We start from the raw sequence: 137,522 nt of genomic DNA on the forward strand, positions 1-137,522 counted from the left end.
GATGGATATGATCCTATTTCATTGTATGTATAAAATTCTCATGGATAAAGAAAATTTACTTTGAGAAGAGAGGTCGAGAAGAAAGTACAAACTCTTGGCAGTGTCTGTGAGTTGGCAGTGTCCCCGTAGGCACTTGGTTGTGGTTTCCTCAGCACTGGTGCATGTTTGGGGAAATCCTCTTTGTAGCTATTTGGGCTTCTGGGACCTTTCTCATACTCAGTGTTGAATGAGCAGAAGTAGCTTAAATGTCCCGGGGGAAGTGGGCATCATGGCCATTCCTCTATCCCCAGAACTTGTGGGGAGGGGCTGGGGACAGAGGAAGATGGATCTCTGTGAGTTCTAAGCCAGGCTGGTGTACATAGTGAGTTGCAGGACAGCTGGGGCTACAGAGTCTCCAGCAAAGAAAGACGTGAAGGAGGGGTATTGAGGAGATGCTCTGGTGAGAGTTTCAGAGAGTCATTGTGCCCTGTGGCCACTATGGGTAAGAAGAGCCACTGTCTTAAGTAAGGGGCTGGGAAGTCACAGTTAACCTGGTCTGAGCATCCTTCACATCAGAGCGGGTCTTTCTGCTTAGGAGAAATACGGAAGGGGGCTGGATGGTGGCCCAGTGGGAGAAAATGTTGGCCGTGAAAGCCTCCTGTTCTGATGTAGCACCTTGTCCCTGTGATTCCAGCTTCCTCCACCCTCTCCAGGCTCTCATTACATATTCGTAAGTAGGCCAGGCTGTCCTTGAACTCACAGAGATCCACCTGCCTCTGTCTCCCAAGAGCCTGGCTTCTTCAGTATCCTTACAGCAAGATGAGAGATGGAGACAGGAGAGTCTGCTGGGAGCTCGTGGGCTGGTGGACCTCACTACGGGGCAGCAGAAACAAGGCAGACTTGCCTCAACCACATGGAAGGTGAGGACCCACACCTGAGGCTGTTTTCTAACCTCCACACTACAAGACAGGACGCACGCACACACATACCTCTGTACTCTAAACACAAAAGGAATCCTGGAACCGGAAGAATGTGGCACCCAGCTTTCCCTGAAATTCATGGCATCTCTGTGAGCCTTACTTTGGCCAGCACCCTCTTTCTGCTGAGCTTGATTGACAGGCTCTAGAGTGACCTCAGAGACGCCGACTCTGTGCTTGACTGTGAGAGATGGCTTTGATCAGGATAGCCTGTGGATATGCTTATGAGAGGCTGTCTATGTTAGGGTCACTGAAGTGGGGAGACCCACCCCAAATGTGGACACACCATTCTCTAGGCTGGGATACTAGACTGGAGATTTTCTGGGTCTCCTTTTAGACATTGGCTCTTCTGGATGAACATTATCTCAGTCTTGACTTGGATCACATTTCTGACCACAGTGTGTGTCTCCTGAACCTGGCTGTTTTTACTCTACAGTGAGGAGAGTAAATATTTCCTACCCTCAGGTACCAAGAGAGTCAACATCGTTCATAGTCAATGACCAGGGTCAGTGCTGTTCATTGAGCACACACTATGCACTAGCCCCAGAGGCCATTTGCTAGGGACTTCTTAATTCCTTGTCATTTTGCCATGGGAAAATACTTTGATAGGGGTTGGAGAGATGGCTCAGCAGGTAAAGGCACTTGCCACCAAGCCTGACAACCTGAATTTCATCCCTGGAACCTATGTGGTGGAAGCAGAGAACCTACTTCAGCAGATTTTCCTCTGACTGCCTCATGTGTGCTAGGGTACACAAGCATCCTCTGCCCCTGTGAATAATACCATTAAAAATACCAAGATCCAGCCATACCACTCCTAGGCATATATCCAAAAGGGGCTCGAGTACACAATAAGGACATCTGCTCAACCATGTTTATAGCAGCTTTATTTGTAATAGCCAGAAGCTTGTAGCAGCCCAGATGCCCGTCAACTAAAGAATGGATGCAGAAATTGTGGTACATCTACACAATGGAGTATTACTCTGCAATGAAAAATAAGGAAATCATGAAATTTTCAGGTAAATGGTGGGACCTGGAAAGGATCATCCTGAGTGAGCTGTCCTAGAAGCAGAAAGACACACACGGTATATACTCACTCATATAGACATATAACATAGGATAAACCTACTAAAACCTGTACATCTAAAGAAACTAATTAAGAGAGAGGACCCTGACTAAGATGCTCAATTCCCATCCCGAAAGGCAAAGAGGATGGACATCAGAAGAGGAAAAAAATAGGAAACAACCTAGGAACCTGCCACAGAGGGCTTCTGAAAAGCTCTACCTTGCAGACTATCAAAGCAGACGATAAGACTTATGGCCAACTGTTGGGCAGTGTGCAGGGAATCTTATGTAAGAAGTGGGAAATAGTAAGATCTGGAGAGGACAGGAATCCCACAAGGAGAACAACAGAACCAGAAAATTTGAACACAGGGGTCTTCCCAGAGACTGATACTCCAACCAAGTACCAAGCATGGAGATAACCTAGAACAGATGTAGTCCATGGCAGCTTAGTGTCCAAGTGAGGTTACATAGTAATGGGAAGAGGGATGCCTCTGACATAAACTGATTGGCCTGTTCTTTGATCACCTCCCCCTGAGGGGAGAGAAGCCTTACCAGGCCTCAGAAAATGACAATGCAGCCATTCCTGATGATATCTGATAGACTAAGATCAGAAGGAAGGAGAGGAGGATCTCCCCTATCAGTGGACTTGGGGAGGGGCATGTGTGAAGAAGGGGGAGGGAGGATGGGACCGGGAAGGGAGGAGGGAAGGCCTTATGGGGGGATACAAAGTGAATAAACTGTAATTAATAAAAATAAATAAATTTAAAAAATACCACAACAAAGCAATTTAAAGAAGGGCTTGCTTTGGCTCACCATTTGGGGGTGCTGTCCATCATGCCAAGGCTGTCAAGAAAGCAGCACCTGCAGCCACTAAGGAGACAACAATGAATGTCTGGGCTCAGCATGCTTTCTGCTTCTTTTCCAGTCCAAGTCTTCAGGCCAGGGAGTAGTGTCACTCATATTTAGCTTGTTTCTTGCCACTTTAGAATTAAACCTAATCAAGATAATCACCCACAGGCATAGCTAAAGGCTATCTGCACCTAGGCCATCCCTCATAAGGAGGATTGTCTCTCACAAGATTCTAGATCCCGTCAAGTTGACAATCAATGCAAACCAGCTCATGTCCTGGAAAATTGCCCCCATTTTCCAGATAAGAAACTGATGCCCAGCTGAGCGTGGCAGAACTCAGGAGACTGAGGCGAGGGATCACAAGTCTGAGGTCAGTCTGGGCTACATAGTGAAATTCGTTTTCAAAAGACAGAAGGGCTGCAGTTGTACTCAGTAGTAGAGCAATTGCCACGCACAATAGTGTCTTGGGTTTGACTCATGCTACCATGTCAGTGTGATGGGCTGTTTGTTCTCTGAGCTTACAGGCCATTACCATCTTCATTAGAAGCAGCCATGAAAGCTCCATGAGAGAACACGGAGATGAGGCCCGCCGACCTTCCCTCACAAAATGGGGATGGAGGATGATTCTGTCTCCGAGTCCTCAGACCATCTCCTTGGGGCTCAGCCCCTCCCTCCTGTGCCTTCTTGACAGCCGTGACCCAGCAGCATGTGGTCCTGAAGGCGTTAGAGCATGTAGAGGTTGATTTTGTCATGATAGGGAAGCTGTCATCCATTCAAGGGTGAGACGTTGTGTTGATAAGGATGTTTTTGGGTCACCTATGACCCTGAAAGTCACCTTCACTCATTCTCCTGTCATTAAGTCCAATAAACTCACTGGTTCAGCATGTTGGGCTTGGGCAAAATTGCCACTTTGGTCTGTTATTGATGTCCTATCTGGGGTTAGTAGATGTTTGTTTACTACTCCCCAGGAGATGTTCACGTAATGATGTAAAAATGCGGGGCTTAGGGCTAGCTTTCATAGTCTTGAAAGCTGGTTGGCTGTTAGGTGACAAAAGACATCAGTGGTTCTACCCAACTATGAATCCTCTCTGTGAGACTGACCTTACCTGCATGGTGTCCCCACTTGAACAGTAATGGCTCTATTGTAGGAGGTAAGCAACTGCTCTCTGGTTGGATCAGAGGTCCACTCCACAATCCATGCCTGTACTATAAACCCACCAAAACCTCAATGCTGGAGAAGTCATGGGTCATCAACGGGACTGAATACTGTTGCTTGGTTTAGAAGGAAGCATTAAACTTCCTTCTAAATATTTATGTTTATATCTATGGACAAATCCAACTCTGGACTTTGGCAAAGTCTCTCATGTATAGTGATGAAAGCAGAGACTCATGGCTACACAGGGTGCTGAGGATCAGTGACAGATGAGTACACAGATCTACATAAGACATTCACACCATCCCTTCTAAGGATCAAGAAACACTGTTAAGAGGGGACAGAAGAATGTAAGAGTTGGACAACAGGGAGAAAGGAATGTCACCTTCAAGGGAAGACACAGCCACTTCAACCATGAACCCACAACAACTATGAAGGCACATAGTGGGTGTGCAGAGGTACGAGACAGATAGAGGAGGGCCTCAGGGCCTCACCCCTCATTGCGGAACTATTTGCTACAGATTCATGGAAAGGAGGAGTCTCTGCTTTCATCTGTGTAACCACTGATGACCCCATTAGGCTCCAACACATAGTCCCAATCCAGAGGGGCCCTGGTCAAGGTAAATAGTCACAAAGCAAACCCCAAATTCGTGAGTTTGGGAAAGGGACAGTAAAGACATGGACGGATGATATCAAAACACATTTCAACAAAGGATGATAACAAAACACATTGTAACAAATCAGATGATATCCTAGGACTCTGATGATGTCATAGGAGCCAGGTGATGTCATTGGACTGAGATGATGTCATAGGACCTATATGATGTCTTAGGACCCATGGGATGTCATAGGACTCACGTGTTATCATAGGACAGAGATGATGTCATAGCACCCATATGGTGTAATTGATATCATAGGAACCAATGTGATGTCATAGGACCCTGATAATGTCATTCACCCCAGATGATGTCATAGGACTGATGATGTCATAAGACATATATAATGTCATAGGACCCTGATTATGTCATAGGGCCCATATGATGTCATAGGAACAGGACGATGTCATAGAACTCAGGTGATTTCACAGGACCCCTATGATGCCATAGGACCATTGTGATGTCATAGGACCCATGTGATATCATAGGACACATGTAAGAACCTGGAGCTCAAGCCTATAGCATTTCTCTGTGACGGAGAATGAAAGCCCAGCTTTTTGGCACACTGACCAGGTGCTCTACCCCAGAACCACAGTCCTTGCTCTTTTCTCCTACCTTTAAGTAGCCCGGATTCCACGGGAGAACAGTGAAGTCGGTGCTGAGGTGTGATTTGACTCCCCAACTGTCTCAGAGCTTCTGAGGGACAGACTCAGGCGCTGGTGAGATGGTTCATAGGTAAAGGCACTTGATGACAAGACTGATGATTTGAGCTCAGGCATGCAGTAGGAGAGAACAGACTCCTGCAAGCGGACTCCTCACCTTCATATGTATGCTGAGGCACATGCACTCCCCGGTGTCACACACAGCAAACCAGTCTCTGCCATAAACCAGCGTATGCAATACAATCTTAAAAGCTCGGACTGTAGCTCCCTCTGCCCCCCTCCAGGGTGGAATAAGCTTATGCTCATGGTACCTTTTAACATAATGTTTTATTTGATCTTTGAGAATTTGTTACAATGTGTTTTGATGACACTCATCCTTTTTACTGCTCTTGCTAAATCCTCCCCAAGTTCATGCCCACCAAATCCGGTTTGTGCTGCCCATGTACTCCTGGGTGTGGGGTCAGCCTCTGAGCCCCTTAGAGAAAGTCAATTTTCAGTTCTGAAAAAGCCACCAGATGTCCATCTGTCCATATCTCTTCAGTCAGGCTCATGAACTCTTCCCCCTCTGTCTGGAAGGCTGCCAGGCCTGATCCTGTGCAGCAGCTGCTATGGTTTCATGAGTGCTAAGGTCCTGTCATGTCTGGAAGATGCTGTCTGCCCCAATCCTTCCCAGTGTCTGATTCTTAAGTCTTTGGGGCTCCTTTTCTGTGATGGTTCTTGAGTCTTGAGGAGGTGACATGATATTGTAACATACCAGATCTTAGCATGACTGACTCTTGCCTGGTGATGACTGTCAGGAGATGAAAGATGGAACTAGGTACATGGGAGCTGCAGCAGTTACTTTAACTGAGACAATTTGGGCCTAAGCCACGTACCTCAGCCCAGATTGCAGAACTGAACTGGCTCTCAGGTAGGAAAAGGAAACTCCACCACTAAACACCTGGATAGTCACCATGCCTCTACTATTGGACGTGTAGGAAGAGGGCTTCTCACTACTGGGAAAAAGGATATTAAAAAATTTTGGCCTTGAACAGGATTAGACACTACAAGTGGCAGAAGAGAGGGAACAAGATGGGAGCCTACCATAGAGGTCCTCTGAAAGACTCCATCCAGCAGGGGATTGAAGCAGATGCAGAGACTCACAGCCAAACTTTGGGCATAGGGCAGAGAGTCTCATGGAAGAAGGGGGTGAGGTGATAGGACACAGATGGGACAGGAGCTCCACAAGGAGACCAACAAAGCCAAAAAAAATCTGTGTCTAGGGGGGCCATCAGAGACTGATGCATCAATCAAGGACCATGCATGGAGAGGACCTAGACCCCTTGCTCAGCTGTAGTCCATAGGAAGCTCAGTCTCCATGTGAGTTCAAGAGTGAGGGGAGCAGGGGCATGACATGGACTCAGTTGCCTGCTCTTTGATCACTTGCCCCCGGTGGGGCAGCCTTGCCATCCCACAGAGGAAGAGGATCCAGGCAATCTTAATGAGACTTGATAGGCTAGGGTCAGATAGTAGGGGAGGAGGACTTCCCTTTCAGTGGACTAGGGGAGTGGAATAGGGGGTGAAGAAGGAGGGAGGGTGGGGCCAAGAGGAGATGAGGGAGGGGGCTACAATCAGAATAAATGATCGCTATCTTCCTCTGTGGGCCACTGACCTGGCTGACTGACAAACAGCCCTAGGATCAGTGGAGCTATTGATATCCTGATGACATACCCTGACCAGATGCCGCCTGAGACTCCATGGTAAAGAAGAAATGCGCATCTCAGACCCACAGGCTAATGGAGTACACCAGAGGGAAAGGTGACTTTCTCAGGAACAATGGACAGGTCTCTAATAAGTGACCTTCACCAGGTTGCTCAGCAGAAGCTCACGAAACTTTCTGAGTTGCTTAGACCAAGGTATGTTATATACACTGGAAAGCCTAGTGTGTAGACCCAGATGCCAGGTGTGTACTCAAGCAAATCCAAATTAGAGACCGCCTACCCAGAAAGAGGTCTAAATAAAAGGCCAGCACCTTGATGCACTCTGGGAAACTGGCTTCACCAGGATCCCACCTGCCATGGGGTCTCGCTAGTTGCTAGATCTTGCAGTTGCTAGTTTTTATACTTTTTCTGGTTTGGTAAAAGTGTTCCCCACTCACAGGAAACTATTCAAATTGTAGCTTAAAAAGCTTTTCCAGGAACTGGTTTCCTGATTTGGCCTCCCCTTAGCAATGCGGTAGGACAAAGACCTCATTTTCTTAGCCAAACAGTCTCAATTAATAAATAAAGCTTTACAACTTTATTGTGCATCTAGGCCTCAGAGCTCTGGGCAGGTAGAAAGGATGTTAAAAAAAAACACAACAAAAACTAACAGAACTGTAATTAGAGCCCAGAAAAGGGAGGATAGGCTTCCTTCCTTGGCTTTGCTTGGTGCCTGCTGCATCCCATATAGGGAGAGATTTACCCCTTAACAAATTATGTTTGGAAGAGCTCCCCAACTGCCTCATGGCTCCGAGATGACAGCTGGCAGAACTCTCCAGCCATTCCTTTCTCCAGTCACTACAGCACTCCGAAACTCCAGAAAGACCCAGCTGACCTGCGAGTCCAGCACAGAGTCCAATGATACTGTCTGGGTAGGGATGCTAGAACTAAACTGGAAAGAACCCTTCAAGGCGAGCCTCTCTACTTTTATGATGGTGAAAATAGCTGACATTACACCATGGATCCCCCATACTCAGGTCAAGAATGCAGAAACCACAGACACTGCTGCCGAGTGCACTGTCTCTGGACTATTGAAGTTAAGGTCTCCTGGACCCTTACTTCAGGGTCCAGGTTGGCCCCTGGACCTTCCACTCCCTGCCCCTCTATCTCCTCCTGAAACTTTTGTTTGGTATGAACACAAGGTTACGGGCCAACCTCCATTGCCCTCAGGCCTGGACTGTAAACCGGGGAAGACAGATACAGGGAAGGTATTAGCCAGTGTGACTACAGAACAGCAACTCACATTCCATCTTGATTTTTGCTCACTGATGCCCACTTTAAGTGCCTGATTGTACTGAAAAAAGAAAAGTTGAAGGAGTTTATCTTTCCCGATAGGAATACAGAGGTTAAAATTCTATGCATGCTCTGCAGGGTGGGACCCCTGGTTGCCGCAAACAAGGGAGTTTTCACTGCAACAGATGAATATGTATAAAAATACCTCCTCTCAAAAAGTACACAATAAAAAATGTAATCGAGTGGCCATAAAATGAGAAATATGGAAATTCCTTAAAAACACACACACACACACAACACACACAACACACACACACACACACACACACACACACACACACACACACACACATTCTTGTCTTTGGAAAACAGGGAAAATCTGGAGACTCAGACTCTATGCCACAGGAAAAGACTCTGGAGACAGAGTTAATCCTTTCCATCCAGAAATTGATCTGGATTGCTGATTATGCATACGCACCTGGCCCCCTTCATACCACATAGGGATAGGAACTAACCAGACTGTCAGTCCATTGATAGACAAAACTCACCGTGACGGGTGGCAGCCCAGATCAACGTGAGAGGACTTAACAAGGGGATGGAACTTGTCTAATATCCAAACCATTAGCCTAGGCACTTCCGCTTAGTCTTATGCTTTTCATTCTGCCCTGTGGGGTTAATTCATCTGGAAAAACGCAACATCACTGGGCGCCTGAGATTACTTTGTGGGCACGTACCAACGGTTTGACTAAAGGTGTCTCTTCTGATGCTTTCCAGAGTAAGCAGACAGGTTGATCAGGACCTAGACGCATTAAAAGTTTCCATTTCTGAATCAAAACAACAGTCAGATTCCCTTGCAGAAACAGCTCTACAAAGTTGGAGCAGCTTAGACTTACTTCTCATGAGAAAAAGGAAACTATGGATTTATGAGAAACTTGTTGTTTCTATGCTAATTGTTCAGGAGTAATTAAAAAAAAATCTTGCCATGGTTGAGACAAAAGCCTTAATCAGATAATTGGAGCCAGCCCGTGTTCTACTGTTGCCTGCAGCTAACTACTTTGCTATCAGCACTGGCTGGGCCTTTAACTCTCACTCTAACTGAATTACTGGCAGGGCCCTGTAATTGGCATCGAGCATATCAGATTACAACATGTTTCTCAGAAATGCTGACTGTGCATAACAACAGGTTTCATTACGGTGTAGTTGGAGCATTTTCCTGCCTCTTGTTGCTGGCGCGTTTCTCCTCCTCATTCTATCCACCTCACTCCTCCAACTCCCCCTTCTACTTCTATGCTCTTCTTCTTGGTGACCCAGTGAGTTTCATTAATGTTGTTGGCATGCGTGTGGGTACGGGGTTATTTCTAGAACTGGACACCTCACCATTGGCCACAACACTTAGGAATGTCTCTTCTACCGTTAACTGCCAACATATCTTCAGGGAGGAATTGGGTTTCGTCACGCTCTAAGGGATGTGGTGTCTCGGGAGCTCCCTCTCTCAGCAGATGTTGATGGGTTAACCCTGCACAGGTCTTGCTCGTGTGACCATAGCGTGTAAATGTCAGGCCATGCCATGCCCTGCCCACAGTACCCAGCACTACACCTCATCCTGATGCTTTTACTTTCTTTCCTCCCTTCTGCTGTGACATTCCCTGAGCCTTGGAAGGTGAATGAACATCTGGTTATCCTTTGTGACCTGTTATGAGTCTCTGCATTGTCTAACGGAAAAATAAACTTCTTGGAATGTCAACATTTTGACACAAAGCTAAAGAAGAGAGTCTACTTCACAGAGCAAAAGGAAGTGTCCAAAAATCAAAACCAAAACCAAACCCTTCAAAACAAACTAAATTAACCAACCAACCAACCAACCAACTGAAGAAACATGATAAGTGAGTGGAATGTTCATCCCAAGAGCTAGACTCTGGTGGTGTATTTCTCTATAATGCTGGTCTTGTTTGATCACACCCACGATTCTTAACTGACCAACGCACGCTATCCTGACATCCTACAGGCACTGTTTTATTGTTGACAGAATTGTGTCACCTGGAACCAGCTACCTGCTTGTGGGGTCAGGCTCAGAGTGTCATCAGGCTGGATCCCCCTAAGAGAAAACCCCACTGGCTGACGACAGCAGTGGGAATACCAATGTCCCTCGGGAGCACACTCTGCGAAATGTGTTCTCCAGGGTTGTGCTGGACAGTTTTAGGTCAACTTGACACAAGCTAAGATCATCTGAAAGGAGGGAGCCTCAGCTGAGGAAATGCCTCCACAAGATCTAACTTTAGGCCAGTCTGTCAGGCATTTTCTCAATTAGTGATTGACGGGGAGGGCCCAGCCCATTATGAGTGGTGCCATCCCTGGGTTGGTGATCCTGGGTTCTATAAGAAAGCAGGCTGAGTGTGTCATGAGGAACAAGCCTTTATGGTCTCTGCATTAGATTCTGCCTCCAAGTTCCTTCCCTGTTTGGGTTCCTGGCTACCTTTGATGACGAACAGTGCATAAGCCATGTAAGCCCTTTACTCCCCAAACTTCTTTAGTCATGGTGTTTCCTCACAGCAATAAGAACCCTGAGGAAGACAAATACTTCCATAGGCTCCATGTTCCAGATACTAATTTAACAGCCCTCATTTTTGCCTCTTTTTTCACTTCCCTGCTCCTCACCTGTTCTATCATAGGGTCATCTCTCTGAAAACTGCTTTGACCAGTATCTTTGTGTCAGAGCCTGCACCTCAAGTATGGGGCATGTGAACTGTGACACCTGGGGAACTGGCCTGGAGCAAAAGTGAGGTTGAGCTGAGTCCAAATTCCAAAAATCTCATCTTGAGAGCAGCAGGAGTAAGGTTAGCTCCCTTCTGGTTCCAGGTCTGAGTGTCTGACTCACCTCATCCCTCCACCCCCACCTCTGATACCCTCCAGGCAGTCACTTCGTTTGGTGGCCAACTTTCAGGTTTCCTCATAAGGACATGTCCAGCTAGCACCTGGACTTCCTCTTAATGCAAATGAAACATTCCTAACACCCCAGCCCTAGCCAATGATGTCCACCCACCCTGATAACCCCTATAGACTCCTCCAAGCTTTATATAGCCTTATTCCCCCCCCCCCAATAAAACAGAGCTGTATCACCGAAAGGGCTGGGTTGGAGAAGGCTTTTCAGGCATCCACTGCTGGACTGCTAACCTACATGTCCTGCGCCTGCTCACTTCTGTGCCTGGATGCTCTGAGGGAAAGAAGCAGGATCCGGGCTTCAGACCAATACTAGGGGATCCCAGCTAACACGTGACTTGACTTCTGCATTTCTAAGGTCATGTTGGCACATGTGTTGGGGGCTGGGGATGACTGAAATGGTTCCTATGGGGGGAATAATCAAAGTGTGGTGTGTACTGTGTGGTGTGTAGTCTGTGGTGTGTGGTGTGTGTGTATGGTGTGGTCTGTGGTCTGTGGTCTGTGTGTATGCCATAAAGTTGACAAGATGACAGAACTGAATCTTCTTGGCAGCAAGCCCATGGATCACAGTCGCCAGATACAGCACGGTTATGAGAGTGGCTTTGTGGAAAAGGCTTTGATACCTTGAAGATTGGGGTTTGCTTCACTGTGTGAAGCACACACAACCTCACTGGTTTGGTGTAAGTAGAGGAAGAGAGGAGAGGTGGAAGATAAAGGGGTGGTGCTGAAATAAAAGAATGAAAGAGAGGAAAGAAGGAGAGGTGAGATAAAGGAGAGATGGAGAGAGAAGGAGGGAAATGGTGAGAGACGGGGGAAGACAAGGAGGAGGTGCAGGAGGAGGAGAGCAAGTAGAGGACGGGAAGGAGGAGAGGGAGAAATGTGTGCACCAGCCAGATTTAAGGGAGAAATTAGGGGATTGCCAGGCTGTCCACCTCTGATGGTGGCAACTCAGCAGAAAGCTGCCCAGGCTCTGTCTGACTGTGTTGAGCAACCCTAGCTCCACCCCTTTCCTTCCCCACACGGCAAGCTTTTAAAGGGAAGGCTCTCTTCATTGAATGACTGCCACAGTACAATGCCGGGCTTCGGGCTGCTCCTCTTTTGGGGTGAGTGTGAGGCTGAATGGGACAAGGGAGGGATGGCTGGGGTGTGGGCTGGAAATGGCTTTCAGGGAGAAGTGACATTCTTGGAGGGGTCCTGCTCATAGGCTACTGTCTTGGGTCTGCTGTGCACAGCAAATCTCTACTTTGGAGCCCTTTGACAAAGTTCCTCGGCTCGGGGAGATCTTCCTGGAGCTGTTCATTTGGCACGTGCGCACTGTGAGCCATCTCAGTTCTAGCAGTACTGAGGAAACACATGTGTGCATCCAGTGTAAGCAGTGAGGGGTCAGGGGACGATGTAAGGGGGACAGAAGCCCAGGGAGCAGCGGCAGTCCTCCCCTTACCATTGAAAAGCACTTGATCTTTACAGAGTCATTATCACCCTCTTCTCAGAGAGCAGAGCAGAACACAGTAGCTTGCTGGCCTTGGGCAACAGCTCAGGGTGTAAAGTGCCTGCTGTGCAAACAGGAAGACCTCAGTGTGATCCCAGAATCTATTAACAAAGCCAAGCATGCTGCTGCACACTTCCACGTGTGGATCTGGTGGGTAGAGAAGGATGATCCCTAGTCCTGATGGCCAGCCAGCCTAGCCCACTTGGTGGACTCCAGGCCAATGAGAGAGTCTGTCTCTGTATAGTAAAGGTGGATAGTACCTGAGGGATGAAGTCTGAGGTCATCCTCATGGTCTATACATGCCCGAACATACATGTGCATGCTCATTCGCGCTATGCACACACACACTGCACACAATGCAGTATATACACAATACAGTGCATTGCATGTAGCACACATGCAATGCACACACAACACATGCAACACACACTTACACATACAAAAGGAAATACAGTGAACAGGACTTAGTTAATGAGGGGTAGAGCCAGGGTGTAAAATCAGTCCAGCTCTGGTCTCAGTCAAGATGGGTAAACGAATTCAGGTGAATGTGAATTCTGTGAGAAACTCTGAGCCATGGCGGTGCTGTGCTGCAGGGAGCTGGGGAAGACAGTCCTGAGCTGGGACCAGACTGGGGGCTGCAGCTTTCCTTCCTCTTTCCTGTTGCTTTTGTTTTGGGCACCAGTGTGTTTCGCTGAGCTTCCACTTTTCTGGTTTTCTTTCACATTTGCAAGATTTTTTCATTTGTTTAAATATGAAGATTGGAGCCATGGATTTTCTGTTTTAGAGATGAAGTGGGCACACACACATAATCCTAGAGGTCAGAGGACAACTTTGGGTGTTGGGCCATACCTTTTACCTTGCTGAGAAGGTGTCTCCTATGTACACTAGGCTGCTGGGGACTGTGTGGTCTTTGCCTCACGTCTTGCTGTAGGAATGCTGGGATTATGGACATGCTCTATGGTTAATTTATGTGCTTTCTTGAGAGCTGAAATGAGCTCCTCAGGCTTGTGTGGTCAGTGTTCTACTCACTGTCTGGATGGGCATCTGTCTCATCTAATCTCTCTCTAACCGCTCTCTATTCTCTGCCTCTGTATGTATACATGTATGTATCTGTCTATCTACATATGTACCTATCTATGTGTCTATCATCTATATATCATCTAACTATCCATCCATAATCTATCTATCTATCTATCTATCTATCTATCTATCTATCTACCAACTGATGTATGTCAGTTGACAAGGTTCTTTCATAGCATTCATAGAGATGTGGGTTTCCTCCCCAACACTGCATAAGCCAGGTGTATTGGTATATATCTATAATTTTAGCAAGGGTAGGTAGAGGGAGGAGAATGAAAGGGTGAAGGTAATCTTTGACTACATAGTGAGTTTGAGACCAGCCTGGACTACATGAGAGTCTATGTCAAAAAAAAAAAAAGATTTATGATGATGATGACATTGATGAGAGTGATGAAGCATGAAGGTGATCACAGTAACTACACAGGTGGTGACTGTACAGTGGGTGATGGTCATGACTACACAGGTGAAAAAGATGGTAGTGACTACATGGATGGTGATGATGACTACATGGGTGTCGATGATGATGGTAGTGAGTACACACATATCAATTATGGTGGTGACTACGTACAAATCAATGATGATGGTGACTACACAGGGAGTTAAGATGGTGGTGACTACATAAACTCTGAGGCAACCTGAAAGAAGAAGGATCTATTTTGCCTCATACTTTATTGGGGAAGGCTTGGAAGAGTTCATGGCTAAAACTGCTTTCTTCTTGCTAGCCTGTGAAGCAGAGAGCTAAGAAGTGGGGCTGTGATACAAATCTTCAGGCCTCTCTGCAAAGCTTCATCTCTAGACCTCTCCAGACAGCACCGCTCTCTGGTGACCAAGAGGTTAAATACATGATTTTGTGGGTTACATTTCACATCCAAACCACAGGAAACAGATAGTCTCTATGTTTATATATGTTACATGCAGATATGTCTTAAACACAAAAGCACAATAATTTTAATAGCTTCTCGAGAACCAACTTAAAATATCATTGTGTTTTTTACTTAAATATATTTTAATCTGTTCTTTGAGGATTTCATGCATATACTCAGTAATTTTGATCATGGGCAACCCCATCCTACTTCATAACTTCTCTAAGATCCCTTCTCGCTGTGGCCATCCCTAAATGCCATGCTCTACTTAAAAAAAATAATCCACTGACACTAGTAAGTTTTTCCTAGATTCATGTGGGTATAGGGTCATCCACTGGCGCATTCCAGAAGCAAGATGACTCTCTTGCTGACAGGTGTCAACTCTCAGTGGATCCGAAGCTGGGCATGGGGCCAGACTAGACTGTTGGCCGGCTTGACCCTGTGCAGGGTTCACATAGGCGACCACAACTGCCTTGAATCCTTGAGTGCAGTCATGCTTAGAAGACCCGGCTTCTCCCCAGTCTTCCCCAACTCCTGACTCTGGCTCAGGAGCTATTGCAGAAGATGGGCTGCAGAACCATCTTCTATATCTCATGGGATCAAACTGGTCACTGTGGGATCGCAACTTCATGGGAGAGCAGGATGGGTAATTTTAAGATTGTATATTAATTTAGTTAGGGTTACTATTGCTGTCATGACATACCATGACCTACAAAGTGGATAAAGTGTAATTAATAAAATAAAATAAATAAAAAAATAATAAAGAAATACCATGACCAAAAAGCATCATAGTTCATCAGTGAAGGAAGCCAAGGCGGGAACTCAAGAAAGAACCTGGAGGGAGGAGCTGATGCAGAGGCCATGGAGAGTGCTGGTAACTGGCTTGCTCAGCCCATTTTCTTATAGCACCCAGGACCCCCAACCCAGGGATAGCATCGCCCACAATGGCTGGACCCTCCCCCACTGATTACTAATTAAGAAAATGCTCTATATGCTTGCCTGCAGTTAGATCTGTACTGGCTGGTTTTGTGTGTCAACTTGACACAAGCTAAAGTCATCAGAGAGGTAGGAGCCTCAGTTGAGAAAATGCCTCCCTAAGATCCAGCTATGTGACATGTTCTCTGTCAGTAATTGATGGGGAGAGCCCAGCCCATTGTGGGCGGTGCCCTCCCTGGGTTGTTGTCCTGGGTTCTGTAAGAAAGCAGGCTGAGCAAGCCATGGGAACAAACCAGTAAGTAACACTCTTCCATTCTCTCTGCATCAGCTGCTGTGTGCAATTCCTGCCCTGTATGCAATTCTCAAAAAGCTAAAACAACAACAACAACAACAACAAAAAACACAAAACAAAACAAACAACAACAACAACCGCAGGAGAGGATTTTAAATATTCTCACACAAAGAAATGACAAATCTTTAAGGGGAAACAGGAGTTAAAAGCAAAACAAGACTCACACACAAAAAGAGACTTGAAAATAGGGACAGGGTTAGTTGGTAAGGAGAGGGTCGACAGGTGTGTGGGGGGGATAAAAGCGGACCATGACAGGGGGCCTGGACACAGTACAGAGCACACAAGTCAGAAACTCACAAATATGCAAACCACCTCCACTAGCAACACCATCAAAATGTAGGGCTGGAGAGAGGCCTCCACAGCTCCGGGCACCAACTGTTCTCGCAGAGGATCTGGGTTCCCAGCACCCACGGGCCGCTCACAACCGCCTGTAACCTCAGTAGCAGGGGATCATTCTAGCTTCTGCAGACACCGTACCCCGTAAAAATCCCCAAGAAAACAAAGAGAGTGGAAATCTGGAGCACTCTGTGAAAGATTATGCAAAATGACCCGGCTTCCTCAGCGGGGGTTCCCATCCAGCTTTGTCTAATGGGTTCACAGGTCAGGCAAAGCTGAGGTTAATTTTGTTGGTTAAGCAGAACCAACTTTTCAACAGTTCATGCCTTTTCCTCCCTCTCTTTTCACAGGCTTCAGCGGCATACACACATGGGGGATGACCACACTCCCCACACTGGGACAAACTCTTAGTGGTAAGTTAGCTGAAGAGAACAAATGATTAGTCTGAAAGAATTTTTTTTGTTTTTGTTTTTGTTTTTTTGTTTTAAGAGCTCCCGTGTCCCAGCTGATGAGCTTTTGTGGGCCTGAGTTACAGACAGAAGCAATGGGAGGTATGTCCCCTGGACATTTCCTTTGTGCTCTGAAATTACTGTGCAACCAGGCAAGCTATGTAACCCCTCTGGTCTTCAGTTCCCTTGAGAATGGGCTTTAGAGATTTGTGTGCACATGTCACCAGCTGCTGTGAAGCCTCTCTTCTGATAAAAGTCCTGTTTCAACCATATTCTGAAGTCTTTTAAAAATTATTATTATTACAATTTTTCAATTTTAGTTTTTATTTATTCATTTTACATCCTGGTGGTAGCCCCCTCCCTCCTCTCCTCCTGGTCCACCCTCACTCTCTGTTTTCCATATCCCTCTTCCCCTACTCCTCAGAGAAGGGGTGTCCCCCTCACCCCAGAATATCAAGTTGCATCAGGACTGAACACATCCTTTCCCTGTGGCCTGAGAAGGTAGCCTCTCCAGAAGAAAGTGATCAAAAAGCAGGCAACAGAGTTGATGTCAGAGTCAGCCCACGTTCCCCTTACTAGGGAACTTGTACAAAGATTGAGCTGCCCATTGGCTACATCTGTGGCAGGGGCCTAGGTCCAGTCCATGCATGGTCCTTGGTTGGTGCTTCAGTCTCCATAGCCGCTCCTGGACCCTGGGTCCTTCTATCCTTCCCCCAACTCTTCCACGAGGCTTCCTTTGCTCACCCAATGATTGGCGATCGGTCCCTGCGTCTGTTTCCATCAGGTGCTGGGTGGAGCCACTCAGAGGACAGCTATGCTTGGCTCCCCTCTGCAAGCAAGCAGAACATTGTTAATCATGTCAGAAGTTGGTTGTCTCCCCTGGGGTGAGTCTCAGGTTGGGCCAGGCATTGGTTGGACATTCCCCTAATCTCTGCTCTATTTTTGTCACTGAGCATCTTGTAGGCAGGGTAAATTTTGTGTTGAAGTTTTTGTGGGTGGGTTGGTGTTTCCTTCCCTCCACCAGAAGTCATCTCTAGTTAGAGAGGGGCCTCTTCAGTCTCCATTACCTCTGTAATTAGGAGTCTCAGCCGGAGTCATCCTCACATCCTCCTAGGAGCCCACCCTGTCATAGGTTTCCAGCTTGTCACAGACAAGTCCCCTCCCAAGGTTTCTCTTCTCTCTGCAAGTACTCTCTCCTCCCCCTACTCTCCCTGATATTGAGGTCTGATATCGAGCCTTATTTCTCTCAGTGCTCCATCTCTTACCCTGTTCTTTCTCTTCAACCACTTTTGCTGTCTATTCTATTTCCACTTCCGAGTGGGAATTAAGGATCCTCACTCGTGTCCTCTTTGTTACTTATCTTCTTTGAGTCTGTGAACTGTAGTATGGTTACCTGTGCAATATATATGGCTAAAATCCACTTATAAGTGAGTATATACCATGTGTGTCTTTTTGCTTCTGGGTTACCTCACTCATGATGTTCTTTTCTAGTCTCATCCATTTGCCTGCAAATTTCTTGATTTCCTTGTTTCTAATTGCTGAGTAGCATTCCATTGTGTACATATACCACAATTTTTTAATCCATTCTTTGGTTGAGGGGCATCTAGGTTGTTATCGGTTTTTGGCTAACAAATAAAGCTTCTATGAACATAGTTGAGCAGGTGTCCTTGTTGTATGGTGGAGAATCTTTGGGATATATGCCCAGGAGTGGTATAGCTGGTTCTTGAGTTAGAGCTACCCCCAATTTTCTGAGATAGCGCCAGATTCATTTTCAGAGTAGTTGTACAAGTTTGCACTCCCACCAGCAATGGAGGAGGGTTCTCCTTTCTCCACCAGCATGTGCTGTCACTTGAGTTTTTGATTTAGCCATCCTTATGGGTGTAAGATGGACTCTCAGAGTCATTTTGATTTGCATTTCCCTGATGACTAAGAACATTGAGCATTTCTTTAAGGGCTTCTTGCCCATCCATTATTCCTTTTTTGAGAATTCTCTGTTTAGCTCTGTACCCCATTTTAAAATTAGATTATTTTGTTTGTTGGTGTTTAATTTCTTGAGTTCTTTGTATATTTTAGGTATTAGCCTTTTGTCAGATACAGGGTTGGTAAATATCTTTTCCCATTCTGTAGGCTGCTGTTTTGTTCTACTGACAGAGTCTTTTGCCTTACAGAAGCTTTTCAATTTCATGAGGTCCTAATTATTATTAACTGTTGGTCTTAGAGCCTGAGATGTTGGTGTTCTGTTCAGAAAGTTATCCTCTGTGTCAGTGAGTTCAAGGCTCTTACCCACTTTCTCCTCTAACAGATTTAGTGTTTATGGTTTTATTGGGGACTTTGATCCACTTGGATTTGAGTTTTGTGCAGACTGATAGATACAGATCTATTTGCTTTTTTCTACATGTAGACATCCAGCTAGACCAGCACCATTTGTTGAAGATGCTATCTTTTTTATTGTATGGTTTTGTCTTCTTTGTTAAAAATCAAGTGTCCATCAGTGTGTGGGTTCATTTCTGGATCTTTAATTTGATTTCATTGATCAACTAGTCCATGTCAATGCCAGGACTATGCATAGAAACTACGCAGTTTTTATTACTATTGCTCTAAAGTATAGCTTGAAATTTAGCTATTCTGTTTTTTGTTTGTTTGTTTGTTTTCATATGAAGTTGAGAATGGTTCTTTAAAGGTCTATTAAAAATTGTGCTGAAATTTTGATGGGAATTGCACTGAATCTGTAGGTTGCTTTTGCTTGGATGGCCATTTTTACTATGTTAATCCTACCGATCCATGAGCATGAGGGATCTTGATGTTTTCTGATATCTTCTTCAATTTCTTTTTTCAGAGACTTGAAGCTCTTGCCATACAGGTCTTTGGTTTGCTTCATTAGAATTACACCAAGATACTTTGTATGACTTGTGTTTATTGTGAAGGGTGTTGTTTTCCTAATTTCTTTCTCAGCCCCTTTGTCATTTGTATACAGGAGGGATACTGATTTTTTTGAGTTAACTTTGTATCCAGCCACTTTGCTGAAGATGCTCATCAGCTGTAGGAATTCTCTGGTAGAGTTTTTGGAGTCACTTAGGTATACTATCATATATCTGCAAATAGCGATACTGTGTCCTCTTTCTTTCCAATTTGTGTCCCCTTGATTGATCTCTTTTAGTTGTTTTATTGCTTTGGCTAGGACTTCAAGTTGAAGAGATATGGAGAGAGTGCACAGCCTTGTCTTGTCCCTGATTTCAGTGGAATTGCTTTTAGTTTCTCTCCATTAAATTTGATGTTGCCAATAGACTTGTTGCATATTGTCTTTCTTATGTTTAGGTATGTGCCTGTATCCCTGATTTTTCCAAGATTTTTATTATGAAGGGGTGTTGGATTTTATCAAATGCTTTCTCAACATCTAATGAGATGATCATGTGGTTTTCTTCTTTTAGTTTGTTTATGGTTGTATGCCCAAGATGAGGTCTACTTGGTCATGGTGGATGATATCTTTGATGTGTTCTTGGATTCAGTTTGAGAATATTTTATTGAGTATTTTTGCATCAATGTTCATAAGGGAAATTGGTCTGAAATTCTCTTTCTTTGTTGGGTCTTAGTGTGGTTTTGGTATCAGGGTAACTGTGGCCTCACAGATTGAGTTTGATAATGTTCCTTCTGTTTCTGTTTTGTTAAATAGTTTGAACAGTATTGGTGTTAGCTCTTCTTTGAAAGTCTGGTAGAATTCTGAGCTAAAACCATAAAGTCCCTGCGCTTTCTTTGGAAGGGAGAGTTTTAACAACTGCTTCTATTTCCTTAGGGGTATAGAACTGTTTAAACTGTTTCCCAGGTCTTGATTTAGCTTTGGTAAGTGACATCTTTCAAGACAATCATCCATTTCCTTTAGATCTTCCAATTTTGTGCAATACAGGTTTTTGAAGTAATGATTTGGATTTCCTCAGGATCTGTTGTCATATCCCCCCTTTTATTTCTGATTTTGTTAATTTGGATATTGTCTCTCTACCTTTTAGTCAGTTTGGCTAGGGCTTTGTTTATCTTGTTGATTTTCTCAAAAAATTGGTTCTTGGTTTCAGTGATTCTTTGTATTGTTCTCTATGTTTCTAAGTTATTGATTTCAGCCTTGAGTTTGATTATTTCCTGCTGTCTACTCCTCATCGGTGTGTTTGCTTCTTTTTGTTCTAGAGCTTTTTGATTTGCTTTTAAATTGTTAGTATGAGAACTCTCCATTTTTATTTTTTTTTTAAATGAAGTCACTTAGTGTTATGAACTTTCCTCTTAGCACTGCTTTCACTGTGTCACATAAGTTTGGGTATGTTGTACCTTCATTTTCATTGACTTATAGAAAGTTTTTTCCCCAACATTTTATTTTGTTTTTATTTATTACAATTTATTCACTTTATATCCCAGCTGCAGCCCACTCCCTAGGCCCCTCCTAATCCTGCCCTTCCTCCCTCTTCTCCTCTCCTGCTTCTCCTCCACTGATAGGGGAGGTCCTCCTTCTCTCCTTTCATCTGACCCTAGTCTATCCTGATGTGACTGTCTGCACTGTCTTCCTCTGTGGAGTGGTAATGCTGCCCCCCCGACCCCTTTAAGGGGGAGGTGATCAAAGAGACAGCCATTGAGTTCCTGTCAGAGATAGTCCCTGTTACCATTACTAGGGAACCCACTTGAACACTGAACTGCCATAGGCTACATCCTGCAGGGGTGTTAGGTTATCTCCATGAATGGTTCTTGGTTGGAGTATCAGTCTCAAAAAAGACCCCTGGGCTCAGATTTTTTTGGTTCTGTTGCTCTCCTTGTGGAGCTCCAGTCCCATCCAGGTCTTTCTATCTTCCCTTCTTTCATAAGATTCCCTGCACTCTACCCAAAGTTTGGCTTTGAGTCTCAGTATCTGCTTCAATACCCTGGTGGGTAGAGTCTTTCAGAGGCATTTTGTGGTAAGCTTCTGTCCTGTTCACTGTTTTCTCCCTTTTCCAATGTCTATCCCATTTGTCTTTCTGAATGGGAATTGAGCATCTTACCCAAGGTCCTCCTTCTTGCTTAACTTCTTTAGGTGTACAGAGTTTAGTATGTTTATCCTATATTGTATGTCTAATATCCACTTATAAGTGAGTATATACTATGTGTGTCTTTTTGCTTCTGGGATACCTCACTCAGGATGATCTTTTCTAGTTCTCGCCATTTGCCTGCAAATTTCATGATTTCTCTGTTTTTTTAAAATTTTTTATTTGTTTATATTAATTACAGTTTATTCACTTTGTATCCCAGCTCTAGTCCCCTCTCTCCTCCCCTCCTAATTCCACCCTCCCTACCTCATCTCCTCCTATACCCCTCTCCAGTCCATGGATAGGGGAAGTCCTCCTCCCCTTCCATCTGACTCTAGCTTATCCGGTTTCATCAGAACTGACTGCATTGTTTTCTGTGGCCTGGCAAGCCTGCTCCTCCATTCAGGGAAGGTGGTCAAAGAGATAGCCACTGAGTTCATGTTCCCCTTACTAGGATATCCACTTGGATCTTGAGCTGCCATGGGCTACATCTGAGCAGGGGTTCTAGGTTATATGCATACATGGTCCTCGGTTGGAGTATCAGTCTCAGAAAAGACCCTTGTGCTCAGATATTTTGGTTCTGTTGCTATCCTTGTGGAGCTCCTGTCCTCTGCAGATCTTACTATCTCCCCCTTCTTTCCTAAGATTCCCTGCACTCTTCCCAAAGTTCGTTTATGAGTCTCAGTATCTGCTTTCATACAATGCTAGGTAGAGTCTTTCAGAGGCCCTCTGTGGTAGGCTCCTGTCCTGTTTCCTGTTTTCTTCATCTTCCAATGTCCATCCCGTTTGTCTTTTTGAATGAGGATTGATCATCTTACCCAGGGTCCTCATTTTAGCTCACCTTCTTTAGGTGTACAGATTTTTGTAGGTTTATCCTATATTATATGTCTAGTATCTACTTATAAGTGAGTATATATATTGTGTGTGTCTTTCTGTTTCTCGGATACCTCACTCAAGATGACCTTTTCTAGTTCCCACCATTTGCCTGCAAATTTCATGATTTCCTTGTTTTTCATTGCTGAGTAGTATTCCATTGTGTAAATGTACCACTATTTCTGTATCCATTCCTCAATTGAGGGACTTCTGGGTTGTTTCCAGATTCTGGCTATTATGAAAAAAGCTGCTACGAACATGTTGAACAAATATCCTTGTTGTGTACTTGAGCATATTTTGGTTATATGCCTAGGATTGGTATAGTTGGATCTTGAAGTAGCACTATTTCTAGTTGTCTGAGGAAGCGCCAGATTGATTTCCAAAGTGGTTGTACAAGTTTGTACAAGTTTACATTCCCATCAGCAATGGAGTAGGGTTCCCCTTCCTCCACATCCTCTCCAGCATCTTTGTCACTTGCGTTTTTGATCTTAGCCATTCTGATGGGTGTAAGGTGAAATCTCAGGGTTGTTTTGATTTGCATTTCCCTGATGACTAAGTAAGCATGTTGAGGATTTCTTTAAGTGTTTCTCTGCCATTCAATATTTCTCTATTGAGAAATCTCTGTTTAGCTCTGTACCCCATTTTATTTATTTATTTTTTATATTTTTATTTTTTTAATTTTTTTAATTTTTTTAATTTTTTTATCAGTTACATTTTATTAACTCTGTATCCCAGCCGTGTCCCGATCACTTATTCCCTCCCAATCCCTCCCTCCCTCCCTCATCTCCACCGTGCCCCTTTCCAATTCCACTGATGGGGGGGACCTCCTCCCCATTCATCTGATCCTGTTTTATCAGGTATCTTCAGGACTGGCTGCAAAGCCCTCCTCTGTGGCCTAACAGGACTGCTCCTCCCTTCGGGGGTCTGTACCCCATTTTAAAACTGGATTACTTGAGTTCTTGTTTTTTAACTTCAATTTTTTTTATATATTCTGGATACTAGCCCTCGGTCAGATATAGGGTTGGTGAAGATTCTTTCCCAGTCTGTAGGCTCTCGTATTGTTCTGATGACAGTGTCCTTTGCTTTACAGAAGCTTTTCAGTTTCATGAGGTCCCATTTATTGGTTGTTGATCTTAGAGCCTGTGCTGTTGGTGTTCTGTTCAGGAAGTTGTCTCCTGTGCCAATGAGTTCAAGGTTCTTCCCCACTTTTTCTTCTAACCAATTTAGTGTGTCTGGTTTTATATTGAGGTCTTTGATCCACTTGAATGTTAATTTTGTGCAGGGCGATAAATATGGATCTATTTGCATTCTTCTACGTGCGCACACTTGTGTGAGTGTGACTGTATAGTCCAGACTGACCTTGAATTAGTGAACTCTTGTCTCATCTTCCCAAGCTTGGATTGTAGCACATGCTTCCACAACCTGTGTTAGTTTACCTCTGAGCAACAAAAATGCATGACTTCATTGGCTGTGGGTGCTAACAGGAAGTACATAGAATAGAGAAAGGAATACAGAAAACAGAGGCTTAGGGAAGAGTTGGGCAATTACATGGTTCACATCCCCTGATTTGTACAGTGTTTTCTCTGTCTCTCAAGACTTGGACGTGATCAGGTAGCTATCGTTTTTATTATGGCAAACTTTGGACTTGTCAAAACTTTATATTAGATTTTTATTTCCTTGTGTGTGTGTGCATGCATGTACACACATGCGGCACATATGTGAAGGTCAGTGGGCCGCCCATGAGAGTGGGCTCTCGGCCTCCACGGCATGGGTCCTGGGACTAAATTGGGTGATAAGGTTTGGATTTATCTTCTGAGACATCTGTTTATTCATGCTTTAATTTTAAAACTCCTCGGAGAATTTTTCACATCCGTACAGTGAAGTACAACCTCGTCCATCCTGCTTCCCCTTTCAGATCCTAAGATCCCATCCTGAAACACAACCTCCCAACTTCAGGTGTTGTCCCTTTCTAAAATAACCCACTAATAACAACCGGGGTCCCATGTAGTCCAATTTGGCCTCTCACTCACCATGAACCCATTTTTTTTTTTAATTTACTTTTTGAATGCTTCCATCTTCACCTCACAAGTGCTGGCATGACAGGAGTGTGCCATTATATCCCTTGCTCATTTATTTTCTTCTGAGAATTATGTTCTTTAAAAAAAAAAAAGCATCACCTATTTCTTGTAGGACTTTAAAATGGAGATCTGTTGAAGATGATGGTGTTGCAACTGCCCAGATGAAAGAGTGAGGATGGGGCCAGCTTAATAGCAGGACAGCATGTACAAAGGTCCTGGGGCAGCAAGGGCCTTGGTTGTTAGGACCGGGCAAGCCGTGAGCTGGGGAGGTCCGAAGGTGCCTAGCCTCCCAGGACAAGGTCCTTATTTTGATTTTGGGAAGCTTTGAAGTTTGAGAGATTTAAGATAGAAGATCCCGGAAGTGTGCAAAGAGGCCATTGCAGGGAAAGAGGAAGCGAGAGAGATATGATTCGAGGAACTGTGCGCGGGTGGAAACAGGGTGTAGACAGCAGGGCTTGGAGGCCGTCTCTCAGGACCGGTGTGGCCAGAACGCATGTGAGAAAGTAAGAGCCGCTGTGGTCTGTCTTCCAGGTTTAGGGCCCCCCACCCCCACGCACACACACCCACCCACACCTAAACATATACCCTGGAGAGTAAAAGGCAATTCTGTCTAGAGAGGATGGGGTTGGCAGTGCCTCCTCCCTGATTTTACATTGCACCACAGAGCCGAAGTTAGGCAAACAGCGTGTTGTTGGCATAAGAGCTGTTTCACACCAATACCAGCATCCATTCCATCCATCACTCATGTCAGCATCACTTTCAGAGCCGGAATTCCAGGCTCTTCCTGTTCCTGCCTGAATCATACTGGTCTCGTCACTCACGGGAACCGGCCAATTGCTCTGCCTCCAGCCATCTTGCTTCTGAATCTCTGAAGTTCGTGATTCCAGAAATCGGGGAAGAGTTAGTAAAATTCTCAGCATGCTTCTGCTATCAAACTCCCACCATGGCTCCCATTGTTCACCTCATTAGCTGCTTCACCCATTGCTGTGCAAGAAGCAATGCCCAGCAAGAAGCAACCCGAGGGAGGAAGAATTGATTCTGGCCCCTGCTTGAAGGGATGCAGTCTGTTAACGCAAGGAAAGCTGTGGTGGCAGGGATGGGGCAGCTGGTCACATCGAGTCTGCGGTGAGGAAGCAGAACGAGATGGTTGCTGGTGCTCAGCACCCCGTCCCTTTGCTCTGTCTAGGTCCCCAGCCAATGGGGTGCTGGTCCACTTCGGGGACGTTATTTCTCCCTGGAGGTATATCACACACTAGAGTGGAGATGTGCCACACAGGTGATTCCAGTCAGTCAACCTGGCAACGAAATGCGTCACCACACTCCTTTACACATAAAAGCAGAGTCGTGCAATGCCCAGGAGGTCCTGTGTGGTCTGGCTGTGCCTTTCCTCCCCTCCTCACTCATTCATGCCTCAGGTTTGCACTGGCCTCCTTGCTGCCTGTAGAATCAGGAATGGTTCTGCTGCAGGGCCTTTCTAGTTATTATTTTTACTTATATATCTTTGTAACTCATTTTACAAAGAAATACTGTTATTGTCTATAATCTCTCTCTCATACCTATCTATTTACCCATTAGCTATCTATATTTGCATGTACACATGTGCCGCTCAAAGGACATACTGAAGGGGGTCTGTTTTCTCTTTCTACCATGTGGGCTTTTGGGATTGAACTTAAATCACGAAGACTGGCAGCAAGCACCTCTTACCACTGAGCCCTCTCACTGGCCCAAGATCCATAACTCTTTCATTCATTCTTTGTATGATTTTACTAAATCATAAAAAGATTTTACACTCTGAAGGAAGCTTGTATGGCATTTCTTCTAAAAAATTATGCCTCCTCCCACCTTCCGATTCTCTCCATTCCTCTTCATTTTTAACTTGCTGTTTGGTCACCAGCTGACATGCTGTGAAGTTTCATTATTTAATTCTTTACACCCTTGATTCATTCCCCAGAGAAAACCTAGTGTTGTATGTGCCTGGCCCAGCTCTATGCAGTACACCCTCTTCCTGATTTCATGGCATGATGGTTACGGGTGGAACAAACCATTTTTCTGATGGGTTGCGAGGCCTTTCCCACAACGGGGAGTCCATGCCTGATAGTGTAAACTGAGTCAAAAGACCATGACTCAGTGGAAACCTACTGGTGTTGTTTTGATATATGGTCAGATTTATCACAATTTGGTTTATATCTGTAGGTTTGTGCTCACCGTCTTCGTCAGAAAGTTATGGGGCCAAGCGGGTACTCATCACTGGTCAAAGTGCTGAGAATAAGTGACACGAGCACCCAACACAGACTCAGGAAGTAAAACTACCTTCCACACGCTCATATACCCGTGGGGTTATATGGGCAACAGGTAAATGAGCTACCTGAGTATGGTACAGGGATAATTTCTTTGGCCTGTGGCCAGTGCCCTATCTGGGGTAAGAGTAAAAGCTTATTTTTGTCATACATAGTCTATGTCATAATCTCACCTTGACATTTTACTCCTGGGACCTTAAAGTTGGGTTGTCATTTTTGGGCAGTGGCGGTACCTTATTTGATGGCCTTTGAAGGCAGAGTTCTCTAATCTCGTCCTCCATCAGGACATTACTTTCCTGCTTGGTAGTCTCTCTCTCTCTCTCTTAGTTAAAGAATTTATTTTATTTTTTTAATTAAAACTTTTTTCTCTTTATTATTAGTATTTATTACAGTTTTTTCACTTTGTATCCCAGCTGTAGCCTGCCCCCTCATCTCCTCTGGGTCCCACCTTCCCTTCCTTTTCCCTCATGTCTCTCCCCTAGCCCACTGAGACAGGGGAGGTCCTCTTCCTGTACTATTTGACCCTAGCCTATCAAGTCTCATCAGGACTCCCTGCGTCATTCTCTGTGGTCTAATTAGGCCACCTTGCCAGCGGGAGGTGATCAAAGAGCCAGTCACTGAGTCCATGTCAGAGACAGCACCTGCTCCCCTTACTAGGCAACCCACATGGAGAGTGAGCTTCCCATGGGCTACATCTGAGCAGGGGATCCAGGTCCTCTCCACGCATTGCCCGTGGTTGATTTATCAGTCTCTGCAGGACCCCCTGAGCCCAGATTTTTTTGGCTTTATTGGTCTCCTTGTGGAGCTCCTTTCTCCTCCAGGTATTTCTATCTCCCTCTTCTTCCATAAGATTCCCTGTACTCTGACCAAAGTTTGGCTATGAGTCTCAGCATCTGCTTTGGTACCCTGGTGGGTAGAGTCTTTCAGAGGCCCTCTGTGTAGACTCCTGTCCTGTTCCTTATCTTCTTCTACTTCTGATGTCTATACTGTTTGCCCTTCTGAATGAGGATTAAGCCTCTTCCCTAGGGTCCTCCTTGTTGTTTAGCTTCTTTAGGACTATAGATTTTAGTGTGTTTATCCCATATATAAGGCTAATATCCACTTATAAGTGAGTATATACCATGTGTGTCTTTTTGCTTCTGGGATATATCACTCAGGATGATCTTTTCTAGTTCTATCCATTTGCCTGCAAACTTCATGATTTCTTCATTTTTAATTGCTGAATAGTATTCCATTGTATAAATGTACCACAATATCTGTATCCATTCTTCAGTTGAGGGACATCTGGGTTGTTCCTAGATTCTGGCTATTATGAATAAAGCTGCTATGAACATAGTTGAACCAATGTCCTTGATGTATGGTTGGGCATCTTTTGGATGTATGCCCAGGAGTGGTAGAGCTGAATCTGGAGGCAGCACTATTCCTGATTGTCTGAGAAAGTGCCTTGGTGGTGTCTTTTTGATGGTTTCCCCTGTGGATTAAACATCTGAAACATGGCTTTCTGTTGCTTTCTCCTTCAATATGTCTGTTTATTTGTTCATAGTCCCTACCCCCATGAACTTTAACTTCGCTCACTGGATTGTGTGGCAGACTCCAATCTGCTGAGCTGGCTTTGTCTTTGTGTTGCGACTTTCTTCTCTCCATTTCCTTTCCTCATTTCATTCCTCTGCTTACTGACCCATCCTTTGAGGTCACAGATCATTTTGTCAGTACAGCAGTTTTCCTTTTTTTGGTTTTCTAGAATTTATTTTTTAAAAATTATTTTGGTGAGTTGTAGCTTTAGGGTCGAAGCGACAACCGTCTTGTTTTAGAAAGCATACCTAAAATTCCTGATGAACACATCATTAGTTTTTCTTTACTGAACTGGAAATTTTTACTTCTTCAGAAAATATGCCACATTCTCTACTGCAATGACATACTCTCCTGCAATCCTTCCTTCTGCTCTTCTGCAGGATTCCTGAAGCTCCTCCCAATGTTTGGCTGTGGGTCTGTTTCCAGCAGTTGCTGGGTGGGGCTTCCCTGATGACGGTTATAGCAGGCACCTATCTGCTGTTACAACAGAACGTCTTTAGTTGTGTCAGTGGCAGGCTCCCTCTCACAGCATGGGTCTCCTGCTGGACCAGTCAGTGGGTGGCTGCTCCCTCAATTTATGCTTCATCTTTACAGCTGTAGACAGGACAAATTGTAGGTCAAAGGTTTTGTGATTGGGTTGACGTTGGAAGCCCTCCATTGGAAGTCTTGTCTGGTTACGGGAGATGGCTGGCTCAGGCTTTGTATCTCCCATTGCAAGGAGATTTAGCTAGATTCACCCTCATAGATTCCTGGGGGTTTCCATTACTGTAGCTTTCTAAAGATGTCCCCCTGCTGCTGGTTCCAGTTGTCTCTCAATACCCTCTCCCTCTGCCCCCCACACTGGATTCCTCCTGTTCCCATCTTCACCCCCACACTCGTCCAGTCCAATCACCTCCCCATCCACCCACAATATCTATTCTATTTTTCATCATCAGAGAGACTCATGCACCCCCCCACACCCATTGAGCCCTCCTTGCTACTTAGCTCCTTTGCATCTGTAGATTGTAGCATGGTTATCCTTTACTTATTGCTAATAAGTGGGTTTGCCTTTCTGGGTCTGGTTACCTCACTCAGGATGATATTTTCTAGTTCCATCCATTTGCCTGCATTTTTTTCAAGTTTTTTACTTTTTAAAAATTAATTCACTTATTCACTTTCCATCTCCATCGCAGGCCCTCCCTTCTCTCCTCTCATTCCCATCTTCCTTTCTGCTTCCCCCATCTTCACTCCCGAACTCCTCAGATAAGGGAAACCTCCCCCCTACCAGCTTAGACCAGCATATCAAGTCTCATCAGTGCATCTTCATCCCCTGTGGCCTGGTGAGGCAGCCCTGCCGGGGAAAGTGACTGGAAAGCAGGCAACAGAGACCTTGTCAGAGACAGCCGTCTTTCCCTTTCTACGAGACCGACATGTTAGCCAAGCTCCCCATTGTCTATGTATGTGTAAGGGGCCTAGGGAGAGTCCTTCATGGTACTTGGTTGGTGCACCGTAGGCCCCCATAGGCCCAGGTTAGTTGGCTTTGTTGGTCTTCTTGTAGAGCTCCTGTACCCCCTGGGTCCTTCTATTCTTCCCCTACCCTTCTACAAGACGCCCTGCACTCTGCCTAATGTTTGGCTGTGAGTCTCAGCATGTTTTGATCTGCTGTTGGGTGGAGCCTCTCAGAGGACAGCTACGCTAGTTTCCTATCTGCAATCCTAGCAGAGTATCATTCATAGTGTCAGGGGTTGGCTCTCTCCCACGCAGCAGGTCTCAGGTTGAGCCAGGCATTGGCCGGGCATTCCTTCAATCTCTGCTCCGTCTTTATCCCTGCACATCTTGTAGGCAGGGTAAATTTTGGATCAACGTTTTTGTGGGTGGGTTGGTGTTCCCCTCCCTCCACTAGGAGTCCATCTAAATAGAGAGTGGCCTCTTCAGTCTCTACGACGGTCTCAGCTAGAGTCACCTCATGTTCTCCAGGAGCCTAACCTGTCATAGGTCTCCAACTTGTCTCAAAGATACCTCCGCCCATGGTTTCTCTTCTCTTTGCAAGCCCTCTGTCCTCCAACCCCCTCTCTGCAGTCCGATCTACACCTGCATTTCTCTTCATGCTCATTCTTAAATCCTGTTCCCTCTCTTCAACCACTTCTGCTATCTATTCTATTTCCAGTTCTGAGTGATATTCAAGTACCCTCCCTTGGGTCCTCCTTGTTACTTATTTTCTTGGGTCTGTGAATTGTAGTATGGTTATCCTGTATTATATGGCTAATAGCCACTTATAAGTGAGTACATACAATGCGTGTCTGAGTCTGAGTGACCTCAATCAAGATGATCTTTTCTAGTTCTATCCATTTGCATTCAAATTTCATGATTTCTTTGTTTTTAATAGCTGAGTAGTATTGCATTATGCAAATGTACCACATTTTCTTTACTCATTCTTTGGTTGAGGGACATCTAGGTTGTCTCCAGATTTTGGCTATTACAAATAAAGCTGCTATGAACATAGTTGAACAAGTGTCTTTGTTGTATGGTGGGGCATCTTTTGGATATATGCCCAGGAATGGTATAGCTGGGTCTTTAGGTAGAGCTATTTCCAATTTTCTGAGAAACTGCTAAGTTATTTTCCAAAGTGGCTGTAGAACTTTGCACTCCCAACAGCAATGGAGGAGTGTTTGTCTTGCTCTACCTCCTCACCTACATGAACTGTCACCTGAGACTTTGATCGTAGCCATTTTTATGTGTGTAAGAGGGAATCTAATCTCAGAGAGTTGTTTGGATTTGCACTTCTCTGATAATTCAGGTTGTTGAATGTTTTCTTGAGCGCTTCTTGGCCATTAGAGTTTCTTCTATGAGAATTTTCTGTTTAGCTTTATACCCTATCTTAAAAAATATATTTATTTATTTATTCACTTTATATCCTGATTGTAGCCCCCTTCTTCCTGTTCTCTAGGCCCCCCTTCCCTCCTTCACTATTCCTCAGGAAAAGGAAGCTCCCCTTACCAACCCACTTCAGCTCATCAAGTTGCATCAGGACTGAGCACCTCCTCTTCTCCGTGGTCTGGTGAGGCAGCCCCACCAGGGGGAAGTCATCAAAAACCAGGCAATAGAGTCCATGTCAGAGACTTCCCCAGTCTCCTTACTAGGGAACACACATGAAACCCGAGCTGCTTACTGGCTATATCTGTGTAGGGGGCCTAGGTCCAGTCAATGCATGGTCCTTGATTGGTGCTTCAGTTTCCTCAAGCCTACCTGGGCCCTGGTTAGTTGGTTCTGTTGGTCTTCTTGTGAAACTCCTGTCACCTCCACATCCTTCTATTCATCCCGCCACTTTTCCACAAGACTTCTTATGCTTCCCCCAAGGTATGGCTGTGAGTCTCAGCATCTGTTTCAATCCGCTGTTAGGTGGAGTCTCTGAGAGGACAGCTACGCTAGGCACTTGTCTGTGAGCATAGCAGAGTATCGTTAACAGTGTCAGGGTTGGCTCTCTCTCATGGGGTGGGTCTCAGGTTGGGCCAGGCATTGGTTGGACATTCCCTCAATCTCTGCTCTCCCTTTATCCCTGCACATCTTGTAGGCAAGGTAAATTTTGGGTCAAAGGTTTTGTGGGTAAGTTGGTGTTCCCCTCCTTCCAAAAATAGTCCTGCCAAGTTACAGGGTGTCCTGTTTAGTCTCATGCCCCCTGCTACTAGGAGTCTCAGCTAGAGTCACCACTATATTTGGATATTAGCCCTCTGTCAGATGTAGGGTTGGTAAAGCTCTTTTCCCAGTCTGCCGGCTGCCATTTTTTTTTTCTGTTGACAGAACATTTTCAGTTTCATGAGGTACCATTAATTAATTGTTGATCTTAGAGCCTGAGCTCTTGGTGTTCTGGTCAGGAAGCTGTCCTCCTGTGTCAGTGAGTTCAAGGCTCTTTCTCACCTTCTCTTCGATTTGATTTAATGTATCTGGTTTTTTGTTAAGGTCTTTGAGCTACATGGACTTGTGTTTTGTGCAGGGTGATAAATACGGACTTTTTGCATTTTTCTACATGTAAACATCAGTTAAATTAGCATCATTTGTTGAAGATGCTGTCTTTCTTTTCATTGTATGGTTTTGGCTCCTTTGTCAAAAACAAGTGTTTATAGGTGTAGGGGTTTGTTTCTGGGTCTTCAATTCCATTCCATTGATCAACGAATCTATTTCTATGCCAGTACCATACAGTTTTTATTACTATTGCTCTGTAGTATAGCTTGAAGGCAGGGAATGAGATACCTCCAGAAGTTCTTTTATTGTATAAGACTGTTTTAGCTAATTTTTTTTTTGTTCTTTTATATGAGGTTTAGAATTGTTCTTTCCAGGTCTATAAAGAATTGTGCTGGCATTTTGATTGGATTGCATTGAATTTGTAGATTGCTTTTGGTAAGAAGGTCGTTTTTACTATGTTAATCCTACTGATCTTGAGCATGGAATGCTTCTTTTTTTTTAATTTCAGTTTATTTACTTTCCCTCCTTTCTTCTCAGTCCCTCTTCTCTCTCTTTTCTCTCTCCCCTTCCCCCAGAAAAGTAGAGCCCGCTACCCCCACACCAACCCTCTTGAACACATCAAGTCACATGGGATCCTGTATGCCTGAGATGCTCTCTTCCATCTCTTGTATTCTGCTAGTGATGCTTGCATTGTAGTTTCTGTTCTCTTACCTAGGTTTTCCATCTCCATAATTTTCTTAGTTGTGTTTTCTTTATTTCTTCTATTTCCATTTTCAGGTCTTGAACAGTTTTATTCATTTCCTTTTACTTGTTCTATTCTATTTTCCTATATTTCTTTAAGGGGCTTTTTATTTCATCCTTAAAGGCCTCTATCATCTTCATAAGATTGGGTTTAAGGTCTTTCTTTCTTGTGCTTCAGCTGTGTTGGAATATCCAGGGATTTCTGTAGTTGGATAGCTGGCTCTGGTGGTACTATTTTGCCCTGACAATTTTGTTTTGTTCTTTAGCTGGCTTATAGTCTTCTGGGTTTGCGGCTATTACAGGTTTAGGCATTATTTTCTGGATTTATCTTTGTTAGATTTTTTTTGGCGGTGTTTTACCCCTTGGTTTTTGTTTCTTCTTTGATCTTCTGGCCTGAGTGGACTGGCGTTCTTATAACCTGAGATTCTTCAGTTTCAATGAGGTATCTTCACTGGTCTTTTTGTGACTTGTGTGACCTGTTTTAGGTGCCAACGATGCTTCTTCGGTCCCTAGATGTGGCACAGCCTCCGGGAAAGAAGTTTTCTGCTGAAGTTCTGGGCTGGAATATGGATCCCAGGGGATGGGGTGCAGTTTGGATCCGGATATTGGTTCTGCTTTAATGAAGTTGATAGGCAGAAGGCAGGGCCAGTGTGGCCTCCTAGAAAGCAGCCAGAGTTGTGGGCCAGAATACGGAGCCCAGGGGGTAGGGTGCTGTTGGCACAGCTTTGAGATCTTCACTGAGCATTTTTCTCACATCAGTGTTGATGGATTCAGTAGTCATGGAATCATAGTCTTTGGAGGAATCATGCCACCTGGATTCTTCCCATTTTTGTTTTTTGTTTTTGTTCATTCTCGTTCTGGTTTGGATAGTTCTCACGCTCATATTTAAGACACCTACTCTTGGAGACTCAATCCAGGGACAAACATGCTTGTCTGTAGGCTGTTCCTATAAAGACCAGTTACTCGGTCCATTTATCTTTGTCTCTCACATCTATAAGTCATAAAGAAGATCACTCTCACAGTAGACTCCAGGGCATGGCTCCTCCATTCCTTTCCATGACTCTTTGGAAGCCTCGCTCTAGTGCTTCACACAGTCACATTCTTCTTTCCATGCTACCTAGGTGTGAATGAGTGTTATGACACTACCACGTGTCCAGCTTATGCCACCTGTACTGACACCACAGAGAGTTATTACTGCACCTGCAAACAAGGCTTCCTTTCCAGCAATGGACAGACAAACTTTCAGGGCCCAGGAGTGGAATGTCAAGGTGAGTTTATGTTGTGTGATTTCCTGGGGAGACACCAATAAACATTTACTCTCACCCAGATCGAGCACTTGCCACAGGCCAAAGAAATGATCCCTGCACCATGCTCAGGCAGTTCAGTTGTTTATATGAACAATTGTTTACTGCTCATATAACCATGGGGGAGGGGAGGGGAGGGCTTTGCCTCTGATGCAGAAGGTGTTTTGACTTCTTTAGTCTTAGGAGCTTCCTCCTTTCTTGAGAGGGAGTGTAGCAGTTACCACACACGTGTGCACATTCTAACACAGCCGTCTAGTGTTTGGTAGGAGGTCAGGTGAGTGTGGGCTAGGCACTGGGTGTAGTACCTCCCTGTCATTCCTACCAAATGCCCCAAATCCCAACCCCCTCTCTTTCCCTTCCCATTCACTCTTCACCTTTTAATCTATCCATTACGTATAAACATGCATAAACTTTTCTTTTTCCTTTTTACCTCCCTCCCTTATTTTCCCCATCTGTCTATCTGCATTCCTCCATCCATTATACTTATCAATTCATCCATACACAGCTCTGCATGGGAAATCCATATGCATTCCCCTCCCTTTTTGCCTCACTCTCTCTTTATTTCTCTTTCTACTCACTTATCAATCCATTTATCCACACATAGGGGTAATTATTTCCACACACACACACACACACACACACACACACACACACACACTCACACTCTTCTATCCTTTCCTCCATCAACTTTCGTTTTCTGACTCTTGTTCCCCGTAAAAGTTCACAGATGTTCTTCAAGACTGAGCACCCCAAAAGAGCAAGGTATGGTGTTTGACTTAGCAACCCACTTTTATGATCTGGGATCCAGAATTGGAAGACTGCTTAAATTTAAACAGAGGGACCCTAGATCCCCACCAAACGATGAGCTCACAGATTTATTTCAATCATTATTTCTAGGGCGAGAACAGTTTGTCACTCCAAACTTTTTCTTTGCTCAGATATTAATGAATGTCTTCAAAGTGACTCACCTTGTGGTCCTAACTCAGTCTGCACCAACATCCTGGGGAGAGCCAGGTGCAGCTGTGTCAGTGGCTTCTCTCCTCCCACTGGGAAGAGCTGGATCCTGGGAAGTTCCAGTCATTTTCTTTGCTCAGGTAATATATTCAGGCTTTCTCCTGCGGGTGTTTTGGTGGAACACATGGTTCTCTGTTTTCTCACTCTCTTTCTCTACTCTGCAGATGTTGATGAGTGTCTGACGATTGGGATTTGCCCTAATTATTCCAACTGTTCTAACTCTGTGGGAAGCTACAGCTGTACCTGCCAACCTGGCTTCATCTGGGACGGCTCCATTTGTGAAGGTTTGCAGGACCTGGTCCTTGTCATTTCTCATATGGTTTTGTCTGTGCTGAGGGCAGAACTCAGGGCTTTGCACTTGCCAGGCTGGGTCACTCAGACACTCCCCTGTTCTTTTTATTTTATTTTATTTCATTTTTTTGTGTTATACAATTTTATTAAAATACACTTTCATTAAACATTTATTTTTTTCCAAATGCATATGGACTATTTAGAAAAAACTACATACTGTAAGAGCAGGCATGAAACAATCAGGAAAGCCATACGTAAAAGTTGCATTCAAAATGTTTAGCTCATTAGTATTCGGCAACTTTGAAGAAAATACTATCTATCCTGTCTAGGTGAGTCTTTTCCCAGCATGTAGGCTGCCATTTTGTTCTACGGACAGTGTCCCTTGTCTTACATTAGATTTTCAGTTTCATAAGGTCCCGTTTGTTAACTGTTAATCTCAGAGCCTGAGCTGTTGGTGTTCTGTTCAGGAAGTTGTGTCTTGTGCCAATGAGTTTAAGGCTGATCCGTATGTTCTTTTCTAAAGAATCAGTGTTTCTCATTTTATGTTGAGGTCTTTGATCTACTTGGACTTGAGTTTTGTGTAGGGTGATAAATATGGATCTATTTGCATTTTTCTACATGTAGACATCCAGTTAGACAGCACCACTTGTTGAAGATGCTTTCCTTTTTCCACGCCTTCTCCATTCTGCCCTGCCCAGGTATAGGCTGTTTAATTAACCAATCAGGTATAATGATTTAGGCAGGTTTTACACAACAAGGACAGGTTTATGTGAGAATGTGCTTTTCTGAGCAGGGACAAGATCTTGGGGGCCAGTAATTAACATTAGAATACATAGCAGCTGTCCAGCCCCCAGCAGTTCCTGTGGTGCTGAGAAGATAAAATCTTTTGTGTTGTGTTCTGTAGATACCTCTTAGGAAAATTTGACTTATAATGTTAGTTTCATTATTTCTCTGTTTTGTTTCTGTCTCTTTGACTTGTCCATTGATGAGAATGGGTTAGTAATGTGTGGGGTTCAGTATGTAATTTAAGTTTTAGAAGTATTTTTTTTTCAAATGTGAGTTTCCTTGCATTTGGGTAGGTGTTCAAAACTGAGATATCTTGGTTGAATTTTTCTTTGATGAGTAGAAGTGTCATTCCCTATCTCTTTTAATTAGTTTTGGTTGAAGGTATAGTTAATTAGATATTAGAACAGCTACTCCAGCTTCTTAGGTCCATTTGCCTGGAAAAGGTTTTTCCAGCACTTTACTCTGAAGTAATGTCTATCTTTGTTGCTGAGTTGTGTTTTTTGTATGCAGCCGAAAAATTAATCCCCTTTTTGTATCCACTCTGTCAGCTTTGTCTCTTTATTGGGGGAGTTAAGTCCATCGATGTTGAGAGATAGTACTGGTCAATGGTGGTTGACTCCTGTAATTTTGATGTTGGCAATGGTGGTGTGGGTGTGTGTGCTTCTCTTCTTTTGGTTTTGCTTGTGTGAAATTACTTATTTCCTTTGCTCTCTTTGGTGTACTTTCCCTCGTTGTGTTGGTGTTTTTCTGTAAACTAAACCAACCCTCTGTAGGGCTGGTTTAGTTAGAAAAATATTGTTTAGATTTGTTTTTGTCTTGGAATATCTTGTTTTCTCCACTGATGATTGAAGGTTTTGCTGGTTATAGTAGTCTGTGCTGACATCTATGGTCTCTAAGGGTCTGCAAGACATTGCCCAGGCTCTTCTGGATTTTAGAGTCTCTTTTGAGAGGTCAGGTGTATTATTACTGGTCTGCCTTTATATGTAACTTTGATTTTTTTCACCCTTGCTGCTTTTAACATGTTTCTTTGTTCTGTACATTTACTATTTTAGTTATTATGTGGGGGGAGGAATTTCTTTTCTGCTCTAATTTATTTGGTGTTCTGAAAGCCTCTTGTATATTTAAGGCATCTCTTTCTTTAGTTTGGGAAAATTTTCTTTTATGATTTTGTTGAAAATATTTTCTGGTCCTTGGAGCCAGAAATCTTCTCTTTCTTTTATCTATATTATTCATAAGTTTCGTCTTTTCATGGTGTCCTTGATTTCTTGGATGTTTGGTGTCAGAATTTTTTAGACTTAATATTTTCTTTGACCGATATATTGTTTCCTTCAATTGTATCTTCTACTTCTGAGATTCTCTCCTCCTTCTCTTGTATTCTCTTGGTGATATTTACCTCTATGATTCCTGTTCTCTTCCCTAACTTTCCCATCTCCAGGATTTCCTCAGTTTGTGTTTTCTTTTATTGTTTCTATTTCCATTTTTACGTCTTAAACAATTTTGTTCATTTCCTTTACCTGTTTGATTGTATTTTCCTTTATTTTTTAAAGTGATTTATTTGTTCCTTCTTTAAAGTCCTCTATCTGTTTGATTGTATTCTCCTGTGTTTCTTTGAGGGATTTATTTGTTTCCTCTTTAAAGGCTTCTGTCATCTTCATAAGCATTGATTTAAGTTCATTTGTGTGTGTGTGTATGTGTGTGTGTGTGTGTGTGTATTTCAGTTACATTAGGATCTCCAGTGCTTGTTGGAGTAGGATAGCTGGGTTCTGGTGATGCCATATTGCCCTGGCTTTTGTGGAGTGTGTTCTTATGCTGGCCTTTAGCCATGTGGTTGTCATTAGCATTGGCTCATTGCTCTTGTTGCCCATTGGGTTTTTCATGCATGTGGCAGGAGCCCTGGACCAGAGGGTCCAGCAGCCCTCTTTAGAGTGGTGGATAGGGATGCAGGCTGGAAGCTGGATCTCAGCGAATAGACTGCAGCTCTACCCTGTTGCCTGTGTCCTGGTGGGACCTACAGGCATGGAGTGGGGTTGGAGGTGACTAAATTGTTTGGTACTGAGGTCCAGCAGGTCTTCCCAAGAAGGCTAGTAGAGCCATGGCCTGGAGAGTTGGGACTGTGTGTACCTGGAAGCTAAGACCTCTCCTCTTACTGCCATTTCAGAGTCAGTTGTGCTGTCAAACTCAGCAGTCACTGAGCATGCTGGGCGTTGCCGTCTTGGAAACCCTGTGTGATCCTCTTGTTCAGCAGTTCTCAGGGAGATGGGTAGAACTGTGGGGTGGAAGCTGGGACCATGTCCCAGGGAGGGAGGGGAAAGTTTGGTGTCTGGAGCCTGGATCCGTGCATCCCTGGGATTGGTCCTCTAATAATTGGAAAGCACCCGGTGGTTGGTAGCTGGGACCATGTCCCTAGCACTCTCTATACCTCCTCTTGGACCCTGGTGTTCTGGAGACAGAAGCACAGCCACTGCAGTCACTGTTATTTAAGTACTCAGACACTGTGGGATCTGGGTGTTGCCACAGGGATTTTCTTTTTTGGTCCAATCTATTTGGTGGTCTGTAGGTTTCTTGTACATTTTTAAAATTAATTAATTTATTCATTCACTTTTCAATCTGATCGTAGCCCCCTTCTTCTTCTCTTCCCGGTCCCTCCCTCCCTTCTTCATCTCCCTTTCTGCTTTCCCATTCCTCAGAGAAAGGGAGACCCTCCACCCCCCAATCCATTCCAGCTCATCAAGTCGCATCAGGACTTGGGCTCATTCTCTTCCCCTGTGGCCTGGCAAGGGAGCACGCTAAGGGCATCTGTATATAAATATATTTTAGGTTAGGGAAATTTTCATCTCTGATTTTGTTGAAGATATTTTCTGGGCCTTTGAGCTTGGAATCTTCTCCTTCTTCTATTTCTATTATTCTTAGGTTTGGTCTTTTCATAGTGTCTTAAATTTTCTGGATGTTTTGTTGTGGATTTAGTATTTTTCTTTTTCTTTTTTTTTTATGAATGTATCAATTTCTTCTATCGTATCTTCTATGTTTGAGAGTCTCTCTTCCATCTCTTGTATTCTGTCAGTGATACTTGTGTCTGTAGCTCCTGTTCCCTTTACTAGGTTTTCCATTTCCAGGATTACCTCAGTTTGTGTTTTCTTTATTGCTTCTATTTCTATTTTCAAGCCTTCAACAGTTTTATTTATTTCCTTCTCCTGTTTGCCTGTATTTTTCCGTAATTCTTTAAAGGATTTATTCATTTTCTTCACCTGCTTGTATTTTCCTGTATTCCTTTGAGGGATTTATTCATTTCCTCCTTAAAGGCCTCTATCATCTTCCTAAAATTAGATTAAGGTCATTTTCTTGTGCTTCAGGTGTGTTAGGATATTCAGGGCTTGGTGCTGTAGGAGAGCTGTGGGTTCTGGTGATGCCATCATGCCCTGGGTTTTGTTGAGTGGGTTCTTACACTGGCTTATAACCACATGGTTGTCCCTGGTGCTGCCAGGCTTGGAGGACTCTGATGGTTGCAGCCTCTGGGATTGCAGGTAGAGCTAGGGCCAGATGACGTGTGCTTGGAGGGCACAGTGCGGACCGCACTGCTGCTGGGTTGGGATAGGGTCCCATCTTGTAGTCTCCGATGCCTGTCGCCCCTAGGACTGTAAACAGAGTTGGGAAATGGAAACTCACGGTGCAGACCATCTGCTGCTGGGTTCGCGGGGTAGGACCCAACAGGCAAGGAGATGGGGGAGAGGTTTCTCCTGGTAGTCTGATGGCCTCTGGCTCTGGGATTGCTGCTAGGGCTGAAGCCCAGATCTGGCACTTGGACCTTAGTGCTGCTGAGTTTGCCAGGCAGGACCCCGCAGGCAGGGAGGTGGGAAAGGGGGCTCTCACCTGATCCACCATTCTTTTTAAATTTAGTTGTTCACAAATACTCCTGCCAAACTCTTTCTTCTTTCTAATAATTTTCTCCCGTCCTTTCATTCCTTTGTTGTGGGCCCACTGTGCTTGGCTCATTGATGTACCTGCATGACCACGGGCAGGGGGTTACTTACTCTACCAAGGAAAACATAACCTACAGCACTGAAGAAAATCTCCCTCCTTATCGGCTGCAGTAACCACAGATGCTCAAAGAGGGGTGGTGCCTCAGCAGTAGCCACATTGGTTGTGGGTTTTTGTTTTTTTTTGTACAACAGTTGCATGATGTCCAGAAGATACAGTATTTCACAGCACTCCTCATTCTCTCACCGTTACATTTTTTTCTGCCCTATTTTCTATGCACTTCCTCATTCTTTATACTGGCCTGGGCCTCATTCATGTAGAAGCACCAGTCAGCCCCAGAGGGAAAACCAGAGGCAATCAGGTTTCTTGGGGCTTTCCATTTTTGGAATGGATACCCGTCACTGTGCATTCTATTGGCCAACACAATTAATAGAACAAGGTGGATCCAAAAGAGTGGAGAACCAGATGACGCCTTCTCATGGGAGTAGTGGAGAAACCACATGGCCTATATAATCCACACCCCAAAGCGTGGTTACAGGAGGCATGGAGGACTACAGATACTTGTGAATGTTTCTAAGACCGTTTTAAATCTTTGCAACATTTCTGCTTGCACGCCATTGGCCAGGGTTTATTCTTGTGCCTATTTATGGCCAGAAGGGAGGATGGAGAGCATATCTCTCTGTGTTTTGGAGTGCTTTCATCTTGTCTGTTGCCAGTTAGCACACAGATCTCTAGTGTGTAGTCTTTGCTTCTCACTCCCTCAACGAAATTCTCCTGCATTTTATCCCAACTTATCAGACAAGGATGAATGTGCGGATCACACCATTTGCCCAGAGCACTCCACCTGTTACAACACTCTTGGAAGCTATTATTGTTTGTGTGACTCGGGACTTGAATTTAGTGGCGGAGGACCAATATTCCAGGGCCTAGAAGCATCCTGTACAGGTAGGTGAAGGTGTTGACCAGGAGCTCAAGTTAAACCCATTTGAAAACAATGATAAAAGGTTTGGGCTTAAGAGAAGTTAAAGACTTTCATCTGAAAAGCGGAAGCCAATATTCCTCCCTCCCCCTCCCATCTCCTCTCCTCCTCTCTTCTGTCCTCCCTTCCCCTCGCGTCTCCTGCCTCCCTCCCTCCTTTCCCCTCCCTCCCTCCCTTCCTGTCTCCCTCCTCTTTTTCACGAGTGTGGGCATACGTACATCATGGTACATGTGTGGAGGTCAGAGGTCAACTTCTGGGGGTCAAGTTTTGCCTCCCACCTTGTTGGAGACAGGGTCTTTGCTTTTTCGCTGCTGTGCTGCCCACTAACTGAGAGTAGCTGCCCCCACCCATGCTGTGCACACCAAACTCACTGAGGTTGTATGGTCAGTTACCACCCCATGAGCCTACCCAACCTCAGATCATCTGTGTCTATGTGTCTGTTCTTTCTTCATCCCCTCGCTGCCTCAGCCAGGCTTCCAGGACCTCACATGCCGGACGCAGTACATTTTCACGTGTGTGAGTTTGAAAGCGTGTACACCATGGTATGTGTCTGGAGGTCAGAAGGGAAACATCTGGTGTGAGTCTCTGCCCCCCACCTTGTTGGAGATAGGATCTCTTTGCTGTTCGCTGCAGCGTACACCAGCCTATCTGGCCCATGGATTCTGAGGATCCCTTTGTCTCTGCTTCTCTCTGTACTTTGGGAGTGCTGGGAGTAGACATGTACCGCCACATTCAGCTACATGGCTTTGCTCCTCACAGTCCCACAGTGCATTGGTTACTTTTCTGAGCTGTGAAAAAAAAAAAAGACACCATGACCAAAAGCACCTTAAAAAGAGTACATTTGGGCTTATGTGTCCAGAGGGATGAGTTCATCGTGGTGTGAAGGCATGGCAAGGGATAGGAGGCCTGGCAAGGGGTGAGAGGCATGACAGCGGAAGCAGGAGGCTGAGAGGGCTCAGCTCGCCCACAAGCATCTGAGAGAGCAAACTGGAAATAAGGTGATGCTATAGACTCTCAAGGCCCCCCACCCCCAGTGCCATACTTCCGCCAGTGAGGCCTCACCCTCTCAACTTCTCCAAACGGTGCCACCCAGAAGCTTGAGCCTATGAGGTCACCCTTATTCGAGCCACCGCGTTCCACTCCCTGGCCTCCACAGGCTCATGCATTTATCCACAGCCAGGACTTTCGTCGCTAACATTGCTCTGGCTCAGTGTCATTGTTTTGCATAACTCTGACTTTCTGTTCAGATGTGGATGAGTGCTCCAGGAACTCAACTCTGTGTGGTCCTACTTTCATTTGCATCAACACCCTGGGATCCTACAGCTGCTCCTGCCCACCTGGCTTCTCTCTGTCAGTTTCCCAGGTCTCTGGCCTCCCAGCAGATGGGAACTGTACAGGTAATCTCCCTGCCATGTGGAGGACTTGTCCATAGGTATTAACCGCATCTCAAACATAGTGGCTTACAGCAATGGCCATTTGCTCTGGCTTACAAATAGGATAGTTTTTCTCTTTTATTTAGTGTTCCTAGGGGCTATGCCTACAGTGGCCAGTAGATCTCAATAGCTGTCTTCTGGCTACTCAGACACCCACTGTCCACAGGGATACTTGGGCTTCCTTGTACACGGCTCCTATTTTCAAAACAGGTGGGTTTCCAAGAGGAAGAATGCAGAATATGCGGGGTGTTTGGGCCAGAGCTTAAAGATCTCAGAGCATTAATAGCACCCATGCTATTGGTTACAGTCAAGAACCAACCTAGATTTCAAAGAGGTGGGGGAACTCTGTATGTGATTTGTTGGCTTGGATTGTCAGCTCAACACAATCTAGAAACATTTGGAAGAGTGTCTCAGTGAGGAATCTTTGGGTATGTGTTCTAGTTTCATTCTGTTGCTGTGACAAATGATGTAACCAAAAGCAACTTGGGGAGAAAAGGGTTTATTTGGTTTGTATTTCCAGGTCACAATTTATCACTGAGGAAAGCTGGGGCAGGAGGTTATGGCAGGAACCTGGAGGCAGAAACCATGGGAGAATGTTTCTTACCACTCACGGTCAGGTTTGCTCACAGGCCGATGCTTCGATAGCTTTCTCATACAATTGAGGACTACCTGCTCGGGGAGCGGTACTGCCTGCAGTGGACTTGTTCCATAAATTAAGACAATAAAAGCAATCCCTCATTGACATGTCTACAGACCAACCTGATAAATACAACGAAGGTTTTCTTTCAGGTCTTTCTAAGCTGTGTTGAGTTGATGCTAACTTGAACAGCATGTCTGTGGAGAATTGTCATGACTGTGTTAACTGATGGGAGGTAACCCTCCCACTGTGGATGGTGCCATTTCCTAGGTTAGGTCCTGGACTACATGAGAGTGGAGAAAGTGAGCTGGGCAGGGAGTAGGCACCCCTTCACTTCCCTGTGTTCTTTAAAAAAAACCTCTTTATTGATTCTTGTGAGTTTCGCATTATGCACCCCAAGTCCACTTGTCTCCCCATCTCCTTCTGTCTACCCTCTGCCCTTGCAATACCTCTTCCAAACGAAACAAAAACAAAACAAAAAACCACAGAGAGGGAGAGAAAGAGGGAGGAAAAGAGAGAGAGGGAGAGAGAGAGAGAGAGAGAGAGAGAGAGAGAGAGAGAGAGAGAGAGAAGCAGACCAAAAACTAACACAAAAACCAAAACAAAGCACAGAAAACATCTCATTGTGGAAGCTGGATTGTGTCCCAGCGTGTCCCGCTGCATCCCCTTCTGACCACACATCTTCACTTGCAAATGTTTATTGCAGTGAGTCATTGGTTTGGTTTGAGGTCCCTGGCTTCTGTGACACGATAATATTGGATTCTTACAGGGACTTCTCTGTTGTCGCCCTGTGTCATGGAGGTCCTGCAGTTTTGGATCCTCAGGATTGGCCCTTTCACTGCCTCCCAACAGTTCACAGATGCTGTAGATTTTGGGGTGGACCAACTCAAAGCCCTGGATCTCTGCCTGGTGGCAGCTGAGCTGGTCAGCCTGCCAATTCTCCTTTATCTGCACTACCAGGGCGAGGGCTCCAGTGCTGTTCTGGCTGGCTAGGCAATTCAGGGCTGTTATCAGCAGGAGGCAGGGTCAGCTCTTCTGCTATCACACCCTCTGGCAAGCCACACACATGCTTCCAGAGCCAGCTCCACTGTGCAGCTCAGTCAGGGTGAGGTCCACTCTTCCAAGTGCTGCAGTCAGCAAAGGGCTGGGCCACTTCTGCTCTCACAATCTTGGGGCTGGCTCACTTCCATCTTCGCCACCAGGGCCAGCTCTACTCTGTTGCCTAGCTGAGGCACTGGGCCTGTTCTCCCAAGTGCTCTAGCTGGTGAGAAGTAGGGCTAGCTTTCGCACTCATGACCCTGGATCAGCTCTCTTGACTGCCTCAGATGGCAAGGGGTGAGGGGGTTGAGAGAGGGGAGGGCATAACCCCCCCCATCCATGTGCCCTCTCCATTTCACTGCAGACAATTTGGGGGGTACAAGCTCTCCAGAGTCCACACCTTCAGGGCTGGCCCACCTGTGCCTCTACCATTTGGAACAGCTCTACTGTGTTGCCCAGGCAAGGAGAAGGGCCCATTCCCCCGAGTGCTGCAGCTGGCAAGGGGCAGGGCTGTCTCTCCCACTCTCATGATCTTGTGGCCAGCTTTCCCTGCGGCTGCCTATCGAAAGGGGAGAAGGGGGAGGACGTCACCTATGGGTGCAGCTCACTTCATGGCCAAGCAGTGTTGGAGCCAGCACTCTCCTGCTCTTGCCCTCAGGTCAGGGCCAACTCAGCTGTGCCCCTACCACCAGGACCAGCTCTGCTGTGCTGTCCAGGCAAGGTGCAAAGCTCACTCTCCTGAGCGCTGCTGCTGCTGAGGGGTGGGGCCAGCTCCTCAGAGCACCATAGCTAGTGAGGGCCAGGACCAGCTCTGCTTAGCCCCAGGACATCTATGTGGCTCCTGGCAGCTGCCCAGACCAGAAATGTCTCTGAGATCTCTAATGGCAATTTGCATCATGAACATCCATACCGACCCTGTGCCTGCATAGCCACAGAGCTAGACAGGGCCCGCAGCGTCAGCACAAATTCAGACTTCACCATGACCTTTGGTGGCGAGTCTGGCTGCTCCCGACAGGCCATTCCTCTTCACCCTCGCATCTTCTGCTGCCTCTCTCCTTATAATGCTCAAGCTGTTTCACTTTTCTTTCTTTCCCATCTGTCTACCACAGGTTTGTACATTGCAGTGACCCCCGCTGCAGGCAGGCCACAGCGCTGGCTGGCCTCTGGGTGATGCCCTCTGTCTGAGCTGTGTGGTGAGGAGGCCTCTAGGTTTTTACAGCCTGCCCATGATGCACAGAGGCCGGCAGGTGTGTGGCCGTCTTTTCCCACCTGCACCACACAGCATGGTGCTTGGCAGGTCTCTGTATCTCTCTCTCTTTCTGCTCTTGACTGTTTCAAGTTCCTACTGTGATTTTTCTGCAATGATAAAATTGTAAGCCTAATAATCCTTTATCTCAAAATTTGCTTTTCCCCCAGGTTATTTATTAAAGTAACTGGAAAAAAAGACAAGGATAGGGAGGCACGTGTGTGCGCAGAAAGTGCAGGTGTGGACACTAACTAACTTTGTTGTATCTATAATACAATGGAGCCCAGTTTAAATCTCAGTCTCCATGATGAAAATGCTTCTCTTTTAAAAAACTTAAATATTCTATTTCTCAAGACTTGTTGACTTTTACTAGCCGATGATATTGTTACAAGAAACACAACGGATGGGGAAAAAGTTAAAGGGAACTTAGAGTTAAACGAATTTGGTTTTCACAAAGCCATTCAGCCTCCCTGTCATGCTCAAAGGAAAATGTGAGCAGATAAGAGCCATTTCTGTCAGTGTCACAACTATCTGAGAAAAACACAGTTTGGATAAAGGGGTTATTTTAGCTAATTCTCCAGGAAAGCTCAGTCTTCAGTGCTTGGCTCCATTGATTCTGAGCCTGTGGTGAGGCAGAGCTGCGGCAGTGGCAGAAGCCACCACCATATTACTTACTCTCCTCTTTGCTGCAACAAAATGCTCCGTGAAAGCAAGATAGCAAAGGGCTTGTTTTCTGACTGACAGTTCTAGAGTGCTCTCCATCCTTGTGGGGAAAGCATGGCAGCAGGAGCTGCTTGAGGCAGCTTGTCATGTCGCATCCACGGCTGAGAAGCAGAGAGAGACGGATTCTGAATACCAGTGCTCAGCTCTCAGCTTCTCCTTTTTATGCTCTCCAGGACCCCAGCCCGGAAATAGTGCTGCCTACATCTAGGGTGGATCTCATCCTAATCTAAATAATCCTTTACAGATGTTAAAGTGTGCGTGTTCCAGTGTGAAAGTCAGAGGAGAACTTGTGGGAGTCAGTTGTAACTTCCCACCATATGGGTTGTGGGGATTGAACTCAGGTTGTCAGGCTGGGCAGCAAGTTACCTGCTGAGACATCTTGCTGGTCCTGTTGTATCATTATTTTAGGGTAACTGTGAAACAAACATCCTGAACCCAGAAGCCCCCTCACACACTTTCTATCGCCGGCTGTTGGTGTATAGAGAAGCCCCACCCAGAGACTGTTAGCTGTCTAGCTGGTGATATGAAGCTAGAAGAATGGAGCCTAAAAATGAGGTGCACTAAAGTCTCACTCAATTGCCAACTTTATTCAGAGCATCAGACAATTTGTGTTCTGGGGGTTTAAGCAAGGCCACATGAGCAAGGTTCACGAGTGTTCAGGCTATATATAGTCACAGGGCTAGGTGTGTTTGCAGGAGTTGAAGCTGTGTGCAATCACAAGGAAAACCTGTGCTTGGACTCATCATGGGGATAACAGTAAGATAATGAAGTAAACCTATCCTTACTTCCTACACTGGGGAGGAGTATAAATGCATCCTCCAAGAACAGCAGAGATCACAAGACTCTTGTCTTGTTTTCTTGAGATTTCCTCACAAGCTCTCAGAATTCTTCTCACACAGCTTCATGCATGGACTGTGTTCTGAGTGTGTCTAGAGTCCAGGTCTGGCTAAATATACGCTGTGATACCCTGGCAGAGTCACCCAACAATCCATGTATCAGGATGCATTCCCATGACTGTGACATACAGCTGTGCTGTGTGCCTGAGTGCGTGTGTGCGTGCATGCGTGTGTGTGTGTGTGTGTGTGTATCAGGCCATCCCTCGATCACTGGGCAACTCAGTTTCTTTTTATTTTCCTTTTTTTTGGTGTGTGCATCTCTATGTGTGTGTTCATGTGTATGTTTGTGCACGTGTGTGCATGTATACATATGAAGGCTGGAGGTCAACCTTGGTGTTGTTCTTCAGAGTCTGTCCACCTTGCCTGAGAGTCTCTCATTGAGCCTGGGGCTCACTGTTATTATGTGTGAGATGATTAGTTTTAGTTGCCAACTTGACACAAGTTAGGATCCTCTTTAAAGAGAGCCTCAAGGAAGGATTGTCTAAATCAGCGCGGCCCATGGGCATGTCTTGATTACATACTAGCTGATGGGGAAAGGCCCAGCCATCATGAGTGGCACCATGCCTTACCTTAGGCAGGGGGTTCTGAACTGCAGGTAGTAAAAGTCAGTGGCCCATGTTCCCTTTCTCTCTGTGTTTGACTGTGGAGATGACCAGCTGCTTCAAGTTCTGACCTTGACTTCCCCACAATGATGGCTTCAATCTGGAGTTGTGAGCTAAAGTAAACACTTTCTTCCTTAGATTGCTTTTGGCCAGGGTATTTTTTTTTAAATCACAGCAACAGAAGTGAAACCAGGGGAGCTGGCTGCTGGGGGTCAAACTGAGGTCCTTATGCTCACGCTTGAAGCTCTTTTCCCTCTGAGCCATCACTCCAGCCCCCACCCTCATTCTCCACTGTGCAGATGTTGATGAGTGTAATGACATGTGCCCTTCCAACTCATCTTGTACCAATACTCTTGGGAGTTACTTCTGCACTTGTCACCCTGGCTTTGCATCAAGCAACGGACAACTGAATTTCTCTGACCCAGAAGTGGCATGTGAAGGTGAGCAGGGGATTTCACAGTCGGTCTGGAGCGTGAGTTTCTCCCTGTTCTGTTCCTCTGAATTTCTTGTACGTTTTGATTCTCATTGCAGATGTTGATGAATGCGTCCAAGATCCATTACCATGTGGACGGAATTCTGTCTGCACCAATGTTCCAGGATCCTACATCTGTGGCTGTCTTCCTGGCTTCCAACTGGACCCAGAAGGCTCCCAGACACATGGGAACTTCAGCTGCAAAAGTAATGTCATGGAGCACTGGCAAGAGGAGCTGTGTCATTTTGTTGCTTGTCAACTCCTTTTCCAATAACTGGATCCTTTAATTACTTTCATTTCACCCATGCAGTAGTTTCCTACCTAGTCACTCCTTTACTGATTCATTTGGTGCACTCAATAATAAGTTGAGTGGATTTTGGCTTAACCATTTTTTTTTATTGACAGAGTTGCAAGTAGTACAGTTTAGCCTTGAACTCACTGCTAGCCTTGAACCTCGTTCCTCATTCCTTCAACTGCTGGCATCACAGGTGTATATGACCTAGCTTGAAGTATAAACTTGAAAGAGATTACATTTTCCCAGGTTACAGTATGTACAAAAGTCCTGGGGTTCTCACAGAGTGACAAGCTTTAGATGTAACTGAACTTGTGGGTGGAGTTCTGGCTTTTTGGCATTTTGATATCTTATGAAAACATTTAGTTTTTCATCTTGAGAACAATGAAAGGTTATTATTACTTTTTTTTTTAAACTTTTTTTTTTCCACTGTGTATCTCTGGCTGTCCTGGAACTCTGTAGACCAGGTTGGCCTCAAACTCATAGAGATCCACCTGTCTCTGCCTCCTAAGTCCTGGGATTAAAGGCATGTGCCACCACCACCTGGACTAGAACTTTTTAGTAATAGATTTTGAAAGTTCTTTGGCCACGTTTCAGTACTGAGCATAAATATGGGTGGGAGAGGAGCTCATGAGCACCCTCTTACTGAGGGGCAGCAGTAGCTGCCCATGGAGGACCAGTTTTCTTTAAGGGTGTGGCGCTGTGTGTTAACTACTTTTCTGTTCCTGTGATGTAATACCAACACCAAGGCAACCTTTAGAAGAGTTTATTTGGACTTACGGTTCCAGCAGGTGAGAGTCCATGAAGATGGACAGTGAGTGAGGAGGACACCCAATGCCAACCTCTGGCTTTCATATGCATGAGCATACATATTATACACACATTAGTGTGTTCACAAACATGTACACCACATACACATAAACTAAGATATAAAACAGAATGTATGTAGCCCGAAGGGCTGCAATGAAATATAAAAACAACACAAATGTGTCTAAGACCCTCCTCATAAGGGTGAGGATGTCACTAGTGCCGTTTTGACTCCCACTCACTGCTTCCCTACTCCATCTTTCTGTCTTCTTCTCCCAAAGAACCATGTTGAAATATGTATTTATTATCGCTCTCTCTTCCTCCCTTTCATTTTTTTTAAATTTATGCTGACTATCACAATGTAAATGCTATGCCAGTTACTTCTGAGGAAAAGAGCACCATTCTGATGTAAACCTTCTCCTCGTCTTCCTCTCTTCCCCATCCTCTCCTCTCTCTTTCTTCCTTTTCCCTTCATTTTCTTTCCACCCATCCCTCCTCCTTTTCTCCTTTCCCCTCTCCTCCACTATTTTCTCTCCTCCCCCTTTCTCTCCTTTCTTTCTTTCACCTCCCTCCCTCCTCCCATCATCACACTCTTTCCTTCCTCCACTCCTCCTCTTCTTTCCTCTCTCCTCCTCCCTCATTTCTTTTCCCCTCACCTCCTCTCATCTTCCATGGCTTCTTTTCCCTCCTGTATTTTTCTTTCCTGATGGTTTCTCCCCTCTCTTCTCATATCTTATGTATTTTGTTATTCTTTACAGCCCATTTTTAAAGCTCCACTCTGGCTTCCTGTTTTCTTCCACTCTTATATCCACTTAAATATTTTTAACCTGTGGAAATCAGGATCTGTGTATGAGTGACAACATGTAGTGTTTGTCTTTCTGAGTCTCTGTTAATTCAATATAATATATTCTGCTTTCATTCATTTAAAAAAATCAGTTTTTTTCTTATGGCTGTATAATATTCGTATTCACATATGTATATCACATTTTGTTATCCAGTCATCTGTTGGTGGACATCCAGGCTGGTATCATTTCCTGGTTATATCCTCTACTTGAAAAAAAAAAATCATTCTTCCTTCAGGCACGCACCAGCTCGCTGACCTTTGTTTGTCTTCTAGTTTTGTAATGATATCTTAGTTTCTTGTCAATGTGAAAAAAAAATACCCTTACAAAAGTAACTCAAGGGAGAAAGGATTTATTCTGGTCATGGTTCAAGGTGCAGCCTCTTATGGTGGGAAGTTGAGGCAGCTAGTTGCATCACACCCACAGTTAGGAACGGACAGCATGCATGCTGCTGCTGCTCTTGATTTCCCGTTCTGTGTAGACCAGGGTCTCCCACCCAAGAAATGGCCCTGCCCATTCTTAAGACGTGTCTTCCTATATGTCAGTTAACCCAATCAAGATGATCTCCCTTAAGCATGCTCAGAGGCCCATCTCCCAGGCGATGCTGAATTCTGTTGAGACCCAACACAAATGGTCACTGCAACATTGAACACTGTGTCTTCTCTCATTCCCTTTCAATTCATGCCCTTGGAGCTTCTTATACCTGGTGTGTAGGCGTGGTTTGCTCCTAGTCACTTCTGTGTGTTCAGGCTGAGGTTCAATGTTCTATGTAAAGGACACAGAATCAGTTTTGTCTTGTAGTCATACCTCACCATGATAAACATTTTCCGTGGTTGATTTTTCTTCCCCCCAGGGATTCCCTTTAAATGTAAAGAAGACCTGATACCCAACAATGAGCAGATACAGCAGTGCCAATCAGGGCAAGCCAAGAATCTTAACTACGTAAGTTTTTTGTTTTAGCATTTGTTTTTTCTTTATTTTTGAAAATTTCATCCATATATATATATGTATATGTATATATATGATATGAAATATGATAATACTCACCCCCTATTTTTCCTATGTTCCTCAACCTAGCATCCCTTCCAATTCCTTGTCCTGTTTTTTCTTTGATGACCCAATAAGTTTTCTGCCAAGAGCTTTTTAGTGATGAAGGTTCTGGAGAGCACCTTCCCAGTCTATGCCTAGAAATTCAGCTGGCTTGGTCCTGCGTAGGTACCCACAGCTACTGTGTAGGTACCCACAGCTACTGGTGTCCATGAGTGCCATCACCATGTCATGTCTAGAAGACAGCATCTCACTACTTTCTTCCATACCCTCCTGCTCTTACATGCTTCTTGACTCCTCACCCACCATGTTCCCCAAGCCTTGGTATGTGTGTGACTTTCATGTAGATGGCTCTTTTATGGCTGGGTGCATATTCTTATTGGATATGTAAGTGTTGTTGAACATTGTCAGTTCTTGATGCTTTCCAAGAGGCCACATAGGTGAAATATTGCTTCATCAATATTAACAAAGCAAATGCAATAGTGAAATAACAAAACCCATAATATCTGTATTGTTTTTAAAAGCAGAAACTAATTCTTTCTTAAAACATGCTTCCTGTTCTGTGGTCCAAAAATGACTGCTTTAGCTCCTCTTATCAGATCTGTACTTTAGGTAGTAGAGAGAAGAGAAGAGAAGTGAAAACCATTCTCCTGTTTAAAGATATGGCTTAGATAAGAAGGTTGAAGCTGAAAGGAACATGCTGGTTTTTTTATTTGGGAGGTGCTACTTTCAATGTGTCAATACTTGTTATTGAGGATAGAGATTTTGAAGTCAAATTGACAGCTGGAGACACTTGGGAGAAGACTCTGGTTACTGGTCAACGATTTCATTGCCAAGTTTAAAGGAAAGCACATCCGTGACAGCAAGAGGAATCAGCCTGTGAACTGGCTAAGCATACCCTCTTCTCCAGTACCCAGGCCTGTATTGAGATTTATTCTCTCTATGAGGGTATCAACTTCTAGGCCTCCATTATGCATGCCCGAGTTGAAGAATTAAATACTGACCTGTTCTGTGGCACTCTGTACCCTGTAGAAAAAGCCCTTCGTGATGCCAGACTATACAAGTCAATGATCGATGACATTGTCCTGGCAGGTGGTTCTACCAGAATCCCCAAGATTCATAAGCTTCTGCAAGAATTTTTCAGTAGAAAAGAACTGAATAGGAACATTGACTGTGATGAAGCTGTGGCTTTTGGTACAGCTGTCCAGGCAGCCATTCTATATGAAGATAAGTCTAAAAATGTTAGGTATTTGCTGCTCTTGGATGTCACTCCTTTTCTCCTTGGATGAAACTTCTGGTGTAGTCATGACTGTCCTCATTATGCATAATACCACTTTTCCTACCAATCAGACACAGATTTTCACCACCTACTCTGACAACCAACCATCTGGGTGCACATGTATGAAGGTGAAAGGGCCACGACCAATGACAACAACCTGCTTGGAAAGTTTGAACTCACAGGCATAGCCTTCCGTCCTTTTAACACCAATGCTAATAATATCCTCAATGTTTCTGCTGTACACAAGAGCACAGGAAGGGAGAAACAGATCACCTTCAGTAATGACAAGGTCCACTTGAGCAAGGAGGACTTTGAGTGCATGGTTCAGGAAGCTGAGAAGCACAAAGCTGTAGATAAGAAGCAGAGAGAGGTTTCCTCCTATATATATATTTCACACAAAAGCAGCAGCTGATGATGAGAAACTTCAAGGCAAGAAGAAACAGAAGGTTCTAGACAAGTATAATGAAACTGTCAGTTGGCTGGGTAAGAATCAGACTGCAAAGAAGGAAGAATTTAAACACCAGCAGGAAGAACTGAAGAAAGTCTGCAACCCTGTCATTTCCAAGCTTCACAGGAGTACTGGTGACATGTCTAGAGGAAAGGCTGGCGGCTTCCCTGGTTGGTGCCTCCATCTGGTAGTTTTTCTTCAGGATTCACCACTGAAGAGGTGGTTTAAGTCAGTCCAAGTTGAGGTGTAGCATTAATCCACAGGGAAACATTTGAAGGATCCAAAGTTAGCAAGTTATGTGACAGTTTCAGATTTATTAAATTAAATTAAAGTTAAAGTTAGGTTGCTACAATGAATTACTGGGCATCCTTATACTTGACCATGGGACGTGCACGGGGAGAGGGAATAAAACATTGCTCTTTATAAGCACTGTATCCTAGCTGGAGAACACAACGTCTAAAGCAGATGGAAAACAGAATGTCTAATAAAAATGATGTCAATTGTCATCCCCGCCCTCAAAAGGAATATTTTAAAGTATCACTTCTAGCCATACCTCACTGACCAAAACAATATTCAGCTAGCTGGGAAGACAAGGTATTTGCCTAAATCAGCTTGAGGAATTCTTTTAAAAGAAAAATGGGTGCAGGGCAGCTGGAGAATTGAGTCAGTGGTTGAGAATGCGGCTGCTCTCTCAGATCTGAGTTCGATTCCTCTATCAGGCGGCTCACAACTGCCTGTAACTCCAGCTCCAAGAGGTTTGTGCCCTCTTCTGGCCCCCAAAGCAACCACACTTTCAGGGCACCATGTTTGCATGCATGTACATATGCACACACACACACACACACACACACAACACAACACACACACAGACACCAAACCCTTTAAAATAATTTTTAATTATATACTCGTAGTTGTAGGACCTGTGAGTTTTCCTCCCTCACCCAGCTACTGAAATAATGTCTCTGAGAGTTATCATTTATGAATAGATGCCTAGGCCATAAGATTTTGATCATTCCCTGACTAGCCCAAAACTTATTTTGCCTGTTTATCTTATTCTATGTGTGTCACACGTCTGGTTATTTCTCCTCAGTTTTATGCGTTGGCCTTCCTTAGAGTCAGGGACGAATCTTCCACCTCTGATTCTGTCCCAGAGTTCATCTCTCTCTGAGGAAACTGCCCCACCTCCTATTTCCTGCCTCAGCCAATAGGCCGTCAGCTTTTTACTGACAGGTGTTGTTCCCATACAGTACACAAGAGAGTCTCTTATCAACATATTCTTATGATGCTGAGGACTGAGCCCGGGGTCTTGTGCTAGGCAAGTGCTGCACCACTGAGCTGTTTTCTAAGGCCAAGTAATTGTTGTGAAGTAAGTTTATTATCAGTAAATGTTTAATATATAAAAATAAATATATTTATACCATGATGTATATACATATGTTAGTAGATATGAATTATATAAAATAAAAATATATTTATTTATACCCTGGGGTTGGGTAAACACTTCTTAGGCTGAAATAGATTGTGAGTGGAGAACCCGATCTATTAAACTCACCGTGATCAGCAAAAGACTTCACACCCACCTTCAGAACTTTGTCAACATTCATGCGTGTCTACAGATTATCTATGGGATCCCCACACATCTTGAAGGCCTGTCATTGCAGTTTGTTGTGGACTATCTACTCATCTTGGTTACTTGCTCTGTTTGTTGTTATAAAACGCTGTGACAAACAACTCCATATTTAGCTAAGGCCGAGGATCTGGCTTGCTTCCGTGTATGTGGACCTATCGGCATTGCCCACGAGGCACGCTGGGGTTGGCTACCCAGAGGCTATTTTAAGCTGTGGGCTGGCTTTCCCCAGGGTCAGAAGATTGTTCAAGGTTCCTGAATAAACTGCATTGAGAAGAACAAAAAAAAAAAGAAAAAGAAAAAAAAAGAAGAAAAGGAATCAATTAAGTTAAAAAAAACAACCAAACAAAAACAAAACAAAACAAACAAACAAACAAACAAAACCGCTGTGACAACAGCAACATAAGGAAGGAAAGGCCTGTCTTGGCTCACACTGTGAGGATGTGGTCCAGCATAGTGATGCCCTGGCAGTAAGATCTCGAGGCATCCAGTCAAGAAGCAGAGAGCCATGAATGCCGGTGCTCAGCCCACTGTCTCCTCATATTTGCAGTCCAGAATCCTAGCCAAGAGAATGGTGCCACTCACAACGGGCAGCTTTTTTTTTTTTTTTTTTTTTTTTTACCCCAATTAACCTGATTAAGATATTACCCACAGGTAGCTGGAAAAATCACTCAAAGGTTAAGAGCACCACCTGCTCTTCCAGAGGACCCAAGTTTAAATCCCAGCACCCACTTGATGGTTTACAACTATATGTAGACCAAGCTGGCCTTGAACTCACAGAGATCTTCCTGCCTCTGCCTCTTAAGTGCTAGGGTTAGAGGTGTGCACCACCATGCCTGGCCTTGATGATTAATTCTATTTATCAGTTTGACCCAATCTAGAATCACCTGAGAAGAGAGTCTTAATGAAGGATTGTCTACATTGTGTTGGCCTTTGCGGATTTTATTAATCAAGCTAATTGATACGGCAAGGCCCAGACCACAATCCCCTAGTCACAGGGTGCTAAATTGTGTAAGAGTGGAGGAACTGAGGTGAGCACGGCTACCTTGAGTTTTCACAATGATGGTTGGTAGCCTAGAATTGTAAACAGAAAGAAAACTATTTATTCCTCAAGTTACTCTTGAGGAATAAATAAATAAATTACTCAAGGTGATTTATTCAGGCAACAGAAATGAAATCAGGACAGTGTGTCATAACTCTCCATACCGAGATGGTCTACTGGGGTTGTTTCAACATGCATACACAGTGTGTTCTGATCAAATCAGGCTAGCTTAGCACTTCTTCTTGCTTTTGGCTTATAACTGGAGTCTTCACTTCTGGTTATTCATGAACTATATACTATATGCTATATGCTAGGCTATGACCTGTGGTCTTCCTGCTGAGCAGGGGATGCCAGAACTCTCCTGACTGAGTGCACTTGTTACCCACCACCCATTTCAACTTCTTTTAAATGAAAACTTGATGGGATAACTTGTTTCCCTGAGAAAGGATTCAGGAATTTGGACCACTCATATGTTGAGGCCTATTGCTCAATTTGTAGACTTTGCGATTTACTGCAGACTGGCTGGTACTCACACGTGTTCTTTCTCCGGGAACACAGGCCTCCTTCTGCAAACTTGTGAATGCCACCTTCAGCATCCTGGATGACACCTGTGAAAACAAAAGTGCCCCAGTGTCTCTACAGGTAATGTCAACACCTTCCTTATCTGTGTCTGTCTCTCCCCACCACTCTCTCTTTGTGTGTGTGTAAGCCAGGTTCACACACACACGCACACACACACAGGTGTGAACCTGGCCAGGTATGAACCTGGCTTACTCTCTCTCTCTCTCTTTCTCTCTCTCTCTCTCTTTGTGTGTAAGCCAGGTATGAACCTCAGGTATTGTCTTCAGCCTTTCAGCATGTCTTTGCCTTGAAGTTTTTTGGTTAGCGTAGAAAATAACGGGCCGCAGAGAAACACTTAAAGAAATGCTTAACATCCTTAGTCATCAGGGAAATGCAAATCAAAACGACCCTGAGATTTCACCTTACACCCATCAGAATGGCTAAGATAAAAAACTCAAGTGACAACACATGCTGGAGAGAATGTGGAGAAAGGGGAACCCTCCTCCATTGCTGGTGGGAATGTAAACTTGTACAACCACTCTGGAAATCAATCTGGCGCTTTCTCAGACAACTAGGAATAACGCTTCCTCAAGATCCAGCCATACCACTCCTAGACATATATCCAAAAGAGGCTCAAGTACACAACAAGGACATTTGCTCAACCATGTTTGTAGCAGCTTTATTTGTAATAGCCAGAAGCTGGAAACAACCCAGATGTCCCTCAACTGAGGAATGGTTACAAAAATTGTGGTATATTTACACAATGGAATATTACTCAGCAATAAAACAACAACAACAACAACAAAAACAGGGAAATCATGAAATTTTCAGGCAAATGGTGGGAACTAGAAAGGATCATCCTAAGTGAGATATCCCAGAAACAGAAAGACACACACAGTATATACTCACTTATAAGTGGATACTAGACTTATAATATAGGATAAACACACTAAAATCTGTACACCTAAAGAAGCTAAGCAAGAAAGAAGACCCTGTGTAATATGTTCAATCTTCATTCAGAAAGGCAAATGGGTAGACACAGAAGAGGGTGAAAACAGGAAACAGGACAGGAGCCTACCACAGAGGGCCTCTGAAAGACTCTGCCCAGCATGATATTAAAGCAGATGCTGAGACTCATAGTCAAACTTTGGAAAGAGTGCAGGAAATCTTATGAAAGAAGGGGGAGATAGACCTGGAGGGGACAAGAGCTCCACAAGGAGAGGAGCAGAACCAAAAAATCTGGGCACAGGAGTCTTTTCTGAGACTGATAATCCAACCAAGGACCATGCATGGAGATAACCTAGAACCCCTGCAAAGAGGTAGTCCATGGCAGCTCAGTCTCCAAGTACATTCTGTAGTAATGGGCGTAAGGCCTGTCTCTGATATGATTTCAGTGGCTGGCTCTTTGATCACCTGCCCCTGAGTGGGGAGCAGCCCTTACCAGGCCACAGAGGAAGACAATGCAGTCAGTCCTGATGATACCTGATAGGCTAGGGTCAGATAGAAGGGGAGGAGGACCTCCCTATCAGTGGACTTGGGGAGGGGCATGGGAGGAGAAGAGGGAGGGATGGTAGGATTGGGAGGGGTTTAGGGAGGGGGCTACAGCTGGAATACAAAGTGAATAAATTGTAATAAATAAATAAAAAAAAATAATGGGTCTTGTCATGATAGGTGCAGAGATAGGTGTCATTTATACTTTGTATTTCTATCTCTTCCTGTTTTTAACACAGTCTCCTCACTCCATTCATTTCCCCCTGGATCATCTCTGATTTCAAAACATATCACTTTATTTTTAATTTAAATTTCTTTTTTTTTTTTTATTTATTCACTTTGCACCCTGATCATAGGCCTCTTCGTCTCATTCTGGTCATACCCTCCCTCCCTCCCTCCCTCTTCCTCTCCTATCTCCTTCATCTAGTCCTCAGAAAGTGGGATCCTTCCTCCCCTACCAGCCTATCAAGTCTCATCAGGACTGGCTATGTGGCCTGGCAAGGTGGTCCCACCAGGGGGAAGTGATCAAAGAATAGGCAACACAGTCCATGTCAGAGACAGTCCCTGTTCCCCTTACTAGGGTATCCACATGAAGACTGAGCTGCCATGAGCTACAGCAGCACAGGGACCTTGGTCCTCTTAATGCATGTTCCTTGGTTGGTGTATCAGTTTCTATTGAGTTGTCTATTGAGCACTAATGGATAAGCTTAGTTTACTGAACAAGAATTTGATGTTTGGTTCTGGACCTCTAAAGTTAAACACAGGTTTTAAAAGCAGATTTAAAGTATATGGCTTTAGTTCCGTGTGTGTCTGTAAGAGTGTATGTGTATGTATGTGGATGTGTGTGTGTGTGTGTGTGTGTGTGTGTGTGTGTGTGATGTAGTTACTTGTGGAGGCCAGAATGGGGCCCCGGATCCCTGGAGGGTTTGTCTGTGAGCCACTTGGTGTGTGTGCTGTGACCTGAACCCCAGTCCTCATGCTGAGCCCTGAGAGCTTTTAGCCACAGAGATGCATCTCCAGCCCCCACAGCACAAGGCTTGGTGATGCCACTTAATGTTAGTAAAACGTGAATCCTTGTTTTCTCCTTTCAAACTGGAAACAATCATTGTCCATAATTTCATAGATATTGACTCCATACTAAATAAGGTAATATTTATGTACATGCTTACATATGATAGTTAAACTCTATGTATCTTTCTCAGGTTGTGGCTCAGTGGGTAATGGGCTGCTTTGTAAGCAGGAAGATCTAGGTTCTATCCCCAGAACCAAACCAAACCAAACCAAACCAAACCAAAACAAAACAAAGCGAAGCAAAACAAAACAGAACACTGAAATCTAGGCGTAGCTCCTGCATTTGAAATCCCAGCATTGGGCGGCAGAGCCTGGGGATCACTGTCCATCCAACATAGTCTACTTGGTGAGTTCCAGGCCAGTGAGGGACCTGTCTCAGCACAGGTATCTGGCATCTGATATGCAACAGCCACATTCAGCATCTGATCTGCACATGAGCGAGTACTTGTGTGCTTGCACATACACTAGCACACACGCATGTACACAGTCCTCCCTACAACTCTGTATAATGTTTATAGTGCCAGAAATATAATCACTATACTTAGTTCTTTTGGTTTTTCGAGACAGTGTTTCTCTGTGTAGTCTTGGCTATCCTGGCCTCTCTTTGTAGATCACACTGGCCTCAAACTCACAGAGATCTGCCTGCCTCTGCCTCCCAGAGTGCTGGTATTAAAGACTTGTGCCATCACTCCTTATACTTACATTTTTAAGTTTTTTTCTTTTTTCTTTTTTGCCAGCTTTCTATATCATGTGTGTAGGTGCCCTCAGAAGCCAGAGGTATTAGATCCCCCAGAGCTGGAGATATAGACAGCTCTTAGCCACCCAATGCTGGTGCTAGAACAGAACTTGGATACTCTGTAAGAGCAGTGTGTGCTCTTGACCTCTGAGCCATTTCAGTCCCAAGCCTACAACACACTTAACAACAGTTTTCTTAAGTTTTGACAGTTTCATACATCTATCTATCTGCCTGCCTGCCCATCTTCTTGTCTGTCTGCTGTCCTGTGGTTATGTTCTCCTTTCCCTGAGGTACCCCCTTCCTTTCCCCTGGCACTTCTGCCTATTTAGTCCCCAGTGACTCCACCATTAGTGGAAATGACATCCCTCTTCTAGCAGCCATTGAAAGTCATTAGTGTCACAGGAAGGGATGGGGCCTTGTGATCTGTGGTCTTGTGGGTCTCGTGCAGGTATCCATAGCTGCTGTGTTTGTGGTTGCCATAGTGATGTATGTGGACAGCAGCATTTCACGAGGCTCTTCCCTGTATTCCAGCTCTTCAGCTCAATCTTGACTAGATTTCATGTGTGGCACAGCCATATCCGCTGGAAACAGTGAGCGCCACGAAGCCAGAACAGATCTGCTTGACACAGATCCAGCAAAAGCTGAGCCAGTTGCTGCGATTGCTGTCATTCTATCTCTAACTGTTGGGTTTTGGTCTCTGCACGTTAAATTCTTGGGGGCTTTCTGATTATGATTTACTTTATATCTTTTCCTGAGTAAATTATGTTTCAATCTTTTAAAGAAAATCCTAAAGTTAACTTTATCTGGCCACTATTTGGAAGTCTTCCTTAAGCCCTGCAGATCATTAAGTACAGTTAAGGACATGGCTAGATTGGGACTTTACTCCAGAAAAGTAAACAAACTCAAGCAGTGTAATTGGTGCGGGGTAAACAGAGACAATTGACAAACTCTGACTGACCAGGAGAAGAGATTACAGATTCTTCTTCTTACATGCTTAGAGCTCTTTGAAAGTATGTCTTAAAGATAGGGTGTCATACAGGATATAACCCCTGGAGGAGTAGAACTTCATGAATAAGATAGATTGACTAAAACAAGCTTTTCCTACATTACAGCGTAGATGATGAAGTACAGTAAAAGAAATTAGGTGTTAGCATTTTATATTTATAAAAATACTGGTTTGGATATTTTCTGTTCGTCTGGAGTAATCTCAGACTGCAAACTCTGCCAGCCTGAAAGCAGGTTGTCATGTAATAAACGTGTTTGCTTTGGAGAAGACATTATTTTTCCCCATTTAATTAATTAATTAATCAATCAATTATTCTCTTTACATCCTGGTCACAGCCCTGTCTCTTTCTCTCCTCTCAGCCCCACACTCACCCACCCTGGCTCCCATTTCCCCTCCTGGTCCCCATTCCCCCTCCTCTTCTCTTCAGATAAGGGAAGGACCCCCATGGGTAGCAACCCTCCTTGGCACATCAAGTTGTAGTAGGACTAAGCATATCCTCTCCCACTGAGGCCATACAAGGCAGCTCAGCTGGGGGAAAGGGACCCAAAGGCAGGCAACAGAGTCAGAGACAGCCTCTGCTTCCATTATTTGAGAACCCACATAAAGACCTAGCTGCACATCTTTTATATATGTGTAGGGGACCTAGGTCCAGCCCATGCATGCTCTTTGGTTGGTGGCTCAGTGTCTGTGGGCACAGGCCCAGGTTAGTTGACTCTCTAGGTCTTCTTGTGGTATCCTTGACCCCTCTGGCTCCATCAGTCCTTCCCTTAACTCTTCAGCAAGACTGCACAGCCTCTGCTTAATGTTTGGCTGTAGGTCTCTGCATCTGTTTCCATCAGCTGCTGGATGAAGCCTCTCAGAAGACAGTTCTGCTAGGCTTTTGCCTGCAAGCATAGCAGAGTATCACTAGCAGCGTCAGGGGTTGGCTCTCCCCCCTAGGGTAGGGCTCAAGTTGGGCCAGTCTCTGGTTGTCCATTCCCTCAATCTCCATTCCATCTTTATCCCTGCACATCTTGTAGGCTGGACAAATTTTGGGTCAAAGGTTTTATGGCTGAGTTGGTCCCCATCCCTCTACTGAAAGTCCTGCCTGGATACAGGAGGTGTGCTGGGAGTGATTGCATGCTGGATTGGCAGAAGCAAGCAAGTGAGCCCACACTCATTTTTGCACATCTGTTTTGATGAATGGGTGTATCCCTGGTGTGGGCAAGGCCCCAAGGATTTTGCCTTAAGACTGCGGAATTGTTGCTATACTGTCTTTCCATGCGTGTCTCATATATCTGCCATGGCAGAGACCCTCACTGCTTATTACGTCACTTTGTTGGGCAGATTTCCTACAGATGATTTTGAAGATGTACATTCATGGTGCTGTTTAAACGAATTGATGATTTCGTAACCCCTGATGATGATTTTAAAGAATTTCTGATTTGAATCAAGTAATTTTTAAAAATTTATTTTTTTATTAATTATAGTGTATTCACTTTGTAGCCCCCCCCTCATCCTCTCCCAACCCAACCCTCCCTCCCTCTTCTCCTTCTATGCCCCACCCTCCCGCAGTGTAACTAAAACTGCTAGAAGCTCTATGAACCTCCATATGTCAAGCACTTGATTTACATTCATTCTAGGTTTAATCCAAAGATAAGCTTCAGGTGTACACCACAATAAGAAAGACCAAATGAATACAGAAACAAAGAATAAATGGTTAGCTGTACAAGACAAGACAGACACCTGTTTCTTAGAAAAAAAACCTTGACATAAAAAAATTGCTTTGAACACATAATGTACATTTGAAATAAGATAAGATAAAACTTCTGCTTTGAACTCACAATGAGCATATAGATAAAAACCACTGCTTTAAACTTATAATAACTGAAGTGTCTATTTAGATATTAAGAATGACAGTCCTACTGTAATTCCCCTTTTATGCATCTATTTTTGAATGATGTGAGTTTTTCTATACCTTTGTATTAGAGAGTATCAAAACCCAAGACACAATCAAACAGTTGTTGAGGCCACCTGCTCCTCCGTCTGTCTAATTGTCTGTATATACTGTATACATGTATATCTGTATGTTTACAAATACAGGGATGAATGGTGTTTTTGGGAGCTCCCTTGATTTGTCTATTGACTGTGTGCACGCATGTGTGTGAGAGGTTTGTAAATATCTGCCTGCTTTGTCTGCCAAAGGTATATGTTTTTGCAGGAGAAGAAGGGGAAGGAGAAGGGGGAGGAGGAAGATCAGGAAGAGGAAAGGAGGGAGAAGTAGGAGGAGGGGTGGGAGGAGGGGCAATAGGAGGAGAAGGAGTGGGAGCAGGAGGAAGGGGAGCAGGATGGAGAAGGGCAGGAGGGATGAGCATACGAGTAAATGTTTCTTTCCTTGCAGAGTGCAGCTTCCAGTGTCTCCCTTGTGCTGGAGCAAGCACCCGTATGGGCTGAGCTCAGCAGGAAGGAGACATCTGCCCTGGGTACCGTCTTGCTGGAGACTGTGGAAAGTGCCATGTTAGCTGTCCTTCTGACACCCTCTGGGAATGCCAGTCAGATCATTCAGACAGAGAACCTAGGTAACACATACCTTTGAGGGCAAGGTGGATTTTCAGGGCTGACTCATAGCTGGATTCTCATGACTGTCCACATACATTCAACACCTCTAATTCACAGTAAAGCAGGTCTAATATTAGTGACACTTACAACTTATCAATCATTTGGCCAAAATCAGACATGACATGAAGAGTGTGTCATTAATTCATTCAACAAACATCTGTGACTTGCCTATTATATAATTTAAGATATGATAATCATTTTCTTATTCATATATTTTCAGTTTTTTCTTCTGAGATGATAGTTGGATTGTATCTCTTGATTTGGCATTAGGAAGATATTTGTGACTATGTCAGATCTTTAGTCTAGAACATTCTTTTCTTTCCACTTAGTGGCTGAGCATATTTGCACCTCAGCTACTCCAGCTGCTTGTGTCTCAGTGTTAAGACAATAAATAGCAGGGTATAAATCAACTCATGAAGGAAAGAGGCAATATTGAGAAATACATGCCATTTTTAATCCAGAAAGAGTTGGGGCTGTTTGCTAATGCAGCATGGATTCTTCTCTGACTGACACATGCTTACCACTTGGGGGTACTGGGTGCCACTTATGTTTGTATGCAGTTCTCACTCCAGTTAATAGTTGTTGTGTAAACTTTGTTTTTATTTCCTCAGATGAGGGGATGAGATGAGAACCTTACTCAAGCTTTATAAATACATCGCTTGGGCTGAGCCCAGCACATTTCTAACTCTTCCTAGGTCTAGGCCTGGAAGCTTCTAGCTTCTGTACAATCTAATGTTCTGTAAGTCTGGACCTTGAAGGCGTCAGTCAGGGGCAGGAATGGTGTTTGACTCAACTCTTGTAAACTCACTCTGTAATGGTATTGACTTCTGACACCATTGGTGTCTCAGTCAGCTTTCTGTTACTATAACAAATTTCTGAGACACGTCAACTTTTATTTTTTTTATCATATCTGAAAAGTCCTATATTTTTGCATATTTCTATTGTATGAAAGTACATACACCATAGACTTAACCATTTATTCAGTTTAAATGTACAACGCAGTGATATTCACAGTTACAATGTTACATGATTATCAATTTTCACAATTTTTCATAACTTCAAACAGAAATTCTGTACCCATTAAAATGACAATTTCCCATTTTCTCTTAAATACAATACCTAGAAACCTTTATATTATTTTCCTTCTCTATGAATTTGCCTGTTTTAGACATTTCAAGTAAGTAGAATCATATATGATTATATATTATCATATATAATATGATATATATATATATATATATTGTTCCTGGTGTATTTCATTTAGCAACATGTCTTCTAGGTCCATCCATTTTGTAATATCAGGCTTTCTGAGTTTTTTTTTTAATTGGGTTACATAGTAATGTGAAGAGGGACTGCCTCTGACATAATCTGATTGGCCTGCTCTTTGATCACCTCCCCCTGGGGGGGAACAGCTTTACCAGGCCATAGTAGAGGACAATGCAGCCACTTTTGATGTGAACTGATAGACTAAGATCAGAAAGGAGAGGAGAACCTCCCCTATCAGTGGACTTGGGGAGTGGCATGCATGCAGAGGGAGGAGGGAGGGTGGAATTGGGAGAGGAGGAGGGAGAGGCTTATGGGGTGATGCAGAATGAATAAAGTGTAATTGATGAAAAATTAAAAAAATACAAAAAAAACAATAGCTCCATTTACATCAAGCCAAACATTTATAGTATGCTTTTTTTTTTTTTTTAGGGTATAGTTCTAGATTTGTGTTGAAGAACCAACATTCAATTACTTTGTATATAAGGGTTTGCTCAAAGATGGTAAAAGAAACCCCAAATAGCAAATAGTTAATTTTAAATACATATAATTATTGAAAATGTATTTACACTTTGAAATTTGGAGAATAAAAACACCTAATCTATAAAGATAAAAAAAAAAGACACGTCAACTTTTAAAATGGAAACCTTTGATTATGGTTTGATTACGCTTTTGGAGGTTTCAACCATGGTTGGTTGGGCTCCACTGCTTTGGGTCTGTGGAGATACAACACATTATAGCAGAAATGTGGGTTGAAGAGGGATCTCACCTCATGGCTATAGGAGACATTGAGAGCAAGAGTGCTAGAGTGAATACAAGAGCCCTAGTTCTTCAAATAGATGCCGTCAATTGCCCCATCCAGCGGGAGTTCAATGGGTTCCTAAGGAGGGGCGAAAAGAATGGGGTGGAACAAGAGATGCGAAGAATGAGAGCAAGTCTATCATCTGATCAAGCTCTGTTTATTTGAAAAATTTCACACAACTTTATAGGGAGAAGTAGGAAGAGGGAAGGGTAATTCATTGCTGAAGAAGATAGCAAAAGTGTTTTATGGTTTGAGATACTGCACCTGCAAGATACTGTAAGAATGTTTCCTTAAGATATCTCAAGGATGCTCCAAGCCTAATGAGCCGCTGTTCTCACATAAATCTATCACCCATGACCTAGGGTCCTAGTGCAGCTGTTGGTAACTTTCCACTAATTGGCTTTGGCTCCACTAAATGGCTTTGGATCACTAACTGGCTTTGGCTCTCGGCAATCAATGACCTAACTTTGTTCCAGGATCATATATGACAGTTTCCACCACTTATCACTGATGTCATGAGTGGGAACTAAATATTCAATACAAGGATTCTTAAAGGAAATTTTATATTCAAACTGTAGCAACTGAACTCTACTGCTCTCAGTGTATCTTGCTAAGATGTGAAAGCTTATCTCTCTCTCCCTCTCCCCTTTCCTCTCTATGTCCATACATGTGAAGGTATGAATGTGTAATGTGCATGTACATGGAGACCAGAAGACATGCTAGGCTTTAATTTCTCTCAGGTTGCTTTCTCTACTTGTGGCTTTGCAGCAGCGTCTCTCCCTCCCTGGAACTCACTCCAAGGCTTAAGATGCTCAGTAAGCCCCAGTCCTGGGGTTGTAAGTGTGTACCACTGTTCCTGAATTTTGCTTATATGTGGGCTCTGGGAATGGAACCCAGGTCTCCATGCTTGCAAGCTGAGCACTTTGCCTACTGAGCTATGGTCTCAGCTGGGAAAGTTGACTTCTGAAGCTGCAGCTAGGCTTCTTATTGTTTTGTGATAAGGTCTGTAAAATACATATTAATGAATTTCCCTGTACTCTTTAAACTCACTGAGAAGCCAGGTTGGAGATGGGACAAGCCCCCTTCTTACCCCCCCCAGACCGAAACATGTTTGCTTTAGAGTGGCCTCCAGGACCCCTTGTCCAGGGATGGACTAGTCCTCCAACTCTGTGAGAAGAGGAAAGGAGAATTAAAAAAAAAAATCCCAAGAATGGAAAGCCATGTTTCAAGAACAGCAAGAGCTACTGCTGCAGTGAAAACATTGTTTCTTGAGTATGGCTGGGAGGTGAAACACTCCTCCAAGGCGAAAGACACAACTAGTGTTCATCCATGATAGAAATTATGTCTGTGGTGGGAATAGCCAGGGGACAGTCGCATCTAGGAGACCTTGTCCATGTACCCTCTGCTGTCGATTCCAGCTGACTGTTTTGTTCTTAGGCCTCCCGCGTCCCTTCCTGCTGATGGTGGAAGTGTCCAATCTGGTCTCTACTGTGTGTCTGCTCAATTTTTAGTTATTTTATGCTTGCTTGCTGTGCACTTAATAAACCCCCAAACTGAAATTACAGCTATGGTGGATTGTGCTCCTTGTGGAACACTGCTATTTCCAAGAGTTTCCCCATTATTCCTTTGCTTTTGACTAAAATGTATGTATATTTTCTTTTTAAAGATAGGCTTTTTATGATTTTAAATTATGTGTTTGAGCGTGTCTCTGTGTGGGTGTAAACACACCAGCGCAGGTGCCTGTGGGGGCCATAGAGGGCATTGGATACCCTGGAGTAACAGGTGGTTGTGAGCCACCTGAGACGGGTGCTGGGAACTGAAATTGTGTCTCCTGCATGAGCATCAGGTGCTGTTAACCATTAAACCAGCTCCTGTGCATCTTTATTGGACAGAAACCAAATTCAAGATATATTTTTTGTGTGTCTCAATGAAAACACTCCTTTTTTCCTTTCAGACATTGTAAGCAAAGTAATCACTGAAGAATGCAACAAGGAGAATGTGTCCTTAAACTTGAAAGCCAGAGGGGATGAGATGGATGTTGACTGTTCCGTCATTGAGGAATCAGAATCCACAGGTACAGAGCCCCCGGAGGCTCAACCCACTAGCCTTACTGCCCAACTATAGTCTTGGAAGGTAGTTATGGTTGATGAGAGAAGAAGCCTTTTTTCTACCCGCTATGCAGATTTTTCTACCCGCTAGAGATGTGGAAATTTAAAAGCCAACATTAAAAGCACGATGCTGGAATGCAGCGATATCACCAGTGGTGTGTAGCTACCAGCTATGTGTGACCTTTGAGCTCTTGAGTTCTGATAAGTCCTCCAACTGGCCCATTCTGTTGTGAGGCTGTCCACTGAGTTCTAAAATTTGGTTTATTGAGTGCCTCATTTTCACAATGTCAGTGCGATGTTGACACCATTTCTATCTCTTCAGTGAACTCATCTTTTGTGACCAGTTTGTCTTATTTTTCCCAGCTGTTAATGTATATCCTCTTCAGATTTATTGAGTTTAGCCATGTAATCTTTGATTTTTTTGTTAAATATTGTTTTTAATTTTATTTTATTAACTTATTTTATTTTTATTTTTTAATTATTTTTTATTTTAATTTTAATTTTTTTATTTTTATTAACTTACTTTATTGTTTGAGAATTTCATGCACTTACACAGCACATTCTGCTAAAATCTTCCCATCATTCTTTCCTCTCTAATTCCTTCCCTTTCTCCCAACATTTCCCCTTCTCAGCAGTGTGTGTGTGTGTGTGTGTGTTAAACCCAGCAAGTTCACTTCATGCTTCCTATAAGTGTAGGTTCATTTACTGGAGATGGTTTCTGTTCAGGGGACATGTCCCCGAAGACAATGGCTCTCCAGTAGCTATCAACCACCAACTCCTCAGATGGGGTGGAACTTCATGAACGTTTCTCCATCCATGTTGAGTTTTGAGTCTGGCTTGGTTTTATGCACTCAAGCATCACTGCTAAGAGAGGCCACGTGCAACAGCCCCATCAGGTCTGGCAAATGCCGCTCTTCTGTGGATGTTCATTCTCTCTGGCTTCTACAATCTTCTTGCCTTCTCTGCTATGCTGATCCCCAAGCTTTGAGGGGAGGGAGGTGATACCAAGGTCCCATTTGGAGCTGAGCATTGATGTTCTCATTTGGGATTTTACCCACTTCACCCTTACTGTCATCTGTCATTGTGGAGATGATTTTTGGATTAGCTATGTTGACTTGAAGTTTTCAATCTTTTATGTGTTACTAGATTGGTATTTGCATATCTAGAATTAAGCTGCAGTAAGGCAAAACAAACAAATGACAGATATATAGACAGACAGTCAGACAGACAGTAAGGATAAGATCAGGAGCTCAAAATACCCAGCAGAAATTAACTCAGGACACCTCACTGAAGCAACCAACTGTGTTTTTCAAACAAGAAAGTTTCAAGCAGAGTGAGGTCCCCTCAGTTGAGGCTTTCAGGTCAAAGAGCAAAAAGCAACACCTAGAAATGACATCACTGAAGTGAGTGCTCACAACTATGGGAAGGAAATGACTAGGGAACTTGAGGCAGACAGATAGAGTTCCTGACAGAGCTTTCTCCTTTTGGCTGAGCTTTCCATAGCTGAACTTTTGGCTTCTCTTTCCCATCACGGACATGTTCACATCATGGGATACACACAGTAACTTCTGCTGAAAAAAAAAATACACAGATTTAAATAAATGAATAAAAATTAGAGAAGAGAGAAAAGAGAAAACACAAATGCAGACTTAGGGAGCTTAGTGGATAAGGGCACTTGGCACCAAGTCTGACCACCTGAGTTCAATCTCTAGGACCTGCAAGGTAGAAAGAGAGGGAGGATTCCCACATACTGTCCTCTGACTTCCACACACGCAACATGGTCTGCTCGCATGAGAGATGGAGTAAAATAGAAATAAAAATGCAACTAAAATAACAGCAGGAGGAGTGGCTAGGGGCACTGCCTTGTCTAGGGGTGTCCTTGCCTGTGTGGGATGCAGCTTCTGGCTGTGCACATGGCTTCTTGCTATTCTTTCTGAGCTGCATGGTAGATACCAGCCTGTGTGAGCCTCTGTGAATCTCCCTCCCATGTTCAGCTGTAGGCCGTTTCCTCCACACCTGCAGGGTGTGGTTTGTGGGCCTGGCAGTAAGGGATTTTGTGTTTTTTATTGGGCATCTGGGCAGGTCTCTCTCTGTAGTCCTGGCTGTTCAAGAACTACCTATGTATGTACACCAGGCTGACCTTGAGCTCACAGAGATCCTCCTGCCTCTGTCTCCCGAGTGCTGGGAATCAAAGGTGTGTGCCACCAAGTGTAGCTTTACTATATGCAAAATTTTATCTTTCTACGTCAAAAATTCCAGTATGGATGGGAAACTCCTCTAGCTGAGGGGCTGTTGGTAGCTGATGGGTGCTTGGGAGGGAAAGTTAGTTTTCTTCAGAAATGTGGCCCTGGATAGAGTGCCCAGATTCCAGCAGATGGTTCTATGTACAGGCAGCGCAAGGTGGACTCTGTGGGGATCTCCCTCCCCACTGCCCAGTCCTTTTGTTCTCCCTTTCTCCTCCCTTCCTCCCCATTTTTTTGCTTTTCTGAATTAAGCCCTGTGCTGGTTAGTTTTAACTACCAACTAGACAGAACCTAGAGCTATCCGAAAAGAGTGTAGTGAGGGACTGACTGGGTCAGGATGGCTGTAGATGTTTCTGTGGGCGGTCTGACTTACGTTATTTGATATGGGAAGAACTGGCCCACTGTGGGCGGCATCATTCTCTGGACTGTGTGAGAAGAGAGGAAGCAGGCTGAATAGTGCAGAGAGAAAGCCGGCAAAGTGTTCACTCTCTTTGTTCTTGACTGTGGGTGTGATGTGACTAGTTGCTTGATTTCCTGCTCTGAAAAGTTTTAAAGACTAGTGAGTTTATTAACATAACAGTAAGTAGATTAAATGAGAGAGAGAGACAAAGAGAACCTTTAGGTGTATTTATTTACATCTATCTATCTATCTATCTATCTATCTATCTATCTATCTATCTATCTATCTTTCTATCTATCATCTATCATGTCTGTGCACATCCATGAACACATGCATGTATACATGCACACCAAACACGCTTGCATGCAGATTTAAGAATCTGGCAGCCGTCCTAATGACTCTCATGTGGCTGCTGTGTTACCAGGTTTTGATTTTTCTAAGAGGCTAAAAGGTCTTTGCCCAGGCCTAATTGGGCTGTCGGGGTCAGAAAGAGAATAAGGGAACCTTTGCCCAATATCCGGGAGTACTCCAACCTAGAGGCCTCAGTTGTTCCACAGCCATATCCAGTCCCACTCAAAGGGCCCAACCTATCTATCTATCTATCTATCTATCTATCTATCTATCTATCTATCTATCTATAGAGAGAGATAGAGTCTCCTCCCTCAGAATTTGGAAGCTTAGGCCCTTAGGCAGGAGAACACTCAGACTTTTTCACTCTAACTGGAGGTTTTGTTGCCCCATGTCTCAACTGTCCTCCGTTCAGCGGGAGCCTGGATTTCAGCTTCCAGACGGAGAACAGGGGTTCCTTTTCTCTCAGGGTCAGTTAGAGCACATTAGGGTGAGGCCCATGTGTACTAGGCCAGGGTGTGGAGAGGGTTTTCCAGGAGTGTTACGATTCACCCCTTTTAGAACAGAAACTTGGGTGTTCCAAAGCCTATGGCGATAACAAAGTGTTACAGCTCTTGGTTAAGCTGCTGTGCTGAGCATGGCAGAGGTTTGGGTGAAAGTCCATGCCTGGTGGGTTTGCAGCCAAAACACAGGCCTGGTGAGGCCCAGGCCCATCCGGAAGAGGGCAGGTAGGTTGAGAAGCAGGCCAAGCTGGAAGTGGGTCACCGGCTGCTGAGGTAGTTCTGCGTGCAGGTGAACTGGGTGGAAGCTGGCTGTGCTCTGTCAAGCCCTGTGCGGCCCAGAACCTTGCTCTGGTTGGGAGGCTAATCACTGGGGAAGGGGCCCTCTTTCCCCTAGGAGAAATGGTGAATCACAGGCAGTCATGGGGAAAAGCTGGTGGATCATGAAGCCAGCCAGCCAGCCAGCCAGCCAGCCAGCAGCACATTTATTTGAAATCAGGGATTTATAAACCTTGGGCAGTGGGAAGAATTTTGAGGTTGAATGTATTTGATTCACTGGGGCCAAGAGGTCAGGGACACTGGATTTACATGTAGTGGCACAGTGCCTCATTTTCCATGCAGTAGGATGGTCCTGTCACAAGAAGAACACAGTACTTAACTATCCTATGGGTGGGAGAATCTCACCCAATTGCAGGTCACATGTGCCAGCTGTGTGTTTACATGTTGTCTATGCTCACATGCTGACTGTGTGCATGTGTTGCTCGTGTGCATCTACATGTGTGCAAATGTGCCATCTATAACAGCCACGGAACAAACAACTCACTTTCTCTTTTATTTTGGGGACATACAGGGACCCCAGGAGTGGCTTTTGTGTCTTTTGCACACATGGAATCAGTTCTAGATGAACGCTTCTTTGAAGGTGGCCAGGCTTTCTGGAAGCTGAAGATGAATTCCCGTGTTGTTGGCGGCACCGTGACCGGAGAGAGGAAGGAGGGCTTCTCCAAGCCTGTTGTCTACACCCTCCAGCACATCCAGGTGTGTGCAGTGTCTCCCGAGCCCTGGCTGCCTACTGAGCAGTCCTACCCCTCCGCGGCTATGTCACCTACTTAAGAGACAACTGGTCACAGGTCTGGGTGAAAGAATGAATTCCCATTGCTCCTTTACTAAGAGAGATCCTGTGTGGCCTCTTCTAAGTTTCCTCAGTGGTGACACACTACAACTTGTGATGAAACAAGTGTTCACATTCATACGTATGTATGTATGCATCATGGTGTGCATGCATACATGTGCTCCTGAATGTGTGTTTGTGCGCATGTGTGTGCACATGTGATAGCTAAAGATCAACGTTGAATGTCTTTATTGTGCTCACCTTATTTTTTTAACTTTTATTAATTACACTTTATATCCCCCCATAAACCCCTCCCTCCTCCCCTCCTAATCCCACCTTCCCTCCCTCTTCTTCATGCATACCCCTCTCCAAGTCCACTGATAGGGAAGGTCCCGCTCTCCTTCCTTCTGATCTTAGTCTATCAGATCTCATCAGGAGTGGCTGCATTCTCTTCCTCTGTGGCCTGGTAAGGCTGTTCCTCCCTCAGGGGGAGGTGATCAAAGAGCAGGCCAATCAGTTTATATCAGAGGCAGTCCCTCTTCCCATTACTATGGAACTCACTTGGACACTGGACTGTCATGAGCTACATCTGTGCAGGGGTTCTAGGTTATCTCCATGCATGGTCCTTGGTTGGACCATGTATCAGTCTCTGGAAAGACCCCTGTGTTCAAATTTTCTGGTTCTGTTGCTCTCCTTGTGGAGTTCCTGTCCTCTCCAGATCTTACTATTTCCCAGTTCTTTCTTTCTTTCTTTCTTTCTTTCTTTCTTTCTTTCTTTCTTTCTTTCTTTCTTTCTTTCTTTCTTTCTTTCTTTCGAGTTTAACTTCTTTTTATTTATTTTATCTTTTTTATTATTATTATTAATTATACTTTATTCATTTTGTATCCTCCCATAAGCCCCTCCCTCCTCCCCTCCCAATCCCACCCTTCCTCCCCTTTCTGCATGCATGCCCCTCCCCAAGTCCACTGATAGGGGAGGTCCTTCCTCTCCTTCTTTCTGATCTTAGACTATCAGTTTTCATCAGAAGTGACTTCATGCAGTCTGCCCGACAGTTGGCCATAAGTCTCAGCATCTGCTTTGATAGTCTGCAGGGCAGAGCCTTTCAGAGGCCCTCTGTGGCAGGTTCCTAACTATTTCCTGTTTTCTTCTTCTGATGTCCATCCTCTTTTCCTTTCAGGATGGGGATTGGGCATTTTTGTCAGGGTCCTCTTTCTTGATTAGTTTCTTTAGACACACAGATTTTAGTAGGTTTATCCTATATTATATGAGAGTCCTCTTTCTTGATTAGTTTCTTTAGACATACAGATTTTAGTAGGTTTATCCTATATTATATGTCTATATGAGTGAGTATATACCATGTGTGTCTTTTTGCTTCTGGGACAGCTCACTCAGGATGATCCTTTCCAGTTCCCACCATTTACCTGCAAATTTCATGAATTTCTTATTTTTCATAGTTGAGTAATATTCCATTTTGTAGATAAACCACAATTTCTGTATCCATTCTTCCATGCTCATGGGTTGGCAGGATTAACATTGTAAAAATGGCCATCTTATCAAAAGCAATCTACAGATTCAATGCAATTCCCATCAAATTACCAACACAATTCTTTACAGACCTTGAAAGAAGAATTCTCAACTTCATATGGAATAATAAGAAACCCAGAATTGCTAAAACAATCCTCTACAATAAAAGATCTTCTGGAGCTATCTCCATCCCTGATCTTAAGCTGCACTATAGAGCAACAGTAATAAAAACCGCATGGTACTGGCATAGAAACAGAAAGGTGGATCAATGGAACTGAACAGAAGACCCAGAAATAAATCCACACATTTACGGACACCTGATCTTTGACCAAGACGCCAAAACCATACAATGGAAAAAAGATAGCATCTTCAATAAATGGTGCTGGTCTAACTGGATGTCTACATGTAGAAAAATGCAAATAGATTCATACTTATCATCCTGCACAAAACTAAAGACCAAGTGGATCAAAGACCTCAACATAAATCCAGACACATTAAATCGGTTAGAAAAAAAAGTGGGGAAGAACCTTGAACTCATTGGCACAGGAGACAACTTCCTGAACATAACACCAACAGCACAGGCTCTAAGAGCAACAATCAATAAATGGGACCTCATGAAACTGAAAAGCTTCTGTAAAGCAAAGGATGCTCACCTTATTTTTTAAAGATTTATTTTTTCATTAGTTGATGCACTTTTCATCCCAATTGCAGCTGCCTCCCTCCTCTCCTCCGAATCCCACCCTCACTCACTCCCCTTCTTCCCAGAGACCGGAAGGTCTCCTGTAGGTACCCATCTGCCCTGGCACATCAAGTCGTAGCAGGACTAGGAGCATCCTCTCCCGCTGAGGCCAGACAAAATGTCCCAGTTAGGGAAAAGGAATCCAAAGGCAGGCAAGAAAAATAGAGACAGCTCCTGCTCCAAGTTAGGGGATCCACTTGAAGACCTAGATGCATATCTGTTACATATGTGTAGGGGACATAGATGCAGCCCATGCTTGATCTTTGGTTGGTGGTTCAGTCTCTGAGCCCCCAAGGGCCCAGGTTAGTGGACTCTGTAGGTCTTCTTGTAGTGTTCTAAATCCTTCCAGCTTCCTCAATCCTTCCTCCTACTCTCCTACAAGACTTTCTGAGCTCTGCCTAATGTTTGGCTGTGGGTCTCTGCATCTGTTTTCACTAGCTGCTGGATGAAGCCTCTCAGAAGACAGTTATGCTAGGCTCCTGTCTGCAAGCGTAGCAGAGTATTATTCATAGTGTCAGGGCTGGCTCTCTCTCATGGGGTGGCTCTCAGGTTGGGCCAGTCATTAGTTGGCCATTCTCTCAATGTCTGCTTCATCTTTGTTCCTGTACATCTTTCAGACAGGACAAACTTCGGGTAGAAGGTTTTGTGGATGGGTTGGTGTCCCCCTCCTTCCATTGGGTGGCCCACCTGGCTACAGGAGGTGGCTATCTCAGGTTCCATGTCTCCTGCTGGTAGGAGTCTCACCCCCACAGACTTCCCAGAGCCTCCCGCATTCCAGGAGGTCTATTGTGAAGTGTGTACTCTCCCTAATTTCTTTCTTAGCCCATTTGTCATTTGTGTGCAGGAGGGCTACTGATGTTTTAAAATTAATCTTGTATCCAGCAACTTTGGCTGAATGAGTTTATCAGCTGCAGGAGTTCTCTGGTGGAATTTTTTGGGTTCCTTATGTATACTATCATATAATCTGCAAATATCAATTCTTTAACTTGTTCCTTTCTGATTTGTATCCTTTTGATTGCCTTTAGTTGTCTCATTGTTCTGTTCTGTATTGAACAGATATGGAGAGAGTGGACAACCTTATCTTGTCCTTGATTTTATTGAGGTTGCTTTGAGTTTTCTCTCCATTTAGTTTGATGTTGGCTATTGGTTTGCTTTATATGGCATTTATTATGTTTAGGTATGGGCCTTGTATCCATGATCTGTCTAAGATCTTTTATACCTTTTGCAATATATTATAATTATTATTTATAATTTCTTCTCTTTATATCCCAGATGTAGCCCCCTTCCTCATCTCCTCCTGGTCCCACCCTCCTTCACTCTTCCTCCCCTATCCTTCTTCCCTAGTTCACTCTTCCTCCCCTTCTGTCTGACCCTAGCCTATCAGGTACATCAGGACTGCCTGGATCCCCTTCCTCTGTGGGCTGGCAGGTTACTCCGCCAGGGAGAAATGATCAAGATTGCCATAATCTGTTTGTTTTTATCTTCCTGTATTTCATTACGGATGGCCATACTCTGTTTTTATCTTCCTCCATTTCTGTATGAATGGCCATAATCTGTTTGACTTTATCTTCCTCTAATTCTTTGCACATTTTATTTGTTTCCTCTATTTTTCTCTTTATAAACACAGATGTAAGGCCATCTTCTTGAATGTCATTCATACTGCTGTGCCCAGGGATGCTTACCCCTGGGTTCTGGAGATGCCATATTGCTCTGTCTTTTGTTGGTCAAACTTTTACGTTGGCCTATACCCATTGGGCTGTTAGCTTCTGGTGACTGCTGAAATCTTGGGGTGGGGAGAATCCCCTTAGCAGGAAGATTATTTTTCCTGAAGGTGATCATGACATGCAGATGTGTGGCTCTGGGCTGGTGACTGAGTGCTTACCAGCTCTTCTGGGTTTTACCTGGGTGACCTGAACCAGATTGATTCCTACACTGTGGGATTTCCTCTCAGCTGGAAACACAATCACTGGTGTTTTAGGGCCCAGAATTTGGTCTCTTGGTCGTTGTGCCACCACTGCTGTCCTGCTCCACAGACACAGTGTCCTCCTGGTGCCACCATCTTGGATCCCTTCCTGGAATTCTTGTGTTTTCTTTTTTGCTTCTATTTCCGTTTTCAGGTTTTAAACAGTTTTATTCATTTCCTTCACCTCTTTGGTTGTATTTTCCTGTATGTCTTTAAGGGATTCATTCATTTCATCTTAAGGACCTCTATTATCTTAATAAGATTAGATTTAAGGTCATCTTCTTGTGCTTCAGTTGTGTTAGGCTATCCAGGGTTGCCATATGCTAGCTGGACCCTGGTGGTACCATATTGCCCTGACTCTGTTTTTTAAACGTGTTCTTATGCTGGCATTTAGACATCTGGTTGTCCCTGGTGTTGGCTGGATGTTCCTTACGCTGCCAGGACTCCTCAAGGAGCCAGGCAGGACTGTAGGCCTGACAGTGGAGCTCAGGGAACAACCTGTTGCTCAGCTCTGTTGGCTGTGTCCCAAGTGGACCTAAATATTCATAGTGACCTGTAGGGCTCCTCAGGAGAGTAGGCAGAGCTGTGAGACAGACAATGGGGTTTGGGGGACAGTGCAAATGTCACCTCTGCTGGCTCTTTTCCTGATTGACCAGGCAGAGGGAGACTGGCTAGTAGGTGTTTAACCTAGATATTCCTTGGGTCCAGCAGGCCTCCTCAGGAAGGCAGGCAGAGCCTTGGGCCAGATGTTGGAACGCAGGGGACAGTGTGCAGCTTTTCTCTGCTGGATATGCCCAGGTGGATTCAGCAGGGAGGGGACTTTGGGGGAGGGATTAAAATTGATTTTTATTATTTATAATTATGTATGTGTTTGCCTATGTGTATGTGCATATGAATGCTTCAGATTTCATGAAACTGGAGTTACAAGTGTTTGTGATCATCTAATATGGATACTGGGAAGCAAACATGGTTCTTCTGGATGAGCAGCAGGAGTTGTTAACCGCTAAACCATCTCTCCTACATTCTCCCGTCTTGTTTTTTGTTTTTTTTTTTTGTTTTTTTTTTGATACTGCCTCTGTCACTGAACCCAGAGTTTCTTGATTCAGCCACAGTGTCTGGATATCAGGTCTCATGTAAACTCCTACCCCTCCAAAGACACACATGGTATATACTCACTCATATAGACATGTAATATAGGATAAATCTACTAAAAATCTGTACAACTAAAGAAACTAATCAAGAGAGAGGACCCTGAGTAAAATACTCAATCCCCATCCTGAAAGGCAAAGAGGAAGGACATCAGAAGAAGAAGAAAACATGAAACAACCTAGAAATCTGCCACAGAGGGCCTCTGAAAGGCTCTGCCCTGCAGACTATCAAAGCAGACACTGAGACTTAAGGCCAACTGTTGGGCAGTGAGCATGGAATCTTATATAAGAAGTGGGAAATAGTAAGATCTGGAGAGGACAGGAACTCCACAAGGAGAGCAACAGAACCAGAAAATTTGAACACAGGGGTCTTTCCAGAGACTGATACTCCAACCAAGTACCAGGCATGGAGATAACCTAGAACCCCTGCACAGATATAGCCCATGGCAGTTCAGTATCCAAGTGGGTTACATAGTAATGGGAAGAGGGACTGCTTCTGATATAAACTGATTGGCCTGCTCTTTGATCACCTCCCCTTGAATGGGGAGCAGCCTTACCAGGCCACAGAAGATGACCATGCAGCCACTCTTGATGAGATCTGATAGACTAAGATCAGAAGTAAGGAGAAGAGGACCTCCCCTATCAGTGGACTTGGGGAGGGGCATGTGTGAAGAAGGGAGAGGGAAGGTGGGATTAGGAGGGGAGGAGGGGGGGCTCATGGGGGATACACAGTGAATAAAATGTAATTAATAAAAAAAAGGACTCCTACCCCTGTGCCTCCTAGGGCTGGGCTTACACGCCTACAGTGGTATTTCCTGCTTTTTAAATGTAAACCCTGGGAATTTGAACTCAATCCCTCATGAATGTACATTTATCTACTGAGCTACCTCCTCAGCTCTGAAAGGAGTTTTGTTGTAACAGTAGTGGTGTAACACTAAAACAAGCATCTCTACAGACTGAAATGCAGTCAGCTTTCCATTTCCTGGGTTGTCTAGTCCCAGGAACTTACGTTTGGTCACATTGAATCCATTCTGGTGAAGTTCTGAGGAGATTGGGGCCTCTAATCTTTCAGCCAAAGCAGAAGTCTGAGAGTCCCATCTGTGTCTCCTGGAACACTGATGTGGAGAATGGGAGATGGACATCCTCAGGCTGCAAGATCCTCAGTGCATCTGAGACACACACATCCTGCAGATGTAACCGGATGACAAACTTGGCCATCATCATGGCTTCTGGGGAGCTCACAGTGAGTACTGAGGGATCATGTCATGTTTCCCCGAGTATCTTGCCTGAAACCTAATGGGGCTGTACTGATGGAACATCCTTTGTGTTCATCCAGTACCTTATGGTTCAAGTCTTTCAGAAGGTAACCACGGGGAGAGAGGAAGGTGTGCTACATTTCCTTGATAGATGAATTGGGTTAAAAAGCTATGACACTGAAGTACAAAATCAGATGTAATAACTCTATAGTCAGGCTTCCAAAGAGGAACAGGACCAGTAGAATGAACATGTCTTAGGGGGTTTTATTAGATTTGCTTGCATTATATGACTTTTACATGCCTTCACATGGAGTAGCTGAGAATTCACATGGAGTAACTGAGAATCCAGTAAATTATCAATCCAAGAAAACTTTCTGTCTCAGCAGCCTCAACCTGGCACTAACACTTTGGAGTTTCTGAAAACTCCTGGCACATTGGTTTCTGTCCACACTGGAAACCGGAAGAATCTGGGTTCTGGCATCAGCCAAGGAACTTTGCAGCTAGCTACAATATTAGAATGGATGAACTTACCAGCAAGATGTGGAGGCAATGAGGCAAAAAGCAAAGCTTTCCCCTTAGGCTTCCATTTTTCTACGCTGCCACTGAAATTTAGGACGAGTCTTCCCATTTCTAACAACCTGATAAATAACACTTCTCAAGAGTGTGCAGAACAGCTCATCTCTTAGTAAATTTCAGATTTAACTAACTTCACCACCAAGAGGAACTTTCACAGACTATAACCAGGCATACCCAATATATTTCACAGGTCTCATTTAATGAGCAGTTACCATATGCTGGGACTTTTTGCTTGAAGCTAATTTTTTATTGGTCAATTTCAAATTTCATGGGCTAGAAGATTGATGTTCAGTGACCTGCTTCATCCTGGAGTTAGTAACTGATGGAGGTGGGTCCTGAACCTTGGAAAAACCTGGACCCAAAGTTCTCTTTCTACTAAACTATGACTGTCAATCAAAAATTGAGTTATAGGAATTCCTAAATGCCAGTGAAGGTTGATAACACACTGGCATCTCTTAGTGCTCATCTCCAAGTCCAAAGGATGTTCTTCACTCAATTAATGGAGAGAATATATATGAACTACAGTTCCCAGAATCCCTTGCGATTAAAGTCCTGGGTATAGCATAAAGTCTCCATTGAGATATATCCACAATTGGGACTACAATATGAGCAGAGATGAACGCACTGACTTAATAGAGAAGAAAAGTGTCTTAGTTGGTATGGAAAGTGTCCTTGGCTGAGGTATTAAGAACAAGGGCATTTTCCTACTACAGAGCTTGACTGAAACTCAGGACTTACAATGGGACAAGAACAAGAATGTTCCCTTTCAGGTTCTGTGTGGATATATGTTTCTTTGATAAACCCTTACTCAGTCCCTCTGAGTGGAACCCAGATCTCATGTCAAAACAGCAAGGAAAAAAAAAACTAATACACAATTAACATCATAAGACACATTTATAAGTATTTGTATGAATTTATTGTGACCCCACAGAAATGACCATGTAAAGCAGCCATAGGCTGAGGAGATGGGTGAGTCTGTCAAGTGCTTGAAATGTTGCAAAAGGATCTGAGTACACAAGTTGCCATTCCCTAGGACCCGTGTAAAAAGCCAGGGATGGTGATGCAGGCCTGAAATCTCCCCAGTAGGGAAGGCAGAGACAAGTGGATCCCTGGGACTCACTGTTGGTGAGCTCCAGGCCAAGGAGATATCCTGTGGACAGTATTCCTTATTGTGGCACCCGAGGTTGTCCTCTGGCCTCCACATTTATGTGAACACATGTGTACATGCACCTGTATGCACATATGTGCACACACATATACAGATATGCAAAAACCAAAAACAGTTATTATTACACTCCTGTTTTACTGATTAGTAAACAGGCATTTATGTATCATCACAATTCTTATGCCTGGGAGCTGACAAAATCGTGGGCAGTTCTTTTTAAACAGGTTTGTGACAATGTTGTGTAGAGGACTGTGATACACTGGATAGAATTATGTATATGTTTTTTGATACAGGGTTTATCTGTGTAGCCTGGACTCGTTTTGTAGACCAGGCTGGCCTCAGACTTAGAGATCTGCCTGCCTCTGCCTCCCCAAATGCTGGGATTACAGGCATGTGCCACCATGTCCGTCTGGCTAGAATTATCTTTGACACAGAGAAGGCACCATAAGTTTTAAATTTTATTAAATTTTATTCATCAATGAACAATATAGGGAAATGACTGATACTTTCAATCTAAGTTGAAATGTCTCAGATACTGTCATCTTGGTTAGTGCTCAGTCCCAGAGACAGAACAGCTTCAGATGTTTCAAGTGGTGGGGACTTACTTGAGCACAAAAATATTGGAAAGGATGGAGGTGATCCCTCACAGCTCAACACAAAGGGTGCAGAAATTGCTAGTGTCATGTGTGCTCTATCCCTAAACAATGGGGGTATAAAAAGTTTGAGTGTGGAATTTGGTCACAGCTCACCTGGTCTACAGGTGTATGGTAGTTTCCCCTTTTCTGTCTCCTGAAATGTCTCTGTCTATATTACATGGAGAATCTATACTACATCCAGGACCTCTGTGACAAGAGGAATTGTAGTTTGTAGTTTGTAGATGTCCTCTCCAGTATGGACAGCCAAGCAAACACTAGGAATTGGGGGTGAGTAACTCAGGGATGCTATCAGATTGATCAGACTGTCATGGATAACACTCAGATCATTCTGGGACCAGAAGACAGAAATCCTGAACTTTCCTACTAGCTCAGGAGGCCTGGGTAAGGTATTTTTTTCCTTCTGGGAGTGAGGGTGAATTTCAGTTCTATTGCAAGGTCAACAATGGCTCTTCTTCCTGATAGATGGAATTCTCCTTGTACATCATCAGTCTCGTGGGTACGGTCATCTCCTTGGTATGCCTCGCCTTGGCCATGGCCACCTTCCTGCTGTGCCATGCTGTTCAGAACCACAACACCTACATGCACTTGCATCTTTGTGTGTGTCTCTTCTTGGCCAAGATTCTCTTCCTCACGGGTCTAGACAAGACTGACAACCAGGTTTGTGACCCTTGGGCTGTGTTACCATCCAGCTGTACCTCCTGCCCATGTTCCTCCTCTGCTCATCACTATCTAGCTCCCTTCCATGGGCTTTTTACAGTGTCTCCTGACAGTGTTTTAGTTTTCTTTCTATAACTGTGATAAAGACCATGACCAAAAGCAGCTTGAGAAGAAAAGGTTTACTCCAGCCTTTTCTTCCATGTGTGGAATGCATATACATGTGGAGGCCGGAAGAAATGAATCAATCCTTCACCACTCTTGCACATTTTTCACTGAAGTGAGGTCTCTCAGTCAAACCAGAGCTGGCCATCATGGCTGGTCTCACTAGCAGGCTTCCTTCCAGGGTTGGAATAACAGATGAGCCACTATGACCCTTTAGCACAAATGTGGGTTCTGGGTATCTAAATTCTGGTCCAGTCTTTACACTTGTGTAGCAAGTGCTTTAGCAACAGAAGTATCTCTCCATGCTTGCTTCAAAATATTATATATCATTTTTGTGTGTGTTTGAATATGTGCATGCATATGGGTATGCACAATTCATGGAAATCATAGGTCAAATTGCAGGAGTCAGTCCTCTCCTTTCATATGATCAAGCTTGGCAGCAAGTGCATTGGTTATCTCGGTCATCTCATTGGCCTGACCTTCCTTTTTGAGAAGGATCTCTCATTGGTGTGGAACTCACCAAGTAGGAGAAGCTGGCTAGGTAGTGATACCCAGGTAATCCTTGTCCCTGCTTCCTGTTGCTGAGGCTACAGGTATGCATCTCCATGCCTGGCTTTTGTAAGGATGCTGGGGTGGGACCTATGGAGTGGGTACAGAGTGGGCAAAGGCTTCACTGATTGATGACAGACCAAAGAAAAGAGTCCATACAAGTCCAGTTGGTGAATGAATGCACATAGTGGACTTGTTTACAGAGCACAGGGTCACCTAGAGGAGTATGGATGACTCCTAAAGAGTTGTATCACTGCAGAGACCAGTCCCGTCACAGATGGAAGCTGCACTGTGGAATCCCTTCTTCCCTTAACTGTCCTTTGCTTATGTACCCTGACTTTTTCTAGGGTTACTTTCAGCTGAGGGAACCCTGGAGGAAGTACACCTGGAGTCTCAAGCAGCCATCTTATCCTTCCCTTGATTGGTTCCATTACCTGACATTAAACCTTTCTCTGTTAGTTTTTTTGGATACTTAGCCAAGGTCCTCACCTCACTGCTTTTAGATGGGTGACTACTTTATGCTCACTGGGAAACAGGCTGAGTTGTTTGAGAAAACCGATCCTTCCCTTGCTCTCATACCTCAACCCTCTGTCTGCGTTGGGGGATCCTGACCTGCAAATTTCTCCTCTGCAGATGACCTGTGCTATCATTGCGGGATTTCTACACTATCTTTTCCTTGCCTGCTTCTTCTGGATGCTGGTAGAGGCAGTGATGCTCTTCCTGATGGTGAGAAACCTGAAGGTTGTGAATTATTTCAGCTCACGCAACATCAAGATGCTGCACCTTTGTGCCTTTGGTTATGGACTCCCAGTTTTGGTGGTTGTGATCTCTGCCAGTGTACAGCCATGGGGCTATGGGATGTATAATCGGTGAGTGTCATTTCTTTCTTTATGAAGACCTTGCTGCCAGGCTTCATGATGATAACTGTACTAGCTACCTTGATTGATGCCATGACAATAATGATAGGGATAATAAAATATAGGGAAGAAGGTTTTATTGTCAATATACTTTGAAGTATATTTAATGTACAGGCCATTTATTTATTATATTGTAAATATTTATATATTTTAAATATATATTTATATATTGTAAATATACTCCCAGTATATTTAATGTACAGGGAGTCAGGGAAGAGACTCAAAGCAGGAACCTGGAGGTGGAAACCATGGAGAAATGATGCTTTCTGGCCTGCATCAATTAGTGTTTAAGAAAACAACACACACATATGCCTACAAGCCAATCTGATGGAAGCAGTTTCTCAACTGAGGTTTTCTCTTCTCAATGACTATAATTTGTATTGAGTTAAAAACATTACCTGGAATAACATGCCAACCACAGAATACCTACATGATCACTCAGAGCACTGACTCCAGCAGTGATCTGGAGTCACCAAATGACCAGATGGAGGCTTTTCACTTGACCCTAATGGGTAATGTATATAGGCAAGAAGACACATTTCCAGGGTAGAAGTCATGGGCCCATGGGTGTTCAAAGCCAATGCTTTAAGCCTATAGCTTTAAGCTCCAGGCTGTAGAATTCAGAGATTTATGGCTCTGAAGTACTCAGGTTGGAATTTCATTTCTGTGGTTCTGTTAAACTACTTTAGCAAAAGGGAGCATAAAAGAGTAAGGGATCTAGTTCAGCTTGCAGTTATAGGTTATAGTCCATCGTTGTGAGGAGCCAAAGCAGGAATTTCAAATATATGGTCACATGGCATTCACAGTGAAGAGAAGAGAGAAACAAATACACACATGCTTACTTGCTTCTACTCAGCTCCATTCTCCCACTCTTACAGTTTAGGAGGTTCTCTCTAGAGAATGATTCTACCCACAGTGGTCTGGGTTTTCCCACATCAGTGAACTTAATTCAGACAATGGCCAACTGACCCTACTAATCTTCATCTTCCCAATAAGCCCCCTTCTACTTTCAGGTCATTTTTGGGGGGTAGGGTGACCTCATAATTTTAATTGGGGTTATTTATAGAGTATGGGTGAGGGTTTATTTACAGGGTTGTGGGCAATGAAGAAAATGCCTCTCTCTTAACAACTATTAGCTACCTTCATATCTTCAATAAGAAGTGGGGCCTCATGGTGTACTCAAGGTAACTGGGTTAACATGAGGGAAGATGCTTGACTAGCAGTCCTTTGTTCAAGGCAACAGGGGTGCCAAGGGAGAGTGTAAGAGCTGTCAGTTAGATAGTCAACTCACCCTGGACCCCAACATTTTTAACTTACTTAAAGAAAAATATGAAAATGTGTCCTTGAAATCAGGGCTTATCATGAACATGAAATGCTGTTTTAACAATAGTTTACTATAGTAAAGAATTTGATGTATGCCCTTTAAGTAAAGGACATACAACTGCAATTTCCCAGGATGAGAGTGTCAAGTTGGGCTAATTTGACTGTTTTCCTAAATTCATAAATAAAACTTTATTAGTTTATATAATGCTACTTGTATGTATGTTTTTATGGCTGGGTATTTATTATTGGATAACGGATTGGTATGCTCTTCCCTAAAGAAGATTATTTTTCCCACTCTTGGCATTCCTTAGTTTTACCTATAATTGTCTGTGTAGGGTGAGACCTTATGGGCTTTCCCCCATATGAACCCTATGAACTACAACAATGATACATGGCATGATAGCCTTATAGGTGCAACACTGATATGCGTATCTTGGTGGTAACCAACAGTCTCTAGTTGGACTTAAGACTCACTCAACACAGGCCCTGCACCTCCACTGAGAGCTGGTCCTGGTGCTGTGGGCACAGGAGAGCCAGTTCTGAGGACATGAGAGTGGGAGAGCTGTCTCCCACCCCTCAACTGGGCAGTGCTGGAGAGCTGGACCAGCTGCTGTGAGCACTGGAGAGCTGTCATGTTGATCAACTCAGCTACTACCCAGGCCCAGATCCAGGGCTTTGAGTTGGCCAACCCTAACATCTGTCATCTATAAACTGCTGGAGTATGTGAAGGGGCTAGTGCTCCAGAACCAAAGCTTCAAGATCTCCACAACACAGAGCAACAACAGGATATCCAAGAGGAGGATCCAGTGTTGTTAGTGTAGCTGAAGCCAGAGGTCTTAAACCAGACCATTGACTCACTGCAGTGAACATTTGCAAGGAAAGCTGTTTGGTCAAAAGGGTGTGCTGTCTGACTCCTTTCAGTTTCTACAGTGCAACATCTATTTATTTATTTATTTATTTATTTATTCTTCTGGGGTGAAGTTGCAATGGCAGAGGGTGAATATGTAGGGGTAGAGAAATAAGTGGGATTGGGTGAATGATATGAAATTTAAAAAGAATCAATAAAAAGTTTTAAAAGAAAAGACCCACTTAACAAGTGAGAAATCACTGCTGGTACTAGAAACTTAGCCAACTATCCAGGGCTAGTGAAGTCATGGATCTTGGAGGAGAACCTACAACCAATACTTTATTAAATTAGTATATTTTCTAACCATATTCTAAATATTTGTCCTCATGTCCAAAGATAAATATCGTTATTACTCCTCACCAAGGAAGCTTCTCTGTGTGACAGAGACTACAATAGAAAATCACAACCAATCAAAATTCAGAGTTGTGGGGCCCAGTCCCAACTCATACATCTACAAAGCACTCCTGCACCTGAGGCCGGGGGAATACCGAGGGCGAGGGAGTAGAACAATTATAAGACCTTGATGATCCGTAATGAGTTTTTACTGGAGGGATTGTCGGAGCTGAGGTTTGAATGGCTCAGTGTGCTAGCGGAGAGTTACACAAAAAGAAAGTTCTGAACTTATCATTACCCTGGACCCATTCTAGACAGAGGTCTCAGGAGTATTTGCCCGGGTGTATTTTGGCCCGTATGACATTGGGACACATCCACCCCGCAATCAGAATTTTGGAATAAATCTCACTCTGCAGTGTTCTGCAGGATGCACAATTGCCAAGCAGTGTCTGAGACAAATGCTCATGGCTCCTGTGTTTTTCTCTACAGCTGCTGGCTGAACACAGAAACTGGGTTCATCTGGAGTTTCCTGGGACCAGTCTGCACGATCATCACAGTAAGGAAAACATTTGCTCAAGTACATTTTGGTGACAAAGGAGAGCCCAGTTAGAAAGTGTCATCACTCTGCAAATCTTGATACTCTCAAAACTCTTTCCTAAGAGTCTCAGTTCTTGAGATTTCTGAGTTAGGGTGTAATGTATCTATCTGTCACTTTTCATTCACGCTCAGGTATGGAATGTGTAGGAGGGCCAACAACCTTTCTTACTCATGCTTTCTGTTTTAGGGGGAATAGAGCTGTCATTCTCTTCTAGGTCTAGATGTTGAATGGAAGACAAAGTAAAAAGAATTTAACTGCACTTAGTATATACAAGCAGGGAGATGTTTTTCAGTCTGAGGTCATCCTGGTCTACATAACAAATTAAGTTTTAAACCAGCAAGGGCTAAATTGTTACGTAGAAAGGCCCTGTATACAAAAGAAAGAAAGAAAAGGAAGGACGTAAGGAGCAATGGTCATGATTAGAAAAAATTAGACAGGAAATTTTGAAAAATAAGCAGAATCCAAGTGACTTTATTTATGTTGCTGCAATAAAATACCATGACCAAAAACATATCAGGAGAGAAAAGGGTTTATTTCGGCTTACAGGCATATCCTCGCTAATTTTATGTCAACTTGACACAAGCTAGAGTCATCTGAAAGGAGATTAAGAAAATTAAGAAATTAATTCAATTAAGAAAAATGCCTCTATAAAATCCAGCTGTAGGGTATTTTCTTAATTAGTGGTTGGTGGGGAAGAGCCTAGCCCTTTGTGGGTGGTGCCATGCTTGGGCTAGTAGTCCTGGGTTCTGTAAAAACTCAGAGTGACAGAGTCATGGGGAGCAAGCCAGGAAGCAGCACCCCTCCATGGCCTCTCCATCTATCAGCTCCTGCTTCCAGGTTCCTGCCCTGTTTGAGTTCCTGTCCTGACTTTCTTCAGTCGTGAACAGTGATATGGAAGTGTAAGCCCAATAAACCCTTTCTTCCCCAACTTGGTTTTTGGTCATGCTGTTTCACTGAAGCAATAGAAACCTTAACTAAGACAATATCATGGTCCATCACCAAGGGAAGTCAGGATGAGAACACAGGCAGGAACTTGAAGTAGAAATCCATGAAGCAATGGTGCTTGCTGGCCCAGGCAAGACTCTTGCTTAGCCAGCTTTGTACACATGCCAGGACCACCTGCTTTGGGAATGGAACCTCCTACCCTGGGATTCATCCTCTAACATCTATAAGCAATCAAGACGGTGCCCTACAGACATTCCCACAGACCAATCTGTCCTGGGCAACCCCTCAACTGAGACTTTTGTCTCTGGTGACTGCATGCTGTGCCAAGTTGATGGTCAAAGCCAACTGTGGAAAACCCCATCTCTTTGCCTATTTGCCTTCCATCCAGCCTCCACTTCTTATCAAATGATGTTTCTGCTAGCTGTCACCCATAGTGCTGTGTTTCCTTGTCATTTGTAGTTTATTCTAGATTGTAGAAAGGCCTTCCATGCTTCTGAATTGGCAGGACAAATATAGTGAAAATGGCTAGGTTTTATTACCAAAAGTAATCTACATATTCAGTGAAATTTTCATCAAAATCCTTTACAGATGTATAAAAAATAATTGAAGAGTTTACATGGAACTACTATTAGGACCAAATTAAATAATGATGAAGTACACAGCAGATTTTATATGAAAGAGGTTTATTAGATGGAGTTGAAAAGAGAGAGAGAAGAGAGGAAGATGTGATGGCAGAAAGAGAGAGAGGCACCCCAACAGAGAGGGGGGGGAGGGTAAGAGGGTACAAGAGCCGAGAGAGAGAGAGAGAGAGAGAGAGAGAGAGAGAGAGAGAGAGAGGGAAAGAGGTGGTGGGTTGGTCCCTTTAAGGAGCAACGTAACCATGTCTGCCAGGGCTACCTGGCTGGTGACATTTGATGACATCATTGGTTGCTAGGCAAACCAGAAGTGGGCTGCCATAATAGTAACAAGTACAAAAGGCCACAAATAACAAAATCAGTCCTAAGGAGAAGGAACACAATTGGAGTTATCACAAATTATATTGACCTCAAATTATACTGCAAAGCCATAGTGACAAAGGCAGCCCAAAATTGACACAAAACAAACCAATAGAGGATCCAGAATAAGAAGACAAACTATCCTAATTTAATTTTTTTGACAAAAATGTCAAAATGTGTAGTGTGGGGAAAAAAAGAGACAGTAGTTAGTTGTAAGCTCAGAATGATGTAACATTCTTGGGGTAGTAGAGGATATGTCCCTCCAGGAATGTAGTGAGGTCTTATAGGTTATTTTCAATCTGCAGGTGTGAGTAGTATCTTAGGAGTACACTAATAATGAACAACATCTATTTTGTTATCTTAGGTTTGGAGACTTGAAATTTGATATGATGGATCAAACTCTCAAAATAGCATGAAGAATGGATCTATTCAGTGGCCTTCTCTTCTCATTGCTTCCCTTTTTCTTTTCCTCCTCCCCCCTTTTGCTGATATTTCCCTTTTACTGGCTGCCATCTTGGTCTCTCCCTTTTGTCCTTACTTGTTTTCTTCTCTTTGCCAGGATTTTTGTTCTAGATTGCCATTTCATTAGCAATGTGGTCCTGGCTTTATGTGGTGATCGTCTTCCCTTATATGGAGCCAAAAGCATCCCCTTTATTTAACAAATGACTGTCAAAACCCCAGGGAGTCAGAATTCTCATTTGTAGTAGGTGTCAGGTGTGTACAATATGTAGCCTGTGGGCTGCATGTGCCTCAGACTAGTGATGAGTGAAGCCCAATGTAATTGTGGGTGGCAACCTTACATCACAATGTCAGAAGGTTAGACATCTCTGATGACTCTCATATTTTGGCTCTACAGCTATGACTCATTTGTGAATCTGATTTTTTCTTTCATGATCTTAGAAACTTAGCTGTGAATCTAGGAGAATGTCTTTTAGCAGTTGATAGTGACTGGTTTTCAGAATTTGATATTCCTAAAAGCCAAAATTGACCCTGATATACTTCTGTTCATCACCATTCTCCCTTTTATGCTTTCCTCTAAATTTCTCCATTTGATGAGGACACCTTGATAAATCTATGGTTTTTCTTCTGTCTTCAAGGTGATTGTCTCAGTTACGGTTACTATTGTTGGATTAAACACCACGACCGAAAGCATCTTGGGGAGGATGGAGTTTATTTCATTCAGAGTTCCGTATAAAAATTCACCATCAAAGGCAGTGAAGGCAAGATCTCAGCAGGGCAAGGACCTGGAGGCAGGAGTTAATGTCGAGACCATGGAGAGGTGTTGTTTACTGGCTTGCTCCTCAGAGCTTTTTTAGCTTGCTTTGTTATGGTACCCAGGGCCACCAGCCCAGGGATGACTCCAGTCACGATGATCTGGGACCTCCTCCATTAGTTATCAGCCAAGAAAATGTCCTACAGACTTGACTGCTGCCTGCTCTTATGGAGGCATTTTTTCAATGAAGACCCCCTTCTCTCAGGTTAATCTAGCTTGTGCCAAGTTGACATAAAACTAGCCAGCACAATGGCTGCCATCTCCTCAACCAGGATTGTCTGGTTGTGGGATGGCCTTTCCTGGGAGGGTGTAAACAAGTGTCGGCTTACTCCAGATAGGGAATCCAGGACATGCCAAAGTAATGATTCTACCACTGTCCAGCTTGGCAGCCCAATGAACTTTCTGGGGTTACATACAGGAACATTGGTGGGGTAACCCTGAGCATAGATGGCTTGAAGGCAGCAGAATCATTGGAAAGTCCACCCCAAACTGGGGGACAACTCATGAAAGAGCTCGCAAATGTCCTTCTATGACACCAGGCAGTTGGCAGATTGGAGAGACTCCCTTCCCAGGAGTTGATTAATGTTTCTATAACACAGGGATGGGGTTGGTAAATATTGTAAATTTAAGCAGGTTCCTGAGATTTGTGAGTTGTTTGTCTTCTGAATCTTGCCTGTAGGACAGACTCTTTTAACTTGAAGGAGATTGTTATACAATCATGATCCTTTTCCACCCAGCTTTGTCACATTCCCTAATGTCCCCCTTATGGCCTTCCTGTATGCTCACTAGTTTGGCTCTAGCAAAGCATTTTCTTCTCCCTTATAATGCCAGGCCTGTCATTCAGGGTGGTTTTGGGAATCAGACCTTGTGATTTCAAGATAGGACAGTGCCTGGCATTGGATACTCCTTAAAACACAGTAGGTCTGAGAAATAATGGGAATAAAATAATGAAATGAGTATCTCTTAAAAATTTAAAGTATTTTTATATTTCACATATCATTCTCATGGGGTGGAATTCAGGTCCAATTAGGAAGTAGTTAGGCACTTCCAAAACTGTCATGCCACTATTGCATCAGTGGGCATGTCTTGCCTGGCGGGGTGGTATTGTGTTAACTTTATACAGGGTTCTGTGCGGTCAGACTGTTGATGACTGCTCTTTCCTGCCCAGCACAGAGCCCTTTGGAACTATGGATGGTGGCTAGCATGAAGGAAGCTGAAGTGTTTATTTCATCAATTTCCAAATCGTATTTCCTCCTAGAAGTTTTAGTTGTCAGGAAAAACAATCCCCCTATACCATAGCCGTTCCAGTCTGTCCTGATCACTGGGGCAGTTTTGCATTTCAAGGGGCACATAGGAAAGTATAGGGATTTGTTGTTGCTGTCACAGCAACAAGGAGGGAGGCTATCACTGGCTCTGACACACAGTGTCCAAGATATTGCTTAATAAACTACAGGGTACGGGGGAAACTGCATCCCACATCAAAGGTGATCTGACCCCAGATGTCAGGATTGCCAACGGAGAAACCTGTGTCTATGGCGTATGTGAACAACACTGCCTTGGTTCTCTTCCTCATTGTTGTGGTAAAATGCCTTGCTTTTTCCTCCCATTTTTGGCATCCCTGAGTTATCAGTAGTTCTTTCTGTAAGGATATTTCCCCCATCTGCTTTGCCATCCCCATTGTTATTCTTGTTTGGTCCATGCTTCTCCAGCCATACTGGTGAAACTTTATGGATGCTATTTCTGACATTATTAGGAGATATAACCTCACAGGCAACTTCCTGATCCTCTGGCTCATTGAATCTTTATTTATCTATTTTTCTTCTTCCACAATGTTCCATGAGCATTAAGTACAGGAATTCTATTCCCAAGAACGAGCATAGCAATTGGTCCAATTGAGCAATACCAAATGGTTAGCTCTCAAAACATACATACAAGTAACATTACACAGACTGAGCAGGTTGCATTTAGGAATGTGCGTGTGTGTGTGTGTGTGTGTGTGTGTGTGTATGTATACATTTACACATATGTATGTAACAACAATAAATAAAAAAAGAGGCCATGAATTTTACAGAGAGGGGTTTATGAGAGGGGTTGGAGGAAGAAAAGGGAAGGAGAAAATTATTATAATTATATTCTACCTCTCCGTATTCTAACCAAAGTAACTTAAGGGAGAAAGGGTTTATTTGGCTCACAGTTACAAAGTAATAGGTAATCATTGTGAGAAGTGAAGACCAAAGAAACTAGAAATACTTATTCACATCACACCCATGGTCAAGAGCACTGAGCAATGACTTAGGGCACATTGTGCTCAGCTCATTCTCTCCACTCTCATACTTCAATAAGCCTCTGCTTAGGGAATGGTGTTGCCCACAGTAGCTGAGTCTTCCCACTAGTCAAGATAGTCCTCCACAAGGATATTTAGAGACTAAACATCAATTAGACAGTCCCTTACAGGTATTCCTGAAGGCTTGCTTTCTAGAGGCTGACAGTTAATACCAGCCATCACACCACTTTGAGAAGGCCGAAGGATCACCTTTGAAGAGACTGAGCCATTTTTCCAGTGTCATAGTCTATGACATCAACCTTGGTTTCAGTTATAACTTAAATGATGGAAACAGCTGGTGCAAATTAAAAAAAAAAGCTTTATGGGAACAACAAAGACTTTGTTGTGAGGTTGCTGTAGTGTTACAGTTGAGGTGTGCGCCACCATCACTCACACTGTAGATTCAGCAACAGGCAGGAAGAGACCACTTTCAGTGCTTAAGAAATGGGCTTTGGAGGCTGTGACATGGGGAAGCAGCTGGTTGGCTAGCTACATGTGGTGTGTTGTATGTGGCCAGTCAGGGGTGACACTGGTGTTTGGCTACTCATCCTAAATCGGAAGAAGAGACTTCTGTCAGTTGGGAAGCTGTCAGTTATGAATCAAGCCCTGACTGTTTGGGCCTGCAAATCCAGGATCACAACCTGGCATCCTGGCATCCTGGATTGGTTGCTAGAGGTCAGAGTTCTATGTGTAGATGGAGTATCTGTGTTCGGTCTGTGTGTTTGGTTCATACAGTCTCTGCTTGACCTTGCAGATAAACTCCATCCTCCTTGCCTGGACACTGTGGGTGCTGAGGCAGAATCTCTGCAGTGTGAGCTCAGAAGTCTCTAAGCTCAAGGACACCAGGTGCAGCCTCTTTCTTACCTTCATTCGTTTCCCTTTCCTTTGACAAAGTCTCACCACTCACCCTTCTGTGTACTGTGTTCATGTGAAGGTGCCTGCATGCCATGGCACTCACATAGGAGTTGGAAGATACCGTGGGTCCCAGTCTCATGTCTTCTCCCATCTCTCCTCAGGGCACTGGGGTTACAGATGCTCGTGTGATGCGCTGGGTTTATGTGGGTTCTCAGGCTTTGAATTCAGGCCTTCACAGGTGTGCAGCAAGCACTTTCTCCATTGAGAAACAGTCTCTGAGCACTTTTTGTATGTTCACTACAGAGAAGTGATGAGGCTTGTGTCAAATAATAGAGTCCAGATGTCAGACTTCGCACATCTTCAAGGATTCACACACATTCATGCCTTGTGTGACAGTACCTTACAGGACCCCTACAAAGCTCAGTTTCCTCATCTGTAGAAAGGGGATACTGACATGATTTGCTTTAGGTAGCTCATACATCATTGCCACAGTTGCTGAGAACACTGAGCCTTTTATAGATCACAACTGTTGATGTATTCAGTGTGAGCACTGCACATGCACACACGCAGAAACATGGACATACATGTACAATGGACACACGCACAAACATAGGCACACATGCACAATGGATACACACACAAACATGGGCCCACATGCACAATGCATGCAAACATGGACATATGCACATAAACATCCGCACACACAAACATGGACATATTCAGAAACACATAAAAATATGGACAAACACATACATGCACACACATGCACACTCAGAAACATGACCATACATGCACATGCACACATGCATGCTCACACAAACATAGACATACACCAACACAAATACACACAATTATGGATATATGCACACATACATTCTCACAATACACACATATGCACACCATGCTCACACACCCAAGTTCACATATACATGCCTACACAACATGCATATATACATATGCGCATACCCACACACTCACATGCACATACATAATGCATTCACATGCATGCATATGCATACATAATTGCACATCCATTCACACATGCAAATGCACACACACATACAATGCATAATACAGTCATATCACACACATATTGCACACGTCACACACGTGAATGCACAAAAGACATATGCACATAGCACACAACATCAGAAGGCTCATAACACTTAAAATATTTGTCTATGCTGAGAAGACTCTTCTGTAGGAAAGCAGGTCCGAAGTCTATGATTCCTGAGTGCAGGATTACTCAGGATGCCATATGGTCTAGCCTAGAACCTCTTTCTAGGGCTGGGAAGACAGTATGAAACCTGAGCCACATTGACAGTGTGAAGCACAGAGAGGGTGCATGTCTCATAAGAGAATTAGTGAATGAATCAGTCATTAACTAACTGATCCCAAGCCTAGACCATTCTCAATAACAGATTATTAATATTTTACAAAATTGCCTTACCATTTGTTCTCTGTCTTTATCTTTCTGTCCCTCTCTTAATCTATTCTTGATATCTAAATCAATTCAACTATACAACAAATGGCCTTTGCCTGGGTTTTTATTTATTATAAAGTTTATAGAATTTAGCCATATTGTGTCAGACACCACTGCTTCGTTCCTTATTATGGCAGCATAATATTCCATTGAATGGTCATGCCACATTTTCTTTATCTTGCACTTGTGCTTTTATTCTATATGTCCAATGATTGACTATGCCAAATCTGATCTATCATATATCTATCTATGCTTATTCTATTTATCCATATTCTGATGAATATTTGGTTGTTGTCTTTCTTAGTGATGGGGAAAGAGAATGAAGGCTTTGTATCTATGGTGTTTCCTTTCATGTATGTGTTTATTTCATTTTTAAGATAATAAAAGAACTTAGAACTACAAAGTACCGAATCACAGTTTTTGTACTTAAAATGGTGAATTTGCCTCAATAAAAGAAGGACCTCTCAGTACTTTATAACCATGTATTTACCATACACACAGTGAGGTCCACCTGGACATGGGCCCTTCTAGCCATTCATTGCTAAACCAATGATCAATTCAACATACACATCTTTGGATCCACGTGCATCTGTGGACAACAGCATTTTAATTTTCTGTAGGATGTGACTTATTTACCCTGAGAGAGTAAACTTTCCTCTGTCTTTTTTTGTAGTGTGGTGTTGAGCCAGTTGGTGTCATCTTCAGACAGTGCCAGGTCTCTCCGTGGAGACCCTACCAGCTCTCAAGACAATTTATTTTGTCAACATTATCTTACAGGTTACTGACGTTCAAGGCCATTGCCCAGATCTTCATCTTGGGCTGCTCCTGGGTGCTGGGCATTTTCCAGTTTGGCCCCATGGCAAGGGTCATGGCATACCTGTTCACCATCATCAATAGCCTGCAGGGGGCCTTCATCTTCCTCATTCACTGTCTGCTCAACCGCCAGGTATGAGAGGCTGCCTGCCTTGTACCCACTTCCCTGCATAAGCCACGCACTGTGCATGCTTGTAGTAGACCAATTTCAATATCTAGGATTGTGGTGTGTGTGTGTGTGTGTGTGTACATGTGTCTCTGTGTGTGCATGTGTGTGTGTTTGATGTGTTGCATGTGTTTGTGTTTTGTTTGTTTAATTTGTGTGCATACTTGTGCTCCTGTTTCTCTGGGGGCTAGAGACTGACATTTGGTATCTTCTTCTGTCATGCCCCCCCCACCTCTAGTACTATATTTAAAATGATGTGTATGTGTGTGATCTCTTCTTGGAGCAGTTAGACTAAGAGAGAGCCAAATTGTAAATGCTCCACTTCTCCCCTCTGCGGGCTGTGGCTTCTTTGGCCTCCATGGTGTGTGTGTCAGATCTGTCTGTATTGCCTGTGTGTGTTGTCTATCTGTGTGTCTCTGTGTAACAAAGGGACCAGCCTGCATTTACTGAACAACACAGAGACCTGGCATGGAAAAGGGACAAGGAATTATTTACAAAAATGTTTGACAGACTTTTATTAGGGGATAAATTACTTTACTGACCATAGCTAACCCAGAAGACCATCCAGAATTCAACCTGTATCCACGTGTCACTTCCTCCACTTATGGGTTATTTATTTTGTTTCAGGTTGCTTTCAACCTGTTTGTTGTTCTCAGCAAATGATAAACATGCGTGCCCATGTGAACACACACACACACACACACACACACACACACACCATACACATTATTCTGGGCCAAGGACGTGGCCCAGAGCTATTGGACTATGCCTTTGGTTTAGAGTTAAAAGACTTAGAACATGGATACCAAGGCATAGTAAGGTTGGTTAAATTGTTCTCTCAAAAGCAGATTAGACTTAGACATGCTGAGTACAATGTGAGATGGAAGGTTGAGGATATAGTCTTAGGTTATTTCAAGGTATATTGTTAACTTGGTCTGTTCAATGTTTTTGAAGTCAGATAGTATGTTCAGAAGAATGTGACACCTCACCTGTGTATATGGACATAGTGCCTGTGAGGTCAGAAGAAGGTGCTGGATCCCCTAGAGCTAGAGTTGTGGGTGTTTATGAGCCTCCTAATATGGTGTTAAGAATTGAACTTGGGTCCTCTGCAAGAACGGGACACACTCTTTTTTTTCGTATTTTTAAAAATTTTCAATCAATTCATTAACTTTACATCTTGACTGCAAAGTTTTTTCTCTCTCCTCTCTTCCCAGGCTTTCTTCCCACCTCTTCTTCCCCATCCACTGGTCCCTTTCTCTTCAGAAAAGAAGAGGTTTCCTGTAGATATTAACGAGCTCTGGCATATGAAGTTATAGCAAGACTAGGAGCATCTTCCCCTGTTAAGGTTGGATGAGGCAGCCCAGTTAGGGGAAAGGGTCCCCAAGGCAGGCAACAGAGTCAGGGACAGCCCTACTCCTGCTGTTAGGAGTCCCACAGGAAGATCAAGCTAGACAAATGTAACATATATGCAGAGGGCCTCGGTCAGTCAGGCCACACTCTTAACCACTGAGTCTTCTCTCTAGCTCTTCCATCTTGTCTTTTGGGACAGGGTCTCTCACAGCCTGGAGTATCAGTTGAGCTAGACTGGTCACCCAGCAGGCCCCAGCAATCATTCTCCCGTCTCCACCTCCTCAGGAGTTGGATCCCTGATGTATGAAATCATCTTCATTCCCCATAAATTTTCTTATTCTCAAGAATTTAGTACTCATACACAATGAAATATGATCATACCGACTCCCATTCTTCCCCTCAAACTTCCACAGATTCCTCTTAACATGTTTCCCAAACAACTTCATGTTTCATGACTTAAAAACAAACAAAAAAAAAAAAACAAAAAACAAAAAAAAAACCCCAAACTACTAAGTCCAGTTAGTATTTTCCATATATTCATGGTTGTGGGGCCATCCATCAGAGCATATCTCCAGAAAAGAATCTGTCTCTCTTTGTTAGAAAGTATCAATTGCCAATAAATCCTCAGTAAGAGGTGGGGCCTAGAGTCCTCTACCCAATGTATGCTAGAATTTGGTTGTCTTGATCTTGTGTAGGTACCAACAGCTGCCATGAGTTCATGAGTGTGATGGACATGTCATGTCGAGAAGTCAGCATTTCTCAGCACCCTTCTTCTCCTCCTCCAGTTCTTACCTTCTTTCTACCTTCTTTTCTATGATGTTCCCTGACCCTTGGTGTGTTGATTGATGTAGGAGTCTGGTTTAGGACAAAGCGCCATGGTTTCTTTTTTGTTGTTGTTGTTATGCAGGGACTGTAGATCCAAACTTAGGACCTCATGTTACGTAACAAACTTACTGACTGGGTCATTTCCCAGCCTGATTTACCTTGCTTTTTTTTGTATTTCCATCACTAGGTTCGGGATGAATACATGAAGCTCATCACTAGGAAGACTGAGTTCAGCTCCTATTCCCGGACTTCAGGGATCTTACTGTCACCTATGCCATCTACTTCCAAAATAGTAAGACCCTGTGCTTTTTCCACTAGTGCTGAGTAGAAGGGGCACATCTGGCCAGCAATACTGAAAAATACCCTCTGTCACTCCTGTCGGCTGCTAAGTGTGCTCACTGGAAGGATTGCAGGATGTGGGTATTGGGGCCAGGATCCCTGGGTTTACACCTCACCTTTACCGCTTTTTAACTGTGCAACCTAAACCACAAATGCAAAACGAATATGCACGCTAAGGATTTTATTCTAGTCAATGACCAAGGAGGCTGTCAGGGAGATAGTATCACTACTTCAAAGGAATGTGATAATTTATATTCCCAAGTTCTGTGCCCAGCCAAGCTATCCATTAACAGGAGAGTGGATTAGGCAAAGAAGGTATCTCAGCTGTTTTTTTTTTTTTTTTTTTGTTGTTGTTGTTGTTGTTGCTGGGACACAACACCTGATAGAAACAGCTTAAGGAAGAAAGGGTTTATTTTGTGACAATTCAAGGGTACAGTCCATTATGGTGAAGGTGTAATAGCAGCAGGGATCATGGGACAGCTGGTCACATGACATCACAGTAAGGAGTCAGAGAAACGAATGCTGGTGCTTGGCTAACTTTCTCCTTTTTATTCAGTCCAGTCTCCCAGCCCACGGAATAGTAGCGCAACATGTAGCGCGGGTCTTCCACCTCTGCTAACGTAACGGAGATGACCCCTTACAGGCATGACTAGAGGCATGTCTCCCAAGTGATTCTAGAATCTGTCAAGTTGACAGTCAGAGTTAACTGTTACAGGCGGTAATTTATTCTGCCATAAAGAAGAAAGTGGGGTCATTTTTCAGAAACATGGTTAGAACCGGAGATCATCGTGTTAAGTGAAATAACCTATACACAGAAGTACAGATATCACATACTGTATGTCATTATATAGAATTCGTGTCAATAAGTGATGTGAAAGTAGAAGTGTAATCATTTGGGAGGAGAAAGAGGATCATTGGGAACAGAAAGTGTTGACGACAGGATAGCAGGGTCAATGTGATAAAAGTGGATGATGTGTGTACATGAAACTGTTACAGAGAAACACATCATTTTGTTTAAAACACGAATAAAATGGCAAATAAAATATATGTTAATATGTCTGTATACATACATACAGTATTTAAATTATTTTGCATCAATTTTTGCTTTAACATAACCTCATGCTGTGACTTGCTATTCACTTCATGCATAGCAAATATTTGGTCACATAGGTCTGTCGTAGTTTCGCTCCCTGTGGTTGTGACAGCCTACCTTGTCAAAACAACTTAATGGAGGAAGAGTTTATTTTATCTCACAGTCACAGAGAACAGTTCATCATCAGGGAACTCATGGCAGTAGGAGCTTGAGAGCAACAAGTTAAAGTATGTATGCAGTTCTCAGTACTCTCTGTACGTTCATACGCAGTTTAGAATCACCTTTCTAGGAACTGGAGCCACCCAAGATGAGTGGGTATTCCCACATCAGTCAGGGTAATCAAGACACACCTATAGGCCAACCTGATCTGACAGTCCCACACTGAGACACTCTTCCCAGGCGAGTCCAGAGTGTGTCAGGTTGACAGGTAAAATTAACCGTCACATCTGCCACATTCCTTAGTGCTGTACCACTGGTAAATTGCCTGTGCTCTGGTACATTACCAAACCCACAAATATGCTCACACAAGTAGCTAGTTCAACTCAGTGAGTCACAAAGAACAACCATGTTTAGCATTTCAGTGTTCATGCTTGTAGTCTGTTTCTATGTTGATCTCCATGTACATGTGAGGCTGATGACTCACAGATAAAACTGGGTCATTTTTGGGTAAATTCTGCTTCTGACTAAGGTAATTCTCTCTTGTGTTTTCCAGGGTTAACATCTTTTCTTGCTTTAAACTGTACTATGGAACAACATTTTGAGGATTGTAAGTGCGTGCAGGAACCTACTTTTTAATCACTCTCTGGTTATGGAAATTTAGGGCCTCATGAGTTGGGGGGAGTTTCTTGTTAACACAAAGCATGGATAGATGGAGCCTAATTCCAAGGGTTCCATGTACCAAGGAGAAATACAAGTTACTTCCCCGCAGTGGTTTGAATTCTGTACATCACACCTCTGAAGCTCCACAAGTCTTAAGAAGAGCATGTTCCTTTTTTTTTTTGTGGCACAAGTGGCTACCACGTTTCTGTCTCCTACATCCTTTGCTGTGGGTCTCCAGGCATTCTCATCTAATGCCTATCAAGTGCTGGGCACAGAACAGCTCTCAATAAATGATTTGTTGCCTGTCTGAGTGACTTATCTATCCTTTATTTACTCTTTGACAATTTCATCCATGTATGCATTGATCATATCCACCCTATTTCTTCCACTCTTCTGGACAAATCCAGTGAGGCCTCCCCGCTCCCCCATCCTGACATTCTAGTTATCTTGTAACCAAATGAGTCCAGTGGGTGCTTCTTCTGGGACGTGGCCTGTTCTTGTTGATGCTGTGGCTTGATCATGTACAGCTGAAAGGGTTAGGCTAACTTTGTAACCTGTATGTCTTCTAAAGCCTATAGTTTTAAGTTTTAGGTTCAGGTTAAACTAAAGCCTCTTAGTACCTTTCCAGAGAATGGAAAAATGTGACCCTATCTGTGAGGACAGATATAAAAAAAGCAATGACCTTCACTCAGCAAAAAGAACGACCAGACCCTTGTCTTCGAGATAATGTTTCTTAGCAACGAACCCAGACAACCTCAATCCTTCTTCTGAGTAGCTCCTGACCTCCAGCCAAGAGCCTGCAGCCCTAATCTTCAAGGATGAGCTAACCACCCCCACCTTCAATTGCAGCTGCGTCTACACTTGGCGGGACTGGCCAAGCTTGAGCACCTAAGACTAACCAATTATCTTATTTTATAGCTTCCTCATCCAATCCTAAATTGCCAAAACTGCAACTTCAAATTTCCCACACTTTTTCTTTTAAAAACCCAAGGCCTTTGTCTCCTGGTGCCACTCTTTGCTGACTGGCAGGGGTGACCCCATTGTGCAATGGTTAAATTAAACCTCTTGCTTTTGCATCAAGTCATGGTCTGTGGGAGTTTCTGGGAAGGGTGCGATCTTCAACTCCTGAGCTGTGAGACCCCAGGTCTTACACAGTTACCACAGCTGCAGTGAATTCATGATGCATTTATCATGACATACCCAGAAGACATATTTCATATGTCATATGTCTTCTCCTCTCCTCCAGCTTATACACTTCTTCTATCTCCTCTCTTATGATGTTCTGTGAATTGGGGGTTTTACATAATTGTCTTTGTAAGGCAAAGCATTAAGTAGTCATTTCTTCTCAGCACTTGAACAAGTTATGAGTCTCTACATCTTCCTGGTTAAAAGTAAAAGATCAGTAAATCATTGGGGATGGCAAGCAAGCAACATCACACAAAGAGTGGCACAAGTGTGGCACAAACACTGGAAAGTCACATAGATCCGTCAGTGAGAGCATCTGATTGCATATAATTTTCTTTTCCTGAAGAGTCCAGGCACTCAGTGACAACACCTATTGGAGAAGTGCTTCTGCTTTACTGTTTGCTTGTTTATTTTTTTCCAGATAACTGGTAAAATGTTACCTGTTTAGGGCTCAAGGGAACCGTTTGATGGATTGTTCTTTGGGAAAGAGGTTTATTAGAAAAGGCTGCATGTCGAAGCTCACAGCTAACATCATGCCAAATGGACAAAACATCAAGTCATCCTCTCTAAGATGGGAGATAACAACGTTGTCCACGCTTTCTGTTCTTCAGTATTGTACTTAAAGTCTTAGAAAGAACCGTAAGACAAGAGAAGGAGATAAAGGGGGTTAGGAAAAGAAGTAAAAACATTTCTATTTTTATATGATAGGGGTCAGTACACAGGAGATTCCAACATCCACCAAAAATCTTTTAAAGCTGATAGACACTTTCAGCAAAGTAGCAGGATACAAAATCAACACACACAAACCAGTAGCCTTCCTATATAACAATGACAAACACACTGGACAAAATATCATGGGATTAAGGAACAAAATATTTGAAAAAAAATATTTTAGGCACTATTGATACTGTAGACAGACAGACATCAGCACAGTGGTGGGTCTAAGGAGAATTCAGGTGGTCCTTGATACGATTCAGATGATTCAGAGATTCTACCACATGTGGCTGATGACTGGTTGTAGCCATTAAATGTGCTTGCATTCAGACAACCTTGGATCAGATATGAGGATGGGAGGGCAAGGATATAGAAAAGCAACTAATGCTAGTTCTTGGAACCAAATTGCTTAGTTTTAGGAACTATCATTATTTAACAAAAATGGAGGAGCTTTACAAAGTGGTGATCTATATCTATATCTATATCTAAATCTATATATCACTTATGATTCTAGAAACTTATTCATGACTTGGGCAGGATTCTGTTCCAATATTTTTCAAGTGTTAGAAGGTATGAAGAAGGTGAAAATGTAAATGTAGTTATCTATTTTAAATCAAGCACACAGAAACCAAAGAAACCCATGAAGAAAGAGGTCTCCTCATATCCACACACACTCCTATATCTCCCTCCTAAGCTTGAATCTGCATGAGTATCAGAGAAGGCTTGCTGGCAAAACAATCCACATTGTTGCAAGGTCCCAGTGGCTTCATGTACAAACAGATGTCTAATTCATCACTATTTTGGAAGGTTCTTGGGTTTGCAATATTGAATGTAGAATTTGTCGTTAGCACCAGAGAGGGGAGAGATTGAATATCAGTGATGCAAGCTGTTCTGTATTGCCACTTCTTGACTGCCTTGATGGAGTGGACCCTGTGAAACAGTTGCCCCTGATGCCTGAGAGATGTGAGAACCACAGAAGGCAAGAGGGTGTCCCTTCTCTCCAGTCCTGTTCAATATAGTGATCATATACATTCTTAGACACGCTCATCATCCATGTGTGTGTTTATATGTGTGCATGGCCATAGTACATGCAAGAGACCAGATATGGATCATCAGACATAATGAAAGCAAATTTTACAAACGAGACAACAGACTGACTGAGAGTCGAAGGGATGGTGAGAGTCAAACTCTGGACTATCAGCGAAAAGAAGGGAAGAAGAAAGAGTTCTGCAAGCAAACACCAAAGCATTCACATGGGAGATTTGAATGGGGCTCAAAGACTAACCATCAGAAGTTGTTAGCATACTTGATGGTCATGGCTTGCGTACCCAGTGAAGTACACCACCTGTCCTCAATAAACCGAGTAAATTGAAATTTTATTGACCCAAATTAAGAGTGACAAGCAGAGGAAGAAGAATCATTCAGTGTGGCCACACCAGGAAGAGTGATACAGAGATACAGGGACCCTCCAAGTCTGTATTTGTGGTTCTGAAGTTATAGCTCGTTTTAAATAAATGAAAATTTTAAAGAGATACACATGTCAATATATCTCAACTACTGAAACACTGAACACCAAAGAAATGGGATTTTCCCCAGGAATTCTCTGCTGGAAGAAGAAAAAGGCGCAGGCAGGCATGAGGCATTTGGGAAAGAGACTCCACCTAGATTTAACAATTTGTAAGACAGACAGCCTTTCAGGACGAGCCTGAAGCACAGACAAAAGTGGGTGAGTGGTGGGTGGAACCACACCCGAGGTTTGGGTGCTTAGATGTGCAAATCCTTGGCTCAGTTTAAACCTTAACCTCACTTGAGAACTCCAAAGATGGACTTCAGGGTATCTGTGGGTCTCTTTATCCTCTTTCTAATGTGGCCGCATTGGATAGATGTTATTTTTCTGCTTTTCAGTTTTAATATGGATCTTTAACATGGCTTGAGGATGGGTGGCTGGACCTGATGGATGGTCAACAGCCTCTCAGTGGCTAAAAGAAGAATGAGTCTTCTTCACCAGCCGCTGTTAACTGCCCAAAGCCTCTCAAAAGCTCCTCCCCCAGATGCCCAGCCATAGTTACCTTTCCTGTGTTCTTTTTAAATTAACATCGTCTTTACTTACACAATGTACACTCACCCCTCTCTCTGCAGCTTCCTACTGCTCAGGTCCCTGCCCTTCATCTGCACACATTCAGCAGGGTTTTGAAATGTGGAGCTACATCCCAAGGGATCCCAGACCTACATGCCTCACCTTCCATTCTTACGCCTTTTACTACCCAGCAGGTGTCTTTCCCCATATTTGCACAACCCTATGCATCCTGAGTATAAGGAGACCCCACACCCCACACTCAGTGCACACCCCATCAGTAGCATGTGTGCATTCTAGAACCCAATATTCAGAGGCTCTTTCTTTTTTTTTTTTTTTTTTTTTTCAAAAGAAACTCGGCTTTTGGGAGATGGCCTAAGCAGAGTTGACACATGAGGCACTCCAGCTGTTTTTTCCTGTCATGTAAAAATAAGCAAAGGCAGGAATCTAGCGTTAGAGATGGAAACATGGATCATCAGAGGACACTGATAGACTGAGATGAAGGAGGAGGAAACTGGAGCATGTTCTACACCAGAGCACACCTCTGAGTTGTGTGTTCTTACGGAAACCAACCTGGGATGTCTGGATTCAGGTTTACATTGGTCCTCCAGTCACTGGGGAACACTCACACTTGAAGAAATTTTGCAGTTGTGAGTTATGTGCATGCACTGATGTCCTAGGCTTCAGGGGACCCAGATACATGAGGCTGATCCTTCCCTTTTTTGGACACTGAGGTACACAGTACCCTGTGTGTCTGGAGAAGCCTGACAGGCACAGGCCCATTTATTACCCTTTCGCTTTACATCGTATTTTGAGTCCTCAGACACAATCCAATTTCATCATGCCAAACGGGGTTTGTGCCAGTGACTTACAGACAACATTTTGACAGCCAAATACTCAAGAGTACTTGAGTTCATAGTTTTCCTTTGTCCGGTCTTGGACAACAGCATGGAACCTGGGGCTGGAAAGGTTGACTCTCAGACATCATTTATTCAATTGTGTTTGTTGCGTGGACAGAAGATCCCAGATGCAGGACTCGAGGGTTGAAAGGGTTGAAGAAGTTTTCAAGGGAGTGGGGAAAGCTGGGGGGAAATAAACGGGGCTGAGAAGGCTCTTAACCTGAAGCATGGAGACACGACTACACACATCCACCTTGGGTAGGTGTGCATCTGGCCGACGCTGCACGTTTTTCATTCTGTTTGGGCTCAACACTTTACAACACATTTAAAATGGTCACATTTGTTTATGTCTTTTTCTCCAGAAAGCTCTTATCATTTTGTGCAACTTGATTGATCTCCACCTGCACTTTGGGAAGGGCTGAGACATATCATGACAGAGCGAACAGCACATCTCTACCTACATATACATATCAGACGTGGTCACACACTGACCGGCCTCGGGGCAGAATTGCTTTTCAGCACTAAGCACAGGTTTTTTATTTTTTATTTTTTTTGTAAATACCATGTCACTTTAATTATAAGATCATCATTAATTTCCATGGGTGCTTCATGTTTGGCCTCCTGCTGTGGGTCTGTGGTTCCATGACAGCTACCTTAAAAAATGCCAGTAGCCCTCATACACATTCAAGACATCTTTCTTCAAACTTAATTTTTTCCCTGATTATTTTTTTGCCTTTTTTAAAATTTATTTTATTTTTTTTAATTAATTACACTTTATTCATTTTGTGTTCCCCCATCAGCCCCTCCCTCCTCCCCTCCCAATCCCACCATCCCACCCTCTTTTTCACGAATGCCCCTCCCCAAGTCCACTGATAGGGGAGGTCCTCCTCTCCTTCCTTCTGATCCTAGTCTATCAGATCTCATCAGGAGTGCCTGCATTGCCATCTTCTGTGGCCTGGTAAGGCTGCTCCCCCCTCAGGGGGAATATTTTTGCCTTTAAAAAAATTCTTTATTAATTACACTTTATTCACTTTATATCACCCCTGTGGTTCTCTTCCTCCTCCCGTCCCAATCCCTCCCTTCCTCCACCCTCTGCATGCATGCCCCTCACCAAGTCCACTGATAGGGAAGGACTTCTTTTCCTTCCTTCTGATCCTAGTCAATTAGGTCTCATCAGGAGTGGCTGCATTGTCTTCTTCTGTGGCCTGGTAATGCTGCTTCCCTCTGAGGGGGAGATAATTAAAGAGTAGGCCAATCAGTTCATGTCAGACAGTCCCTGTTCCTATTACAATGGAACCCACTTGGATACTGAACTGCCATTTGTGCAGGGGTCTTAGGTTATCTCCACGAATAGTCATTGATTGGAGTATCAGTCTCAGGAAAGACCCATGTGCTCAGATTTTTTGATTCTGTTGCTCTCCTTGTGGAGTTCCTGTCCTCTCCAGATCTTACTGTTTCTCACTTCTTTCATAAGATTCCCTGCACTCTGCCCAAAGGTTGCCCATAAGTCTCAGCATCTACATTGACAGTCTACAGGGCAGAGCCTTTCAGAGGACCTCTGTGTCAGGCTCCTGACAAGTTTCCTCTTTTCTCCTTCTTCTGATGTCCAGCCTCTTTGCCTTTCTGGATAGGGATTGAGCATTTTAGCAAGAGTCCTCCCTCTTGATTAGTTTCTTTAGGTGTACAGATTTTAGTAGGTTTATCCTATATTATATGTCTATATGAGTAAGTATATACCATGTGCATCTTTCTGTTTCTGAGATAGCTCACTCAGGATGATCTTTTCCAGATCCCACCATTTACCTGAAAATTTCATGATTTCCTTGTTTTTTTATTGCTGAGTAACATTCCATTGTGTAGATTACCACAATTTCTGTGTCCATTCCTTCATTAAGGGGCATCTGGGTTGTTTCCAGCTTCTGGCTACTACAAATAAGGCTGCTACAAACATGGTTGAGCAAAATGTCCTTATTGTGTACTTGAGCCTCTTTTGGGTATATGGCTAGAAGTGGTATAGCTGGATCTTGAGGAAGCACTATTCCTAATTGTCTGAGAAAACACCAGATTGCTTTCAAGAGTGGTTGTACAAGTTTACATTCCCACCAGCAGTGGAGGAGGGTTCTCCTTTCTCCACAACCTCTCCAGCATATGTTGTCACTTGAGGTTTTGATCCTAGCCATTCTGATGGGTGTAAAGTGAAATCTCAGGGTCATTTTGATTTACATCTTTCTGATGGCTAGGGATGTTGAGCATCTCCTTATGTGTTTCTCTGCCATTCTATATTCCTCTACAGAGAATTCTATGTTTAGCTCTGTTCCCCATTTTTTAAGTGGATTACTTGGTTTGCTACTTTTCAGCTTCTTTAGTTCTTTATATATACTGGATATGAGTCCTCTGTCAGATAAAGGGTTGGTGAAGATTCTTTCCCAATCTGTAGGCAGTCGCTTTGTTTTGATGACGGTGTCCTTTGCTTTACAGAAGCTTTTCAATTTCATGAGGTCCCATTTATTGATTGTTGCTCTTAGAGCCTGTGCTGTGGGTGTTCTGTTCAGGAAGTTTTCTCCTGTACCAATGAGTTCTAGGGTATTTCCCACTTTTTTTTAAAAAAATTTTCATCAATTACACTTTATTCATTCTGCATCCCCCCATAAGCCCCTCCTTCCTCCCCTCCCAATCCCATCCTCCCTCCTCCCTCTGCTTGCATGCCACTCCCCAAGTCCACTAATAGGGGAGGTTCTCCTCTCCTTTCTGATCTTAGTCTGTCAGTTCACATCAAAAGTGGCTGCATTTTCCTCTACTATGGCCTGGTAAGGCTGCTCCCCCAAAGAGGGAGGTGATCAAAGAGCAGGCCGATCAGATTATGTCAGAGGCAGTCCCTCTTCACATTACTATGTAACCCAATTAGACTCTGAACTGCCCTGGGCTACATCTGTGCAGGGGTTCTGGGTTATCTCTATGAATAGTCCTTGGTTGGAATATGAGTCTCTGGGAAGTTCCCTGTGTTCAAATTTTCTGGTTCTGTTGCTCTCCTTGTGGAGACCCTGTCCTCTCCAGCTCTTACTATTTCCCACTTCTTACCTAAAATTCCATTCACTCTGCCCAACACTTGCCCATCAGGCTCAGCATCTGCTTTGATAGTCTGTAGGGCAGAGGGTTTCAGAGGCCCTCTGTGGTAGGTTCCTAGGTTGTTTCCTGTTTTCTTCTTCTTCTGATGTCCATCCTCTTTGCCTTTCCGGATGGGGATTGGACATTTTAGTTAGGGTCCTCTCTCTTGCTTAGTTTCTTTAGATGCACAGGTTTTAGTGGGTTTGTCCTATGTTGTATGTCTATATGAGTGAGTATATACCATGTGTGTCTTTTTGCTTCTGGGACAACTCACTCAGGATGATCCTTTCCAGATCCCACCATTTACCTGCAAATTTCATGATTTCCTTATTTTTCATTGCTGAGTAATATTCCATTGTGTAGATGTACCACAATTTCTGCATCCATTCTTCAGTTGAGGGGCATCTGGGTTGTTTCCAGCTTCTGGCTATTACAAATAAAGCTGCTACAAACATGGTTGAGCAAATGTCCTTTTTGTGTACTTGAGCCTCTTTTGGATATATGCCCAGTAGTGGTATGGCTGGATCTTGAGGAAGCGCTATTCCTAGTTGTCTGAGAAAGCGCCAGATTGATTTCCAGAGTGGTTGTACAAGTTTACATTCCCACCAGCAGTGGAGAATGGTTACCCTTTCTCCACAACCTCTCCAGCATGTGTTGTCACTTGAGTTTTTGATCTTGGCCATTCTCATGGGTGTAAGGTGAAATCTCAGGGTTGTTTTGATTTGCATTTCCCTAATGGCTAGAGAGGTTGAGCATTTCTTTAAGTGCTTCTCTGCCATTCGGTATTCCTCTACAGAGAATTCTCTGTTTAGCTCTGTTCCCCATTTTTTAAGTGGATTACTTGGTTTGCTGCTTTTCAGCTTCTTTAGTTCTTTATATATACTGGATATGAGTCCTCTGTCAGATAAAGGGTTGGTGAAGATTCTTTCCCAATCTGTAGGTGCTCGCTTTGTTTTGATGACGGTGTCCTTTGCTTTGCAGAAGCTTTTCAGTTTCATGAGGTCCCATTTATTGACTGTTGCTCTTAGAGCCTGTGCTGTTGGTGTTCTGTTCAGGAAGTTTTCCCCTGTACCAATGAGTTCTAGGGTATTTCCCACTTTTTTTTCAAGCCGATTTAATGTGTCTGGTTTTATGTTGAGGTCTTTGATCCACTTGGACTTCAGTTTTTTGCAGGGTGATAAGTATGGATCTATTTTCATTTTTCTACATGTAGACATCCAGTTGGACCAGCACCATTTGTTGAAGATGCTATCTTTTTTCCATTGAATGGTTTTGGCGTCTTTGTCAAAGATCAGGTGTCCATAAGTGTGTGGATTTATTTCTGGGTTCTCTGTTCGGTTCCATTGATCCACCATTCTGTTTCTATGCCAGTACCATGCAGTTTTTAAAACTGTTGCTCTATAGTACAGCTTAAGATCAGGGATGGAGATACCTCCAGAAGATCTTTTATTGTAGAGGATTGTTTTAGCAATTCTGGGTTTCTTGTTATTCCATATGAAGTTGAGAATTTTTCTTTCCAGGTCTGTAAAGAATTGTGTTGGTAATTTGATGGGCATTGCATTGAATCTGTAGATTGCTTTTGGTAAGATGGCCATTTTTACTATGTTAATCTTGCCAAGCCATGAGCATGGGAGATCTTTCCATCTTCTCATATCTTCTTCTAATTCTTTCTTCAGAGATTTGAATTTTTTTTCATACAAGTCTTTGACTTCCTTGGTTAGGGTTACTCCGAGGTACCTTATGTCATTTGTGGCTATTGTGAAGGGTGTTGTTTCCCTAATTTCTTTCTCAGCCCTTTTGTCTTTTGTATATAGGAAGGCTACTGAGTTTTTTGAGTTAATTTTTTATCCGGCCACTTTGCTGAAGGTGTTTATCAGCTGTAGGAGTTCCCTGGTAGAGTTTTTGGGGTCACTCAGGTATACTATCATATCATCTGCACATAGTCATACTTTGACTTCTTCCTTTCTAAATTGTATCCCCTTGATCTCCTTCAACTGTCTTATTGCTCTAGCAAGGACTTCCAGAACTATGTTGAAGAGATATGGAGAGAGTGGGCAGCCTTGTCTTGTCCCTGATTTTAGTGGGATTGCTTTAAGTTTCTCTCCATTCAGTTTGATGTTGGCTATAGGCTTGCTGTATATCGCCTTTACTATGTTTAGATATGTGCCTTGTATCCCTGATCTCTCCAATACTTTAAACATGAATGGATGTTGGATTTTGTCAAATGCTTTTTCAGAATCTAGGGAGATTATCATGTGGTTTTTTTCTTTCAGTTTTGTTAATATGGTGGATCACATTGATGGATTTCCGTATATTGAACCACCCCTGCATACCTGGGATGAAGCCTACTTGGTCATAGTGGATAATATCTTTGATGTGTTCTTGGATTCGGTTTGCAAGTATTTTATTAAGTATTTTTGCATCAAAGTTCATAAGGGAGATTGGCCTGAAATTCTCTTTCTTTGTTGAGTCTTTGTGAGGTTTAGGTACCAAGGTGACTGTGGCTTCATAGAATGAGTTTGGTAATGTTCCTTCTGTTTCTATTTTGTGGAATAGTTTGAAGAGAATTGGGGTTAGCTCTTCTTTGAAGGTCTGGTAGAATTCTGCGCTGAAGCCATCTGGTCCTGGGCTTTTTTTGGATGGGAGACTTTTGATGACCGCTTCTATTTCTTTGGGGGATATAGGTCTATTTAGTTGATTTACCTGGTCCTGGTTCAGCTTTGGTAAGTCAAATCGATCAAGAAAATTGTCCATTTCATTTAGATTTTCAAATTTTGTGGCATATAGACTTTTGAAGTAAGTCCTAATGATTGTTTGGATTTCCTCGGTGTCTGTAGTTATATCCCCCTTTTCATTTCTGATTTTGTTGATTTGGGTGGTGTCTCTCTGCCTTTTAGTTAGCCTGGTAAGGGTTTGTCGATCTTGTTGATTTTCTCAAAGAACCAGCTCTTGGTTTCATTGATTCTTTGAATTGTTTTATTTGTTTCCAATTGATTGATTTCAGCCCTGAGTTTGATTATTTCCAGCTGTCTACTCCTTCTTGGTGTGTCTGCTTCTTCTTTTTCTAGGGTTTTTAAGTGAGCCATTCAGGTGCTTGAATGAGCTGTCTCGAATTTCTTCTTGAAGGCACTTAGTGATATGAACTTTCCTCTTAGCACTGCTCTCATTGTGTCCCACAGGTTTGGGTTTGTTGTGCCTTCATTTTCATTGGTTTCTAGAAAGACTTTAATTTCTTTCTTTATTTCTTCCCTGACCCAGCTGTCATTTAGTAACAAGTTGTTCAGTTTCCATGTGTGTGTAGGCCTTTTGCTATTTCTGTTATTGTTGAGGTCCAGCTTTATTCCATGGTGATCAGACAAGATACAAGGGATTACTTCAATCTTCTTGTATCTGTTGAGGCTTGCTTTGTGACCCACTATATGGTCTATTTTGGAGAAGGTTCCATGAGGTGCTGAGAAGAAGGTAAATTCTTTTGTGTTTGGGTGTAAAGTTCTGTAAATGTCTGTTAGGTCCATTTGATTCATGACCTTGTCAGAGATATTGTTTCTTTGTTTAATTTCTGTTTTGTTGACCTGTCCTTTGTTGAGAGTGGGGTGTTGAAGTCTCCCACTATTAGTGTGTGGGGATCTATGTGTGCTTTAAATTTTATCAATATTTCTTTAACAAATGTGGGTGCCCTTGTATTTGGGGCATAGATGTTCAGGATCATGATGTCTTCCTGGTGGAATTTTCCCTTGATGAGTATGATGTGTCCTTCCCCATCTCTTTTGATTAACTTTGGTTGAAAGACTATTTTATCAGATATTAGAATGGCTACTCCTGCTTGCTTCTTGCATCCATTTGCTTGGAAAGCTGTCTTCCATCCCTTTACCCTCAGGTAATGTCTATCTTTGTGACTTAGGTGTGTTTCTAGTCTACAACAGATTGCTGGGTTTTGTTTATGTATCCATTCTGTTAGTCTGTGTCTTTTTATTGGAGAATTAAGTCCATTGATATTGAGAGAGAGTAATGACCAGTGGCTGTTAGATCCTTTGAATTTGATGTTGGCTGTGGTCATACAGTTGTGTGCTTGGTTGCTTTTTGTTTTACTGTAGTGGGGTTATTTATTTTCTGTGTTTTCTTGAATGTAGCTAGCTTTCTTGGGTTGTATTTTCCCTTCTAGTGTCTTCTGTAATGCTGGATTTGTTTGTAGGTATTGTTTGAAATTTGATTTTGTCATTGAATATCTTGTTTTCTCTTTCTATGAGGACTGAGAGTTTTGCAGGGTATAGTAGTCTGGGCTGACATCTGTGTTCTCTTAGGGTCTGCATGATATCAGTCCAGGCCCTTCTGGCTTCCATAGTCTCTGTTGAGAAGTCAGGTGTGATTCTAATGGGTTTGCCATTCTATGTTCCTTGTCTTTTTTTCTTGCAGCTTTTAGTATTTATTCTTTGTTCTGTATACTTACGGTTTTGATTATTATGTGGCGGGAGGATTTTCTTTTCTGGTCTAATTTATTGGGTGTTCTATAGGCCTCTTGTATTCTTATTGGTCTCTCCTTTAAGTTGGGGAAATTTTCTTCAATGATTTTGTTGGAAAGATCTTTTGGGCCTTGGAGCAGGGAATCTTCTTTTTCCTCTATTCCTATTATTCTTAGGTTTTGTCTTTTTTGTTGTCTTGAATTTCTTGGACGGTCTGTGTCAGAAATTTTTTAGATTTAACATTTTCTTTGACAGATACATCTATTTCTTCCATTGTATCGTCCACACCTGAGATTCTTTCTTCCATTTCTTGTATCCTATTGGTTATGCTAACCTCTGTAGTTCCTGCTTTCTTCCCTAAGTTCTTTCTCTCCACAATTTCTTCCATTTGTGTTTAATTTTTCCAATTCTATCTTCAGGTCTTGAACCGTTTTGTTGGTTTCCTTCCCCTGTCTGACTGTATTTTCATGTTTTTCCGTCAATTCCTTCAGCTGTTTGTTTGAACAATCCACTGTGTCTTTTATTTCATTCAGTGATTTAAGCATTTCCTCTCTAAAGGCCACAGACTGTTTGGCTGCAGCTTCCCGTATTTCTTCACGGATGGCCATAATCTCCTTGTCTTTAATTTCCTCCATTTCTTTACGGATAGCCATGATCTGTTTGTTTTTATCTTCCTCTAATTCTTTTCGTATTTTATTTGTTTCCTCTGTTATCTTCTTCATTAGCATAGATGTTATGTCATCTCCTTGAATTTCATTTATGCTGGGGTGTCTAGGGCTATTTGCCCCTGGATAACTGGGTTCTGGAGATGCCATAATGCTCTGCCTTTTGTTGGTTGGACTTTTACGCTGTCCTCTACCCATTGGGCTATCTTAGTTGTTTGAATTTAGTTTCTGGTTGTTCCTGGACTTTTGTAGTGGAGAGAATCCCTTTGGCAGGAAGATGGTTTTTCCTGAAGGAAGCCTTTCCAGCTTTTTGGGTATAGTCACTGGATGTCCGGTGTTTTACAGGAGTTGCTACAGCTCACCTCAGGCCTAGAGACCTGGGTAGTAACTGTGGTCCTGATTAGTCGAGAGGGCTTTCCTCTCACTGGGAGAAGTCCTGGAGACAGTTGCCCTCCTTCTGGGTTTCTTGCTGTAAATTTAGTGATCAACTGCTGTAACCTGTGTGTCCCGTGGTTTGGTCGGTTTTGTTAGGGATAACTGGTTGCCCCTTGGAGCAGTATCTGGGGGGTTGATCTCAGGGTTCCCGGACTTTTGTAGGTCTGAGGTTGGGGCTCTGTGCCCCAGAACCCAAGAGGTAGTTTGTGGTGGGTGAGTACTGCTCTGGTGTCTTGGGGCGCACAGTTCTGCCTGTAAGGTGTATTTGGTACAATGCAGGCCTCTGGGCTGGTGGAGCGTGCGCCTGCCTGCTAGTCTGCGGAAGCTGAGTTTCTGATCACTCTGTGTTCCCTGTTTGGGCCCAGATCTGTGATGGCTGGGCGTACTCACCTGTCTGCAATCTGCGGGCTGCTAGACTTTCCCTAGGTGACCCCAGCAGCACAGTTTCTTCCTTCCCTGTGGGGTCCTCTCTGGACAGGGGTTCCCAATCCCTGTTGTACTGGGGTGCACAGCTTGTCTGTACCGCTGAGCTGAGTGCGCAGATCGCTGCGCGGCAGGAGCTCAGTTGTGTTGGAGGTGGGTACCCGCTGTCCTAGTGACTTTCCGGCCCAGCCTCAGGCACCCTTGTGCTCACGGATCAGCCTGGGAAAGTGATTGGGACACGGACACTTGTGGCTCCAGCCCGGAGACCCAAAGCCAGTGTTACCCGGGATTTCTTCCGGGTTCTGACTGGGTAGCCGTGAGTGGACCCGACTGATTCCCACACTGTGGGAGCCTCCCCTCACCTGGGAAACACGATTGATGCAGTTTCAGGGCCCAGAGTTCATTCTCCTGGTCTCTGCACGGCGAGTGCTTCTCAAAAGCGGTGCTCTCCCGGCACCGCCATCTTGGCTCCCCCCCTTTGTTGAGTATTTTTGCATCAATGTTCATAAGGGAGATTGGCCTGAAATTCTCTCTCTCTCTCTCTTTTTTTTTTTTGGTTGGGTCTTTGTGAGGTTTAGGTACCAAGGTGACTGTGGCTTCATAAAATGATTTTGGTAATGTTCCTTCTTTTTCTATTTTGTGGAATCGTTTGAAGAGAATTGGGGTTAGCTCTTCTTTGAAGGTCTGGTAGAATTCTGCGCTGAAGCCATCTGGTCCTGGGCTTTTTTTGGATGGGAGATTTTCCATGACCGCTTCTATTTCCTTGGGGGATATAGGACTATTTAATTGATTTACCTGGTCCTGATTCAGCTTTGGTAAGTGGAATTGATCAAGAAAATTGTCCATTTCATTTAGATTTTCAAATTTTGTTGCGTATAGACTTTTGAAATAAGTCCTAATGATTGTTTGGTTTTCCTCCGTGTCTGTAGTTACATCCCCCTTTTCATTTCTGATTTTGTTTATTTGGATGGTGTCTCTCTGCCTTTTAGTTAGCTTGGCTAAGGGTTTGTCTATCTTTTTGATCTTCTCAAAGAACCAGCTCTTAGTTTCATTGCTTCTTTGAATTGTTTTATTTGTTTCTAATTGATTGATTTCAGCCCTGAGTTTGATTATTTCCAGCTGTCTACTCCTTTTTGGTGTGTCTGCTTCTTCTTTTTCTATGGTTTTTAAGTGAGCCATTAAGTTGCTTGAATGAGCTGTCTTGCATTTCTTCTTGAAGGCACTTAGTGCTATGAACTTTCCTCTTAACACTGCCTTCATTGTGTCCCACAAGTTCGGGTATGTTGTGTCTTCGTTTTCATTGAGTTCTAGGAAGACTTTAATTTCTTTCTTTATTTCTTCCCTGACCCAGCTGTCATTTAGTAGCAAATTGTTCAGTTTCCATGTGTGTGTAGGCTTTTTGTTATTTCTGTTTTTGTTGAGGTCCAGCTTTATTCCATGGTGATCAGACAGGATACAAGGGATTATTTCAATCTTCTTCTATCTGTTGAGGTTCGTTTTGTGATCAACTATATGGTCTATTTTGGAGAAGGTTCCATGAGGTGCTGAGAAGAAGGTACATTCTTTTGTGTTTGGGTGTAAGGTTCTGTAAATGTCTTTTAGGTCCATTTGATTCATGACCTCTGTTAGAGATATTGTTTCTTTGTTTAATTTCTGTCTAGTTGACCTGTCCTTTGTTGAGAGTGGGGTGTTGAAGTCTCCCACTATTAGTGTGTGGGGATCTATGTGTGGTTTAAGTTTTATCAATGTTTCTTTTACAAATGTGGATGCCCTTGTATTTGGGGCATAGATGTTCAGGATTTTGATGTCTTCTTGGTGGAATTTTCCCTTGATGAGTATGAAGTGTCCTTCCCCATCTCTTTTGATTAATTTTGGTTGAAAGTCTATTTTATCAGATATTAGAATGGCTACTCCTGCTTGCTTCTTGCATCCATTTGCTTGGAAAGCTGTCTTCCATTCCTTTACCCTCAGGTAATGTCTATCTTTGTGACTTAGGTGTGTTTCTTGCATACAACAGATTGCTGGGTTTTGTTTACATATCCATTCTGTTCGTCTGTGTCTTTTTATTGGAGAATTAAGTCCATTGATATTGAGAGAGAGTAATGACCAGTGGCTGTTAGATCCTTTGAATTTGATGTTGGCTGTGGTCATACGGTTATGTGCTTGGTTGCTTTTTGTGTTACTGTAGTGAGGTTATTTATTTCCTGTGTTTTTTTTGAATGTATCTAGTTTTCTTGGGTTGTATTTTCCCTTCTAGTGTCTTCTGTAATGCTGGATTTGTTTGTAGGTATTGTTGAAATTTGTTTTTGTCATTGAATATCTTGTTTTCTCCTTCTATGAGGACTGAGAGTTTTGCAGGGTATAGTAGTCTGGGCTGACATCTGTGTTCTCTTAGGGTCTGCATGATATCCATCCAGCCCTTCTGGCTTTCATAGTCTCTGTTGAAAAGTCAGGTTCTAATTCTAATGGGTTTGCTATTATATGTTCCTTGTCTTTTTTTCTTGCAGCTTTTAGTATTTATTCTTTGTTCTGTATACTTACGATTTTGATTATTATGTGGCGGGAGGATTTTCTTTTCTGGTCTAATTTATTAGGTGTTCTGTAGTCCTCTTGTATTCTTATTGGCCTCTCCTAAGTTGGGGAAATTTTCTTCAATGATTTTGTTGAAAATATTTTCTGGGCCTTGGAGGAGGGAGTCTTCTTTTTCCTCTATTCCTATTATTCTTAGGTTTTGTCTTTTTATGTTGTCTTGAATTTTTTGGACAGTCTGTGTCAGGAATTTTTTAGATTTAACATTTTCTTTGACAGACACACCTATTTCTTCCATTGTATCGTCCACACCTGAGATTCTTTCTTCCATTTCTTGTAGCCTATTGTTTATGCTAACCTCTGTAGTTCCTGCTTTCTTCCCTAAGTTCTTTCTCTCCACAATTTCTTGCATTTCTGTTTTTTTTTTAATTTTTCCAATTCTATCTTCAGATCTTGAGCTGTTTTTTTGATTTCCTTCACCTGTCTGACTGTATTTTCATGTTTTTCCATCAATTCCTTCAGCTGTTTGTTTGAACAATCCACTGTTTCTTTTATTTCATTCAGTGATTTAAGCATTTCCTCTCTAAAGGCCACATACTGTTTGGCTGCAGCTTCCTCTATTTCTTTTTGTATTTTATTTGTTTCCTCTGTTATCTTCTTCATTAGTATAGATGTTAGGTCTTCTTGAATTTCAATTTTTCTGGGCTGTCTAGGTCTCTTTGCCCCTGGATAACTGGGTTCTGTAGATGCCATATTGCTCTGGCTTTTGTTGGTTGAACTTTTACTCTGTCCTCTACCCATTGGGCTATCTTAGGTGTTTGAAGTTAGTTTCTGGTGGTTCCTGGAATCCTGTGGTGGAGAGAATCCCTTTGGCAGGAAGATGGTGTTTCCTGAAGGAAGCCTTCTCAGCTTTTTTGTATATTCACTGGATGGCTGGTGTTTTTCAGGAGTTGCTACAGCCCACCTCAGGAATAGAGACCTGGGTGGTAATTGTGGTCCTGATTAGTCAAGAGGGCTCTCCTCTCACAGGGAGAAGTCCTGGAGACAGCTGCCCTGCTTCCGGGTTTCTTGCTGTAAATTTGGTGATCAACTGCTGTAACCTGTGTGTCCTGTGGTTTGGTCAGTTTTGTTAGGGTTAACTGGTTGCCCCTTGGAGCAGTATCTGGGGGTTGACCTCGAGGTTCCCGGTCTTTTGTAGGTCTGAGGTTGGGGCTCTGTGCCCCAGAACCCAAGGGGTAATCTGTGGCAGATGAGTACTGCTGTCCTGGTAACAGCAGGCTATCTGGGGCATAGTAGTTCCTTGGGTTGGGCCAGTCTGTCGGACCTTTTCTGGGGATATACTGGGTTGCCTAAGTCAGTCCCCTATGCTTCATTCCTTGTGAGGGTTTCTCCAGACAGTGACTCTAAGACTCTGGTGTCTTGGGGCACACAGTTCTGTCTGTAAAGAGTAGTTGGTACAAAGCAGGTCTCTGGGCTGGCGGTGCATGGGTCTGCCTGCTAGTCTGAGGGAGCTGGGTTCCCAATAAGTCTGTGCTCCCTGCTTGGGCCCGGATCCATGATGGCTGGACGTACTCGCCGGTCTGCAGTCTGTGAGACTTTTCCCAGGAAAAGCCTAGGTGACCCAAGCAGCATGGTTTCCTTCCTTCCCTGTGGGGCCCTCTCCGGACAGGGGTTCCCAGGCTCTGTTGCATTGGGGCGCACAGCTCGTCTGTACTGGTGAGCTCAGTGCACAGCCACTCTCTGTGCTGCTGGCCGGAGCTCAGTTGTGATGGTGGCGGGTACCCGGGGTCTGCTAGACTCCTTCCAGGGAAAGAATGGGTGACCCATGACAAGACTTGCAACTTTCCTTCCCCGTGGGGTTTTCTTGTGACTGGGACTCCCAGTCTCTGGCCCCTTTGTGTTCACTGAACAGCCTGGGAAAGTGATCTGGACATACAGGCATGTGGCTCCGGCCCCAATGCCTGCAGTACCAGGGATCTCTTCCGGGTTCTGGCTGGGTGGTCCGAGAGTGGACCTGACCGATTCCCACACTGTGGGATCCTCCCCTCACCTGGGAAACACGATCGCTGTGGTTTTAGGGCCCAGAGTTCAGTCTCCTGGTCACTGCACGGAGAGTGCTGTCCTGCTTCTCAGATACAGTTCTCTCCCGGCACCGCCATCTTCCAATTTCAACTCTTAAGCACTTTTGTTTTCTTTAGTTGTTTGTTTTTGTTGTTGTATTTGTTTTGTTTTCATTAAAAGTTGTATTCATTTTCTCCAAGTTTTCTGTCTTCTTGATTTATTTAAGAAATGTATTCATTTACTCTTCATAGACCCTGATCATCTTCGTAAAATTGGTTTTCAGTTCCTCTTATTGTGCTTCAGCTATGTTGGAATATCTAAGACTTGTTATAATAAGATATCCGGGCTCAGGTGCTGACATATTACCTTGACTGTTGGTGGTGGTGTTTTTGTTGTGGTGTCTAGGCATTTGGGATTAAGAGAATTGTACATCTGTGTGCCTATTTTTAAGTTTGTCTTTGTTGGGTTGGCATTTTGTTTCTTTGTTTCTAGCTCCAGAATGTTCTTTTCACAAAAGTAGTCTGAAGTGATTAACATCTTGACTGAGTTAGGGACTAGAATTCTGATGGCCAAGATGGCCTTTGGTTGCACAGGGGAATTTTACCTGTGTTAAAGGTTGGGACTCAGTCATGAAGAGTAGTGAAAGAACGGGAGATAGAGTGGGGTTGGGGACAGAGATAATGAAGATTTTCTTTACATATGAGTACTGTCATCAAGTAGGGAGAACTATGTCAGAGTTGGGAGCTGAGACATGGTGGGAAAAAAGGAGGGTTCACTGGGGGTAGGCTGGGCAGGAAATGAGAGTGTGGGGACAGTCCATGAACAGAAGGCATGCCTGGAGTGCTGGTGGACAGTGTAGCCTTTTCTAGAGCAGGGGGCCTTAGAACTTGAGAACAGTGTATCTTGACAAGGAGGTAGGGGCAGTTGGTGGATGGGTGTGTGGACACTGAGAGTGAGCACAGTCAGCAGTCACTCAGCTTACTTGGATTTACTATATCTAGCTAGGCCTCTAGTCAAACCTGGAGGCAAATGCTTAAGTCATGAGTTAGATCAAGTTTTTAATTTAAAAGGGTTTTCTTTTATTAATCACTCTTTATTCACTTTGTATCCCCCCCGTGGTTCCCTCCCTCCTCCCTTCCCAATCCCTCCCTTCCCAATCCCTCCCTTCCCAAACCCTCCCTTCCTCCACCCTCTGCATGCATGCCCCTCACCAAGTCCACTGATAGGGGAGGTCTTCTTTTCCTTACTTCTGATCCTAGTCACTTAGGTCTCATCAAGAGTGGCCGCATTGTCCTCTTCTGTGGCCTGGTAATGCTGCTTCCCCCTCAGGGGGAGGTTATTAAAGAGCAGGCCAATCAGTTCATGTCAGAGACAGTCCCTGTTTCTATTACAATGGAACCCACTTGGATACTGAACTGCCATGGGCTACATCTGTGCAGGGGTCTTAGGTTCTCTCCATTCATAGTCCTTGGTTGGAATAGCAGTCTCAGGAAAGACCCCTGTGCTCACATTTTTTGGTTCTGTTGCTCTCCTTGTGGAGTTCCTGTCCTCTCCAGATCTTACTGTTTCCCATTTCTTTCCTAAGATTCCCTGCACTATGCCCAAAGGTTGCCCATAAGTCTCAGCATTTACATTGATAGTCTGCAGGGCAGAGCTTTTCAGAGGTCCTCTGTGTCAGGTTCCTGACTTGTTCTCTCTTTACTCCTTCTTCTGATATCTGTCCTCTTTGCCTTTTTGGATAGGAATTGAGCATTTTAGCAAGAGTCCTCCTTGATTAGTTTCTTTAGGTGTACAGATTTTAGTAGGTTTATCCTATATTATATGTCTATATGAGTGAGTATATACCATGTGCATCTTTCTGCTTCTGGGATAGCTCACTCAGGATGATCTTTTCCAGATCCCACCATTTACCTGAAAATTTCATGATTTCCTTGTTTTTTATTGCTGAGTAATATTCCATTGTGTAGATGTAGCACAATTTGTGCATCCATTCCTCCACTGAAGGGCATCTGGGCTGTTTTCAGCTTCTTGCTATTACAAATAAGGCTGCTACAAACATGGTTGAGCAAAATGTCCTTATTGTGTACTTGAGAATCTTCTGGATATATGCCTAGGAGTGGAATAGCTGGATCTTGAGGAAGCGCTATTCCTAGTTGTCTGAGAGAGCGCCAGATTGCTTTCCAGAGTGGTTGTACAAGTTTACATTCCTACCAGCAGCGGAGGAAGTTTCCCCTTTCTTCACAACCTCTCCAGCATGTGTTGTCTCTTGAGTTTTTGATCTTAGCCATTCTGATGGGTGTAAGGTGAAATCTTAGGGTCGTTTTGATTTGCATTTCCCTGATAGCTAAGGATGTTGATCATTTCTTTAAGTGTTTCTCTGCCATTCAATATTCCTCTGTGGAGAATTCTCTGCTTAGCTCTGTACCCCATTTTTTAATGGGATTACTAGATTTCTTTGCTGTTTAACTTTTTTAGTTCTTTATATATACTGGATATTAGCCCTCTGTCAGATATAGGATTGATGAAGATCTTTTCCAAGTCTGTAGGCTGTCATTTTGTTCTGAGGACAGTGTCCTTTGCTTTACAGAAGCTTTTCAGTTTCATGAGGTCCCATTTATTGATTGTTGCTCTTAGAGCCTGTGCTGTTGATGTTCTGTTCAGGAAGTTGTCTCCTGTGCCAATGAGTTCAAGGGTATTCCCATTTTTTCTTCTCAGAGGTTTAGTGTGCCTGGTTTTATGTTAAGGTCTTTGATCCACTTGGACTTTAGTTTTGTGCAGGGTGATAAGTATGGATCTATTTGCATTTTTCTACATATAGACATCCAGTTAGAGCAGTAGCATTTGTTGAAGATGCAGTCTTTTTTCCATTGAATGGTTGTGGCATCTTTGTCAAAAATTAGGTGTCCATAGTGTGTGGATTGATGTCCGGGTATTCTATTTGATTCCATTGATCCATTTGATTCTGTTTCTATGCCAGTACCATGAAGTTTTAATATTGTTTCTCTATAGTACAGCTTAAGATCAGGAATGGCGATACCTCCTGAAGATCTTTTACTATAGAGAAATGTTTTAGCAATTCTGAGTTTCTTGTTGTTCCATATGAAAGTGAGAATTTTTCTTTGAAGGTCTGTAAAGAATTGTGTTGGTAATTTGATGGGAACTGCATTGAATCTGTAGATTGCTTCTGGTAAGATGGCCATTTTTACTATATTAATCCTGCCATGCCATGAGCATGGGAGATCTTTCCACCTTCTGAGATCTTCTTCTAATTATTTCTTCAAAGACTGGAAATTTTTTTCATACAAGTCTTTGACTTGCTCGGTTATGTTCACACCAAGGTACTTTATGTCCTTTGTGGCTATTGTGTAGGGTGTTGTTTCCCTAATATCTTTCTCCGCCCTTTTGTCCTTTGTATACAGAAAGGCTACTGATTTTTTTTGAGTTAACTTTGTATCCAGCCACTTTGCTGAAGGTGTTAATCAGCTCTAGGTGTTCCCTGGTAGAGTTTTTGGGGTCACTCAGGTATATTATCATATCATCTGCAAACAGTGATACTTTGACTTCTTCCTTTCCAATTTGTATCCCCTTGATCTCCTTCAATTTTCTTATTGCTCTAGCTAGGAAGTCAAGAACAATGTTGAAAAGAAATGGAGAGAGTGAACAGCCTTGCCTTGTCCCTGATTTCAGTGGGAATGATTTAAGTTTCTCTCCATTGAGTTCGATGTTGGCTATCAGCTTGCTGTATATGGCCTTTACTACGTTCAGGTATGTGCCTTGTATCCCTGATCTCTCCAATACTTTAAACATGAATGGATGTTGGATTTTGTCAAATGCCTTTTCAGCATCTAAGGAGATGATCATGTGGTTTTTCTCCTTCAGTTTGTTTATGTGGTGGATCACCTTTATGGATTTCTTTATATTGAACCACCCCTGCATGCCTGGGATGAAGTCTACTTGGTCATAGTGGATGATGTCTTTGATGTGTTCTTGGATTCGGTTTGCAAGTATTTGTTGAGCATTTTTGCATCAATGTTCATGAGGGAGATTGGCCTGAAATTCTCTTTCTTTTTTGGGTCTTTGTGAGGTTTAGGCACCAAGGTGACTGTGGCTTCATAGAATGAGTTTGGTAGTGTTCCTTCTGTTTCTATCTTGTGGAATAGTTTGAAGAGTATTGGTGTTAGCTCTTCTTTGAAGGTCTGGTAGAATTTGGCACTGAAACCATCTGGCCCTTGGCTTTTTTTTGCATGGTAGACTTTTGATGACAGCTTCTATTTCCTTAGGGGATATAGGACTATTTAATTGGTCTACCTGGTCTTGATTCAGCTTTGGCATGAAGAATTGCTCAAGAAAATTGCCCATTTCATTTAGATTTTCAAATTTTGTTGCGTATAGACTTTGGAAGTAAGACCTAATTATTTTTTGGATTTCTTCAGTGTCTGTGGTTATGTCCCCCTTTCATTTCTGATTTTATTGATTTGGATAGTTTCTCTCTGCCTTTTAGTTAGTTTGGCTAAGGGTTTGTCTATTGTGTTGATTTTCTCAAAGAACCAGCTCTTGGTTTCATTGATTCTTTGAATTGTTTTATTTGTTTCTAATTTATTGATTTCATCCCTGAGTTTGATTATTTCCAGGCATCTATTCCTCTTTGTTGTGTCTGCTTTTTTTTTTTCTAGGGCTTTTAAGTGAGCCATTAATTTGCTTGCATGAGATGTTTCTAATTTCTTTTTAAAGCACTTAGTACTATGAACTTCCCTCTTAGCACTGCTTTCATTGTGTCCCATAAGTTTGGGTATGTCATGCCTTCATTTTCATTGAATTCTAGGAAGTCTATAATTTATTTCTTCTCTGACCCAGCTGTCATTCGGAAGCAAGTTGTTCAGTTTCCATGTGTGTGTAGGCCTTTTGCTATTTTTGTCATTGAGGTCCATTTTTAGTCCATGGTGATCAGATAGGATACCAGGGATTATTTCAATCTTGTATCTGTTTAGGCTTCCTTTGTGACAACTATATGATCTATTTTGGAGAAGGTTCCATGAGGTGCTGAGACAAAGTTAAATTCTTTGGATTTTGGGTGAAAGGTTCTGTAGATGTCTGTGAGGTCTATTTGATTCATAACCTCTGTCAGAGTTATTGTTTCTTTGTTTAATTTCTGTTTTTTTTTTTTGACCTGTACCTTGTTGAGAGTGGGGTGTTGAAGTCTCCAACTATTAATGTGTGTGTGGGTCTATGTGTGGTTTAAGTTTTATTCAAGTTTCTTTTACGAATGTGGGTGCCCTTGCATTTGGGGCATAGATGTTCAGGATTGTGATATCTTCCTGGTGGATTTTTCCCTTGATGAGTATGAAGTTTCCTTCTCTATCTCTTTTGATTGATTTTGGTTAAAAATCTACTTTATTAGATATTAGGATGGCTACTCCTGCTTGCTTCTTGGGTCCATTTGCTTGGAAAACCGTCTTCTAGACCTTTACTCTCAGGTAATGTCTATCTTTGTGATTTAAGTGTGTTTCTTGTATGCAACAGATTGTTGGGTCTTGTTTACACATCCATTCTGTTAGTCTGTGCCTTTTTATTGGAGAATTGAGTCCATTGATGTTGAGGGAGATTAATGACCAGTGGCTGTTAGACCCTTTGAATTTGATGTTGGCTGTGGTCATACGGTTGTGTGCTTGGTTGCTTTTTGTGTTACTGTAGTGAGGTTATTTATTTCCTGTGTTTTCTTGAATGTAGCTAGTTTTCTTGGGTTGTATTTTCCCTTCTAGTGTCTTCTGTAATGCTGGATTTGTGTGTAGGTATTGTTGAAATTTGTTTTTGTCGTTGAATATCTTGTTTTCTCCTTCTATGAGGACTGAGAGTTTTGCTGGGTACAGTAGCCTACGCTGACATCTGTGTTCTCTTAGGGTCTGCATGATATCCGTCCAGGCTCTTCTGGCTTTCATATTTTCTGTTGAGAAGTCAGGTGTGATTCTGTTGGATTTGCCATTATACGTTACTTGGCCTTTTTCTCTTGCAGCTTTTAGTATTTTTTCTTTGTTCTGTATAGTTACTGTTTTTATTATTATGTGACGGGAAGATTTTCTTTTCTGGTCTAATTTATTAGGTGTTCTGTAGGATTCTTGTATTCTTATAGCCCTCCCCTTTAAGTTGGGGAAATTTTCTTCAATGATTTTGTTGAAAATATTTTCTGGGCCTTGGAAGAGTGAGTCTTCTTTTTCCTCTATTCCTATTATTCTTAGGTTTTGTCCTTTTATGTTGTCTTGGATTTCTTGGATGGTTTGTGTCAGGAATTTTTTAGATTTATTATTTTCTTTGACAGATACATCGATTTCTTCCATTGTATCTTCCACTCCTGAGATTCTTTCTTCCATCTCTTGCAGTCTGTTGGTTATGCTTACCTCTATAGTTCCCGTTTTCTTTCGTAGGTTGTCCCTCTCCATGATTTCTTCCGGTTGTGTTTTCTTTAATTCTTCCAATTCTATCTTCAGATCTTGAACCGTTTTGTTGATTTCCTTCACCTGTCTGACTGTATTTTCCTGTTTTTCCTTCAATTCCTTCAGCTGTTTGTTTGAACGTTCCTCTGTTTCTTTTATTTCTTTCCGTGACACAAACTGTTTGGCTGCATCTTCCTGTATTTCTTTATGGATGACCATAATCTGTTTTATTATATCTTCCCCTAATTCTTCAAGCATTTTATTTACTTCCTCAATTAGCCTCTTTATAAGCATAGATGTAAGGTCATCTTCTTTAATTTCACTTGTTTTAGGGTGTCCAGGGCTACTTGCCCCTGGATAACTGGGTTCTGGGGATGCCATATTGTTTTGCCTTTTGTTGGTTGTGCTTTTTCGGTGGCCTCTACCCATCACTCTGTCTAAGGTGTTGTCTGTTAATTTCTGGTGCTTGCTGAGTCCTGGGGCGGGGAGAATCCACTTGGTGGGGTTCTGAAATTTTCCTCTGCTTTTTGGGTATGGTCCACTGAATGGTGGTGCTTCTCAGGAATTGTCACTGTTCACTTCAGGTGTGTGGACCTGTATGGTAATTGTGGTATTTAGGAAGGCTCTCCTCTCATCAGGAGATGTTCTGGTGATGGCTGCTCTGCTGCTGGGTTTCTTGCTCTGAATTTAGTGAGCATCAGCTGTTGCTCTTAAGGTGTAATTGTTGGGTGCAGGCCTCTTGAAGAACCAGGGATTCCCACAGTTTTGTCAGTCTAGCTAGGGATAACTGGTTGATCCTTGGCGCAGTATCTGAGGGCTGCTGTAGTGGCTCTCTGGCTTTTGTAGGTCTGAGGATGCAGCTGTGTGCCCCAGTGTCCTGTCGGTACTCAATAATGTCAGGTGAACACAGTGCTCCTGCCTGCAATAGAAGGCTAGAGCCTAGAGTCTGCGTGAATCCAGAAAGGCTTTTGGTGCTGGGTGTCCTGAGTATTAGACCTGATGATCCTCCTTCTGTGTGGTTTCTTCCTGACAGGGACACCCAGTCTTTGCTTTGTGGTAGCCTTTCTGTCTGTGATGGCAAGTTGAACTTGCAGGCACAGACTTACGTGGCTCTACCTTTCTGGGGATTGGGTGCCTGGGCGTCTGCTTAAACTGGGTAACATTTCCTGAGACCTTTTTGGGGTGGTGGTATCAGCTGAGTGCTCTGAGATTAGACCAGCTGTTCCCCTCCCTGTGGGTTTGCACCCAACAGTGAAACTCAGTCTCTGGTGTCCTGGGGCCCACAGTTCTGTCTAGGGCAGCAAATGAGGCATGCAGGCAGGGCTCTGTGCTGGCGTCTGGGTCCCCAGCTCTGGCTCTGGGCTGGCTCCTGGGGTGCCCTCGGAACCCGAGTCTTTTCCAGGGGATATCTGGGTGACCTAAGGTCGGTCCCGATTGTTTCCTGCACTGTGGGGTTATCTCTCGACTGGAAATTCCAGTCTCTGAGGTTGTGGGGCCCACAGTTCAGTCTGGGACAGTGAGCAGAGCATGCTGGCGTGTGGCTCTGGGCTGGCGACAAGCGCCTGGCAGAACCAGGTTCTCTTCTGCAGTTTAACCAGGTAAGTTAAAGCTGATTGAATCCCTCACCGTGGGGTATCCTCTCACCTGGGAAACACAATCACTTGGGTTTTATGGCCGCGAGTTCTGACTGCTGGTCACTGTGCCGATCCTGCTGTGCTGCTGGTCAGAACGAGAGTCTTGCTGGTGCCATCATCTAGCCCTGCCTTATTTAAACTACTATGCCCAGCAAAACTTTCACTCAGCATAGACGGAGAATTCAAAATATTCCATGACAGAACCAAATTTAAACAATATCTACATAGTAACCCAGCTCTACAGAAGTTATTAGAAGATAAACTCCAACCCAGAGGAAACAACCACATCTAAGGAAACAGAAGAAATAGATAACTACACAACAACAACAACAACAACAACACCAGCAAACAAAGGAATACAAGCAATGAAACTCAGTGACACCACCAACCCCACATCAAAAGAAAGTAACAATTGTTGGTCCACTAGTATCTATCAACATCAACGGACTCAACTCCCCAATAAAAAGACAGACTAACAAAATGGTTGAGAAAACAAGACCCAACATTCTGTTGCATCCAAGAAACACACCTACGCAACAAAGAGAAAGACTATCTCAGTGTAAAAAGCTTGAAAAATGTTTTTCAAGCAAATGGTTCCAGAAAACAAGCTGGAGTAGCCATTCTAATATCTAATAAAATGGACTTTCAACCAAAATTAATCAAAAAAGATAAGGAGGGCCACTATATTCTCATCAACAGAAAAATCCACCAAGAGGACATCACAGTTTTGAATATCTATGCCCCAAACACAAGAGCACCTACATTCATAAATGAAACACTATTAAAGCTTAAATTACACATTGATCCTAATACCTTAATAGTGGGAGACTTCAACACCCCACTTTCACCAAAGGACAGTTCAATTAGAGAGAAACCAAATAAGGAAATGAAGGAACTTACAGAGTCTCTAAATCAAATGGACCTAATAGATGTCTACAGATCTTTCCACCCAAACTCAAAAGAGTACACCTTCTTTTCAGCACCTCATGGAACCTTCTCCAAAATAGACCATATCGTTGCTCACAAAGCAAGCCTCAACAGATACAAAAAGATTAAAATAATCCCTTTTATTCTATCTGACCACCATGGACTAAAGCTGGACCTCAACAACAATGGAAATAAAAAAAAAAGCCAACGCGTACATGGAAACTGAACAACTTAACTACTCAATGACAGCTGGGTTAAGGAAGAAATAAAGAAAGAAATTAAAGACTTCCTAGAATTCAATGAAAATGAAGGCACAAAATACCCAAATTTGTGGGACACATTGAAAGCAGTGTCACAGGAAAATTTATAGCACTAAGTGCCTTCAAGAACAAATTTAATGGCCCAAGCAACTTAATGGCCCAACTGAAAACCCTAGAAAAAAAGAAGCAGATACACCCAAGAGGATCAGACAGCTGGAAATAATCAATCTAAGGGCTGAAATCAATCAATTAGAAACAAAACTATTCAAAGAGTCAATGAAACAAAAAGCTGTTTCTTTGATAAAATCATTAAGATAGACAAACCCTTATCCAAACTAACTCAAAAGCGGAAAGAATCTATCCAAATCAGCAAAATCAGAAATGAAAAGGGTGACATAACTACAGACACTGAGGAATCCAAACAATCATTAGGTCATACTACAAAAGCCTATACACCACAAAATTTGAAAATCTAAAAGAAATGGACAATTTTCTTGATAGATTCCATCTACCAACATTAAGGCAAGATCAGGTAGAAAGACTGAATAGTCCTATATCCCCCAAGGAAATAGAAGCAGTCATTAACAGTCTCCCAACCAAAAAAAAAAAAAAAAAAAAAAAGCCCTGGGCCAGATGGCTTCAGCGCGGAAATCTACCAAAACTTCAAAGAAGTGCTAACACCAATTCTCCTCAAATTATTCCACAAAACAGAAGCAGAAGGAACATTACCAAACTCATTCAATGAAGCCACAGTCAACTTCATACCTCAACCACACAAAGACCCAACAAAAAAAGAGAACTTCAGACCTATCTCTCTTATGAACATTGATGGAAAAATACTCCATAAAATACTTGCAAACCGAATCCAAAAACATATCAAAGATATCATCCACCGTGACCAAGTAGGCTTCATCCCAGGCATGCAGGTGTGGTTCAAAATAAGGAAATCCATCAATGTAATCCACGAAAGAAACAAACTGAAGGAGAAAAACCACATGATAATCTCCTTAGATGCTTAAAAATCATTTGACAAAATCCAACACCCATTCATGTTTAAAGTCTTGGAGAGATCAGGGATACAAAGCACATACCTAAACATAGTAAAGGCAATATACAGCAAGCCTATAGTCAACATCAAACTCAATGGAGAGAATCTTAAATCAATCCCACTGAAATCAGGGACAAGACATGGCTGCCCACTTTCTCCATATCTCTTCAACATAGTACTTGAAGTCCTAGCCAGAGCAATAAGACAACTAGAGGAGATCAAGGGGATACAAATTGGAAAGGAAGAGCTCAAAGTATCACTATTTGCAGATGATATGTTAGTATACACGAGCGACCTCAAAAATTCAACCAGAGAACTCCTTCAGCTGCTAAACACCTTCAGCAAAGTGGCAGGATAGAAAATCAACTCAAAAAAAATCAGAAGCCCTCCTATATACCAAAGACAAAAGGGCCAAGAAAGAAAAAAGGGAAACAAGACCCTTCACAATAGCCACTAATCACATAAAGTACCTTGAGGTGACACTAACCAAGCAAGTGAAAGACCCGTTTGAGAAAAACTTCAAGTCTCCGTCCGAAGAAAGAAATTGAAGAAGATATCAGAAGATGGAAAGATCTCCCGTGCTTATGGATTGGTAGGATTACCTGTGTGAAAATGGCCATCCTGCCAAAAGCAATCACAGATTCAATGCAATTCCCATCAAAATACGAACTCAATCCTTTACAGACCTTGAAAAAAAAAGATTCTCAGCTTCATATTGAGAAACAAAAACCCCAGAATCTCCAAAATGATCCTGTACAACAACAGATCATCTGGAGGTATCTCCATCCCCAATCTCAAGGTGTACTACAGAGCAATAGTAATAAAAACTGCATGGTATTGGCATAGAAATATAAAGGAGGATCAGTGGAACTGAATAGAAGACCCAGAAATAAACTCACATACCTATGAATACTCAATTTTTGAGAAAGCACCCAAAACCATTCAATGGAAAAAAGACAGCATCTTCAACAAATGGTGCTGGTCCAACTGGATGTCTACATGCAGGAAAATTAGAATAGAGCCATATTTATCGCCCTGCACAATACTAAAGTCCAAGTGGTTCAAATACCTCAACATAAAGTCAGATACTCTAAATAGGTTAGAAGAAAAAGTGAGGAATAGCCTGGAACTCATTGGCACAGGAGACAACTTCCTGAACAGAACACCAACAGCACAGGCTCTAAGAGCAACAATCAATCAATAAATGGGACCTCATGAAACAGAAAAGCTTCTGTAAAGCAAAGGACACTGTTATCAAAACAAAACGACTGCCTACAGATTGGGAAAGCATCTTCACCAACCCTTTATCTGTCAGAGGGCTAATATTCAGTATATATAAAGAACTAAAGAAGCTGAAAAACAACAAATCAAGTAATCCAATTAAAAAATGGTCAACAGAGAATTCTCGATAGAGGAATATTGAATGGCAGAGAAACACTTAAAGAAATGCTCAACCTCATTAGGCATCAGGGAAATGCAAGTCAAAATGACCTTGAGATTTCACCTTACACCCATCAGAAAGGCCAAGATCAAAAATTCAAGTGATAACACAAGCTGGAGAGGTTGTGGAGAAAGGAGAACTCTCCTCCATTGCTGGTGGGAATGTAAACTGGTACAACCACTTTGGAAGTTAATCTGGCACTTTCTCAGACAATTCGGAATAGTGCTTCCTCAAAACCCAGCTATACCACTGCTAAGTATATACCCAAAATTTGCACAAGTACAGAACGAGGACATTTGCTCAACCATGTTTGTAGCAGATTTATTTGTAATAGCAAAAACCTGGAAACAACCCAGATGTCCAAAAACGGAGGAATGGATACAGAAATTGCAGTATTTTTACACAATGGAATACTACTCAGCAATCAAAAAGGAGGAAATCATGAAATTTGCAGGCAAATGGTGGGATCTAGAAAAGATCATTCTGAGTGAAGTATCCCAGAGGAGAAAGACAAACATGGTATATACTTGATTATGTAAACCTACAAGTTATGATAAACATAATGTAATCTATACACCTAAAGAAGATAATCAAGAAAGCATACACAAGTTAAGATGATCAAGCCTCACTTAGAAAGACAAATGGGATGTGCACTGGATGTATGACAGTAGTCTACTTCAGAAGGCATCTGAAAGACTTTACCTAGCAGTGTTTCAAAGCAGATACTAAGACTCGTAACCAAACCTTCAGCAGAGTACAGGGAATCATGTGAAAGAAGTAGAGTTAGTATGATGTGGAAAGGACAGGACCTCCACAAGGACCAAATATATCTGGGCACAGGGTCTTTTCTGAGACTGACACTCAACCAAGGACCTTGTATGGATATAACCTAGAACCTCTGCTCGGATGTAGCCCATGGTAGCTCAGTAACCAATTGGTTTCCCATAGTAAGGGGAACAAGGGCTATTTCTGACAGGAACTCAATAGCAGGCTCTTTGACCTCCCCACCCCCCAAGGGAGGAGCAGTCCTGTTAGGCCACCTGGGACTTTGCAGCCAGCCCTGAAGATACCTGATAAACCAGGGTCAGATGAATGGGGAGGAGGTCCCCCCATCAGTGGATTTGGGAAGGGGCAGGGTGGAGATAAGGGAGGGAGGGTGGGATTGAGAGGGAATGAGGGAGCAGGATACAGCTGGGATACAGAGTTAACAAAATGTAACTAATAATAAAACGAAAAAAAAACCCCAAAATATTCTGATCACAGATCCCCTTTTACTATACCTCCAAGTTTCTCTCCATGTGTTGTCCCATTTGAATCTACTCCATTTTTTCTCTTATTAAAATGGAGCAAGTTTCTAAGAGATAACAAAGAAAACAAAGAAAAACACATTAAGACAAAAAATAATATAAAAGTTGGACAAGGTAAACTAACAGGAGAAAAATAGCCCCCAAGGAAAGGTACCAAACTCAAGAACTCTACTCACCCTCATAATTAGGAGTCTTATGCTCATACTCAACTGAATTTTATAATACATATGTAGAGGATTTGGGGGTAACTTATGTCTGCTATGTCCTTTTTCTTCATTCTTTTTGAGTTCCTATGAGCTTTGCTTAGTTGATTAAAAGGTCATTGTTTTATTGGTGTCCGCCAAAAATTCTGACTCTTATACTCTTCTTTTCCATGTCCATCGGGTTCCCCAAACCCTGACAAGATGGATTTCATAGAGACATTCAATTTGAACTATGTGTTCCAAGGTTTCTCTCACATTCCCTCTTTCTCTGCTTAATGTCTATTTGTGTGTCTCTGTATTTTCCATCTGCAGTAAAAGGAAGCTTCTCGATGTTGACTGAATAAGGCACTGATCTATGAGTATAGCAGAATACCAGTAGAGGGATTTTATTGTTACTTTATTTTAGACCAGTAGTATTTGTTTTATCCTAGGTTTCTGGGAAATCTTGTCAGGGTCTTTATCCATCCAAGTTGTGTAAACATGGATTCTATTTCATGGAGTGGTCCTTAAGCACACATAGCTTGGTTACTCCCAAAAGTTTTGCGTCGTGTTTTGTAGGGAGAACAGATTGTAGATCAAAACTTGTGTGGCTGAGTTGGTGGTTAAGTTTCTCTCTGGAGGCCTGCAGAATACCTTTCTACACCCAAGATTGAAGAATGTAAGGATGAATATTTATGTAGAGAGCAGCTTGACCTCTCTATGTTCAGTAAGTTTTGTGAGTGGTGTCTTCAGTAATGGTCCCTGACTGTCAGTTTGCAGGAAGCAAATTATTGTTTTGCCAATAGCTTGGCTGTTTGAGATTTTCATAAGAAAACGTGCTGTTTGGGATTTCTATTTGGCCTATTTGATTGGATATAACCAGGTTACTGGAAGTTTCATTTGGTGAAAAGAGTTGACAGTTGGGACTCTTCTCCCTTATTATTGGGAGACTACACTAGGATTTCCTTCATATATTTTCAGAAAGTTTCCACTCATATTAACTCCCCCTTCATTCTTATGATTCCTGAAGAGGACAGGAGCTCCACAAGGACCAAATATATCTGGGTACAGGGGTCTTTTATGAGACTGTTTCTCCAACCAAGGTCCATGTATGGATATAACCTAGAACCTCTGCTCAGATGTAGCCCATGGTAGCTCAGTATCCAAGTGGGTACCCTAATAAGGAGAACAGGGACTGTTTCTGACATGAACTCAATGGCGGGTTCTTTGACACTCCCTCCCCAGGAGGGAGGAATAGTCCTGCTAGGCCACAGAAGAAGAATTTGCAGCCAGTCCTGAAGATAGCTGATAAACCAGTATCAGATGAAAGGCGAGGAGGTACTCCCCAATCAATGGACTTGGAAAGGGACAGGGAGGAGATGAGGGAGGGAGGGTGGGCTTGGGAGGGAAAGAAGGAGCAGGATACAGCAGGGATACAAAGTTAACAAACTGTAACTAATATTTAAAAATTTAAAAAGTATAGTAGGAAACATAAACACATATTAATAACAGTCAAAGGAATTTGCATATAAAATAAAAACAGAAAATGGAAATTTTCAAACTTAAAAAAAAGTTTTCACTCTACTAGGTTTCCTTCTCATCCTCAAATGCTCTGTTTGCTCTGTTTTTGCCCACATTTCTTCCCTCAAACCAATCTCCTCTCTCCTTGAACACTGGATTCTCCAGGTCCCACTACTCCATGGCCAGCCTACCTAATATATTCAATTTCCCCCTTTCAATGAGATCCATGTGTTTCAGCTAGTTCCTTCTGCAGATTGCATCTTAGTTATCATTTATTTAGCAGCTAATATCCACATATAATTGAATATATTATATGTATCTTTCTGGTTCTGAGTTGTCTTAGTCAGGGTGATTTTTTTAGTTCCTCCAACATGCTTACACATTTCATGATGTCATGTGTTTACAGCTGAGCAATACTCCATTGTGTAAGAGTACCATATTCTAAAATCTATTGAAAAATTGAAAGATATGTAGTTTGTTTTCAATTTTTGCATATTATAAATAGAACAGCAATGAGCATATATGAGCAAGTGTCCTTGTGGTAGGATGAAGCATTCTTTAGTCATATGCCCAAGAGTTTTATAGCTGGATCTTGAGGTAGAATGATCCCCATCTTCATGAGGAACTACTATGCTGATTTTCAGAGCATCTGAACAAGTTTGCGTGTCCACCAGCAATGAGTGAGTGTTCCCCTTATTCCTATGGGCTGTCTTCTATGTTATTGGTATTAGCCATTCTAGGAAGTATACAATGGAATCTCACTAATGTTTTGAGTTGCATTTACCTGATGACTAAGGATGGTATGCATTTGTCAGCCATTTGAGTTTCCTCCATTGACAATTCTCCACTTAGATCTGTATTACATTTTTTTTTTATGTCAGGTTTCTCTGTGTAGCCCTGGCTGTCTTGGACTCACTTTGTAGTCCAGGCTAGCCTTGAACTCACCGATGTTTGTCTGCCTCTGCCTCCCTGAGTGCTGGGATTACATGTGTGTGCCACTGCACCCTAGGATACTACATTTTTAATTGGATTACTTGGTTTTTGATATCTAGTTTCTTGATTTCCTCCTATATCATAGCTATTAGCATTAGTGACTCTTTAAAAAGAAATAAGTATTTTTCATTACAAGTATATTAACTGCTTCAATATACTTTGATGCTTGAAAAAAATTCTTTTAGCTCTAAATTCACAATTGACAAGTGCAATCTGCAAAGAACATGGTGGGTATTTGTGTTTCAGATGAGAGACAATTGCTAATTGTGGAAACAGAAGTCCTGGGAGACTATGCTGAGACATAAGAACACATTTCATAGGGAGAAAATGGCCCAGTGTTCTGACTCACTAAAGGAATGCTGAAGAATTAGGAAGGCTGTAATGTTAAGACTAGTCCGATAGGATTTTCTGTTTGTTTTGCCAATATGACATAGTAATATAGTAACATTCACACAAAAATATAAGAAAAAATTCAGTATGAAATACACCAAAACTGAAATAATAGCCATAAGATATGTTATACTGTCTTCTATACATGATATTAATGGTTATATAAGTTTAAATGACATGTTTGATAAAAATTAACAGTTGAAGTTACTAAAAATCATTTCCCAAAATCTTTATGGAAATGTCATTATTGATGGTTTTTCTCATTGTGCATGAAATTAGCAAAATCAATCACAATCTTTTGTGAGTAAAAATGTATTCTTAGACGATGTCTTAGGAGTATATAATGCTTTTTAAATTTCTTTACTCTATTTCAGAAAATATAATATTCTCTCTTCAGAATCTAACCATATGTGATTCACTTTTAATATTTTATGTTCTTTTAATGCTTCATTTTCAAATAATAATTTACAAGTTATAACATAAGAGATCAAACCATAATTTGTTCAAAGGCATTTGAAATGTTATTGTTAGTTATTGATATTATTAAATGTGATTTAATGAGATTTTTATAATGCTGAAGAACACGGACTTGAAAGCCAAAAAAAAATTTATTGTATATTGTATGATTCTTTATGTATCTGGAGAATTTTTAATAGCTCTTTTATCTTTTAATAATATCCCTGGCATACACTAGTTCTCTTCACAACAATCTCTAGTATTAATGGCTTCCAGAGAACCCAGCCCCAACAGATATAGCCACAGTGCAGGAAACATCAGTGAACAAGGCAGAGAGAATGTAAGACCAAGAATACCAGGAAACCATAGAAATGGCTGCACAAACAAGACTGGAAAAACAGCAATACCAACAGACACACTAGGGTGGAAGGGGAATTTGTCATGGGTTCTAGGTTTAAACAAAGAATCACAACAGACTCCTGGTTAATTTTCAATGTGATTGAGCTGTCTTAGAGTGTGAGCAGAGTATTGGAATAACCCACTGCTAATTTACTATGATCCAGATGGCCTTTCACATCCATTAGCATTGTAAAATTAAATTAAGAGCTCCAACATTTAGTGCATGTTTTTACATCTGTTGTCTTTTGATATATTGCTTCCATTGTTAATTTGTAGTGCACTTTATTAATTTTGGTTTGAAATCTACATTGCCATATATTACGATAGCTTTTTTTCAATTTCTATTCTTTTATTAACATTTATAATGTATTCTTTTTTCTTTTTTAAATTTTTATTTTTTAATATTAGTTACAGCTTATTGACTTTGTATCCCTGCTGCATCCACCTCCCTCTTTCACTCCCAAGTCCACCCTCCCTCCCTCATCTCCTCCCTGTCCTTTTCCAAGTCCACTGATAGGGGAGAACCTCCTCTCCTTTCATCTGATACTGGTTTATCAGGTATCTTCAGGACTGACTGCAAATTCTTCTTCTGTTTTTAATAATATTATTAAATATTATTTAATAAATTATTTAATTATTTAATTATTTAATAATTAATTATTTAAAAAATTAATTATTTAAAAAAATTATTTAATAAATAATTATTATTAATAATTATTAAAAACAGCAGGGCTGTTTCTCCCTCACGGGGGGTAGGGGGGAGGTCAAAGAACCCGCCATTGAGTTCACGTCAGAAACAGTCCCTGTTCCCCTTACAGGGTACCTACTTGGATACTGAGCTACCACGGGCTACATCTGAGCAGAGGTTCTAGGTTATATCCATACATGGACCTTGGTTGGAGAAACAGTCTCATAAAAGACCCCTGTGCCCAGATATATTTGGTCCTTGTGGAACTCCTGTCCTCTCCAGGCTATATTAACTCCCCCCCCCTTTTTATGATTCCTTGCACTATGCATCCAAGAAACACACCTATGCAACAAAGATAAACACTACCTCAGAGTAAAGAGCTGGAAAAATGTTTTTCAAAGAAATGGATCCAGAAAACAGGCTGGAGTAGCTATCCTAATATTTAATAAAATAGACTTTCAACCAAAATTAATCAAAAAAGATAAGGAGGGGCACTACATTCTCATCAAAGGAAAAATCCACCAAGAGGACATCACAATTCTGAACATTTATGCCCCAAATACAAGAGTGCTTACATTTGTAAATGAAACATTATTAAAGCTTAAATCACACATTGATCCTAATAACTAAATAGTGGGAGACTTCAACACCCCACTCTCACCAAGGGACAAATCAACTAGACAGAAACCAAATAGGGAAATAAAGGCACTTACAGAGTCCCTAAGTCAAATGGACCTAATAGACATCTACAGATCTTTTCATCCAAATTCAAAAGAGTATACCTTCTTTTCAGCACCTCATGAAACCTCCAAATATACTATATAGTTGGTCACAAAGCAAGCCTCAACAGATACAAAAGATTGAAATAATCCTTTGTATTCTATCTGACCACCATGGACTAAAGTTGGACCTCAATAACAATGGAAATAACAAAAAGCCTACACGCACATGGAAACTGAACAACTTACTACTCAATGACAGCTGGGTTAAGGAAGAAATGAAGAAATTAAATATTTCCTAGAATTCAATGAAAATGAGGGCACAACATACCCAAATTTGTGGGACACATTGAAAGCAGTGCTCAGAGGAAAATTCATAGCACTAAGTACCTTCAAGAAGAAATTTGTAACATCACATACATGCCACTTAATGACACAACTGAAAATCCTAGAAAAAAAAAGAAGCAGATATACTCAAGAGGAGTAGACAGTTGGAAATAGTCAAACTCAGGGCTGAAATTAAT

At 43.0% G+C, this 137,522-nt stretch overlaps 1 protein-coding gene, 1 long non-coding RNA gene and 1 pseudogene across 6 annotated transcripts; all 3 read left to right on the top strand.

Moving 5' to 3' along the window:
• The first annotated feature begins 449 nt into the window (after positions 1–449).
• LOC132648639 (uncharacterized) lies at positions 450–3,751 on the top strand. Its single transcript, XR_009587072.1, has 3 exons — positions 450–899; positions 1,853–1,972; positions 3,169–3,751. It is a non-coding gene; the product is annotated as an uncharacterized LOC132648639 (long non-coding RNA).
• Positions 3,752–12,249: 8,498 nt separating this feature from the next.
• Adgre1 (adhesion G protein-coupled receptor E1) lies at positions 12,250–100,362 on the top strand. Of its 5 annotated transcripts, none has more exons than XM_021663624.2 (22): positions 12,250–12,350; positions 16,654–16,716; positions 34,410–34,556; positions 35,531–35,686; positions 35,771–35,890; positions 41,457–41,603; positions 42,885–43,034; positions 48,512–48,652; positions 48,744–48,890; positions 51,479–51,567; positions 56,627–56,710; positions 63,314–63,491; positions 67,551–67,670; positions 72,046–72,230; positions 78,750–78,920; positions 81,793–81,987; positions 83,332–83,567; positions 86,668–86,734; positions 93,067–93,158; positions 95,428–95,596; positions 97,992–98,096; positions 99,949–100,362. In XM_021663624.2, exons 1-22 carry the CDS (start codon positions 12,320–12,322, stop codon positions 99,952–99,954), a joined length of 2,799 nt encoding a protein of 932 aa, XP_021519299.2. In that variant the 5' UTR covers positions 12,250–12,319; the 3' UTR covers positions 99,955–100,362. The 5 variants fall into 5 exon arrangements, with proteins under 5 accessions (XP_021519299.2, XP_060227326.1, XP_060227327.1 ...); XM_060371342.1 differs by lacking the exon at positions 16,654–16,716 and adding an exon at positions 16,793–16,854 and having other exon boundaries at positions 12,313–12,350; XM_060371343.1 differs by lacking the exon at positions 42,885–43,034.
• LOC110565849 (heat shock cognate 71 kDa protein-like) lies at positions 51,806–53,845 on the top strand (annotated as a pseudogene).
• Positions 100,363–137,522: the final 37,160 nt, after the last annotated feature.

The sequence above is a fragment of the Meriones unguiculatus genome, chromosome 17 (assembly GCF_030254825.1).
Source record: "Meriones unguiculatus strain TT.TT164.6M chromosome 17, Bangor_MerUng_6.1, whole genome shotgun sequence".
Lineage (NCBI taxonomy): Eukaryota > Metazoa > Chordata > Mammalia > Rodentia > Muridae > Meriones > Meriones unguiculatus.

Bases quoted from the DNA above. Each gene is read 5' to 3' on its own strand.
- Adgre1 (XM_021663624.2), top strand. From the start codon at position 12,320: ATGCCGGGCTTCGGGCTGCTCCTCTTTTGGG. The intron at 35,891-41,456 runs GTTTGCAGGACC...CCAACTTATCAG, and splicing joins GGACGGCTCCATTTGTGAAG to ACAAGGATGAATGTGCGGAT. The intron at 48,653-48,743 runs GTGAGCAGGGGA...TTCTCATTGCAG, and splicing joins CCCAGAAGTGGCATGTGAAG to ATGTTGATGAATGCGTCCAA.